Genomic DNA, 144,179 nt, shown 5'->3' with positions numbered 1-144,179 from the left:
ATCTTATAAACTTAAATACTTGCAGATGCATTATATTGCACTACGTTTCTTTTTTTTTAACTTACTAAATCCAACGACATAACTTCTATATAATAGAATATGATAGGTGAATAGGTAAAGATAAACACATTAAAGCGCAGTTAATTACGACACAAATGCAACTCAATAATAAAGGTTTATATTAAAGGTCTCTATTGTGATTTGCTTGAGGTCAGATATATCATTTATGTTAGTCACACTATCTACAAATTCAGATACAATTGGTTCTCGTGTTTAAAAACTACACAAGAAGTGGAAGAAAATGCCATCACTGTTTTGATTTTCACTGAACATCTATCCTTCCCCCCACCCCCACCCCGTCTTCAACAGTGCACGAGTCTTGTAAAGATGTCTTGAGCCCCGAGTCTAGACCTGTCGCTATGGTCACACCTGGATGTCTGGTCATGTGTGACACAGTGATGGACGGTGGAGGATGGACCATTTTCCAAAGACGTGTTTCTGGAACTGTCGACTTTTACCGGAACTGGGCAGAGTACAAAAACGGCTTTGGGAATTTTATTTCGGGTAATTTTTACCTGGGTAACGAAAACATGTATTTGATTACGTCAAAGACACAACACGAGCTTCGAGTTGATTTGACATTAGATGGCGTTAATTATTTCGCCAAGTACTCCAACTTCAGCATCACTAGCGAGGCTGACGGCTACAGGCTACAGGTGTCCGGGTACTCCGGCACGGCGGGTGACGGTCTTGTCTACCACAACCTGATGAAGTTCACCACGTACGACCAGGACAATGACATAGACACCCGCAACTGTGCCTATGCTTTCCACGGCGCCTGGTGGTACAAGTATTGCTACGAATCCAACCTAAACGGAGACTGGAACTCTCCTACTACTACAGGTGTCGTCTGGAATGGCATTTTCCGTCCTGCACTCGTCGAAATGAAATTTAGATCTTTTTAAAAGAGTCTAAGGTTTAATCCATAATAAAAGTCAGTATTTTGCCCCTCCCCCCCCCCCCTCAATCCAATCTTCAAAACAAAAGCCAAAACCATATCCTGCTTCTCAGTCAACCACTGAGTTCGATCAACATTGAGCCTCAGAGATATTTTAATAAAAAAATTAACATAAACGCGAAATTACGGCTAAAATTAATTTTTCCAGCTTTAGTTTTGAGGATATCAAATGCGTCGTCACATTCTAACCAAACTTCTCCTCACATGTATTCACTAAAGCCTAGGTCCTCTCCTCCCCCCACCCCCAACGTAGCGAAACGTCGTTTATGGAAATGAACCCTATAAGTACATATACTGAATGTAGTATACGGTTTTTATTTTAACAAGTAACATTCTTAATTTCACATTTAATTGTTTTTAAAATCAATTCTTCTTGTATTAAACTCGTTATGTTAATCTCACATTGTATGTATTTTATGTATTTTATCTATTACAATGATAATAAAAACAAGTACGGGCCAATAGTTTCAATTTTTTCACTTTGATACTTGCATATTACGTCAGTTAACTGCATTTATATAAAGTCATATAATAACTATTTTGTAATATTTTATTTTCACTAACACTACTTGGAACATATCATGGATGAGAATACTTCAGCTCATACTTCAAACATATCTAAAAAGCCGGTTTTATATATGTGTATATATATATATATATATATATATATATATATATATATATATATATATATATATATATATATATATATATATATATATATATATATATATATGTATGTATGTATATATATATATTGACCATGAATTTTCCTTTCTACCTTCGATCTATTTCCATTAGCCTAATAGACCGAAACCTGATTAATGTATTTACATTTAAGATAGATTTATTCAAAAAATTCATTTTTACTTACGATTTTTTTTCTATTATGCTAGCTGGAGCTGGCGTGTGTATACACGGAGTCAGGTCCGTTTATCTGTGCGCTGCTTTATGCCACTAATGTAATCTTTGGGAAAAGAATAACTGTCTTATTCAGCCAGAGTGATTAGGAGAACTTGGGAAATCACTTTGAACCAATGTTGTTAGTGGGTTACCGGTAATAAATTTTTACTTTCTCGTATATACGAAGTATAGAGAAAGTCTTGTATTCATGCAAAAAAAAAAATCCTGAAACTGAAAAACATAGTTTTGCAATCTTGTCCGTATGTATGTGTGTGTGTGTATGTGTGTGTGTGTCTGTAAACACGATAACTTGGGTACTGTTACAGCTGTTTGATGAAATTTCATTTGCAAATGTTATATCAAAATCGTAGATCCGAATGTGATAAGAGTTGTATCATGCATATTTTATTTGCCACCCCCCTCCTTCCTACAAACAAGTACTATATTAATTGTTTGTAAATTATATTGTTTTTCTACTAGCTCTAATAGTCATTCATTTATAAACGGCTATTTTGGACACGCCAAATATCACCATATTAATTTATTGTTAAATATAGTTATTTTCAGCTCAAAATAACAATATTAATGTATATCAACTTACGTTTTCCTATTAGCCGAAGATCATTTAAATATTGTCACTTTAACTAGGTCAACAACACGCGTCATGTCCTGTCATCACTTTCACTAGGTCAATAACAGATGTCCTGTCAACTATTGTCTGACCTTCAGAGAATGGAAAGAGAGGGAGGGATCCACGAAGTTTTGAGGACATGACAACAAACGCGTTGAATCTTTAACAACCTCCCAATTGTATCGTACATCAAAATCTATTCACGTTATTCAGCTTGTCAGCGAGTGACTGTCCGTTTGATTTAGCTACTTCGTGAAGTTCAATGCAAGAAACAATTGTCCAAGCTAACACTAGCGATTGTCGTGTGTTGAACAAAAGCTTATTTTGTTTTGTTAGTGCCGTAAACAAAACAAACAGCCAACTTGCGTAACGAAAAAAAGCAAGCAACATTGATTTTGTAATTTAATTAATACATAATTAATGAATCTTTACGTGACGCCTGTGAAAACAAAATGCTATTATATACTAACAACCTTTCTTAAAAATAAAAAGAAAACATAATATGTTTGATTGTATTTGGGAAGGGTTAGACTATTATATAAAGTAAATAGTTATAGCTCGGATTTTCTTTTACGTTTGTCAAAATGGTGGAAAACATGCTCGTTGGTAAAAGTAAAGGCTATCTTTTTAAATAACGATAACAACAAACTTACTGAGCGAGACTATCTTTTGTTCCAACGTATGCTAAGTCAGTTGTGATAATTGACTACTTGTATCTCGTTATTAAAGATGTTTCTGTAGTGCCAATTGTGTTAGTTTGGTAGTTGTATGTTGTTAACAAAAATGTTTATATAATGTCATTATTGTTTGTATGTTTCTGTAACGTCAGATGTGTTAGTTTGCTAGCTGTAAGTTGTTAACACAAATGTTTATGTAATGTCAATAGTGTTTGCATGTTTCTTAAATTTCAAATGTGTTAACATGTATCTGTTATGTCAAATGTCAAATGGGTTAGCTCGTTAGTTGTATGTTGTTTCTGTAATGTCAAATGTGTTTACATATATCTGTAATGTCAAAAGTCAAATGTGTTAGCTTGTTAGTTGAATGTTGTTAACAAAAATGTTTATGTAATGTGAATAGTGTGTGTATGTTTATATAATGTCAAATGTGTTACCTCGTTAGTTGTATGCTATTAACAAAATTGTTTCTGTAAGGTCAATTGTGTTAGATTGCTAGTTGAATATTGTTAACAAAGATGTTTATTTGTTCGTTTGCTAGTTGTATGTTATTATTAACTAGAATATACACTAAACGACTAGTAACTTATTGAGATCTAAGGCAAACATCGGCCATAATTCCCATATTCATCTGTAACTAAGCATTATATATGGATCGTATTTATTCTGCAATAATATTACGGTGCATAAAAAGGCCTTTTATCTCTGCACTAGTGAAATTGATCGACTTTTCAATCAGTGAGATAGTATAACAAAAGTATTCCGGACGAGATTGTCGTAAGTTTCAAGTTTCAATGTCGCATTTGTGTAATAATTAAGTAGCTCATTAATTATTCCGAAACATCAGAACCTACATAGATATCCGACCAAGCTTAACTTAGTAGCGTCGCATCGTACATGACCACATCACTTCACGCACATTTCACTGTAGCGGAGATGTTTGATGGATAACGACATAATGTATTACTTTATCATAGTCGTCTTCATTACCTCAAATATAAACAACCTTGTAGAATCTAAATCTTTAGTGAATGCTGCACTTTTCAAGCCTGCATACCAGGATTCCACGTACGAAGGTAATTCCATGGCCAGTAATGGAAACGATGGCAACCGAACGCAAGATCCAGTGACGTATGGTTGTACCCACACTGAGCAACAGAAACCAAGCTGGTGGTTGGTTGACCTCCAGGGGTGGTACCTGGTCGACCACATTATTTTCACGAACAGGTAAGCCATACCTACATTTACCAAGGTTTCCTGGGTTAGAAAGTTTAGAAAAAAAATTACTTTAATGAAAATTGTTAGCAGTTAAGAACATATAGTTTTATTTCTGGCAACTAGACTGGATTATCACGCCTACCGATTGGAAAACTTCACCATCGATGTGTTTAGAACAGACCCGCGTTTGATGCCAGGGTTCCCGTTAGTGTCTGGTGACGTATGCTACCAGCAGGTCAATCCTCTAGGGCCTGGGACTTTTGTCTGGAACTGTACAACTCCAGTGTTGGGGATGTTTCTTAGACTTATAAGGTACATTTAATTCTACAATGTATAAAATAATACAAGATTATATATTGTACTTTTTGAATACAAATATCATAAATTTATATAATAATTTACTTTAAAAACAAGGCACACATTCGTATATAATAAAGAATTGTACATGCTCCGCCATATGTATAAGTCGAAGTTGTTGGTTGACAAATAATTATTATGAGGTATTTATGGCCGGGTTTTGTTTGAACTAATCTCGTTTCGATTATCCAATTAAATCTTAGGTACACACTAGACGTTCTTCATTTCTGTGAACTGGAGGCGATGTCGACGTCCATGGACCCTATGGAAGCGTTCTACACAGGGTACGACGACACGGTACTCAGTCTGTCTCCCGTTGTCACAATCACTACAGAAACACCGGCGTTCTGCGCCCTCAGCTGTCTAGGGGTCAGGGACACTCGGATTTGTCTGGCCTTCAACTGGTTCCAGTCCACGGGGCTCTGTCAGTTGTTGGACTTTAACCCCAGTAACACAAGTCTGGTGGCAAGACTTGCCGGTCAAGTGGGGGCTAGGCTCTACGTGGTTCAGCCTATAAAGATCTTCGGGTAAAATCGATGAAAAAAGAAACAGATTTTTTTTATTTTTTAAATTCTTGATGTATTTGTAAATCGTTTTAAAATTCTTCAGATACAGCATCTTTCACTAAACGCTTTTTAATTTTCAAAAATTTCTGTTTAGATTTATTAACGCTACATTATTTCAGATAGACTTATGCTATGTAAGCGTGGTAGTCAGTCTCTTGCTCTCATAAGACGTAAGCCGCCAACAAGAACCATGCGCCCATTCAGAACATTGTAAGCCAAGAATAGTCATCAATAAGACGAAGTATGGCTCTATAGTTAATAGAACTTTGGATGATTGCGCATTGGAAATCCAAGCAATAGCCTGGGTCCTAAATTAAGAAGATGCTACCTTTTCATCAGACCCCCTTCTCTCTTCAAGCTGATATACCTAGAGAACAAGACGTTACCTGCGCGGTATTGAAGCAGCTGAGTCGCAGAAGCTGCCGAAAGAAGACCGGAGTTTGTGATCCAATCACCTGTTAGATGTCAGAGCCACCTTCCCTGGATGTGTTGCTTTCCAAAGCTGACGAGCCTCATCTGACCGGGAGTTAAAACTCGAGACTATCGGGTCAGCAACCGAGTGCTTACCACCCCCCCCCCTCGACCACTCGGTCAATAGGATCAACGTAATTAATAAAAAGTCAACATGCCACTGACAAGAAACTTCCCAGCATATTTTTTATTCCCTAACTCTCACCAGTCGTAACACTTTATTGTTGTGTCAAATTTTTCTTAGACTTCTACTTACTTCAGGGAAACGAATGCCCTGTCTTATTATTGGTCTTAACATGTTATGTCTCACTTAATTCATACATATTTATATTAATATTTGTAACATACCATGCACTTCGTACCTGATATCAACATTTAATGCTTCACCTGTTTTATAATTTCATTTTGAGTTTACTATTCCTTTCACTTTGGTATATAAATTAATCACATTTGAAATGTCATTTCGTTTGCTGAGTTTTAGTAAAGGAAACTATATTTTTCTTTAGTTTTAAGTGTAAATAATATATTAAAAAAACAACAATGTGCACTAATTTTATCCAACTTAGTTTGTTGAATTATTGTGTTTGCAAATCATTCTATTTTTTATGTTTTTTTTTGTTTACCATTTTATAAGTGCAAAATTAAAGATTAAGTTACACTGTATTTGATATAATAATTGTTTTATATATTTGATGTTTGTTTTATTTACTTAGATATAATAAACGTTTAATATACTCGATAATCTTTGCAGTTGATTTTATATTACGTCACGGGGGCAAAGTATAAAATTAAAAACGTCTTATTGTGAATCGTATGTTCAGTTGAAGGCATTGTGCCTGTCTGTCTGATTGAGAACGCAAACAAACAGTTGTAAACCAGACTAATGTTAACACTGGAAATGTGTCTGTGTGTAAGTGTGCGTGTGCGTGTATGAGTGTGCGTGTTTGGAGACAAAACAAATAGCTGTAAACCAGACAAATGTTAACACTAGACAATGAGTCTGTGTGTGTATGTGTGAGAGAGTGTGTGTATGAGTGTGTGAGAGTGTGCGCGTGTATTTGTGTGTATGTGTGTGTGTGTGTGTAAACACAAAACAAATCGTTGTAAACCAGACAAATGTTAACACTAGACAATGTGTCTGTGTGTAAGTATGTGTGTGTATGAGTGTGTGTATGAGTGTGTGAGCGTGTGCGCGTGTATTTGTGTGAGTGTGTGCGTGTTTGAAGACAAAACAAATAGCTGTAAACCAGACAAATGTTAACACTAGACAATGTGTCTGTGTCTGTGTGTGTAAGTGTGCGTGTGTGGATGCGTGTGTTTGGATACAATACAAGTAGTTCTTAATCAGACAAATGTTAACACTAGACAATGTGTCTGCACCACTGAGTTCAATCCGCCAGTGAATCTTATAATTATTTAATTAGTAAATCCATCTGATTGACTAGATTTGTTTCCTTTAGACTTGGGGTTGAAAGGTTTTATTGTGGACAGACCGTGACGTTTGCAAACCACGATGGTAACATTTTGCACAGACAATATGTCTCGATTCATTGGAGCTGTAGTTTAATGTATGTTTAATTAGAAGAATAGAAAACAGTGTCTATGGAATCTTCTCGGCGGTATTGGCTTTCAACTAAAATCCAGATTTTCAATAATGCACATTGTTTTTTATTTTATTTTATTGCCCAATGATTTATTCTTTGAAAATATTCAATAAAGGAAAAATGTTTACCAACAAATCGGGAGTTATCTTCCCTTAACTCTCTCGTCTATATATATAATTCTCTTCTGGGAGCCGTTAGAAAACAAGCTGCAAGCGCCACCTTGCAGTCCCCTCTCTTTCTCTCTATCACTATCACTACCACAACCACCCCACCCCCACATTGTCTGGTGAGCGGTGTTCACTCTAAATGTTTACAAATCGTAGAGCCGGGTTTCTATTAGGGGCAGATAATTTTGTTCGATTTTAAACTTACAGGAGGTAACTAAGAAATAACTAAAAGGAGGCTGCTTTCACGGGGGGGGGGGGGTGTAGGGTTTAAAGCAAATATTTTCAGTGACAGCATTGGTACTGTCGAATTCACAAATTATGAATTACTGAAAAGTAGAAAATGGAACAACTAATTAGCGGCGTATGATACACTGCGGGTCGGCTCGTATATTTTAATTCAATAAATCGCGGCCAAAATGAAACCTTTAGTAATATCCGACTAAACGACTAAGGAAAAGTTCTTAGAAAATGTTTTATTAGAAAATTATATAAAATTAATTAGAATTCTGAAGGTTTTGGATAAATCGTAGATACAATACCTGTTCTAGTTACCGGAAATATGTAAAATTTGACACAAAAAATACGTACAAGATCCAATACTTATAGACCTATAAAAGTTTCGTCCACTAAAGTAAAACATAAGCACACTCACAGATTGAGAGAACAGCTTACAAAGCTCAGTATTTCCGACTACGGAAGATGTAAAACGTCGAGGTTTGTTAGAATGTCTTTGTTGTTTTTATGATGTTTTTCACGATCACAATATTTTCTTCCCCGAAAATCTTCATACGCCACTGGTCAAAGTTATGGATTCATATGCTTTATAAATGTTATTTACTTTCAAAATATATTGTTAGTACCGTTTGATTATTAATAATAAAAAAAACTTTCAATCGATGACATTTGCTTCACAAAATCTATTTTTAGCTAAATCAATGGCTCTCGCCGCTGCTGTTTGAAACACTTCCTTCTGGCTTGTTGCATGTTTTTTCTAGTGAAATGGGTTTTGCGGGAAAACGCTTCGTGTGTATTAAGAAAAAGCGTTTACTGTTTAAATATTGGAAGCTAATTGTAGGCTGAGAAGACCTACCCTCTAGGATAAATAATAGTTTCGGCTCCAATGTGATTTTTTAAATTATGACTCACTGTTTTTTTTTTTTTGCTTTTTGTCTCAGATCATGTAATTCTTTTCAGCGCACCTAAACTCTGTCCATAATGCGATCGCTGTCTAGTTATTTGTATTTGATAATGTGAAATACATGGACGGTACTAGATTTACTTTCCGCTATCTTTATCTCTGTCATTCTTAAACATACATATAATATATAGAAACCTTTAGGGAGTTGAAAATTAGTATGCCGGCACAACTGTTGCATTACCACTGACAATTGCTTTTTTGTCCCTTTGTATAGGGATCCAAAATTTTCAGTATATCTATGTATGTCCTTGTGCTAAGATAATGAAAGTTGAATATGATAAAAATAAATGCAATCTAAAATAATTAAGGTTTCGTATTTATATTTATACGTTAATTATGTGCAAAACAAATAATTATTCTCACAACTGACAAACAATTTAAATAAACTTTATTTATATAAAAGTAAAATATGATAAATGTTATATAATTTTTAAACCATCCATCAAACACTCACTTAGAAGTGGAGAAAGATTTTTTTTAATTAACTCCCTTGGATTACATCTATTATAACTGAGTCTTATGGCTAGCTGCTTGGATTAAGTTTGTTGGTCGAATAAAGCTGTAACCAGAACCTTATGAAATGGAGGGGCTCATAATTTAGGGGCGCCTAAAGGAGTAGTCAAAAATATAAATTGCTCTGCTCAATTATTTTTATAACAGCGCGACAATAATACCTCACGTAATTTATTAGGGAGTTTAAATCCAAAATAGCTAGATTTAGATGGGACGGCGTGCTAGTCTCGAGTTCCGATACGGGTGCAAGTCAGTAGAATGTCCCTGTGTCCACCCAGCTCCAATGGGTATCTAAGTCAGGTTAGAGAAACAAATGCCGCTGTGCACAGTGCTGATAACACTATCACTTCATTTACCGAGGTCTCTGTCATCTGCCCCAAGTGGCTTGTGCCCGAACGTGCAAAGATGATGATAAAATAGATTTAATTTTGTAAATCTTTCACAGCTAGAAGACTACACCATGTAAAAAAGGGCAAGTAAAAAAGGAGATCCGGACAAAAGGCCGACATGGACAAAAGGCCGACATGGACAAAAGGCCGACACGGACAAAAGACCGAAATAGACAAAAAGCCGAAAGTTAAAAGGCCCACATGCAAAGGCCGACAAGTTTTGTAAAGCAAACAAATTACAATTACAGACATGTTTAATTTTTATTAAAAAACTAATTACATAATGATAAAGTTAAAGTGGAACATAGAAAAAAAGGGTGTAGTAAAATCATTTGTATGCCATGACACGTAGAAATTCAAGTTTACAAGAAACGGCGTCGTCGTGCCCTTTTTACGTTTTGGATAATTTCAAAAAAATTGATTTTATTTAAAGTTAAAGAACAAAACAGAAAAACAAAATATGGTCGAGTATGATAAATTCTATTCTATGGCACGTAGAAATTCAAGTCTTCTTCTGAAATGTGCATTTAAAGTTCACCGGCCAGAGAAGAAAGTTTCAAAATAAACAAGCACGAGTTTGTGACCAAAACGAGCCAATGCGTCGAAGGAAGCTGGCTAGGGTCAAGCTTCTAGAGAACTGAGTGTCGTCATGCCATTTTTTACGTTGAAAATAATTTCTTTGTGTAAAAAAATTGTTTTTGAATAATATGCTTTTTTAAATAGTGCACTAAAATGTTTAAAAAAAAATGATTTTCTTTAAATATGTATAAATACACAACTATAAAAGAAAGATTGGGTCTCTTCCTAAATGTTAGTAGACTTAATAGGCATGCAATAGGTAAAATAGTGAACCACACTTTTATTTGTTTTATTTATATTGTAGTGTATCTCTTTCTAAACCTAGTAAGTGGTCGACCTTAACCTAAAAGTCTACAATAGCACAATAACAATTCAAGCCGTAAACAGTGTTTCTTCCAGACTTTTTTCTCCTTGGGGGGGGGGGGGGGAGGGGGCACTTTATATTTTCGGGGGGGGGGGGGGGCGGTCAATATTTTCCAAAGGGGGTGGACACTGGTAAATGTATATATTTTCTATAGAAATTCCATTAGGTTGGGGGGTAGGCGGTAGAGATGCCTGGAAGAAACTCTGGCCGTAAACCCAACAGTAACGGAAAGCTTAAAGCTTTGGTAACATCAGCCATCTTAATAAATCGTCTCATCAAATATTTTTGAAATTTAAATTCAAAGAACCTTAATCCCACTTCTCTGTGTGGTGTCGCTAAAATATTAGTTTGCGCTATCTTCTATTCCTAGATACTAGGTCAGAACTCTATTTCAAATGCAAATCAATGCCAGCACTACATTTGATACCGGTTACACTACAGTACATACCGAGACCAAAACTGTTTTAATTTACTCAATGAATGTAGTTAACACCACCTTATCCATATTTAGGCATTCTTTTGAACAATTGCAAACAATATTGTGTTCAATGCGGTAGTCACACAACTACAGAGAAGCGTTGGAAAGACCTGATGTTGTTTGGGGTTTAGAAATAACGTATTAGAACGACCAAACGTAGACTACAGAATTAGAGATGATGTTGCTGTGGTTTTGGCAAATAAAGGGATAGTGTGGACGTCAATGAGTCTACATACATGTACTTTCCTAACGCAGGTATTTGTTATTAGAGAAAATAATACTTTTAACACTTTGCTTTCTATACAAAAAAGTGAATGTTTAAAACATTGCAGTTTTATGATGATAGTAGAAACAAATCAATAAATTAATCAAGTGCACATAGTAAAGTGTAAAGCAAACGATTTGTTTTCCATCACGTTCTAGGTTCTACTTATAATATGTAGACCAGACTTACTAATGGAGATTACCGAAAAATAAATCCATATAGTATTCCAAATTATCAATTGGTAGCATTGCAAGTTATACAATACATAACATTAAATGAGTTTTATTGGAATTACAATTACAATGTGTGTCATCGTCGACATGTGAGGGAGGGAGGGGGGCGAGGCTCATCGAAAGTATTTCACAGCATGATAGATGACTACCTATAAAAACATTCAGCGTTTACAAAATGAGTTTATAGCAGTACATGCGGAATGTGTAAAAATACGCATGAATAATTGTGCATGAGGCTAAACACAAATTTTAGAAAGTTTGGAAAAATATTTTAAAAATGATGTGCTTGAGGATTGAAATAAACTGTAGAAAAATATAAATATTTACAAGTGACTCTCACTGCTTTAAGCCTAAAGTGGTTATAGGCTGAACCACGTAGAGTCTAGCCCCCACTTGACCTACAAGACTTGCCACCAGACTTTTGTTACTGGGGTTAAAGTCCAACATCTGACAGAGCCCCGTGAACGGGAACCAGTTGAAGGCCAGACAAATCCTAGTGTCCCTGACCCCCAGACAGCTGAGGGCGCAGAACGTCGGTGTTTCTGTAGTGATTGTGACAATGGGAGACAGACTGAGTACCGTGTCGTCGTTCCTCGTGTAGACCGCTTCCATAGGGTCCATGAACGTCGACATCGCCTCCAGTTCCAAAAAATGAAGAAAATTTGTTGTGTATCTAAGAGTTAAATATATTTTTTAAATAAAATAATTATTTAAAAAATACACTGGCCAAATCTTCTTCTTCTTCTTCGTTCTTAATTATTAGTGTTGAAAGGGATCGAGATTTATCTGCCAGTGGGTTTGAACTCGAGACTTTGTTCGAATTTATCAACCATGAGCTTTTTGCCGACTCGACCACGCCTCCAACACAATTAAGCGTTACGTGTCAACTGGTTATGCGCCGTTGAGGCCATTGACCCCGATTTCAGCCTGCTTTTCTTATTTGGATTTGCTTCCATAGCCTTTGTCCAACCAAGAACAAACTACACGGTAGCAGTTGTTTAATTTTGTAATTGTCTCTCCTAGAAGAGTAGCTGTCCCCAGCTAACGAGCCTCATCTGCCCGAGGGTTCGAACTCGAGACTTTTCGGTTTAGCAACCATGAGCTTTACCGACTCGACCACGCCGACCCCTACTGGCCAAATAAAAAGCTTATAATTAATATGTATACATTTCTCCAATTCATGAAATATGGAGATTAACAACTAAAATGTATGTATATATATATATATATATATATATATATATATATATATATATATATATATATATATATATATATATATATATATATATATATATATATATATATTAGATGTAAGATTACATTACTCTAGTTTTAAATTAACAATGTATTTTGTATTTTTACCTTATAATTCTTAGAAACTTTCCCAACACTGCTGTTGTGCAGTTGAACACTGAAATCCCTTGCCCTAGAGGATCTAACTGATGGTAGCATACGTCACCAGATACCAACGGAAACCCTGGCATCAAACGTGGGTCTGTTCTAAACACATCGATGGTGAAGTTTTCTAATCGTGTGGCATAACTATTTAATCTAGATAGCAGACAAAAAAAATATCTCGTTATGCTAATGTATTATGTATTTATTTTTTCTTTCTCGAAAAATTTTTCGTATTATTTAACGTGCATTTTCGCTTAATTTAACGTGCTATTTTTTGACGATTCAAAACTGGGCCCTAGCTTTTAGCACGACACTTTGCTTGTTGAAAAAATAAAGTGTTTTTAAGTAATATTTTCAAATAAATGAAACATTTATATTCAATTTAATATAAAATCTTTATATTACAAATATGTATGTAAATGAGAGTAATATATGTTTTTGCTGATTACATGAAATAAATTAAAATAAAATTCAAAGTAAATTTTGGATTTTTTTTTTTAAAGATATATTTATTTGTTAAAGGCATTCCGCTAAAATACTGAAAACTGATAATCCAATTTGCCAAAAGATCTTTAAGACTATTCAATGACATAAAGCTTCAACTTGGTGAAATGTTGATGTTGCCTTTACACAATGCCAAACATTGTTATGCCAATGACAGGTTATACAGTAGTTTCAATAACAAACATCTTTACATTAGATCTTACTAACATAATTAATACATTTCCTAAAACTCAAACACGTATCTCTAATCGTAGATAGTGCAAGCCAAATCATATGTCATTTGAGGTTTATAACAGGAGCTCTTTGTAAATCTAATCAAATATGATGCAGATCAATGAAAAGTAACTCGGTCAAAAAGCACAGTTTACCTGAATAGAATGTAAAAAGCCAACTGATGTGGTACAGAACTCACTACAGCTAAACTCTTGTCTACCATATTTGGAATGGGTTGTAGATGCGCGTGTGTTTTGGTTTCTATTTCATTCTAATCGATTGTGCTGCCGTCTCCTATGCTATTACTCTCTGCAAAAATCAACTCTACTCTTTTATTATACTTCAGTATACTCTATTCTACTACATTCACTTATATTTTACCCTAATATATTCTACATTATTCTACACAGTATTTCATTACAACCACTACTTCTATCTATATTTATAATTCTCTTCATGGAGACCATAGAAAACACCACGCAGCTTAGCCACCACCCTCATCCCCACTTGTCAGGTGAGCTGTGGTTCACCCCGAATCTTTACAATAGTAGAGCCGGGTTAGTGACGGTTATTAGGGGCAGATAATTTAGTATTAAACGATTTGAAACGAAGGGGGGTAACAATTTCTGATTGATCTGTTCATTGTAAACGGCTGCTTTCACTGGGCGGGAGGGAGAAGGGGGGGGGAGGGGGTAGTGTTGAATTCACAAATTATGAATGCTGATAAGCAGAAAATAAAATAAATACATAAAAACGTTTATAATTACAAACTTTTATAAATGCACTAAAAAGAAGAAAATAATACAATTTTTATTAAATATAAAATACTTTTTTTAAAAATATAATAAATCTGCGGTTACTTTAAATATAAATATTTTTTTTAAATATAAAAAAACTACTTTCTTGGAATATATTAATGCAATACTGATCGCTTCTCGGCCTTTTGGCTAAGATCAAAGTGTAGTATCTGTTATGGATCTACATAAATCTTAGTCATTTGGTTTGTCAGCAATTTTTAGGGCTGGCTGCCGGGGTCGAGAGGCGGTCAATCTACTACTCAACTCATCAAGCAATCAATTGCAAATCTCGCCATCGATCGATGTGGGGTTGTGCCTATACATCACTCGAAGTGCACCATGCCCTCGAGATGAGTCACCCAGTACTTGTATTGGGTGGCTTCAAATGTACGAGTGGCTAATTTTCAATTTTCTATTTTTTTTTTTGACACCCACCTAGTAGAAATCTTAGGTGGGAGGTTCCGTCACAGAAACCAGAAAATCAACTAACCATCTCTCAAAGATCAACTACGCAATAAAAAAAAAGAAAAAAATATTAATGCACTACTATTTATAGTTGGCCTCTTGTTTAAATACTTATTATTATAGCGGCGAACGCTTTTATTTATAGTGATATAAAAAGTAGTGCATTAATATATTTAAAGAAAGTATTTTTTTATATTTAAAGTAACCGCATATTTATTATATTTTTAAAAATTATTTTATATTTAATAAAAAAGTGTATTATTTTCATCTTTTTACTGCATTTATAAAAGCTTGTAATTATAAACTTTTTTATGTATTTATTATTTTTATACTTTTTAGTATAACGAGTTTTAGGCATGTTAAGACAATATAGTGTAGCAACAAATATTTTGAAACACAATTTGAAATGTGTAACTGGTTGAACGGGCTCAAATTCCCGTCAGTCGGGTGTAGGCGTTAATTTCGTTGGTCAATGTGATGACGCACCAATCTCATATCAACGCTGGTTGAGACGTCCACGTCAGTAGAGTGGTTATACAATGAAACGAAGCTGGGCTGATGCGATGGCGAACAATGACGTAACATTCCGTCGTTGGGAACTTCTAATTGTTAATTATTTATATAGTAGATCATTATGTATACTTACCGTATCTTTTTTTTGTTGCTTTTTATTACATGAAGTATTATGGGATGGCGTAGTCTAGCTTTTAATTATTTAATTATTTAAATAGTTGAACATTATTACATATTAACATAATTTTTTACAAGCGTTTTATTACATAAAGTATTATGGGATAGCGTAGTCTAGTGGTAAAGAACTAGACTGCTGACACGACAATAGAGTTACATGACTAAAAACCATTGCGCGCCTATTGAACGTGATGACGCGCTTTTGCAGTGATGACGCGAGTGGATAAAACTGCCTACTAATTTTGTCATAATTGTAATTAAATCATACAAAATTAATTAGGCATCCAATTAACTCAAATTTAATGTCACGATGCATTGTCTTCATGTCTTGACCTAAGTACCATGAGCCGTATCTGTCAGTTAGAAGTGGCTGCAATTTCGCTCGGGCGTTTCGATCTAGACAGACTGACGACTGACGACAGACAGAGGAAGTGAGTTGAAAAAAAGCTTGTAACAACTAGATGGCGGCGTATACTACGTCGCGGGTCAGCTCGTTTACTATATTATTCTTAACTCCACCCTATGAATGATATGAGGAAATAAATGTGAAAGGTGTGAATTTTTGATGGGTTGAAGTGTGTGACTTTTGCTTGTTGTAGGCGACACAGGGATGTGGGTTGTGCACGTTGTAGGCTGGTGTATTTCAGGGTATTGGCCGTAGGGTAATATCGTAGGTAGTCTGCTGTGGCTGATGGAAAAAAGCAGGTTGAGGTGTGGTTTACTATCTCCATACATATGTTGCGCATTTCCATTATTTCTATATAGTATTTGAAATTCCACCTTAAGTTTCAAAAACTAAAGCGCTGATTAGAATTGTGTGTCTTGTCTTCAATCTTACTAGAAGTAACTAATGTTCACATGGGGTCAGTGTGGTCGAGTCGGTAAAGCTCATGGTTGCTAAACCAAAAAGTCTCGAGTTCGAACCCTCGGGCAGTTGAGGCTCGTTAGCTGGGGTCAGCCCCTCTTCTAGGAGAAACAACTACAAAATCAAACAACTGCTGCTTTGTAGTTTGTTCTTGGTTAGACAAAGGCTACGGAAACAAATCCAAAAAGAAAAGTCAATGGCCTCAATGGCGCATAAACAGTCAACACGTATCCTTAATTGTGATGGAGGCGTGGTCGAGTCGGTAAAAAGCTCATTGTTGATAAATTCGAAAAAATCTCCAGTTCAAACCCTATGGCAGATAAGACTCGATCCCTTCCAACGGTGCGCGGACCTTTGACCACAGGTGCTTTGACCATAGGGGGTTTGACCATAGGGGGTTTGACCACAGCGGAGCTTTGACCATAGGGGCTTTGACCATAGGGGGTTTGACCACAGCGGGCCTTTGACCATAGCGGTGCTTTGACCATAGGGTGTTTGATCATAGGGGGTTTGACCACAGGTGTTTTCTCAGCAGAGGGTCTTTGATCACAGGTGGTCTATCAACTGGTGTTTGATCACAGGCGGTGTGTCCGGCTTTGATCATAGGTGTGATACAATTAACACGATTTTATACATGTTTCCTGAGAGTACGTTAATAGAAATTAACATGTATTTAAAAAAAGCAAAGAACTATATTTTATTCTCCCCATAAAGGCTGGTGCTAGGCCTCATAGATTTATTTTAAATATAAATGAAACACAAATAATGCGACATATAACAAGTTTCACAAATAAATAATGTAGATGTACTTGAAAATACATAGCATATATAAAGGATAAAAAATGATACAAAACTTTCCAACAATATAGTCAAAGATGTAATACATAAAATGGTTAACTAAATGACAGATGTGCTATAGCACGCAAATATGTCAGTACATCTGTTTGACCATATGTCTGGACAGCACGTTGTACTTTTTCGTGCAGCATCTTGTATGGCTTCTCAGCTGGGTAGCTTGCCCCTGCGACACCTTGCAAAAAAGTTGTCTTTTTCCGTGTGCAGTCCATCTGTAGACCTTCAAGGAAACGCCACATTGTTGGGTGACTACATTGGAGGAGAGACTGAATACTGTAATGCCATCCTTCACAAATGTTATTTGTTCCTGCTACACCACCGCCAATCGTGTGCATTTGATTCCAAGTTTCAACTGGAAACAATACACCTGAGATCAAAGACCCTATGTGGACAAAACACCTATGATCAAAGCCGGACACAGCGCTTGTGATCAAACACCAGTTGATAGACCGCCTGTGATCAAAGACCCTCTGCTGAGAAAACACATGTGGTCAAACCCCCTATGGTCAAAGCACCGCTATGGTCAAAGCCCCGCTGTGGTCAAACCCCCTATGGTCAAAGCCCCTATGGTCAAAGCTCCGCTGTGGTCAAACCGCCTATGGTCAAACCCCCTATGGTCAAAGCACCTGTGGTCAAAGGTCCTAGGACCCTTTCCAACACTAAAAATTAAGTACGAAGAAGAAGAAGACACGTTGTCGAAACATGTATATGTATTTATTTCACATATTTATACATATATATATATATATATATATATATATATATATATATATATATATATATATATATATATATATATATATATATATATATATATGTGTGTGTGTGTGTGTGTGTGTGTGTGTGTGTGTGTGTGTGTGTGTGTATAAATTTCTCAAGAGTGAAGTTCATGTATAGATAAAGAAAAATATCAATTACCTGTTAGTGAATATAATATGGTCGACCAGGAACCACCCTTGAAAATCGACGAGCCACCAACCTGCATACTCGCTGTTTGTGTGAATAATTGGGCCACTATTGTCACCGTCGTTTCCATTACTGGCTTCGCAATCTGCTGCAATCGTAGAGCTCTGGTACGCAGGTTTAAAAAGTGCAGCGTTCAGCAAAGGCTTAGTTTCAACTAGAAGCCCTATACTGGAAGTCAAGAAAACGAGTGTGATATGGTAAAACATTGTTTCTCTAAGGTTCCCACATCTGTACTGATGTGCTGTGTTTGTTGAGAATAAACCACCTGAATATATCACGTCAAGCTTAGTCGGATTTCTGTAAAGATGTCCAGATAGGTATAAAACAATGTAACTAAGGCATACAATAATTGAACAGTTAATTTATTAATACACAAGCACATCCTTGCTAGGTATTTCTATAATTCCTTTTCATAACTTGAACACGATTATCGATTACTTCGGCTGGAAACGCGATACATTATAGTTAGCCTATATATAATAAATAAAGAGCGGGAGTGATCTCGCCTAAACTTTATCGGATATTCTTTTAAATCAGTAAGGGTTGGTAATCCTAGGGAAATCGAAATCGAAATGTTTTTTATTACATAATTTTCTTGAAAAAACAGAATAGAAACGCGCCGAGAAAAGAATGTAATACTTATAAATGCAGTGTGTGGATAATTTAGAGGGGAAATAGTACTTTCTTAAAGTGTGTGTGTGTCTGTAAACACGATAACTTGAGTACCGTTACAGCTATGTTAATGAAATTTCATTTATAAGTATTATATCAAATTTGTGGGGTAGGTTGTGTGGCGTTTAGTCTACCCCTTGTGTTGTGTGGTAGGTTGTGTGGGGTTTGATCTAAAACGTGTGCTGTGTGGTATTTGTTTAACTGTTTAGGGCAGGGGTCTCCAAATTCCGGTCCGCGGAGATCTTTTTCTTCACGGAAAAAATGTTTGTTAGAAGTGGCTGAAGAACTGTGACCAGAAAATTCAAAACAATTTTAAAATGTAGCTTTGGGAGAAAATACCATTGCCGTCCGTGTCAGTGTTTCTTCCACTGTATATATTTTCTATATAAATTTCATTTCGTTCGGGGGGGGGGTAGACTTTCTTCGGGGGGGGGGGGCGGACACTGTTAAAAGTATATATTTTCTATATCAATTTCATTTCGTTCGGGAAAGGGGGGTAGACTTTCTTCGGGGAGGTGGGGGGGGGGGGGGGAATAAAAACATTATGACTCAAATAGCGAAAACTGCTAACAAGTTTCGCAATTTTTCAAATTACAATAGATGAGTCGCTGGAAAGCTGTTCCATGTTTTTTGAACAAGGATAGGGCAAAAATTTGACGCACTTTCAGCAACAGCTGAGTTTCCACATCATTTGCATGCGAGATAATTACAGACCTCCAGCTGCAGTTTCAGTAGCGGTTTTCTCACTAGGATTCAAAGGCAGAAGAACTGAGACTGTTTCAAAATCCATTTGAAGCAAATGTGGCCAGTTGCCCAGATGAAACGCAGATGGAGATCATTAAATTGTAAGCAAATGACTTCCTTAGAGACAAGTTAAAAAAATGGCGGGTGGGTTTTTGTTTGCCCAAGGAGAACTTTAGTCAGCTTCATTATACTTTTCTTATACATTAGTTCAGCGATATCACAACTTAATATCCAAACAGTCTCCTGATTGACATTTACAGATTGACCATTGAAACAAATTATTCCTGCGCTTTTAATGCTGTATTTCTTTTATAATGTGTTACTGGAAAACGTATTAAATTAATGTATTTGAGCAAACGCTAAGGCACTCTATGAAAAGCTTATCGTTGTATAAAAGAAGTTGTTTTAATTTGTGTAGCGATTAAGACAGCGTAGACGAGACCCCTGCTTTAATGTATCAAGACCACACGGGCTTAACCACACATGTGCGCTTTTTTAAATTATTGAGTTAGGGCTATACTCATGTAGTACTAGTGTATATATATATTATATATATATATATATATATATATATATATATATATATATATATATATATATATATATATATATATATATATTTATATATATATATATATATCACGTATGACAATACAAAGGCGTAAAACCCCCTCGATCCTCTCAATATTTAGGATTTTAAAATCATGCCACAATGGAACAGCAAACAGAAAATCTCATTTTCATTTAAAGTGGGAAAAAATGTGACAACTATGGTTTATTCCCTGTGATCTGTAACACTAGTATCAATAATGTATTTCCTTTTACATTTATTTCCACAATTATATATATATATATATATATATATATATATATTATATATATATATATATATATATATATATATATATATTATAACACAGCAAACATGTCAGTGAAAACAGTCCATATTTTTTAAAAACAATTAAATTAAGCTTTTTACTGCTTAAGTTTTATTTCAAAGTAATCTTGAAGAAACTAATTAAAATATTTAATTCAGATGAAAATATATTTTAACTATAAACCAAACATTTACGTAATGTAAGTCAAAAGCTAGTGGGTGATCTTTACATAGATTTGTAAATAAGAAGTGGCCCATCAGTCTTTAAAGAAAGTAAAAGCACTAGTAAACGAAAAGAAAATGTTTCGTCATTTTATTATCATTCTTTGTGAAGGCAAGAGGAGAGAACTAAAGGTTACACGAGTTCACCACCTCCCCACTTGAATTTCCTGCATAGCTTCATCCATTGTGAATAGTGTTGTCTTACCCAGCTTGTAGGACGGTCGCCCCACTGTAGCCTGGACCTGTGCACCTGTACCTAATCCAAGTTTGTGAGCTTATTGTCCTACAGAGATCTGCTTAGCCACAGAGTTTCTTCCAGGCATCTCTTGGGGGGGGGGGGGGGGCAAAGCTCCCCCCCACCCCCACGAACGAAATGAAATGTATATAATTTATATAGAAAATATATACTTTTAACAGTGTCCCGCCCCCCCCCCCCCCCCCCGAAGAAAGTCTACCGCCCCCCCCCCCCCCCCCCCCCGAAAATTTCAAGTGCCCCCCCCCCCCCCGGAGAAAAAAGTCTTGAAGAAACACTGCTTGGCCTTGAGAATGTGACACTATAGCGGTCATCTTGTCTACATCAGCAAATCTCCTGTTTATGATCATTACCTTAGACATAGATCTTTAAAGCGCTAAGGCTAGATATTTAACATTTATGTTGGAGATATATTCCACTGAAACATATTTCATTTAATAATAAATATAGTTATTTCTTTCTCTTAAACAATTTAAAATTGATACACTAAATAATTGAAAACATCCATCAGAATACAATTTACGAGAAAAATAGTATGTGTTATACAATCTACATTAGGTCAAAATTTTTATTGCTTCTTTTTATGACATTAGCATTTAGTTTCCACCGATTCTGATTGTTTTTTAGATTATTTTTTATTGCCTCTTGGTTAACGTCGGTATGAAGTAGAAAGATAGCTATATGCAGAAAACAAATCATTTCCTAACTTTGCACTAAAGCGAATAGTGTTTCTTCCAGACTTTTTTCTCCGGGGGGTGGGGGGGGGGGGGGGGGGCACTTGATATTTTATTTTTTTGGGGGGAACGCTCTACATTTGGGGGGGGTGGACACTGGTAAAGTATGTTTTCAATATAAATTGCATCTCGTTCGGGGGGGGGGGGGGGGGGGGGCGGTATACTTTCTTCTGGGTGGGGGGGGGGGGGGGGGGCAAATTTCTGAAAGCGAACCCCAACAGTTGCAAGCACATAACCCCTAACTGTAGCACGTTCGAATAAGTCATATAAAAGGCCGACACATTTTATAAAGCAACAAATTACAATTACAGACACTTAATTTTTATTAATAGCAAGTTACATAATGATAAAGTTAAAGTACAACAAAGAATAAAATAGGTTCAAGTATAATAACTTGTATGCCATGGCACTTAGATATTCAAGGCTACAAGAAACTGGCGTCGTCATGCCCTTTTTACGGTGAGCATAATTTCTTTGTGTAATAAAAAAAAATTGTTTTTGAATAATATGCTTTTTTACTTTCTCGTATATACGAAGAATAGAGAAAGTCTTGTAATCGTGCAAAAAAAATCGAGATTTTTGCAAATCACGACGTTTTACATCTCACTGATACGGAAAAAACATAATTTTGCAATCTTGTCCGTATGTCTGTGTGTGTGTGTGTGTGTTTCCGTGTGTAAACACAATAACTTGAGTACCGTTACAGCTAGGTTGATGAAATTTCATATATAAGTATTTTATCAAAATAGTAGATCCGTATCAACTTTTGAGCGATTTTCGATAACCGGAAGTGGTACTTTGCCTACTTTGAATTTTTCAAAAGCCTATAACTTGAGTGCTATTTCAGATAGATAAATGAAATTTGATATGTAAGTAAAAGATCTAATTCCCTACCATCTGTCAAATTTTGAGTAATTTCCGTTAACCGGAAGTACTTATTTACGCTATTTCCGATTTCTCAAAAAACGCATGTAAATTTATAAAGTACTAATAATATTGCGCACTATTATGCACATCTTTATTTAGCGTTCACTTGGTGTGCATTTCTTTTTTCTACGAGATTATATTCTATTTTAAAAATTTGAGTAATTAAAATGGATTAAAAATCATGTCTAGAAGTCTATATCCCGAGTTGCCATCCCCCGTAGTGTTATATTAGAATATTCGAGAAAGTTTAGGGGAGATCACTCCCGGTTTATTTTTTAATAGTGCACTAAAAAGTACGGAAAATAATATTTTCTTTAAATATATATACATACACGACAAAAAAGAAAATATACATTACAGTACGAGGCAGAGACCAAAACTGTTATAATTTACTCAATGGCTGTAGTTAACACCACCTTATCTTTATGTAGGCACTCTTTTGAAGGATTGCAAACAATAATGTGTTTCAATGCGGTAGTCACACAACTACAGAGAAGCGTTGGAAAGACCTGATGTTGTTTTGTGTTAAGAAATAACGTATTAGAAAGACCAAACGTAGACTACAGAGTTAGAGTTGATGTTGCTGTGGTTTTGGCATATAAAGGGAGAGTCTAGCCTTATTTACTTTCCTAGAGTAAGTAAATCTGTTATTATTAGAGAAAAATAATACTTTTAACTCTTTTCTTTCTACACAAAGTTTTTTTTTGATGGTCGAAGGAAAAAAAAACAACTCAATCAAGTGCATATCGTAAAGGTGTTAGCAAACTATTTGATTTTCAACATGTTCAAGGTTCTACTTTTAATATGTAGGCCTACTAATGGACATTATCAAAAATAATAAATCTATATAATATACCACATTATCAATATTAGTAGCATTGCAAGATATGCAAAACATGTTATTTAGTTATATATATATATATATATATATATATATATATATATATATATATATATATATATATATATATATATATATATATATATATATATATATATATGACCAAGTAGTAGTAGCAGCAGCCAGCAGCATGTGTGTCGTTCTTTGTTAGGTCTTGTGCGACCCCTTCCTCACGGCACCCAAATGCGACAGAGGCGTGTACAACCTCCTGTCTGTAGGTATTCGTCAACGGCTTAGGAAATCCCACCTCTAGGCTGAGGACACCTCATTTGGTACCGATTCACACACCTGGTATAAAGAAGCACACTCTGCCCGCAGGTTCAATATTACTTCACTTTATTTCTCCATGAATAATTACAGTTTAGATGATTAAGTAAATCTCAACAGACCTCCACTGTCAGAGGCCCACACACTGTATCATTCCGTATCTCTATCTACCAAAACTTGTCTCTGCATTCAGTCCATTCTATATCTTTCTTCTTTCCAGCGCCCGATCGTTCCATCTTCTGTATCTCAAACCTTCTGTCTCTCAGCTCACATCTTCGATCTCTACGTTTCTGCATACATCTGTCTCGCTCTACATTTTCTGTCTGGCTCTCCTAATACCCAAAAGTATCGCTCTTATATCCACACACAGTCACACGCAGATGTACATCCGGTGTTGTCAACGATGTCTATCAAGGTCAAACTATTCTACTTCGGTACCAACTATTGCATCGTTTCTATTACTAATTTGTCTATTTGTCTTCAAGCTGACAAGTAAAAATCTATTTTAGTCACACCAGAGTATATCAGTTGCATCATAACTATAAATAACTCAGTTCAGTTCTGGCCTTGACCATGTCCTTTTTGACAGACACTATTTGTTTGTGGTGATGTAATGTGTATGAAAGGTGAATACGTGGAACGGATCACTGTGTGTGTGTGTGTATCATGTAGTGAGACGCGAGGCCGGGTGTGTTGACGTGTATGTTGTTGTACGGAGTGAACGAGGGTACAAGGGAAGCGACTGGTCGGGTGACAGTGGCTGTGTTGTGAGCGGGAAAAAGGTGGTGTGTAGGAATGATTGCGGAGGACAGTTGAAGGTTGGAGTGAAAGGAGACAGGTTGCTGTGGGTGGCGCGTTTAAGAGAAATAAAGGATACTGTAATAGCCTCAATCGTGTTGGTTGTGTATTCTTTGAGATCCTGACACCCTCACAACGTTGTTTTTGTAACTACACTAGTTACACACACACACACACACACACATATATATATATATATATATATATATATATATATATATATATATATATATATATATATATATATATATATATATATATATATATATATATATGTATATATATATATATATATATATATATATATTGGAATTCGGAGGTCAACTAAATGTGTGGGGGCGTTGACATTTGAGGGTGGGAGAAAGAGTGGGCCAATACAAATGAATACTTTAAAAAATTTCAGCGTGGACAAAGTATGTTTACAGCATTAGGGTCCTACATCTTAAATGTGAAAAAAAAGACGCTTAAAATAAATTTAGAAAGTTTAGACAAATATTTTTTTTCAAAAAATGTGCTTGAGGATTGAAAATATAATTATTTTTAATCGTCAAGTGGCTCTCACTGCTTTAAGCCTAAAGTGGTTATTGGCTGAACCACGTAGAGTCTAGCCCCAACCTGACTAGCAAGACTTGCCACCAGACTCTTGTTAATGGGGTTAAAGTCCAACAGCTGACAGAGCCCCGTGGACTGGAACCAGTTGAAGGCCAGACAAATCCGAGTGTCTCTGACCCTCAGACAGCCGAGGGCGCAGAACGTCGGTGTTTCTGTAGTGATTGTGACAATTGGAGACAGACTGAGTACTTTGTCGTCGTACCCTGTGTAGATCGCTTCCATAGGGTCCATGAAGGTCGATATCGCCTCCAGCTCACAGAAATGAAGAACATCCGTTGTGTATCTAAGAGTTAAATATATTCTTTAATAAAATAATTATTTAAAAAACGCACCTGCTGAACAATAAGATTATAATAATTAATATCTATACATTTCCCCAATGCATGACATATTAAGATTAACAACCAATATTTATATTTATATTTACATTTATATTTGCGTTTGTGTTTATGTTTGTGTTTCTGTTTCTGTTTCTGTTTGTGTTTGCGTTTGCGTTTATATTTATATTTATATAATATATAAGATTACATTACTCTAATTTCAACTAATAATGTATTTTGTATTTTTACCTTACAATTCTTAGAAACCTTCCAAGCACTGGTGTTGTGCAGTTGAACAAAAAAGTCCCAGGCCCTAGAGGATCTAATTGATGGTAGCATACGTCACCAGACACCAACGGGAACCCTGTCATCAAGCGCGGGTCTGTTCTAAACACATCGATGGTGAAATTTGCTAATCGTGTGGCCCAACCACCAAATCTAGATGGCAGAAACGAAAATTATTTAAATTTACTAATGTATTGTGTATTTATTTTTACTTTCTCGTATATACGAAGTATAGAGAAAGTCATGTAATCGTGCAAAAAAAAAATCGAGATTTTTGCAAATCTCGACGTTTAACGCCCCCCTGAGTCGGAAAAACAGTTAAAAGCAATATTGTCCGTATGTCTGTGTGTGTATGGGTGTCTATGTGTGTGTGTGTGTAAACACGATAACTAGAGTACCGCTACAGCTAGGTTGATGAAATTTCTTATATTAATATTATGTCAAAATGGTAGATCCTTTTCAACTTTTGAGCGATTTCCGATAACCGGAATTGGAACTTTTTCTACTTTGAATTGTTCAAAAGCCTATAACTTGAGTACTATTTCAAATAGATAAATGAAATTCCACATGTAAGTAAAACACCTAATGCTCTGATTTCTATAAAATTTTGAGTCCTTTCCGTTGACCGAAAAAAGTAATTTTTGCTATTTCCGATTTCTCAAAAAACGCATGTGAATTTATAAAGTACTAATAATATTCCGCTCAATTATGCGCATTTTATTTGGCGTTCAATTGGTGTGCAGTTCTTTTTTCTAAGAGATTTTATTCTATTTTTAAAAGTTTAAGTATTTAAAATGGATTAAAAATTATGTCTATATCCCGAGTTGCCATCCCCTGTACTTTCATATTTATATATATAATATATATATATATATATATATATATATATATATTATATATATATATATATATATATATATATATATATATATATATATATATATATATATATATATATATAATTTTTTCAAGAGTGATGTTCATGTGTAGATAAAGGTAAATATCAATTACCTGTTAGTGAATACAATATGGTCGACCAGGAACCACCCTTGAAAATCGACGAGCCACCAACCTGCATACTCGCTGTCTGTGTGAACTATTCTGTAATTCGCTGGGTCTTGGTCTATGCTACCGTCGTTTCCATTACTGGGCCCGTCAGTGGATGCAATGATAGAACTTTGATACGCGGGTTTAAACAGTGCAGCGTTAACCAAAGGCTTAGTTTCGACTAGAAGCCCTATGCTGGAGGTCAAGAAAACGATAGTGACATGGTAAAACATTATTTCTCTAAGACTCCCACATTTGTACTGATGTGTTGTGTTCGTTGAGAATAAACTATCTGAATCTATCACGTCAAGCTTAGTCGGATCTCGGTAAAGATGTCCAGATAGTACCTAAGGTATAAAACAATGTAACAAAGGTATACAATAATAGAACAGTTAATTTATTATACACAAGCACATCCTTGCTCGGTATTTCTATAATTCCTTTTCATAACGAAAAGAATTATCGATTACTTCGTCTGGTAACGCGACACAATATAGTTAGCCTATATATAATAAATAAAGAGCGGGAGTAATCTCCCTTAAACTTTCTCGTATATTCTTTTAAATCAGCAAGTGTTATGCGGTGTGTCGCCCCAAGGCAGTAGCATGGCAAATTTGAAGCGCCTGCGGCACCCGACCACTTTGCTTTAGATATATACGAGCCGACCCGCGGCATATCGTACGCCGCAATTTAGTTGTTTTATTTTCTACTTTTCAGTAATTCATAATTTGTGAATTCGACAGAACCAATGCTGCCACTGAAAATATTTGCTTTAAAACACTATCAGTAGATCGTTAAGGACGACACTACCCCCACCCCCTTTTCCCCCAACCCCAACCCCTACCATACACCCCCCCCCCTCCCCGTGAAAGCAGCCTCCTCTTAGTTACCTCCCCTAAGTTTATAATCGCTTCAAACTAAATTATCTGCCCCTAGTAACCGTCACTAAACCCGGCTCTACGATTGTAAACATTTAGCGTGAACCAACGCTCACCAGACCATGATGGGGTGGAGTGGTAGGGAGCACGCTTACAGCTTGTTTTCTAGCGTCTTCAAGAAGATAATTATATATAGAGATAGATAATGAAGCAAAATAGATGTATCGGTGACAACGAAAAGAAAAACTAGTAAGACTTATCCTCTACTGCACTCCACAGCTATAAACACAGTTTAATAATGACATCCAACAAAACATAAAAAAAATGACCTACCGTTTCGTTAGTACGATCGATCTCGCCAATTTTTTTTTTTTTTTTTTTTTTGTCAAAATAGATATGTTGTCATCTTAAATTTTTCTATCGGTCAGCTTAAACGGGATGAGGTTGCATGGATAGCACAGCAATACAGTGACCCTGCTCAACCGTATACATAATATGCATATTATGCTGTCAATGTTTTCAACTCCTTTAATGAGACGGCGCTGAATGCACCACTTGGTTAAATTCAGGTGTGTTAAGCTATACCACACATAAATGCTTTTTTTTACATTCGTACTTTTAATGGGTACATATAGAATGTGTTTGTATTTTTATAGTTTTTATACATATTAAAATGTCATCCATATATTTATTATGAAGAAATCATGAAAATTAACATATTTTACATAATAAACGTTGTATAATAACAGCACCTTTTAATCATGAGAAAAGTCCCCAAAACAGGCGTTGTACAGTTCAAAATATAGGTCCCAGGTCCTAGAGCGTCGACCTGCTGGTAGCATACGTCACCAGACACTAAAGGGAACCCTGGCATCAAGCGCGGGTCTGATCTAAACACATCGATGGTGAAGTTTGCTAATCGCCAGGAGTAAATATTGTTTCTGTTTGGAATAAATAAAAAAACATTATTTTAGTATAAAAATGTCTTAGTAGCTACAACAAGAATTAACTAAATTGTGATTTGTATAGGGATCTCCTCCACTTTTTATTTTCTCATCGAATATGCTTCTTATTAAGTTCATAAAACACGGATATCATGTATTTAGAGTTAGGGATAGGATTGATGTTAGAGGTAGCTATAGGATGGAGTTTGAGGTTAAGGTCAGGGTTCTTCAGCGTTAGGCGCGAGTACATAACGGGTGGGGGGGGGGGGGGGGGTTAAAGTCCTAGCCCTGAAATTGACAAGTATTGTTTTCATCAATAGAACTCGAATTGCCCACATCACGAACAACAAAACGTCTCTTGAGATTAGAATAAGGAGACTGGAGAATGCTATTTTTTTTTCAGCTAGAGTATTCTGAAAACTCGACATTCTCCAATAATATACTTCATATAGGCCTACCGTACTCTACAACATTCTACCATTCTCTATTAGAATCCATTTTACTCTAACCTGCTTTACCCTACCATAACCTGCTCTCTGCTTAACCCATTATGTCCATACTCTTCCATACTCTACCCTAATCTATTTAACACTACCCTTCTCACTCCTACACTACATTACTCTAATCTCTCAATCCACTCTACATTACTTACATTTTTACGCTTCTTTGTTTTATTTCGTCAGAAAGTATCGAGTACCAACAACGTACAAAATAATTAATGAGTTTTTAAATAAAAAAGGACTCTTGCTCATTGACGACTTGAGATGGTGCAGATATATTAATACTCAAACAGAAAATAGGCTACACAGAATAAACATTCTACAATACAATTGTATCGATTGTTGTTAGTTGTTCTACATTACGGATGTTTTAATTAAACAATGTTCATATAAATGTTGTTTTAGAGACAAGACATCGTTTTGTCGTTAGTGTGTGTACAGTAGCGTACACAAGGGTAAGTAGAGTAACCGTTTCCTTAAAATATTAATATATAAAAGCCCTTTTGCACACGTATCTTTCATTCTAACTCATTCTCTCTATATCCGCAACATATTTTTAGAGGCTGTTGGCTCAGTATTTTAAGATTTTTAATTGGAATAATGTGTTGGATGTATTAAATGTACCAACTAAATTTTTCTTAAAAGACTGAACATAAAAATTAAAGCATATTCAAATGTAGAAAAGTTTTAATTATTCAATCGGAAGAAGTGTTTATGGTTAAGACAATAACGCTTCAGAGCACATACAAATAACACAAAAGCAATAACGTCACATGTCACATGTTTAAACTACGAAAATTACTCAACACTAATAGCGTCAATGATTTTATGACAAAATTGGAATTAAACATGGAATGTCGTAAATGATACACAATTCAAATGATAATATTTTCAATAAGCTTTACTTCACACTTATTCGAAGTTTAGAATATGAATAAATGAACTATTTCATTTAAATTTGATTTTGAACTATAGATTGATTCTTCAAGACGTACGCTATAAAATGTATATAATTAAGGCCTACTCTGACAAACTTTATAAAAATTAATTAAAAAAACAACATAAATACTATTGAGCATAAAAGCTTGTTATTAAGACATTTTTATGCATTTTTTTAAAATAAACCGTGAGTGATCTCCCCTAAACGTTCTCGAATATTTTTATATAACACTACGGGAGATGGCAAGACGGGATATAGACATGATTTTTAATCCATTTTTAATTACTTTAACTTATTAAAATAGATTAGAATCTCGTAAAAAAAATCTATCGGACAAGGACTCGTGTACACGCTGGAGTAATGACCTTTTCTTTTGTTCTACGAATAAGCGGGATAACTGTTGTTTTCTACAACGTAAAATTTGATGTTAAACTCCATATAAAGGCATGCGCGTAAAAATTATGAATGGGAAGAGATTCATTGATACGCTTGACCAAACATATTATCGTACAGTAAATCAAAATAATCCACGATAGGTTGCAACTAACCACGTGTGCTAGGCGGCCATCTTGTTTCTAGATAAACAAAACAATCGCCTGTCTTAGTTTGTTTACTTTATTTGCATATACTCTTCTATTTTTTGTTTTAAAGTTTTGCAACAACACTTAGGCTAATAATTGAAACTTTGTAAAAAAATTGCACTGTTGATTGTCATAGGAACACTATTAAACACTGTTTGGTACGCTTTATACTAAGCTGAAATAATGCGTCATGGACATGTCTGTCAGTGTGAAGAATGTACTAAGTCCACCCCCTTTATCCCCTCATCCCCTTCTCGTTATTCAACCAACGGCTGGTTTATAATCTTGTTACGGCATGCTGTGATAGGCTTGAACGCGTTTATCAGTCTTAACATCGGACTGTAAACTGTGTGGGGGGGGGGGGGGGGGAGGGGGGCGTATTTCGCCTCAAGCACTGTTTGCAGGATTGAGTAGATAAGGAGACTGGTTAATTGTATATACTCATATGTTGATGGTATGGCTCTGTATAAGGTGGAACGGTGCAGTTATGGTGCTAGTGTGGTGCTGGTATGATGCTGGTATGGTGTTTGTATAGTGCAGGTATGGTGCTAGTATGATGATATGGTGCTCGCTCTATGCTGGCTAAATACTTCCTTTTTGCAAGTGATACCATATACTGGTGCTGATACTTTGCTGCTTTCCTGCTGGTTTTGGACTGCTAACTATTCGAGAATTTCGACAGTCTGGTCTCCAGTGAATACCTAATAACTTCTGCCAAAAATATCTCGTGAAAAAGTACAAAGCGTACTCTCAAATTAAGTTTAGCCTCAAGCGCTGTACCCAGGATTGTGTAGATAAAGTGATTGTTTTATTGTATATACTCCTATGGTGATAGTATGGCACTGTATAAGGTGAAACGGTGCAGTTATGGTGCTGATATGGTGCTGGTATGGTGCTGGTATGGTGTTTGTATAGTGTATGTATGGTCCTGATATCGTGCTGGTATGATGGTATGGTGCTCGTTCTATGTAGGCTAAATACTTGCTTTATGCAAATGATACCATATACTGATGCTGATACTTTGCTGCTATCCTGCTATCCTATTCGAGAATTTCGATAGTCTGGTCTCCGGTGAATATCTTATAACTTCTACCAAAATTACCTCGTGAAAAAGTAAACAACGTACTCTCACATTAAGTTTACTACAATACTTTAGAAAATATTGATATTTAAGTAGCACCACCCCCTAATTTTTGTACATAAATTTGAGTAAAAATTTGAATTAAAATTGAGTAAGAGCTATCGCAATAAATAAACGTAGAAATGTATATTAAGGTTTGAGAAATCTACATCTTTCATCAGCTTTTAAAAATGTCTTATGGGAACAAAGTTATAGAGGTTGTAAAAGGTGTTAGTTTTCACAGCTTTTCGTGGTTTTCTTGGTAACCAGAACTGCTATTGACGGCTAAATATTATTTTTGTCTATATGTTAACAACTATTAACATTTGAACTTATTAAACACCCAGAAATGTGTTAAATAAAACAATATTATCCGAGGTGTCTATCCTTAAAATCCATCAAGCGCGAGTGAAGCAAAAAAAGAAACAAAACTACTCAATAATGCAGACTCTTCGATGCCTATGTTTCAACAGCCACTTTGTTTTTCTTCTAGTGCAAGGGTCTCCGATCTTTTCAGCCCGGGGTTATTAACCATCCAGGCATACCTTCGGGTGCCCCCACCCCCTCTAGAACGTCTACCGCCCCCACCCTACCTATATTATATATATATATATATATATATATATATATATATATATATATATATATATATATATATATATAAATATATGGCGTGATGGCGACGTTCAGTAGCGGCGATGGCTCTACTTGCTTAATACTGGCCACCAGTTGTTGCGTCCAGGTTAGGTTCAACTCATGAAACTTATTCTTCCTCTTCGTTCTTCATTTTTAGTTTTGGAAGGGATCGTGCCTCATCTGCCAGAGGGTTTGAACTTGAGACTTTTTCGAATTTATCAACCATGTGCTTTTGCCGACTCGACCACGCCTCCATCACAATTAAGCATACGTGTCAATTGGTTATGCGCCATTGAGGCCATTGACTCCGATTTCAGCCTGCTTTTCTTTTTTGATTTGCTTCTATAGCCTTTGTCCAACCAAGAACAAACTACAAGGCAGCAGTTGTTTGATTTTGGAGTTGTCTCTCCTAGAATAGTGGCTGTCTCCAACTTACGAGCCTCATCTGCCCGAGGGTTCGAACTCGAGATTTTTCGGTTTAGCAACCATGAGCTTTACCGACTTGACCATGCCGACTCAGGAAACGATTTGTGACTATCTTAAATACTTTTATTTGGTCTCAATTCTTTACTTTGTTTTTCTTTCTCAATTCTGTTTTGTCTCAGCTTTGTAATCTTTATCTGCGAGCCTCAACGTTGTCCCGGAGGCATCATTCGACATATGAGGGCTGGTATAGGTTTACAATTTTCAACTATCCTGTTGACTTTCGTACATAAAAATACATATAAGTACATAGAGTTATGGATGTTGGGGAGTTAGGATTTACTTATGCTGGAGCTAGTTGTTCTACTTAAAAGAAAACGAAAGCACAGTGAAATCTGGTTTTTATGTGAGAATGTGGGACGGTAGGGAGGAGGGAATGCACCAAAAGGGGGTCTGTGTAAAATGTTGGTCTGGTTCAGGTAGGGGTTGAGGTTACCTGAAATACAGCATATATTTTAGAAGGGCGGTACAATGATTATAATGTACATTTTTATTTTGTTAAAGGAGGAAGTAGCATTAATTCTGTTCATTTACACCTGCTACACAGAGGCGTAGCGACCCTTCCCGGCGCCCGGGGCGAACTTTCAATTTGGCGCCCCCCCCCCCCCCCCGCTTATATATATATATATATATATATATATATATATATATATATATATATATATATATATATATATATATATATATGTGTGTGTGTGTGTGTATAATTATGTGTGTGTGATAGTGTGTTTATATATAAGCTTGTGTGTGGGTAAGAGTGTATTTGTGTGTGTAAGCGTGTGTGTAAGGGTGTATGCTACAGTCCGGACAAGGTTTAATAATTACATTGTATGATTTTCATTCCTTAAAACTTTACGACAATTTAATTCCCATTAAGATGCGTTTAATTTTTTTGCGAAAAATTAGTAATGTCAGTAAAAAACAATAAGCCTGATCTGTGTTAGAGGGTAGTTTGTAGCTAACGCTAATATGTTTAGACCAGCCTTTTATGTTCTAGTTTTGGAACGATCTCTGTTGTGATATGGTACATAGTTGGATTCGAAGTTTGTTAGAGTAAGGACACACAAGTGACATACAAGAAGAAGTTATCAGAAATATTTATTGTTCACATTGGAATACGACATGGGTATTTCGTTGATTGGTTGATGGTATGACAAAACAAGCTAGAGAAAACAAACTGAATCCAACGGATGTTAACAGCTCGTAGTCTTGGATTTCGCAGATTTGCCCTGCCTTCTCGCACACAGAGTTTCTTCCAGGCATCTGTTCGGGGGGGGGGGGCGAAGCCCCCCGAAAAATTTTTACCGCCCCCCCTCTCGAACGAAATGAAATTTATATAATTTATATATAGAAAATATATACGTTTAACAGTGTCCGCCCCCCCCCCCCGAAGAAAGTCTACCGCCCCCCCTCGAAAATTTCAAGTGCCCCCCCGGAGAAAAAAGTCTGGAAGAAACACTGCTCGCACAACGTCAACAACAAATGCAGAACTAATTGTATTGATTGAAGAAGCAGTAACAATCAATTTAATGATAGCCCATGACGTTCTGATTATAATCAGCAGCAATAAAACGCGTTTTAACACTCTAAGAAAATGTAGAATTCAAATGCATTGTCAAAAAAATTCAATCAGGATCTATAACTAAATATGGTCTCTTTTACTGTATAGCTTGGAGCTAGATTACAGACAGTGGAGAATGAAATAAGAGCATGGAAAAAAGTGGTGGTTAGTGGCTTAGGGATTCAAGAATCCGTGATATTTACTTCTCTTTAATATAGTTCAGTGATCCAGGTAAGATGTAAAGCAATCAATCAAAAGTATCTGATCTCTCACGTTGAAGTTGAGAGAATCGTAAGAATCTTACAAAGAACTAGTCGCGTCTTTTTTTAAAACAAAACTAGCTATTGAAATTGTACATTACGCGTTAATACACTTGGTTTCTTTACTAAGTGTTAAGAGAGTTATCTACTCACCAATCCAGTACAAATACTTGCGATTTTTGTTAGCGAAAAAAGCGCCCCCCACACACAATCATCACAACCATCTTGGACAAAGTTTGTAGAGCGGTTTTTAACGTAACTGACTTTTTTTTAAAAATGTTACACAATTATACAATGCACAGTACAATTCGTTTCTCTCTGAGAGCTAAAGGTTGTTTACTCAGAATCCTGTGTAATTTTGCTATTTTATTTAGCCTAAAAGCGCCCCCTGCACCATCTTGATAAAAGTCACTGACGTATTTTACAGTTCAACAATCGTACAATACGTTTTAATACAATTGGTTTCTTTTAATAGCGGTAACGTTTATCGACTCAACAATCTAGTGTAAATTCTTCCGTTTTAAGTCTCGAAAAAGCGCCCCCCCCCCCCATCTAGGAAAAGCTTCAAAGCGGTTTTGCCGGTCACTGTTTCTTAAGAGTATATGTTTTACAGTTAGTAGTCGAGGTAGAAAACAGTTAAATCAGTATGTAAAGGCTTGTAGCCATTACATTTCTTAACTTAGACAGTTTATAATTCAAAACTGCAGCATAAAATCAGCTTTAAATTTTTTTCCCACCCATTTTGGCGCCCCCATAGGGTCGGCGCCCGGGGCGGCCGCCCCCCCCCCCCCCGCCCCCCCCCCCCTAGCTACGCCTCTGCTGCTACCCACCACATTCCTTTTTTAAATTTTAAATTTATTATTTGAAGATAAACATAAATATAAATACTTACAATCTTTCAAGTTATGCATTACAGAAAACATAGAGAAATTTAGAACATGTGATAAATGGTGTAAAAGGGAAAAAATAGTGAATAAAGGGAGACAGTCGTGGCTTTCTGCCTGACTCTGCTCTGCAATTACTTGATGGCTTCCCCTTTCGGGAACAAAGAACCTAACATAAAATAATCCGTAAGATCTTAATGCATCAACAAAATTAAATTAAATTGTGTGCGTATGGCTTTAATTGCAGTTGGAGAACAAAATAATGGGGCCGGACATGGCTCGTTACCTGGCCCTGAATAACATTTTCCCCCCCCCCAAGAAGTGGGAGTACTTGCTGTTGTATGACTACTTGGTATGGCTCTGAGATGTTTACTGTTGTAGTGCTTGAGGTATTGAATCTATTGATTTGTAATTGCAGGGGCGACAAAGTGTGTTACTTGAACCAGTGTAAAGTGTGTCCATTTCTTTATTGTTTGTCTTTCAGTCTTGTATTCGTCGCCTCGTGGTCCATAAGGTCATGTCCTCTACGTCGCTGGTACAAGTCGGTCGCAGGAGCTCATCATTCCACGGATTTTTCTAGTCTGTTGATGTAGTCTGTCATGTTCTATTTGTAGTTGTCCTTCATTAGTGCTTAACTACAGAATGTCTTGGTCGTCGTTTGGTTTGGTGTGTTGTGTGTTTGTTCCCTGCCTTGGCGTCTAACAGTGTGTGTATGGAGGGGGGGGGGATTATAACTTGGAGGTGGGGTACCAGATCTGCGAATGAAACGCCTGCCTTCAAATTGAATATTCATAATATGGCTATCTCCTTTGTTTGTGCTTGAAAGGTAGTGTGGCAGGTTTTCAAGTTTGCGATCCGGCGTCACGGAGAATTGTGCTACATTACCTTGCTCCGTCAGTCTCACATATGGTTCAGTATCTGGCTGTGATACTGCTTTAAGCAGGTTTTTAAATTCTTCCTCACTATAGCCTGGTTGAATCCATTTGATTATTGCCCTCTTCCCTTTCTTGTCTACATGCATCGTTGAAATTAGATATATGTGGAATCTACCCATGGCCGATCCATCCATTCTTTCTTTTGCCATGCTCTAACATGTGTAGTTTCTGATACCAATTGTTCGATGAGAGTTTTACATACCATCTCTTTAAGTCACCATAGTTGTAATCTCGTATGACCTCTATCAAGGGTACTCCGGTTAAGGTAACAAAATGTCTCCGGAATGTTTCATGTGGTATTCCTGCCACAACAGTCGCATCAATGATACTGACTTCCAAGGTTCTAGGATAATGCTTTCCTACCTGGAAAGTTTCGTCCTCAACCTCTAGGAAGATACCCTTCATGATTGGTGGTGGGGCCTGCTTGGCCATCATCAACGCTCATAAGTGAAGAGAGTAAAAGTACTTACAATAAACTTGAACAATGTGTGGAAATAATAAATCCTCAACAGCAAACGAAATCACAAAAAATCACACTGTCCCTCTCAATAGAATCTGCACTAAATGTAGAGCCAAATTTACTTTTGATAACAATCATGGCGGCTTCCATCGAAGATTTTGTTGCCCATTCATAAAGTTTATTTTCTGTCGGCTATACCTTTAACGATACGTCCGTTTGCTATTTTTATTAGGTTCCAACACTTCAATCAATTTTCAACAGTTCTTTTAATTTGAGTATACGATACATTTCTCTAGGTCTACAGATCGGCTGTCGGATGAACGAAAAGTTATAGATCTAGAATCTAGGTCAAACCAAAATTAATTATTAAAAAAAAAATTATATAAACACGATACATTATTGAGATTCTTTAATAAACTCTTTTTTTGTCCTTATTTATTTGATATACATCTTTCCTTTTTAGCTTCAATGATCATCTACTTCAAGAATACAAGAGATTTACTTTTCTAGATTCTAGATCTAGAGCTACGGAAAAACTAGACTTAAGCCAGACGGTGATTCTAGATCTAGATCTCTAGCTCAGCCAGATCTAGAATCTTTGCCTATATGAGTTTCTGTACTAAACTATTTCAATCCTTAGTTATTTTATATACATCTATGACTGTTTAGCTTTGGAATTGGCTAATTTAGGACTAAAATTTAATTTAAAATTATACTAGGGCCTGTTCGCGTAACTTAAATTTCTTACGCGGTCTCTATATAACAACCACTAATTTTGCTTAAAATCGGAACTTCCCAGAAAACTGAGTCGATATTGTAATAGTTACCATGCGGGTGGTACAGGTTGGAAATTCATTATGTCAATGTATTGTTTTACATGTGAATGATAAAGTTGCCTATCGAGACTTGGCGGGACACGGGGCAGGTGAAGTAGAGCTCACCTGTTTCTGTCTTCTCAGCATTTGAAGGGATAGTGTGGTCATACCCATGATGAGCCAAAATCGTTATTTTGAAAAGCAAAATCATGTCTGAAGTGTGAAGTCTTTTTTAAGGTGGTGTCTGGTTTATTGTGATAATAAGACAGTATGTAGGTGAGGGAAAAGTAAAAAATTACCCAATTAACATGACGTCATTTATGGATGACCCTTGAAACACACAGTTATTCCAGCATAACTGAGTAGTCTAGTCTAATTTAAAATTCCACCAGGCACGATAGGGTAGTAAAAAAGAACTACTAATTAATAATGCATATTCTTCGAAACTAATTTTTAACATACACTAGCGGCTTTAATTTTTCTGGTGAGAATGTTCGGGTTCTGCACAACGTTAGTACAAATGGTTGTTCTTTATTTTTAATATGTGTTTGGTCCCTGTAATGATTTATTCAACACTAAAATAAGGGATGTGTAGACGACGTTTATTATTATATACAATTTCAATATTTATCCTTTGTGGTGTTTTCATGTCAGAATTTTTGTAAATATTTTTTGTAGATATTGGGTTAAAGGATGCATTTTGTTCAGATAAATTACAACTATACATGAAAAATACATGAAAATAGTTTATTGTACAAACAACACCAAAACAAGCGATTTTTAAAAATCGAAAAACAGATAACTTTTTTTGCAATCATATTTCATTCAATTAGTCAATGAGTGAAATATGTACTTCAAAAAAGTAAAAACACTTATCCAGGTGAGATACGTTTTGGAAAACGATTTAACAGTTGCTCACATGAACAAAACGAATATTAATGTGTTTATATTACAAAAGGCGAACTTTGTTGACGATGACTCTTATATCTAGCCCAAATGTAAGGGAATGCCACAAGCCAACAACAAACTGAGAAGTGACTTCGAGTAAATTACCAGAAAGATGACTCAGGATAGATTTGACTGAAAAGCTCTGGGTGATGGTCTGTTTCCTAGAGGGGCTACTAAAGACTAACAACGTTTTACAGCAATAACTAAATCTTATTTCAACTTCATTAACTTACTAATGAGATTTTATTCAGGCTTGACTAAAAAATTCGAAATTACAACACACCCCGAAAGTAGAGAGGGTGTTTGATGTATTTAAAAGCAGTGTAAAAAATCACTAACCAATATAACATTAGTATCGTATTTTTCTAATGGCATCATCCGAAAATGACTATAGGCTGAACCACATAAAGCCTAGCCCCTACTTGACCAACAAGTCTTGCCACCAGACTTGTGATACTGGGGTTAAAGTCCAACAACTGACAGAGCCCCGTGGACTGGAACCAGTTGAAGGCCAGACAAATCCCAGTGTCCCTGACCCCCAGACAGCTGAGGGCGCAGAACGCCGGTGTTTCTGTAGTGATTGTGACAATGGGAGACAGACTGAGTACCGTGTCGTCGTACCCTGTGTAGACCGCTTCCATAGGGTCCATGGACGTCGACATCGCCTCCAGTTCACAAAAATGAAGATAGTTTGTTGTGTACCTATTTTGTTTTAGAAAAGAAAACAGTATTACTTTTAAATTAACATTTGGCTGTTTATTTATCGAATTAATTAATCTACTCTTTCAAGTAGTCTTACAGTAACGTATTAAAATATCTAATACCAGCTTTAGTGTATTTGATTGTACGAGTTATCTGATTGAATGATTGGCGTAGGTAGAGAGGGGTTGTTAGATGGTCTTTTAACACTTTATAGCGAACAAAATCATAACTGTTTCGTGTTAACTTAAAGCTTCTGGCCACAGTAGACCTGTGACGCTCTTATTTGATGCTTGAGAGGGAAGACAGGCAGAGACCATTTACGACGTCAACACAGGGGGTGGGGGTGAGGGCCGAAAAAAATCGACTTTTGTCGACGCGTGTGGACTTGGGTGGGAGGGCAGGGGTAGGGGTGGTTGGTCAGTGTTGACGTCCACGTTCGGAATTACACCACAAAATACTTGCATTTGGTAACTTAAAAAATACATTTTTAATATGCATATTAAAATTTAGATTATACATTTAATCGACAGTTCTCATGCTAAATGTATCAGAAATGTACCTGTATATTGCCCTCCTAAGAAAAAAAATTGGTATTTTTTTACAAGCGGAGTGGATGGCACAGTGACCACGGCAATTTTTTAAAACAATTCATGGTATTTCAAGTTTATTTCTGAACGTTTCAAACAATTGTAACTAAATCATAGTAAGTCTACATAACTATTTTGTGCCAAAGACTAAGATGATCTAATAATTTTGTTAAAATCAAAAGCTCAAAATAACCAAGCTACAATTAGATATTTAAATATCAGCGCGTGTTTAATGTGCTCGCTTGGTCAGGTGTGTAGGGCTAAAGGTCAGCATGACCACCAAAAAGGGGAAATTGCAGCGTAAAGTTGAGTAAAATTATTATAATGTCGTTACGTTGATTAGCTGAATTTATCCGAACCCACATAGTCGTTGATATCTAGACATTCAATCAGTGTGTGAGCTCGACTATAATTATATTAATCAAGATTACTCTAACATCTATGAGCATAGATACACGTGGTCGTTATTATGAACACAATTTATTTTTCTGAATTTAAGACATAAATTAAAGAGTTACAGCGCTTTTCTTTATACTTATTATAATATTAGTGTATAATTTTATTTCTACTTTTCAGTGCATCTATCTGTATACTACTAAAACTCAAGTTTGTTTATATTTTTAAATATTTATTTATTTATTTTTGTTTGTTTGTCCGTTTGGTTCCAGGAGAGAATCTCATTTTGTGTAGAGCTGTACAATAGTATGTAGGTAGAGAACACTTTTCTTTTTTAGACATACTGTTAATCTCAAATTAATTTAAATACGTTAATTAATTTATTGACTCATTGATTGGTAGATTAACCACTTTAATTATAAAAGTTAAGAACAATGACTTTACTTATAGTGAATAGTGACGTCACATGATTTATTTACTTTTTACAACAACAATGGCGGATTCCATCAGAGATGTTGTTGCCCATTCGAAATTTTAACGCATTATAAAGCTAATTTACTGTCGGCTATAGCTTTAAAGATATGTCCGTTTGCTATTTTTATTTAAGTATACAAAAATTTCTCTAGATTTAAAGATCAGCTGTCAAAGAAAATTATTTATAGAACTACAATCTAGGTCAAGCCAAAATTAATTATTTAAAATTAAAATCCATTTTAAAATCAGAATAAAATATTGAGTTTCTTTATTAAACCATCTTAGTCCTTAAATATTTTATATAAATCTTTGCTTTTTAGCTTCACGGATCATCTAATTCAAGAATGCAAGTGATTTATCTATCTAGGTTCTAGAGTCTAGCTTGACTCTAGCCCAGAGTTACTTCGAAAACTCGGCTTAACCAAACTAGTCGTAGAATCTAGATAATTCTATCTAGATCTAGATAATAATAAGTTTCTAAACTGAACTATTTCAGACATTCATTATTTTATATAAATCTTTGTTTGTTTAGCTATGGAATTGACTAATTTAAGATACAATTTAATTTGAATGATACTAAATTTAGGGCCTATTCGCGTAAATCAAGTGTATTAAGAGGACTCTTTAACTATTAAAATATAGCACACAAAAAACGTCAATGGCGTCACGAGGTTAGATAGCTAAGTTGTTAGTGTAATAGGCTTCCATGCTGGTGGCACGGGTTCTAGACACATCACGTCAATGTAAAAAAAAATCATTTTTTAGAAGTGAATGGTAAAGTCGCCTATCGGAACTTGGCGGGATACAGGGCAGGTGAAGTAGAGTTCACGTGTTTCTTTGTCCTCAGCATATGAAGGGATAGTGTGGTCAGAGATATGCTCGGCCGGAATAGTTTTTTAAACGATAATAATTGTACTATTCAGCCATAATGGACTACGCAGACGTTTTTCCTTCCAGCTTTTAAACAGCAAAAAAAAATTATTTGTAATAATGAAGCAGAATAAATGTATCGGTAACAACGAAAAAAAAGTAGTAAGACGTATCCTTTATGAATGACACTTGACACAGCTATAAACAGTCTAGTAGGGACATCAAAAATTGAAAAAAAATTAACTACCGTTTCTTTAGTACGATCAATCTCGTACATTTTTTTCTTTTGATCAAAACACGTATTTTGTCATCTAAAATAATGTCTCCGCAATTTTCTATCGGTAAGCTTAACCGCGATGAGGTTGCACGGATAGTACGCCGATACAGTGACCCTGCTCTACCTTATACATATGCTGTGTCAATGTTTTGAACTCCTTCAATGAGACGCTATTGGTTACACCAGGTGGTTAAATTCAGGTGTGTTAAGCTATATCATACGCTAATACTTTTTTACATTCGGTATAATGGGTATATATAGCATGTGTTTGTATTATTATAGTTTGTATACATTGTAAATTGTCATCCATATATTTACTATAAGGAAATCATAAAATTAACATTTTATATTATAAATGTTGTGTAATAACAGCACCTTATAATCAGTGTTTCTTCCAGACTTTTTTCTCCGGGGGGGCACTTGAAATCTTCGGGGGGGCGGTAAACTTTCTTCGGGGGGGCTGACACTGTTAAAAGTATATATTTTCTATATAAATGATATAAATTTCATTTCGTTCGGGGGGGCGGTAAAAATTTTTCGGGGGGGCTTCGCCCCCCCGAAGAGATGCCTGGAAGAAACTCTGCTTATAATCCTTAGAAAAGTCCCCAACACTGGAGCTGTACAGTTCCAGACAAAAGTCCCAGGCCCTAGAGGATCGACCTGCTGGTAGCATACGTCACCAGACACCAACGGGAACCCTGGCATCAAGCGCGGGTCTGTTCTAAACACATCGATGGTGAAGTTCGCCAATCGGTAGGCGTAAATATTGTTTCTGTTTGGAATAAATAAAAAACAAAACTATTTTAGTATAAAAATGTCTTAGTAGCTACAACAAGAAGTAACTAAATTGTGATTTGTAAAGGTATCTCCTCCACTTTTTATTTTCTCATCGAATATGCTTCTTATTAAGTTCATAATATACGGATATCATGTATTTAGAGTTGGGGATAGGATTGATGTTAGAGTTAGATATAGGGTGGAGTCGGCATTAGGCTCTATTACATAACATGTGGGGGGAGGGGGGGTTAATGTCCTAGACCCGAAATTGACAAGTATCGTTTTCATCAATAGAACTTGACTTGCCACAACACGAACAACAAAACGTCTTTTGAGATTAGAATAAGGAGACTGGAGAATGCTATTTTTTTTCAAATAGAGAATTCTGAAAACAGGACGTTCTCCAATCCTATACTTCATATACCTTACTCTACCACACTCTACCTTTCTCTATTAGAATCTCTATTTTACTCTTGCTTTACTCTACCATAACCTGCTCTCTTCTTTATACATATTCTTCTTTACTCTACCCTAATCTTTTTTACACTACCATTCTCACTATTTCACTACATTGCTCAATCCTTCTCAACCCACTCTAGATTACTTACATATTTACTCTTCTATGTTTTACTTACTCTAACAAACCTTCCACTATTCTACTATGCTCTCAGTAATGTGTATAGTATGACATCGTAGGGAAACAATCGTATACAGCTTATATATATATATATATATATATATATATATATATATATATATATATATATATATATATATATATATATATATATATATATAAGATTGTGTTTGAATGTGAATTATTCATACCAATGGTATTAGGAAGTTGAAAGCTTGGTAAAGGTAAATTTTACTTACTTGTTGCTGAAAATAATGTGGTCGACTAAGTACCATCCTTGAAAGTCAACCAGCCACCAACCAGCGTACTCTTCGAAGGTGTGAGTACAACGATAATTTAGCCCATTTTCTATTCTGATTCCATCATTTCCATAATAAGGCCTGGTATTATTGTTAGGCGTGGAGCTCTGGAAAGAAGGCTTTAAGAGTGCAGCATTCATTAAATGTTTTGATTCTACTAAGAATCTTATACTGGGAGTAATAAACAGAACAATAAAGTAAATCATAATGCGTGTCATTTTCAGACTTCTCCTTACAGGTTGTCTAATGTAGAATGAGGTGGTTTTAAAATTCCTGACACTATTATTGTAAGCTTGGCTGAATATCAGAAAGTATCGAGTACCCACAACGTTAAAAATAATTGATGAGTTCTTAAATCAAAAAGGACTCTTGCTCATTGTCTGAAAGGAAATTATTGACGACTTGAGATGGTGCAGATATATTAATAAGCAGAATGTAAGACACGGTGAATAAAAATTCTACAATACAATTGTATCGATTGTTGTTAGTTGCTATACATTACGAATCGTTTGATCAAATAATGTTCATATACTAATTGTTTTAGAGACAAGACATTATTTTGACGATATTGTGTATACAGTAGCGTACACAAGGGTGAGCAGAGGAACCGTTTGCGGAATATATATATATATATATATATATATGTATATATATATATATATATATATATATATATATATATATATATATATATATATATAAAAGACCATTTCCGCACCTATCTCTCATTCTAACTCTTCCTCTCTCTCTCTATCCGCATTACATTTTCCGAGGCTACTAGATCAGTATCTTCAGCAATTTATATATATATATATATATATATATATATATATATATATATATATATATATATGTATATATATATATATATATATATATATATATATATATATATATATATATATATATATATATGATGTAATGTGTTAGGTGTATTAAATGTACAAACTATTTTTTTGTTAAAAGAAGGAAAATAAAAATTAACGAAAAAAATATTCAAATATAGAAACAGTTTTAATTATGAAACCGGAGAAGTGTTTATGGTTATGGCAGGAACGCTTTAGAGCAGATACAAATAATACAAAAGCAATGACGTCACATATCACATGCTTAAACTACTGAGAGTACTCAACACTAATGGCATCAATGATTGAAGGACGAAAATTGAATTAAACATGCCCAAAATGATACACATTACTAATGACGTTATCTTCAATAAGATTCGCTTCACACTTCTTCCAATTTTAGAATATGAAGAAATGAACGATTTCATTTAAATTTTATTTAGATCTATAGATTGACGCATCAACACGTACGCTATGAAATGTATACAATTTAGGCCTATACTGCCAAAACTAATAAAATTTACTTTAAAAAACAACATAAATACCACTGAACATTAAAGCTTGTTATTAAAACGTTTTTAAAAGCTTTTCTTCAACTCACTTCCTCTGTCGTCAGTGGTCAGTCTGTCTTTCTAGATCTAAACGGCCGAGCGAAATTACGGGCACTTCTGACAGATACGGTTAGCAGTTGGTACGTGGGTCAAGACATGAAGACAATGCAATATGACATTAAATTTTACTTAATTGGTTGCCTGATTAATTTTTTATAAATTAATTAATATGTTGTCCAAATTAGTAGGCTGTCTCATCCAACTATTACGCGCTATTAGATATGCGTCATCACGTTCAATAGATGCACAATGGTTTTTAGTCATGTAGCTCTGTAGTAAATAAAACATGTAAAGTACTAAAAAAATGTTCATCAAAAACGTTTTAATAAAAAGCTTTTATGTAATAATGCACTAAAAAGTATAAAATAAATTATACACCACTATTTAAATAACTATAAAAAAAGCGTAGAAAAGACATTTCAAGGAACTAGACATAATTTGTTTGAGAAATAGGCTACATATTTAAGAACACATTATTTCTACCAAAACATCGCATTTGAAGAGATATCTGAAGAATATTGACATAATATGTACTCATACCGTCATGTTTCACATGATTTTATTTTAATCATCTTCGCATAATCCGAGGACTTACGTTCCAGAGTTATATTAGACGCAAATATATTGTTTATATAGCGTGCAAATACTGTGGTAGTTAATTAAACTTCTTTTTTATTGCAGGCAGAAAAGAATGCGTGTTTATTTTAGTCTTGGTCTTGGTGTAAATAAACAAGGGGTTTTATGCGTGATCTACAGTGTTTCTTCCAGACTATTTTCTCCGGGGGGGGGGGGGCACTTGACTTTTTCTGGGGGCGGTAGACTTACTTCAGGGAAGGGGGGCGGACACTGTTAAAAGTATATATAATCTATATAAATTTCATTTCGTTCAGGTGTTGGGGGGCGGTAGACGTTCTTCAGGTTGGCTCCACCCCCCCCCCCCCCGAAGAGATGCCTGTAAGAAACTCTGGTGATCTACGTGTGAGTGACAGGAATATTCGTCAAATCATTTCGGAGTCGTGTTTAGATCATGGTGAATTAGAATGGATGTAAACAACAGAAGTGTTATACTATGAACGAAGTGGAAGTATACCAATGTAAATGTCTGTCGCTTAACGGCTAGTGTTTTATAACAATCATAAGGCGACAAGATGCCAAAGTTTTCATTACAACCACGACGTCACTTATTCTAGTGCTTAATTTATTTTAAATTATAGAACGTTCTAACAAATACCAATGGATTCTTTGACTTCTACTCAAAACGTACACTAATAGAAGTACTCACTTGCTCTGCGTGGATTGTTTGGCCTAGCGGTAGGGGGGGGGGGTTATCCATAAATGACGTAACAATTTTTTGGACGATTTTAACCTCCCCGTCCCTTCGTCACACATCGTCACAAAAGACCAGAGCCACCCCTTAAAATGACGTTACTCTCAGCCTCCACCCCCCCCCCCCCTCTTAAAATTGCAGTTTTATTGTTCTTAAAACATCAATATTTTTCCTAAATTTTATCTGAACTCTATCAACATAGAGTATTTTAATAAATTTCTATTTCAATTTATTAAAAAAAAAGTTTTCTAAAACGCGAAATAACGGCAAAAATACGTTTTCTAACATTTTTTTTAATAATGCAAAAGTGTGACGTCACACCATCTAAACCACCACCCCCCCTTGTCCTCGTCACACATCGTCACAAAAATACGGACATCCATTCGAATGGGACGTCATTTATGGATGACCCATAAGGCGCTAGATGGCTAACCCGAAAGTCTCGATTTAGATTCCGAGTTCAAGTCAGAAGAACGTATCTGAGTCCACCTAGCTCTAATTGGCACCTAACTCAAGCAATGGCGGCTGGGCATAGGGCTGACCACAGAATCAGTGAACTCTACTGCACTTACCCCATGGACCCTCATGTTTATTAAGCAAACAATGCTTTATTGTTACTAAAAGAAAAATGTAATATCTCTTAATCTTATTAAACTCACAACTTCTCGTTTGTTTCGCACAGCGTCACGGTCTGTCTACTTTAAAATCCCGCAAGCGCGAGTAAAGAACAAAAAGAAACAAAACTCCTCAATAATGCAGACTATTCGATACAAATGTTTCAACAACCACTAGTGACTTTTTTGTCTTCTCGTGAATAAGGTCGTGTGGCTAACAACAATTATAACTAGAGCGATGGTGTTGGGGTGTCGGTACTCGTTTTTTATATTGATTTAACTAAGAGTTATGTGAGTGCTTTGTGCTTGAATATTATTATCAAAGACCATCAGATGAATTTTTTATCATTGACAGTGTTGGTATTGTTGTTAGTAGTTCAGTATGTTGAGATGCTGTTTGGTGGTTAATAAGAAAACAAGTATACTGACATATAAAATACATTAGGCATGCTGCCTAGCTTCGCTTTAGATTTAAAAAAAAAATATATCTAAAATCTATCAATTTTTATAAGCTGTGTATTAATGAAACAAATAATTAACATTGCATCAATGTTAATTTAATACCAATATTTTAAACAAAAATTAATACTGTAATCATTAATAACTAAGAGATGTCCTCATCCTCAATATTCTTTTAACTGGTGGTCAGTGGGAATGAAGTTGTCTGAATGACGTCGCCGAGCCCAGCGTTACTCTGATGGGTGTAAAACTTGCCGAGGTTACAGAAACAATAAACTACATTTACCTGCCTAATAGACCGTTTATTTATATATTCTATTGAATCTATTACGTAAAAATACATTTATGAAAACTTATAAAAGAACCTCGAATCAAACATTTTTTTTTTGCCTCAGACATATAATATACAGCGACAAATTACCTAGCCATGTTCGCCTTAGTATTACAGATTTTATCATTGGCTTGTTTTTTTGTTTTGTTTTTTTTTGTTCATGTTTTTATATCATTGGCTTGTTTTTTTTTTGTTTTTTTTTCTTGTTTTTTTTTTCTTTTTTTTTTTTTTGTTTTCTTTTTTCCCGAAAAAAAAAAGAAAAAAAAAAGAAAAAAAAAAGAAAAAAAAGAGAAAAAGAAAAAAAAAGAAAAAAAATATATCATTGGCTTGTGAGGATTGATAAAGATTTACAATAGTAATACTCCTTTCTGACACATAACTTCTTTTATTTTAGGTTTACTAATACATAATACAAAGTTCTAGTTTTAATATTTTTAATCTAGTATTAAATTATATTTTGCAGCAAATTTCTATTATTTTATTAGGAAGTGTATTTTAATATTTATTTAAATCTTTACTCTAAGGAATTTTAAGTATCTTTATTTTATTTCACCTCAAAGTAGTTTAAAATCCATTCGTAAATTACTACTTCAAAAATTACCTCCTATTTACATGAAACGTTATGGGACAGAGTGGTCTAGGGGTAGAGAGCTGGACTGCTAACCCGCAAGTCTTGAGTTCGAATCAGGGTGCAAGTCAGTAGACTGATGTGTACCTAACTCACGTTAGGGAAAGTAAAGGCGGCTAGGCATAGTGCTGACCACACTATCTGTTCATATACCGAGGTCACAGAAACAAGTCAACTCTACTTCACTTGCCCCATAGCCCGTCAGGTATGAAAGGGAAACTTTTTACATCAAACGTGTGACGTCGTTTTTTTATAAACAAAAATATGCTATGTTAGAAAATATAACGTCTGGTCAGATTTAACAGCCCTCCGGGACATTTCCTAAAAGAAGACGGTTTGTTTTTGTTACCGACGGGATCAGTCTACGACTTCGCAGTGCGGCAATGAGGTCGTAGAGCTCTCATAAAATGTGACTTTTACTCGCGGTCACGTTTTAGCTATTGGCGAGATCCCAGCGTCTGAACGATGCATTTCCCATAAGGCATTGGTCTACAACTTCATAAAGTATTCTGCAGATGGGAAAGGGGGGGGCGGGCACGGTGGGGAGGGGTTATAGAGCTTTTTTTCATTATATAGATTATAAAAGGAGCGGTCAATCGCGGTCACTTTGCTTGAATTTGCATCCGACCACTTTGCATTAACTATATAGATAAAGCCAGTTCGAAGCACAAGCAACACTAAAATAAGCGTTAATTTTTTTTAAAGATTGATTCTGACTTTATTGCATTACTTTTTTTTAAATATTTTTTTCCTATAACTTTCGTTTATTAAATTAACATAATTTTGGAAAATATTATTGTAAAGAATAAATCCATTTAATTAATACATAAGAGAAATATGCATCTCAAAGTTAAAATACGAATCGAGGTAAGATATGTTTTTATTTACCATGTTGCAGTTGTAAACGGGAACAAAATTAATTATATATTTATAAAGAAGTCCAACTAGCTGGACAATGACTCACCCGTATAAACTCAGAGTAGAAAAACGAGACTAGCCATATCAATCAGAGAACTGTCATGGAGCGTAAAATGCCAAGGACATTAGCTATATTGACACTGGTTAGCTATGACCTGAAGGAATATGACTGTGGGTTTTTCGCTAGCAATTGGACGGCTGTTGGTCGTGGTCTATTTTCTAGTGTGACTGATTTTTTTTTGCCAGCAGAGGCGTAGCAACCCTTCCCGGCGCCCGGGGATTAACTTTCGATTTGCACCCCACCCTCAAACTTTTGATTTGTTTTTCCAACCCATTTTGGCGCCCCCCTCGCTACGCCTCTGCTTGCTAGACAATCTTATTTATTGTGTCACAGTTTATGTAGTGAGTAGTTAATAAAACGTATTTCAACGTGAATACCTCTGATGCTTTTTTATCAAAACTTTTAGAAATTACAAACATGTGCAGAAACATGTAGTATTTAATATAATTAAAAATAGGGTAGGAAAATCATTGAGGAATATAAACACCATTTTGGGTCTTTCAAGGACTTGAGTCGAAAATGGTTATAGGCTGAACCACGTAGAGCCTAGCCCCTACTTGACCAACAAGATTCCCCACCAGATTTGTGTTACTGGGGTTAAAGTCCAACAACTGACAGAGCCCCGTGGACTGGAACCAGTTGAAGGCCAGACAAATCCGAGTGTCCCTGACCCCCAGACAGCTGAGGGCGCAGAACGCCGGTGTTTCTGTAGTGATTGTGACAATGGGAGACAGACTGAGTACCGTGTCGTCGTACCCTGTGTAGACCGCTTCCATAGGGTCCATGGACGTCGACATCGCCTCCAGTTCACAAAAGTTAAGATAGTTTGTTGTGTATCTAAAGAAGTTTAGTAAATAATAAAACCTCATTAATTTCTAAATAAACTACTGTCTAATCCATTAAATAATAATTAAATTTATACATAATCATCTACTCCTTCAAGCTGCTATTTCAATAACTTATCAAAAATTGATTAAATCATTTATTTGGATGTAATTGTTCGTGTTATCAATATGAATGTATACATATTTGCAGTATCATACATGTTTACTTTGTCTTATACAGAGTAGGCTATAATGAAACTATTGGAATTGTTTAGAAAAATTAAATGTAATTTTAATAGTTTTCGTGGTTTTGAACTTCACCACTGTATCATACACAGAATATAAATTGATAGCGTTAGTTACCTCACAAGTTACTTATAAGTACAGTGGACTTTTTGACCCTAGGTCTTCGTCAGCACAAATTTTATCTTCCTCATTCGGTTTTGGCAAAAAGATCATTATTAAAAATTACTCTATCCTTAAAGTCAGACACTTACTTAGGCCATTTATTTCAACAGAATCATTTGTTTTTGTTTAGAAGGGAACGCAATCTTAGAGACTTTCCTGAGCCGCCTACCACCTAATATCACCGCACATTTAGCACTACTCCTTGTTCCCGCAAATGCAATACCTGTCATTTCACCCTTCAGGTTGAATCACTCCAGCTGTCTAAGGGAACCCTCAGAATTCATTATCAATTTTACTGAGTCCCGTAATGTGGTTTATGTCATTATTATAACATCAATACATTGTCAATTTTCTTAAGAACTTAACATATTTTATATCATAAACATTGTATAATGGCAGCACCTTATAATCCTGAGAAAAGTCCCCAATACAGGCGTTGTACAGTTCCAAATATAGGTCCCAGGTCCTAGAGCGTCGACCTGCTGGTAGCATACGTCACCAGACACCAACGGGAACCCTGATATCAAGCGCGGGTCTGATCTAAACACATCGATGGTGAAGTTTGCTAATCGCCAGGCGTAAGAATTTTTTCTGTTTGGTAGAAATAAAATATGACATTCGTAAAGTACTATCAATTGTTTTCTACTTAAAGTTTCAATAGTATTTTTCATTCATTTGATTTAAACAGATGCTACTACTATAAGTAACTAGTTGGTGATATGTAAAGCATCGCTTTTTGTTCGACTGTAGTATAGTGTAGGCTTTTTTGTCAGTATTTAGTATCTGATTATTTCAATTTATGTCTTTCAATCTGGGAAAATACAGGTTGTTTTGTGTATGTAGGCCTCTTTGTCGAGAAAGAACACCTCAAAGCATAAATAGTTTGTTTTTTTATCTCAAGATAAATTCATTGAATTCAGTCTAGTTTGTTTCATAATTAGCATCTTTATTAAATTGGAAATTAAATCTTAAGTAACCATTTAATGTCCCATATGTGCTTCATCTATTGTTTCTGCAGCTTGCTAAAGTAGGTCTTAATGTGTGTTATATACATACATATATATATATATATATATATATATATATATATATATATATATATATATATATATATATATATATATATATATATATATATTGGGTGGCATATAATTTATCGGCCTTCCCACCAGCATTCACCAGCCAACGTCACATTGACTTCCAAAAATGCATCTTCATCATATAAATTCGCAGCAATACAAATAACGCTGAACTAGGCAAAGCATGTAATGTAAACAAAGCTAAAAAAAACAGTGCTCGAAGAATTTTTAAAAGAAATTATGAGACATTCTATCTAGAAATAAACCATTGGAAACACTAAATGTTTACATGTGTACGTGAAGATCTGAATGTAAATACACCTAAACTGAGACATTTTTAAGACAACACATAAGAATTATCAGTCATTATGCCAATAACATGCTAAAATATTTATTTCTCTCTCCTAGAACTACAGGGTATCTGAAACACAGTTTACAGAATGGAGTTTAATAAGGATGGTACTGACGATCACGTTAAGATTAGTTAGGTAGGATAGTATTTTAAACTGCTAAGTTGAAAAATTCAGCTGCCTTATTAGAAAAAAAAATGAATTTTATCTACAAATGTGAAAAATGTGTTACTGCATGAGACGGTAATAATACAAATACGCTACATGATATCATGTTAAATGTTAATGTCACATACCTGTTGCTGAAAATAATGTGGTCGACCAGGTACCATCCTTGTAGGTCAACCAGCCACCAACCAGCGTACTGATTGACTGTGTGAGTGCAAAGGTAGTTCACGCGGTCTTCTGTTCTGATGCCATCATTTCCATACTTTGGCATGGCATTGGTTGCTGCCGTGGAGCTCTGGTAAGAAGGTCTAAATAGTGCAGCATTCACCAAAGGCTTAGATTCTGCAAAGAACAATAAGCTTGAAGTAATAAGTATGACCATATGGTAATTCATTATAAATCTCATTTTGAGGATTTTCCTACTGTCTTGATTACAAAAAATGATGGTCTTGAAATACGCGACGCTATTTTATCAAGCTCGGCCAGTTATCGGTAAAACTATCAGAACACGTGGGAAATAATTAACGCGTTGTTTAATTATTACACAAAGATTATATTTAAACAACGGTGTTGCTTGAATTTAAACAAAAGACAGTCTTGCTTGATATTTCTTTAACTCTTGCACATAACCTGAAAAGAATTATCGACGACCTCGAGATGGCGCAGATATAGAATAACCCAACTAAATAGAATAAAGAAAAACTTCAATATAAACGTTGTATTGAAGGTTTTAGTAGGTGTGCATTACGTATGTTAAAATTAAATAATGATCACAAATGAAATAAAAATGTGTTTACACGAACCATACTGTGTTGAGCTTATTTGTGTCTGTACCCTACTTTTGGATTTTAAAACTAAAGCTTTTTTAAAAACCATCGATTTTACTCATTTTCATATTTTTGTACAGACTTAGAATTATTTTAAATTCAATTTTTTTTAAATAGCCCTAAATCTCTCCTTGAAGTCGACCTGAGTGGCCAGGGAAAGTTAAACAATGAAAATCACAACAATTGTTTTCCATGATAAAATACACAATAGTTGTTTAATTATATTTAAAAATACAACATCCCCTATCACCACAATACCCTTACTCTACTTATCTAAATTAAAAATAAAAAAGAAAAGCTAAATTACTATTATATTACTAATAATTATTTCTTTGAATACTTCTAGCCTTAAATAAAACCGGAAGTCATTTTGTACTTATTTCTCAAATATTATAAAACATTCAAATTTGGTTGGAAAAAAAAAAGATTTGGAGCCAGCTTTTCAAGCTTATTGCTCGTATCTGAAAACAATTTTCGCTATTAAAATTTAATTGAAATGACATTAATCTGTTCCCGTCTCCAAACAGATACAGACGTATTTCTTTTTTATTATATATATATAAATATATATATATATATATATATATATATATATATATATATATATATATATATATATATATATATATATATATATATATATGGGGCCCAAACACATTGTTTTGCGGGTTGGTCCTTTTTTTCAAGTTCCGCCAATGGTTTAACATCGTATATCGGCAAACTTGAGGTACGGAGGATTAACGTGAGGATGTTGTTCTAAGATTATATCTTAAAAATAATGTATGTTAGTGTATTTACAATTCGAGGTATAATTTCATTACATTTTTATTTTGACTGGAATTTTCAAGTTACCGGATAATATTGTATTTTAGTTTTAGTTACATAGAAAATGTTCAACTAAATGACAAATGTGTTTACATAAGGGAACATAAAAATTTTATGGTGTGCTCAAGTATACAATAACAAATAAAATAGGTTACTGTTAAAGTGCAATAAAAACTTCTTCAAATATAAAGCAAACAATATCACAATTTTAAAAAATATTTTTTTTTGTAATCTGTAACATTAAAAATATTGTTTTAAAATAAATTGTACTCACTTTGTTGATTATCGGGATTTAAGTAACTAAATAACCAAATACATTGATGCGACAATTAAAACTTGCGTGTAATGGCGTGAAATCTTTTAGCTGAAATTTAAAGTAGGCCTACTAATAAATGATGTGATACAATAGATACAAATTGGCGTCTTTTTTTCTGGCATATTGTTTATCTCAGCTGAAAACATTAATCCCCACCTACATAACAACACCCCCAAGGTCTGCAACCTGCGGCTCTTGATGGCAAGATGCGGCTCTCCAGCTCCATGCACTAATATGAATAGTTTTTTTTTTTAAACTCATTAAAAAGGTTATATAGAAAAACAACTTTTACAGAATAAAAACACTCATATAAGAATAGGTGAGATTGAAAGTATACGGACAGCTGACATCCGCTTGGGCACCAGGCCCAGCCCCACAGCCGTGCTGTGACCAGCAAAGAGGCGACGGTTCCATTCTCACCACTGCCCAAGTGCTGACTTTTTAAAATATCGCTAAATGGGGAATCTTATTTTATACAGAATGCATTTCTCTACCGCATTAGTTTGGCGTGAGTGACGTAGTTTTTCAGTTACTAGCTTCCAATGGTTGAGCTGAGTACTGGACGGTGGGGTACGAGTTTACCCTGCGTTCAGTGGGATGGAAGATAAGTCCTGTGAGAACCGAAGACAGAAGCGACCGATACCCAAGCCAATTAGTCCCAGAGTCTCTTCCAGGCATCTCTTCGGGGGGGGGGGGGATGGGCATACCCCCTCCCCCGAAGAAAGTCTACCGCCCCCCCCCCCTCGGACGAAATGGAATTTATATAGAAAATATATACGTTTAACAGTGTCCGCCGTCCGCCCCCTCCCACCCCACCCCGAAAATTTCAAGTGGTGCCCCCCCCCCCCCCCCAGAAAAAAAGTCTGGAAGAAGCACTGGTTAGTATGAGTTAGTCGTGCTGAGGTCTGCCTGCCGATTGGAGACATCTCCTGATCCAGCGGTGTCCGTGCAGAAAGAGAAAAAAATATTGGCTCATAAAGTAGATTTAGATAGCCGTATAGTTATCTATTTTTAATACTTTGATATGTTTTGTGCAAAATATGTGTATGTTTTTTAAGTATAAATATTCTTTCATATTTAAAGCTATTTATTTCAAATCAAATTTAAATATCTAATCATTATCAAATACCGAAATAATGAAATGAAATATGTAAGTGGCTCTTTCTTCTTCTTCTACTTCTTCGTTCTTAATTTTTTAAAGTGTTGGAAGAGATCGAGGCTTACCTGTCAGAGGGTTTGAACTCGAAACTTTTTCGAATTTATCAACCATGAGCTTTTTTTGCCGACTCGACCACGCCTCCAACACAAATTAAGGATACGTGTCAACTAGTTATGCGCCATTGAGGCCGTTGACTCCGATTTCAGCCTGCTTTTCTTTTTGGATTTGCTTCCATAGACTTAGTCCAACCAAGAACAAACTAACGAGCCTCATCTGCCCGAGGGTTCGAACTCGAGGCTTTTCGGTTTAGCAACCATGAGCTTTACCGACTCGACCACGCCGACCCCTAGTGGTTCTTTAAAAACTGGGAACTTTTGTAAATTGTAACTTTTGGCTCTTCCGGCACACCCTGATCAGGTGAAGACCCTGGCTACGAATCTATTAAACTGATCAAAAATCGAAAACTTAAACTAAGCTACGAGACGATAAAAATTATAATAACAAGATTGCCGTCGTAAGTTGAACATAAACTCTGCTTCAAGTGCCCTATGGATCGCTTACACTTTACAATAAAAACTATTTTTTATAACTCAGTTAACGAATCTGCGCGGTATGCGGTGAATGACGACTTAACATCGAACGTATATTTGGTCACCCGATGTTGTCATCATTTCGTGTGATGTGTCAGAGGAATTAAATATCAATAATTTCAGCAATTAGGCTTCTACGACGAAAAAAATAATGGACAAGGCAAAATGCCACAGTGGGTAACAATTAGTTATCTTTTTTTCTTTAAAAGTTTCTTTCTCGGACCTGACAATCCACTGGGCACCTGAAGTAGAGTCCACCTGTTGCAGTGACCTCGGCATATGCATGAATAGTGTGGTTAGCACTATGTCCAACCGTCTTCACTTTCCCTAACTTTAACAATTGTGCTAATTATGTCATTATTTATCAAAAATGAGACAGCACCATCCTAAAATTAAAGTTTGAAAAATAGTCTGTGAGGGGGGGGGGATAAACAACAACCACCCAGATGTGTGAGTGGGGGTGATGAAGATAATACCAGCCTGGTTATAGTTTAGAATTAACACACACAAGTCCGATCCAAAAGATAAATGTCTTTTATTAAATAATCAAATTAATAGCCCTACACATCTCGACCGTCTCTAACACCTCACGACAAGTCCGTCGCTGATCTCACTACTGACCCACGCCTCAGTGGTCAGCTGACCGTCCCACGTGACCGGTCAGCTCATGTACTTCTATTGGTCTCTCTACCCAACTATCTATAGTCGGTTTCTGTTAACCTCTATCTACTTGACCTAATCTAGCGTCATCACATAGTCCTAAAACTAAAGTAAACTAATGTGGAGATTGAGGTAAGATTGTGTGGGCTTCAGTCTCAATAATTAATCACTGCGTTAGAAATTAGCTGCAGTTAAAGTGGTTCATCATTATAAATTTAAGAAAATCATTTAAGTCGCGCCTTTTTGTGCACTTGATGATTCCTCTGCCTGGAAAATCTACACTCGCCGCTTGTCAACATTTGTAAACATATTTTATTTCAAATCTGAATACTATTTGCTTTTAATATTTATATTGAATACCTACCATCGCATATTATTGTAAATTTTATATGGGCTTTATTTATGCGGCAAAGAAAAATTGCATTGACATTTCCACGCCATCCTTGTGATAAATAGCTATTCTAGTACTTGAGAAAGATTTAAAGAAATATATAGCAAGAATTTCTATTGCTCACATGTAAATCTTGGAGAGTAATCGAATAACTTATTAATACCACTCATATTATCTGCTTTAGTTAAATTATTATTAAAGCAGCTAACTTATAAGCTAATTTATAAGCTAAATTATTGTGAGGAGCAGATGAATAAATATCATTTAATAACTTAAATGGTTGCACACATATTTTAAAATCATTTTCTCATTCTTAGATACACAACAAACTTTCTTCATTTCTCTGAACTGTAGGCGATGGCGACGTCCATGGACCCTATGGAAGCGTTCTACACAGGGTACGACGACACGGTACTCAGTCTGTCTCCCATTGTCACAATCACTACAGAAACACCGACGTTCTGCGCCCTCAGCTGTCTGGGGGTCAGGGACACTCGGATTTGTCTGGCCTTCAACTGGTTTCAGTCCACGGGGCTCTGTCTGGTGGCAAGTCGTGTTGGTCAAGTGGGGGCTAGGCTCTATGTAGTTCAACCTGTAAATATCTTTGACCGAAGTCATGGGACACTCACTCTAGAGATTATATTTCTTAATGATTATTGCGCTGTTTCTTTTTGTGCTTGTTATTTTTGAAGTGTGTGTTAAATTTTAAATAACGAGCCGACCCGCTGCGTATCATACGCCGCTATTTAGTTGTTGTTTTTTTTACGTTTCAGTAATTTATAATTTGTGAATTCGACAGTACCAATGCTGCCACTGAAAATGTGTGCTTAAAAACACTACCCCCCCCCCCACATGAAAGCAGCCTCCTCTTAGTTACCTCCTCTAAGTTTAAAATCGTTTCAAACTAAATTATCTGCCCCTAATAGCCGTCGCCAAACCCGTCTCTATGATTGTAAAATGTAAACAGCGTGAACCACAGCTCACCAGACCATGTGAGGGGGTGGGGGTGGGGGTGGTAGCGATAGAGAGGAAGAGAGGGGAATGTAAGGCGCGCTTGCAGCTTGTTTTCTAAGGGCTCCCAGAAGAGAATTATATACATAGATATGTGTAGGTTTTTTGTTAATTCACTGCTTTAAAAAACAATATTTTTTTACTTAAGCTTTTGTAGTAATCCATTTGTTCCACAAAGCCAAAGGCTGTTGTGTTTTTGCCAAATAAAAAAAGTGTGACAAATTTTCTTAGTGTCTTCTTCCAGGTCACGTGTGTGCTTATTTATTTCCCACCTACATCCCCTGCACCACTACACACTGGTACTTGGTAGACCCTGTACTTGACCCTATCTACACGGATGTGTTGTTCGCTATTGAATGATCATTTATAATCTATAACTCATCGGATCTTCACTCACTATCCAGCGGTGGTTTGGGATGGAGCTTGTTGAGCCTCAAGAGCTGTACCCGGGATTTTGTAGATAAAGAGATCGTTCTATTGTATATACTCCTATGGTGATGGTAAGGCGCTGTATAAGGTGGAACGGTGCAGTTATGGTGCAGTTATGGTGCTTGTATCGTGCTGGTATGGTGCTGGTATGGTGTTTGTATAGCGCAGGTATGGTGCTGGTAAGGTGCTGGTATGATGGTATGGCGCTCGTTCTATGATGGCTAAATACTTGCTTTTTGCACGTGGTACCATATACTGGTGCTGGTACTTTGCTGCTGTTCTGCTGGTCTTGGACTGCTAACTATTCGAGAATTTCGACAGTCTGCTCTCCAGTGAATACTCAAGTTATCGTGTTTACAGACACACACACATACATACACACATACACACACAGGGGACAAGATTGCAAAACTATGTTTTTCCGACTCAGGGATGTGTACAAATCTCGATTTTTGTTTTGCAAGATTACAATACTTTCTTTATGCTTCGTATACGAGAAAGTAAAATACCTGTTCTGCTAAGGGAAATAATAAAAAGATGCAAAAAACTAAGAAAAGTGAATTACGGTCCTTGGAAATGGTTCGCGAACCAAAAGAATAAAGAAGGAAATTAAAGATAAATACAAATATTTAAAACAAAAAAAAAATGACCTTGTTCCACACCTTGGTTATTAAAAACTAAAATAAATACACACCAAAAATAAGACGCAGCAACTAAAAAATGGTGCAATGCTCTCATGGAAGTCCGCCCAATTCCCACCCCAGTACCAGGGTCCACAATCAGAATCTCCGACATGTTTACGGCATCAGGGACCAAAAGAGATCTCCGCACGTTCCGTGAGCATGCCTCCAACCATGCCGATGAAGACAACTTTGCTATATTGATGACTAATAGAAGGAAGGAATGACACACTACCTGGCGGCTTTTAGCTAATCGTTGATCGCTCCAAGTTTTGACGCTAACCCTACCCTAGATTTGTTCATCTGAGGTGGTATAAAAAAAGAAAATGACACACTACGCAACTTTTAACACATTTTTTTTAAAGCAACTAAAACCCCACCCCGGAAGTTGATCAACCAAAAGTCTTACCAGAAGCCTAACTCACATAAAATAGATACTCTCATGGACGTCGGCTTTTTGATGCAAAGGAACTAAACAAAGATATATTTAGTTTGTCTTTTATATAGAGATTTTAACACGCCGATGAGAAAAATAGAACATTGGCGAATGTATAATTAGAATTTTCATAGTAGTTCGTAAAGATGTACCATGTAAGCCGCTCTACTTGAATACTACAGCAGAAGGAGTTGCGTATTTCTGCTGGAGATTTAGCTGAGTCACTTATTGACCAGGGGTCGTCGTGGTCGAGTCGGTATAGCTCATGGTTGCTAAACCGAAAAGTCTCGAGTTCGAACCCAAAATTAAACAACTGCTGCCTTGTAGTTTGTTCTTGGTTGGACAAAGGCTATGGAAGCAAATCCAAAAAGAAAAGCAGGCTGAAATCGGAGTCAATGGCCTCAATGGCGCATAACCAGTTGACACGTAACGCTTAATTGTGTTGGAGGCGTGGTCGAGTCGGCAAAAAGCTCATGGTTGATAAATTCGAACAAAGTCTCGAGTTCAAACCCACTGGCAGATAAATCTCGATCCCCTTCAACACTAATAATTAAGAACGAAGAAGAAGAAGAAGAACTTATTGACCAACTTCTTTCGACTACCAAAAACCACTAAGAAAATCTTCGCCAGAATACTGAAATTCTACAATCTCTCTATGTTTTAGAGGAAAGCTCTTGTGCATTTTAGACCCCAGAGATGGAATTAGTCATGTGAGCAGCTAACATGTGTTTGACAGCCTTAACATTGTGGTACTTCCTCGCTGCTGTCACGTCATCAGGCACGTGTTTGAAGTCGATCACGTGACAACCGTCACTTGCTTGAGTGTTGTAGAAAAACCGCGAAAATCTACGAGTAGATGACCTAAGTGTTGAAACTGTCTCAAAGTCGGTAGACAATCTTAAAGTTAATTCCCTGCTGTGTCATTGTTCATTAAATACTGCCAATGAACCACATATAGTGCGGTGGCGCAATCATTTTGGTCACCCTCAGCCGAGCCACGAAACACTCGAATATTTGAACTCCAAATTATCGCGTGTTCTGGACTACAACTCTGCTAAATCTGGACTGGAGTTAAAGCCCAAGCCTAAGTGTCACCCCTTGAACCCACGGTACGCCCTGAAACTTTATAAAACAGGGCCTCTTAGGTGTCAAAAAAAAAAAAGAAAAGTTTCCCTTTCAAACCTGACGGTCTATGGGGCAAGTGAAGTACAGTTCATTTGTTTCTGTGACCTCGGCATATGAAGAGATAGTGTGGTCAGCACTAACAGGAGTTAGGTACCCATCAGAGTTGGGTGGGCTCAGGGACGGTCTACTGAGTTGAACCCGGATTCGAACTCGAGACTAACGGGTTAACAGTCCAGCTCTCTACCGCTAGACCACTCCGTCCCACTAAGGTGTCAAGGAGAGTGTGAAATAAACGGTCTTCCTGATTATAGGAGGCCAACATGAAGACGTTTTGATTGAGTCAGCAGCCTCCTCGTGGCTAGGCTTGGATAAGAATGTTTAAGGTGACTTATTTTATCAATGGCTACAGTCGCTTTATTTATTCAAACCAATGTTGATAAAGCGTTTGGCTTCATATAAGTGTAAAGATGAACACGCGAATTCCCTATTAAATATTGTTTATACGTGTTGTTCTGTTCTATTTAGTTGTTACCATATCAATCAGTGTTTCTTTCAGATGAGATAACTGAAAAAAATTCTGGTAACGTAGAAGACAGACTAACTATAAAAAGTACTTAGCCTCATTCATGTGTATATTTTTTCGTTTTTTTATAAATATGGAGTGATGTGTTTAGCTAACAGTGGTTGTTTTTTTTTTTTTTTTTTTTTTTTGCTTTATTTCCCCTATGTTTATTTTTTTAGCGCAATTTCCATTCTGGAGAATTGCGTTTATTAACCCGTCATTTCTGGATGGATGGATGGATGGATGGATGGATGAATGTGTGTCCGGGCTTTAAGTCGTATCTCCTCCTCAACGAAGCAATATCGATGACTAGTTCCAAAAGCAATTATGTTAAGCAAGTTACGAGAATGAGCATAGGCCATAAAAATTCCGGGTTTCTTTCATGTATTTCCCGTAAAAGCCAAAAAACCTCGAAAAAATGCAGTTTTTTGCCCATATCTCGGCAACCAGACCACTTAGCGACTTGAAACATGTACCAATCGATTCCTGCCATAATTTAGAACAGTATTGCCGAAGAAAGTTTTCAAAAATATCCTCTCGTTCGGTCACAAATTTTAAAATTACATAAACACCTACAAACCGATCGCTCTTCAAGCTTGAACGCACCCAATCATTATACGTCAGAGCTATTTTTAGATAACATAAGGAAATTGCGCATAAATGTCACTAGACTTTTTTAATTAACTTGTTTTATGTTCGTTCTTATAACATTTTATTCAAGGAAAGTTTGATCTTTTTTTCTCTATTTTTTTATTAATTTCCTTCCATGCCGTGCGGTATAGGAGCATTTAATTTTTCCTAAAAAAATATTGGTATTATGTTTGTCGTTTCCCCGTTTGTATTCTCATTGGCTTGCATACAATGTTTTATTCCAACTAAAATGTTTAAGCTTTCTCACAAGTTTTTGTATTTTATTTGTTACCTTCCTTAGTATATTTAACACGCTTCTTTCCCTTTTCTAACAGGGATGCAACTAGGTTTCCTATTCTTTTAAATATTTGAATTTCATTTGTTTTTTTTTTCTACGTGTGTAATATTCTTTGCAATCACAAGATAATAATTTTAGCATTCTTTGGTTTTACTGCATTTTATTATTAGCAGCACGCCCGCCCCCACACTCTCCTCTAAATAGATATCTATAATAAACGCACCATTTGTACATTTTTTTTTCTTATAGGGACAAATTTACATTGCTTCTTTAAAATTGGTGTTACATATTCACAGCAAAACGGTATTCAAAGCGTAAAAGAATGGGGATGGATCCTAAAAATTGAATATATTAAATTTAACTTATGTAGTCATTTATCGAGTAATTAAACAACAGTAGAATATTAATTTTAATATATGTGTCTAAAACATTTGAACATTATAATACTCCTAATTTTCTAATATTGATCCGTTTTTTAACGTCTTTTAAAATATTGTTCTAGGTTGTTCTCCGTAGATATGTTGAATTTTGTAATGGGAAAATTTTCAAGGTAGGTCACTCCCGCTTTTTTCATAAACTGCAGACTTTTGGGTGTGTTCTCTAAAGAATTGAATGGAGAAAAACATTTTGACAATTGCAATTTTAATAAAAGAACTACCCCCACACACAAACACACAAACTTTGAAGCTGTTAACGACTAGTGTCAATAAAATAAGCTGTGGTTAACGTAACTGTTGCAATACTTTATGCTCAGTGTTTCTTCCAGACTTTTTTCTCCGGGCATCGGGGCACTTGATATCTTCGGGGGAGGCGGTAAACATTTTCTGGGCGGGGGGGGGGGGGGGAATCGGACCCTGGTAGAAGTATTGTTTTCTATATTAATTCCATTTCGTTCGGGGGGGGGGGGCGTAGAAATGCCCGGAAGAAACTCTGTTTATGCTAACGATTTTTGTTTTCGGATTTGACCATTATTTGACTAGAGCATCTATTATGTATGCCTATCAACGCCAATCAATATGAATTTGTTTGATGGTTTTTCTTTACTCCGTAAAGAGAAGTTGCGTGGGCTTTAATATCTCTTCATCATCAGACTGATCAATAACTCTTTCAACGTAGAAGAAAGAGTGGAAAAAAATATCCAGCAAGACTCTTTTTATTCATATATAATCCTTGGGTATTAAAGTTCTAACTCATTAATTATTGTGTATTTATTGAGATGGCTTTACCGATAACCACCCAAGCCTAACATTACAGGGTCAGGTATTTTAAGACCAACTCATTTCTATCAACACAGCCCAGTAAGAAAGATACCGAAGGATAGAAATTATGTTTCGCCATATAGTTCTTTGTATAGTTGCTAGTGTGAATTTGTCTGCGGAAGCCAAGTCTTTGGTGAATGCGGCACTCTTCAAACCTTCTTTCCAGAGCTCTACGTATAACACTAATTCCAGGGCTTACTATGGGAATGATGACAATAGACTAGAAGACCTCGTGAGTTACCATTGTGTGCACACATACAGTGAGTACCCAGGCTGGTGGCTGGTTGACCTACAGGGATGGTACCTGGTCGACCACATTATTTTCAGCAACAGGTGAGTTATATTTGCCGTTAACGTTCTGTCAAATTCCTGCAAGTGGTATAAAACATACACACACACGCACACGTAAACATACATACATACATATAGTCCCACACACACACACACACATACATATATATATATATATATATATATATATATATATATATATATATATATATATATATATATATATATATATATATATATATATATATATATATATGAGGACTGATATAGATTTCCATATGTAAAACTTCTCTCTTACTTTCATTCATTTAAGATGGTTTACTTTACGTCTAAAATTGTATTTTTAAACCAGAAAATGCAAATATGTCTTTGAATCTACAATCTGAACATATTTTTTTTCCGGTACAGTTGAAATATATATATATATATATATATATATATATATATATATATATATATATATATATATATATATATATATATATATATATATATATATATATATATATATATATATATATATATATATATATGAATATGGAAAACAAAATTGTCCCTTACTGACAGGGATCCAAAATTTAAAAGAACTAGGCAATATTTAAGATAACCCTCAACTATATAATCCTTTTTTAAACATAAAAAATAAATCCTATAGTATGGGTTTTACACTTACATTACATAGCAAATTTAAACAGATTTGTTTTGATAATAGACTTTTAACTTAATGTGAAACGACAATATAAAAATCCAATATAAACTATGGTAAACAGTAAAAACTATTGAAAAATTACTGGAAAAAAAACTAAAATTTGTAAATACTGATTTATTTCTATTATTATCTCCCTTGGATAAAATTCCTCATTGTTGAATTTAAATATGGGGTCGGCGCTCTTCTAGGAGAGACAACTCCAAAATCAAACTACTGCTGCCTTGTAGTTTGTTCTTGGTTGGACAAAGGCTATGGAAGCAAATCCAAAAAGCAAAGCATGCTGAAATCGGAGTCAATGGCCTCAATGGCGCATAACCAATGGACACGTATCCTTAATTGTGATGGAGGCGTGGTCGAGTCGGCAAAAACTCATGGTTTATAAATTCGAAAACGTCTCGAGTTCAAACCCTCTAGCAGATAAGGCTCGATACCTTCCAACACTAAAAATTACGGACCAAGAAGAATAAGAAGACTTGCTCGAATGCCGTTTGTCCGAAGGCCGTTTTCCCGAACTGAGGATACTAGCCCTAATGCGACAGAGGCCCGAATGTACCCTTACCTGAATAAGACAAATTGTCCCCTTTCTTACAATACTTATTCTTTAGACTCCCAAATCTGAACCCTCTTCATCATGGTTGGAGGTGGTACCAAAAAACACTAGAAGCAAGCAGAGCGACTAGTAGATTTCTGTGAGGGAAATATTTTTTTTCCGTTTGAGATACCTTCGTTACCACAATTTAGCTTACATACATAAAGCTACCTAGGTTCAGTGTTTCTTCCAGACTTTTTTCTCCGGGGGGGCACTTGAAATCTTCGGGGGGGGGGGGGGGCGGTAAACTTTCTTCGGGGGGCGGACACTGTTAAAAGTATATCTTTTCTATATAAATTATATAAATTTCATTTCGTTCGGGGGGGGGGGCGGTAAAAAATTTTCGGGGGGGCTTCGCCCCCCCGAAGAGATGCCTGGAAGAAACTCTGCCTAGGTTGCACTAGGTTTTATATGCATTATATATTTCTCCCGTACAGAAATAATGATTACGCCTGGCGAGTAGAAAACTTCAAGATCGATGTGTTTAGATCAGACCCGCGTTTGATGCCAGGGTTCCCGTTGGTGTCTGGTGACGTCTGCTACCAGCAGGTCAATCCTCTAGGGCCTGGGACTTTTTTCTGGAACTGTACAACTCCAGTTTTGGGGAAGTTTCTTAGATTTATAAGGTATTGTTAATATACAACATATTTATTATTAAACATGTATATTAATTAAACTAAAGCACATACATATAAGCACATTAACAATTATTTAATTATGCATACATAGAGTATGCATAAATAGGCCTATACAGAGGCGTAGCGAGGGGGGCGGGGGTGCGGACCGCACCGGGTGACACCATTTAGGGGGTGACACCAAGGCACAAAATAGCAAAATATATAGAGAAAAACTTGAGGGGGGGGGGGTTGCAAATCGAAAGTTCGAGGGGGGGGGGGTGCAAATCGAAAATTTGAGGGGGGGGGGGGTGAGGAGGGCGGTGCAAATCGAAAATTTGAAAGTTTGTACCCGGGAAGCGTCGCTGCGCCTCTGGGGGGGGGGGGGGGGAGGGGGGTGACACCATTAAGTGCCACACTGGTGGACACCCGACCTCGCTACGCCACTGGGCCTATATATTATAAATACGTATTAATCAACCCGTACATTATAATATACAATCACATTCTATAATGCCCCTGTTGTTAATACGTTGATTATAAGTTACTGCTAAATTAATTTAAAGTTGTGGATGGGTAAAAATGCGTTAGTTCGTTAATTTATACAAATGTTAATTCAGAAATAATATTTTTTATATTTTCCAACTAAATCTTAGATACACAACAAACTATCTTAACTTTTGTGAACTGGATGTGATGTCGACGTCCATGGACCCTATGGAAGCGTTCTACACAGGGTACGACGACACGGTACTCAGTCTGTCTCCCATTGTCACAATCACTACAGAAACACCGGCGTTCTGCGCCCTCAGCTGTCTGGGGGTCAGGGACATTCGGATTTGTCTGGCCTTCAACTGGTTCCAGTCCACGGGGCTCTGTCAGTTGTTGGACTTTAACCCCAGTAATACAAGTCTGGTGGCAAGTCTTGCTGGTCAAGTGGGGGCTAGGCTCTACGTAGTTCAACCTGTAAAGATCTTTGGCTAAAGCCCGCGGGTTACAAACAAGAAGATTATATTTCTTAGTGTTATTTTTTTCTAGACTATTTATTAGAATCTTCAAGCAAAACGCTTTTAATTTTGTGCTGGCTATTTCTAAAATTTCTGTCAAACTTTAAAACATGTATGTAATTTTTACAGGCTGAATTTTTTAAAATAAACTTCTCTAAATTTAACTATTTCATGCATAAATTAAGCTTTTGTTGTTAGCCGAGCACCCTACTAGATTCAAGAATTTCTGTCAGAGACCATCTGCCCAGAGTTTCTACCAGGCATCTCTTCAGGGGGGGGGGGGGTGATGCGCAGAGGCGTAGCGACCCTTCCCGGCGATTTGCACCCCCCCTCAAACTTTCGATTTGCACCCCCACCCTCGAACTTTTGATTTGCACCCCCACCCTCGAACTTTCGATTTAAACCCCTCCTTCAAATTTTCAATTTGTTTTTCAAACCCATTTTGGCGCCTACCCTAAGGTCGGAAGTATGTCACCGCCCCCCCCCCCCCCTCCCTCGCTACGCCTCTGGGGATGCGCCTCCACGAAGAAAGTCTACCGCCCTCCCGGACGAGATGGAATTTCTATAGTAAACATATACTTTTACTAGTGTCCGCCCCCCCCCCCCCCTGGAAAATGTAGACCACCCCCCCCCCCGAAAATATCAAGTGCCCCCCCCCCGAGAAAAACGTCTGGAAACAGTGGCGGGGGGGGGGTTGATATATATATAAAGTATGAGGGGGTGCAAATCGAATGTTTGAGGGGGGTGCAAATCAAAAGTCTGAGGGGGGGGTGCAAATCGAAAGTTTGTCCCCGGGTAAAAATTGGAACCCCCCTCCCCCTGCCCCTCCCCCTTGAGACGATCCTGGCTACGCCACTGTCTGGAAGAAACACTGCATCCGTCCCAATAGAAAATATACCGACCGTGAGTTAATTTAACCAACACTGTACCAACTTTTTGTGCTAATTTCTAAATCTCTGGTCCGCAATGTTAGCGATTTTTTTCTAATTCCTGCTTGTTTCTTCAGCTTATTGGTAATATTTATCCAGATAAGCTAGATGTGAGATAATTGTATCATATGATCTTTGTCAGTGTACTCGATATCATGGGAACTAAATACATTCTCAAAATAAAATCTCAACAAAATTACAAAATGCTAACAACACATGAGCTACACCACAAGTAAAACATGTAAACTCTACTTCATCTTCCCCGTGTGTCTTTGGCAAGAAAGGGAAGAGGTTTTTTTTGACAGTCACTTTTGTCTCACATTTTATTGACTAGTTTTAAAATGTACTTTTTGAAATGGCATTTTAATTGGGTTTAATGCCTTAGTTTAGGTTTACTTCTTTGATTAGTTGCAAGACAAAAGGTGTTTAGTTTTTGTTTACAATTAATTTGTGGTGCCGATTAGAAAACAGATGGTACACATTTATGGTACACATTTATGGTACACATTTATGTGTCGTTTGCGTTAAGAAAGGCCTTAGTATTGTGATTTACGTTTCATATAAAGTATAGATAAGACTGTAACAGTCGTAGTATTGTGTAGTAAGCATTGGGTTTAGTTTCCAAAGCCTTCTTACCTGTAAAATGTCTCTGCTTACAATACTAATCACATCAATGAAGCAGTTTTACTAAAGTTTTATTAAGATGCACAGACGGGTAGTGCTTTTAACAAACAACAGGGGAGACGACTTGATTGTTGTTGAGGACAACTCGACCCAACAAAAAGCAATGCTAAAGTCTGTCATTTGTCCACTGGTCTACTGACTAGTGATGTATGATCAGCACAAGACGACAAGAAGTTTAAAAATTCCTGCAATACAAATACAAATAGACCTAGATCTTCAATAAGTTAGGATATTAATGCACAAGCATAAAAATAAGACACAGAGTTTCTTAAACATCCCCCCTCTCCCCGAATGAAATCGATTTTATATAGAAAATATACACTTTCACCAGTGTCCGTCCGTCCGTCCCCCCCCCCCCCTCCCGGAAAATTTAGTCCGATGTCCGCCCCCACCCCCCTGAAAATATCAAGTGCTCCCCCACCCCAAGGAGAAAAAGGTCTGAAAGAAACACTGGACACAAAACGATTTAGTGCCTCTGTACTCTATGTTTGTATTTATTAGTTTTGGTTGTGTACGCCTAGCAGGAGTGATCTGCTATAATGAAAACAGATATTCTAGAATAATGCTGTTGAATGAAGTAACATCGATAACTCTCTGTATAACTACATTTGATAACTACACAATACTAGTCACTAATACTCAAGCCTTGTTTACTGACATTAATTACTGGTAAAATATATGTATAGTGTATAAAAAAACAGGTGCGATTATTTTCCTGTATACGTACCGATGGTCCGAACAAGCAATTGATATTTTAAGAATAGGCCTACTTTTTTTTAATATTATAAGAATTATTATTGTAATATTATAATATTGTAATGTTATAAGAATTTTACTTTTTTTTTTTTTTTTTTTTTTTTTTTTTTTTTTTTAATGATTATAAAACAATTAATTTTTTTTACAAGCAAATGAAAAATTAATTCAACAAATATCACATATCTCAGCAATTCTTAAAGATCTCCCAGATCACCAGTGGTGTAGATAGGGGCATGTTTGAATCCCCATCCCCAAAGACCCCGAAAATGAGAAGTCTCACAGCGATTCATGTCATATATTTTGAAATATAATTTTATTAACACCCCTCTCCACAACAAATTCCTGCTACGTCACTGTAGATTCAAATAGATTCTGTTAAAAACTAGCTAAGCATCTTTATACTAAACAGAGGATAAACAACACCGAATGCCACTATTAATTAAATCTAATAAAACATTTATAAGAATTTTACAATATAAATGTTAACAGACTTCAGACACTTAGGAATGCTTCTTGAATACCTGTAGGTAAAAATGTTGTTAGAAGAAATGTTTAACATGCACGCGTGTTATGTTTTAATTAAATACATAGCTAAGTATAATTTGTTTAAGTATTTTATTCGATTTATCGAATTTAAAAACGAAATTAGCATTAAATAATTAAACAAGTATTAATGCTATTTACAATTATCTTGGTACTCTACAACAAGCAGCAATAACTGGTTGGTTGTTTAAATTTCCCCGGTAAAAGAATTTCTTGAGTTGTTGCCCCTGGATTAATAATGTTTTTAGCCTTCAAGAAATTTAAAATAAATAAACAAAAGAGTGTTTTAAACTTACTTAATTAAATCCTCGTCACTCACTGTGGAGTATAGGGCAGCAACAAATCTGTCCATCAAAAAAAAATATCTTACAATTTAAATGACGTAGGCTTGATAGATTGGGCAGAACTGAGGCGTAGCGAGGGGGGGGGGGGCGGGGGTGCGGACCGCACCGGGTGACACCAGTTAGGGGGGTGACACCAAGGCAAAAAATAGCAAAATATATAGAGAAAAATGATAATAATTATTTCACTTAATTAAGTGATTAATTCGAGTGTTAAATAGTGTTTTAAGAAGTGCAAATCGAAAGTTTGAGGGGAGGGGGTGGAAATCGAAAGTTTGAGGGCGGGGGGTGCAAATCGAAAGTTTGAGGGGGGGGGGGGGGTGGAAATCGAAAGTTTGAGGGGGGTGGGGTGCAAATAGTAGTTTGAGGGGGGGGGGGGGGCACCATTAAGTGCCGCACCGGGTGACACCCGATCTCGCTACGCCACTGGGGCAGAAACCTATCTAACAACTGCTACAACTGTCTGCCTATGGTAACTAATCTAGAAAAAGAAAGGCTGAAATCAGAGTCAACAGCGCACAGCATGGGGCACAGCATATTGACACGTAATACTTCATTGTGTTGGAGGAAATACCGTCTAACATCACGATTGAGAACATATATGTAGAAGAAGAAAAATGACGTCAAAAAATGTAATTTTATAAAATTGTATACAGCATTAGACTTTGTAAGTCTGGGTACTCGAAGATAGCCTTAACTGATTGTATCTCAAACGTTATTCAAGAGTATATGTGGAATAGCTACAACGTAATCCTAACCATAGAACAATTTGTCACTCTCTACTATTTTACCATTTTTTATTTTAATTTTTTAATTATTTTGTTTGCAAAAAGTATGTGTCGATATAATCCTACATTGTATTTAATGATTCTTGAAATAATGAAATAAAACGATTGCATTGTAGGCCTGATTAGGCCTATTTGAATTTATTTTAACTATGAACTATGTATGTGTGTTTTAAAACGAAGTTTTGGTTCATGTCTCTAGTCCACCCAGCTCTGATGGGTACCTAACTCACATTAGGGAAAGTAAAGGCGGCTGTGCATAGTGCTGACCACTCTATCCCTTCATAAGCCGCGGTCACTGAAACAGGTGAACTCTACTTCATTTAACCCCGACCGTCAGGCTAAAAAAAAGGCACTTTATTATACACAGGGATTATGATTTAAGATGATATGTGATACACGGTTTCTGTAGGATCTATTCAAGATATCAATCTTTACATGTTTAGCATGATTCAAATATCCATACCCTGTATAGGATTTCTTTCATATTTTTTTCGGTACGGGAGAAGGAGGGGGGGGGGTCTTGAAACTTCCGGGTATGAGTAATAAAACATGTAGTTTAGTTACCTCACAAGTTAAAGACAGTTACAAGTACTATGGACGTTTCGACCCAAGGTCTTCGTCAGCACAAAACAGTGTGGTTACAGATTAGACAGAAAAGACAAACAGTACCACAATTTTGGACTTAGCTCGACAGTGAAAACACGACTTGTCTAAATGCCACGATATCCAAAAGAAAAGACTCGTGAGAAGGACGCTTAGACATCGTATAGGGGTGGGGTTGGGGGGCGTGGTGTATGGGAGAGGGGGGAGCTTTACGGTGGGTGGGGGCTGACTGACTCTGGTTTGTGTATATTTTCTATATCAATTATGTTATTTTTTTTTTCTCGTTCGGGTCGGGGAAGGTAAACATGATACGGGGAACGGGGGCGATTCCTAAAAGAAACTCTGTCCCTGAATCTTATTAGCAGATAATAGAGGATTCACATGTCGACTCATATCCGATTTCTCTACGCCTACTCATACAACGCTAACGGTAACACTGACGCAATTTCATGGTCCATTGCACTTGAATTCCTCTCGCGTTACTGGTCGTATTGAAAAATGTGTGACAAATTGATAATTCCCCACCAGGCCAGGGCCCGCTACTCTTTCATTTTCAGGAAGGACAGGTTCGACAACTCGACAGTAACTCATTCCCTTTAGTTTACCTGTTTCACGTTAGACTACATTTTATTTTTAATACTAAAACATAAACAAAGTTAAATATTATTAACTTATATAACTAAAATAACTTATTTACTTAACAAAAACACTGATCGAATTTAGAGTTTCAATTAAAAGATGCTAGGTCTATATTTAGCCCGAAAAGTTTGAATTTCCGATTCTGACCTATCGAGCGAGAGGAGAATTGATTGGCTGGTTTAGTTTACGCATCGACTAGCAACGAGGCGCAGTCTCGTGCAACGGAGGGCTCAATCTACCGGTGTGCGAGGGAAACACCGTGCTGGGACTGCACGGCCGTGTTCGTGTGTGGAAAACCGGTAGCGTCCGTTGCCGGGTGTGTTGTGTTATTTTTCTGTGGATTTAGAAGAAAGCTGATTGTTGCTTTCTGGATAAAGGTGAGACAAATTTTATACCTGTTTAAACACATTTTTAAATGCTAAAGAAAGTAAAGAAGATTGCATCTGATTGGATTTAATAGATTAAGATTTGGATCTAGTAGGGAAGTCTTTCGATTTTAAACAAAAAGGCCAAAACACTAAAAAGTAAAAAGGAAAACAAAAAGTTAGAAAGGTAGTAGATCTAGTAAGGACACTGAATGAAATAACAGAATTTTTTTTTGCGTGTACGTCAGTTAAGCTGTTTGCGTTTAGCCTGATTCAAGTTAAGCAAGTTTAGTTTAGTCAGTAAGTACTAGATCTAGATATCTAGACTAGATCTAGTAAGTAAGTAGGTTCCATTGTTAAAAAATACTGGGGGAAATGTAGCCTTGCGTTTCAACGAATGCATACATTACATAGTACATAGGCAATAGTCTAAAGATCAATATTAAATATTTATTTAATTTTCAAGATCTAGATCTATAGCGGATACAGCCTAGGGTAGGGTTTTATTTCCAGATCTTGACTGCACTACCACTAGCATTAACATAGAAATCTAGCAACTAGATCTATCAACTCCACTGTAGCCTTAAAAATAATTTTGACTTTAAACGATCTCTGAAAAAAAACCTCTATGAAGTTTTATAGTTTGGAAGGCTGTACTTTTACTGAGCTCAATAATTATACTGGCTTTTAGTTCACCTGATGTTAAATTAGATAGACCCAGTGATGTAACAATCACTAGCAAGACAAAATGTAATACCCGATATTCTCCGAGTAGTGAATATTGCTACTAAGCAAGGTAGGCTTCAGATAGATCTATTTGATAACTGAGAGTATTTAGCCTACTAATAGTGAACTGCATTTCATGAAATTGTTTCTTGTTTTCTTTAACAAACACATGAAGCAGTCTCTCCCATGTATTCGTCATTTATACAGTACATAATTTTTAGGAGAAATGTGTTTACATCTATTATTTAACGGTATAAGGCCATACGCCTTTTATTTAATGGCATTATGCCATAAGCCAATTTAATCTCTTATTGTGTGGAGGTATCGAGAAAAGGGGAAGGTGGGATTAAGACGGCCCATACCTGTACCAACAGGCCTATATTGTAGCCCAGTGGCGTAGCCAGGATCGTCTCAAGGGGGGGGGGGGTTCCAATTTTTACCCGGGGACAAACTTTCGATTTGCACCCCCCTCAAACTTTCGATTTGCACCCCCCCTCATACTTTTTCTATATACCGAGGGGTCTATGGGGGGGGGGGGGGGGGTTATGACCCCTTCTAACCCCCCCCCCCTGCCTACGCCACTGTTGTAGCCTATAAATTAAGAGATAATGAGAAGACACATAGCTGAACAATAGTAGGAGTACATTCAATATTTCAATTATAAATACGAAAAATATTTTTTTTTATTGATTTCTACTTGGATGCGGGAGGGTGTGGGAGGGGGCACACCTTTCACCACATTATACACACACACACACTGCTACTCATGCTAAATCAGCTGTTTGTAAAAGCTTAGACCCAATTTGGATTCAGGCGATGGTTATTGGATTGGTGTAGGCTTTTGAGTATCGATACTGACGTTTTCCAGCTATTCGATTATGAGGTTAATGGTTGACTGATTACGCGCAATTACTTGATTAGCAGAAACGTATCACTACTCTCCGCCTACGTGCTTGTGCCCCACACAACGGACAGCCACTGTTTGCACTGCCTCGCCTGCGTTGTGTAACAGTTCATCAAGCAGACGGGATGGTTGAACCTCTTTAAAATGTAGCAGACGACCCAGTCGTGGGTGGGACAGTTCAACTTTAACGTCTGAATGAAAATTGGGGGGACAGCGGAATGTCGCGCAGCTATAAATAATTGTAGTGTATCGCTCTCTTCTATTTGCCAGGAGTCGTCTGTAGTTAGAGCAGCTGTCCAATATTTGTGTTGTATTTGTTTTAATTAGAGCTACCTTTGCTAATTGCTTTGGGAATACAAACACTAATTCACTAACTGTAACTAGTACCATAGGGTGAGTTGTTTTTTATTTTTTACTTTAGTCATTATTTCTTTTCCCAAACAATTTGGAGTTATTTAAAAGTAGTTTTAATTATTATAATGTTATTAGGCCTAATCCGTATAAAATAATTAGGCGGATCTGTAGAAACTACCCGTTAACCATAACCTTAAGCGAACTTGTGTTTACTTTTAAATTGCAGTTTGATAAGTTCTTTGTTTTAATTAGCCATATCCATATACAGATAGGCGTATCGCACGTTCTGCAAAAGTAGACATTGTCAATTTGAGTTAGTTGAACGCCTTAATCCGTTAATATCAAGCTTGGATTGAGTTTCTTATACTTATATGCGATGCTTACAACACAAGTATTTAGGAGCAACTGATCAATACGAATATGTTTAAACCTGTTTTATACGTTCATTAATTCGTTATTGTTATTGTTATAAACGCATAAAATATTATCTTGACAAAGCCATTGGCTGTGTTCTAGGTGTAAATTTATTCTCGAGTTGTCACATGTGAAACGATACACGGTGACAGCTGGCGTGGTTCAAAGTTTCAACGTGTGTTACAAGACAATACACGTTGAATTCGTGACTCACAGTAGTATATATATATATATATATATATATATATATATATATATATATATATATATATATATATATATATATATATATAATACGCTGCCAATACAATACACAACATAATCGCTTTTTTCTTTGTTATTATATGTGTGCGTGAAATTATTGTAGTCAGATTAAGGGATAGGGTCGGGGTTTGCGTTATGATTAAAGAACATAAGATGTCCTGTTGTGGTGCTGTAGTGGATCAGCTGTGAGTTGGTAGTGCTTTGATACAATGGTGTGGGTATAGTCTAGTGTCTTTAGCTCCAGATTCCATTTATTAGAGTTTCTTCTAGGCATCTCTTCTTGCCCCCCCAACCACACACACACACCATCCCCAACGAAATATGTTATATGAAAAATATATACTTTTAACATCTTTATAACTAGATATCCATTGGCAGATGAATTGGAGTTATGTTTATAATAACCTTGGCATTTGAAGGAAGGCTTGGTCAGCACTTTGCCCAGCCGCCTTTATTTTCCCTAACGTGAGTTAGGTACCCATCACAGCTGTGTGCACTCAGGGACGTTCTATTGATTTGGACCTGGAATCGAACTCGAGACTTTCGGGTTAGCAGTCTAGCGCTCTATCGCTCAGGTCACGCCGTCCCACCTAACCTTATACCCAACCTTGTTTTATTTACGCAGTACCTTTTTAATTAATGTTAAGGTGCGGTGTTCCTATTTTGATCTTTAAAAAATGGAATGTATACAAATGCGTCATCACACGGAGAAAATAAACAACACATTACAAATAGTGTTACACTCGACAACACTTTCCGCACCACTAACTGTGGTTAAGGCTGACATCTTGACAGTGTTTCTTTCAGGCATTTCTACAGGGTGCCCCGCACACCTACAGGGTGCTCCACACCCATCGCACCGGATGTAATCGAAGCGAAAATAAATTTTAATAGACAATATATTATGTAATGAATAGTACACCCCCTCCTTCCTAGTACTTGGCATACTTTCAAGTGCCCAACACCCCCCCCCCCACCCCACGATAGTTAATTTAAATAGAGAATATATTCTGTAATGAACAGTCTACCCCCACCCCCCCTGCACCACTCGCCATACTTTCAAGTGCCAACCCCCCCCCCCCACCCCCAAACATAATCGAAAGTAAAATATTAATTTAAAAAAAATAATATATTATGTAATGAATAGTCCACCCCCCCCCCCCCCCCCCCCAGCCGAACTCTCGAGTAACCCTCTCCCCCTACAGACAAATATCTGACAGATACACTGACTTCAACTGTCAGCGAGGTTATTATGTATGATTCACACATAATTCATTGTATAAACAGGCAGTGTAAGATTCCCATATTCACTTATATTCAATTCTCCTCGCCTTTTCATACAACACAAACGACAAACTGTGCCGTACTATTCACGGTCCGTGGGACAAGAATTCATCGCTTGCTACCCGCAGTATCGGGCTGTCAGGATTCGATTACTGAAATCGTAACTGAATGACCTTCGACCCAGATTCGCTCGAGTGCTGTCATTCAATGTTCTTACACTTTGAGTGTCTCACTGTATGCTAATATCGCGAGAATTTATGGTGCACAATGTTGCTGTCATTCAATATTTTACACTTTCAGTATCCCACGTCTGTTAGTATCGATAGAATTTACCTTGCAAAATGTTGTCATACATTTTCTTATACCTTAATGGTCTCACGTATGTTAGTATCGCGATAATGAATGGTGCATAATGTTGCTGTCAGTATCGTTGGTGGTTGGTGAATCGTAGTAATGAAGTAACGAATATTACCAGTGTTTCTTTCAGACATTTTTTTTTTCGTTGGGGGGAGGGGGGAGGGTAGCAGACACCTATTAAAGAATTTATTTTCTATATCAGTTTTTTTTTCGTCGTTCTGTGAAGGGGGTGCTCGGATTCGCCCCCCCCCCTCTTCCCCAAAAAGATGCCAGAAAGAAACTGACTGAGTTGTTTGTTTATGCACGGTTTTGGAATGTATCCGGTAAATGAATGCACCAAGTGGTCATTGCCCAACATGCATGGCAATCAAGAATTTGTTTTCCACTTCTTAACATTTTTTTAAGAATACTAAACTTTAGAGAAAGGTGATTTTTCAATCTAATTATTTTAACAGTTGTTAACATCTTTCAGGGTTATGTTTAAAAACTGTGATAATATATATATAGTGTAAATCGATTGTCCATTTATTGATTTATTAGTAGTGTCTCTAATTGTTTTAATATTTAAATACACTACATACCATTTTAAATTAAAATTATCTTTTACAGGAGTTAAGGCAAAGAGGGATTAACAAGTAGATTACTTCATAACAACTAGCGGATATTCCCGATGACGACTATTAAAGTATAGGATTAAGGATTACATTCAAAGGATTACCGCTAACCCCATAGAAAAAGGATAACACCGTACCGGTCAGCATGGCCTGCCCAGGTTTCAATCCTGGCGCAGACAGGAAAAACTCCAGAGGATTAACCCACCCACCGCTGAACACCTGGAACATTGTGTGGATTACCTGTGTGTTTGTGTGTGTGTTCGTGTACCCGTGCTGCGCCATCACTTTTGACGGGGTGCGGGAGACCTACGCCAAGTACCCCAAATGGGACGCCTGCACCAACGCTTCAATCCAGTTCGACTTCAAGACCACCCAGCCCAATGCCTTGTTGATGTACACTGATGATAACGGCAGGTTCGATTACCTGCAGGTACGTAGGCCTATATCATGTTACTGTATATAACGACAGATGTATAAATCTCATCATATCACTGAGAATAACGAGCTGCATATATCATATCACTGAACATAACGATAGCTGCCTAAATCTTAGCGGGGAATCACTGCAAATAAAGAGTTGCCTATATCATATTACTGAATATAACGACAGCTGTATAAATCTTATCATATTATTGAAAATAACGAAAGTTGGTTATATATCACTAAAAATAAAGTGTTCTATACATCATATCATTGCCTAAATCATTTATCTTAATATAACGGCAGCTAAGTAAATCGCATTACTGCAAAAAAATATACTTACCTAAATCATTTTACTTACAATAAAGACAGTTGCCTAAAACATATTACTTTCAATAACGACAGTTGCCTAAATCATGTTACTTACAATAAAGACAATTGCCTAAATCATATTACTTTCAATAACGACAGTTGCCTAAATCATTTTACTTACAATAGACAGTTTCCTAAATCATAATATAACTGAAAACAAAGGCAGCTACCTAAAACACATAACAGACAAGACAACAGATGCCTAAATTATAATACCGACTGTAACGGCAGGCTCAACCATTTGCGAGTTAATCAAATAAAAACCTCACCAATGTGTATGCCTGACTCAATCAATGAGAAAATACTGTGTCCACCCAGCTCTAATAGGTACCTGTCGGTAATTGGGTTAAGTTAGGGTGTTTTTGCATTGTGTGGTATTAGACGCACTCTCAATATGTTGAGATGACAGAATCAGACGAGTTCTACGTCACCTGCCGTATTTTCCGTACTTGACTTTGTATTGCCGTGTGACGTCATCGCTTCAAACCGACTCAGGTAAAAATCGCCAAAGTCACAGTAACAAAACCCATAGGTCATTCGACCACCACCCGAAATATCAGCATTTCACTACTAAGTAGTTCTAGTTATATTTTAGATTCGTTTTCTACGTTGACAGCAAAGTTTCTTACAGACATATTTCTCCGGGGGTGGGGGAACTTGAAACTTTCGGGGGCCGGAATTTATTGTGGGGGAGTGGGCAGACATTAGTACAAGTAGGCCTATACATTTTCTGTATCAATTACATTATTTTTCGTTGGGAAGGGGCTTGGGGCTTAACCTATACGCCTTTTAGCTTGTGATGACATTTGTAATTATATAGATTAAATTACGATATAATAAGATGCATTTATTGTTTATGTGATGCGTAGCTGATTCACGTTACGGAAAGTAAAGGCGGTTAGACGTAATGGAAACCACGCTATTCTTTCATGTACCGATGTCTTAAAAACGGTTGAACTCTACTTCGTCTACCCTAAAGGGTAATTTTATAACAAGATTAAATCAAGTATGAACTCCTTGGTACACTCCTCAATACGTCCGTGTGTTACTGTGTATATTATGCGTATATACGTCAACAGTAATACAACCACTTTAATGATCACTGCGGAGGCGAGCCTGATTAAAAGAACAAACGAATTCCGTAGTGTCGTCTTGTCTGGGCTACCAGAAAATACTTGAGATGTCAGCCAACTATACTGAAAGACACAACCGGTTCTACAGGCTTATCCTCTCCTGCCTGTGGTGGCTCTATGTTAGCTGAAAGATCTTAAATAACTCAACCGTTTTGTGTGTACGATAATCCGTGGTAGTTTTTATTATCTTGAGTGCGGGTAATTAGCTGGTAATCAAAGATAAAAGTCTTTCAAGAGATGTCAAAATATGATCGTTTAGTGTGTGTTAAGGGCTGTTGGTTTATGTATTACATAACGGCATATTGATTTACGCAACCATGCCTTTGTTTCAGTGGGTTGTCTATTGGGTTGCTTATGTACCCTGAGTTAAGGTTATGTGCAAGTGAAGTAGAATTCACCTGTTTATGTGACCTCTGCATATGAAAAGATAGTGTGGTCAGCACAATGCCCAGCCGCCTTTACTTTTCCTAAACGTGGGTAAGGTACCTATGAGAGCTGGGAGGACTCAGGGACGTACTGCTGACTTGAACCCGGATTTGCAATGGAGACTTTGGGTTAGCAGTATAGTGCTCTACCACTAGCTCATGCAATCCCATTTTGTGTACTACAGAACGGTATATTGAAATATACAACCAGCCCTTTGTTTCAATTGGTTTTCTACCGCTTTGTCCACATAGCTTAAGCCAATAAATAGATTGCATGGGACACATGTAAATGATAGGAAGTGGGCAGAGAATGCAAAATAGTACACACACAGAACATGCTATTGGCTGGCCTGAGGGTTGGAGGGGGGGGGGGGGGGGGGGGGGGGCACGTGAGCCGGCGAAGGTGCAATACTGTTAAAAGTCCTGAGTTCGAAATCCAACCAGGATACATCAACCCCTCTAGGAGAAAAAAAAACTCCCAAATCAAACAAATTCCGCCATATGGACAATTTTTGTGTGGACAAATTTGGGAGCAAATCCTAAAAGAAAAACAGTCTGCAGAAGGAGTCAAACGACCATACGTGGCATACTAAGGTTACACGTAATAATTAGTTTTATTGGAAGAAATTCCCTCAAATATCAAATATATAACGACGAAGAAGAAGTGTGTTATTGACTTAACTTACTGCGAATTATAAGTAATCTACGTAGGTAGACGTACATAATATATGGGGTAGGGGCAGAGGCGTAGCGACCGGGGGGCATATGTCCCCGGGCGCCGACCCTAGGGGCGCCAAAATAAGCTCATTTTAGCTGCTATTTTGAATTATAAATATAAAAAAATATAGGGGGGGGGGCCGCCAAATCGAAAGTTTGTTCCCGGGCGCCGGGAGGTGTCGCTACGCCTCTGGGTAGGGGATGGACAGGTATTCGAAATTTTACAAAATTTTATTGGCTGAACCGGTTGGTTCAGTGATAAAACCAGTGGAGCGTATCTATCCCTGATTAACTACAGGTCAAGCTGACCATCTGTTGCCTCCTATTCATTAAAAGGCATAAACGGCTAAATCATTGAGCATTAGATTGAGTACCAAATTAGGCTGAGTTTGCTCAGTGACGAAATATTGTAACTGTTTATTATTCCAACCAAAAACACATTGGTTTGATTATTTTAAACTTTATCTTTTGGTTCTAAGTTCAAACTTGGATGTTTGTTGCTATTGATTTCAGTTATGACTGCGGCAAGTGATTTCTATGAACGAAAGGGTTATAGTTACAACTTTAACAATGGATGTTTGTGTCCGTGTTGGTTTAGAGATTCCTCCCGTCTATTGAAGCGCCGTGTTTAAACTGGAAATTGTAGGCCATGGGTCGTGTTGGAGCACACGTTGACATGTGTTGTCCGTGTGTTCTTCTGTACACCAGTTAACACACTAACATGTGTTGTCAGTTCTTTTGTAGACCAGTTATCAATATATTTTATGAATGTATGAGGGGATTTATGTGTGTGTGTGGGGGGGGGGGAGGGGGGGGTCGCAATGCACATATTGACCGAGTGATAAGAGATTGTTAAAGTACCTTGTCGAACTATTACATGATTGTTTGGTGGTAAATTACAACTTAAATACAATGTCAACTATTACGGTACGGTGTGTGAATTAAATAAGCGCTTTCTGTAAGAAAATAGCCTATAGCTTTTGTAAGCGTCCAGTTATAATTTTTATTTAAGCATTGAGTCGACTTTTAAAAATGTAGACTATCGAGTAGGCGGTGTTAGAAAAGTATTGAGTCGATTATAAAAATGCCGAATGCGTTTTTTTTAATGGGTGGTAAGAGTAGGCGGCGTTTGTGTAAGCATTGAGTCGATTTAAAAAAAAAATGCCGAATTCATTTTTATTTTTAGAAGAGTAGGCGGTGTTTGTGAAAGCCATTGAGTCACCGGTAGTAAATCTAGTGTCTGTGATTTTGTATAGGCCGATATACAGGTTTTCTTGTAAGCTCCGATATGACCCTCGCTCAATGCTTTATGTAAGTGTTCTTTTAACTTGCTGCACGCAATATTGGCGGTTGTCTTACATTACAACATCCGGCCACACAAGACGTCCCATCAAATATGTCTTTATTATAGAAGTTGGTGAACCTTAAACCTCCAAAAAACAGGTTTTAATCTTAATGAAAACGGAACGGGCATTGCGTTTATAGGCAATATGAAAGAATGCTGATAAAAATATTTTCAATATAAAAATATGTTCGCACCAGCCAAACGTGATGCGTGGGCTTGTTCCTATTAAACATCTTCATCAATGTGCCCATGGGTTGGTTGGTAGCAGGTCTGAGTAGTGGCGTAGCGAGGTCGGGTGTCTGCCGGTGCGGCACTTAATGGTGTAGCGACCCTTCCCGGGGACAAACTTTCAATTTTCTATTTGCACCCCCCCCCCCTTAAACTTTCGATTTGCACCTCTTAAAAGACTCGAATTAATCACTTAATTAACTGGGAATTATCATTTTTCTCTATATGATTTGCTATTTTTTGCCTTGGTGTCACCCCCTAAATGGTGTCACCCGGTGCGGTCCGCACCCCCTGTACCCCCTCGCTACGCCTCTGGGTCTGAGTACCCCGTCATCGTACAGATTGGACGGCGTGGCTTAGCGGTGGAGCGTTAGACTGCTAACCCGAAAGTCTCGAGTTCGAATACGGGTTCAATTCACTAGAATGTCCCTTAGTCCACCTTGCTCAGATGGGTACCTAACTCACGTTAGAGAAAGTAAAGGCGACTGGACCACAGGTAAACTCTACTGCACTTGGCACATGGAACTTCACTTTACATCATAAATATCATACGATGCTACTTATATCCCGTGCATCAGCAACTTTACCAATAAACGAAACGTCTTTATTAACAAGAGTATCTTGATGTATCCTTGATGACGCGACCGTTTCGCCCAGCACCATTGACTCAACGTTTGAAACGTGTGTACTAGATCTTTGCCTAATGGATTCATTAAGCACATCAATATAAACCTCCCCTCGAAGCATTAACGCAGGTGTATATAGGCTCGAGTTTTTATACCCGCACAAACACATTCTTGGCAGGAGTTTGCTTGTGTTTAAACTCTGACATTCCTCGACGAAACAGAACTGGCAGGCTCCTATCTCTCAGGAAATACTTGTTTATGTAACTCAGAAGCAGGATTTTGTGCTAATTATACATTCCATACTGGTTTGATAAGGAAAACAATAATGTACATTTTAATGTTAAAATACTTTTGAAATATACCTGGCGTTATTGTACGAACTAGTTATAGGTGAGTGGTTCTCAGGTAACCGTAATACTCAGATGCAAATGAGCACCAATATTATATGTGTGGGAGGTGCAGAAGGGGGTGGGAATGTTACTCACATTCAGAGTTGAAATAAAAAAAATAAAAAAATAAAAGGGATTTAAAAATGGAGGACAGTAAACTTCCTGTATTAGTTTGCCGAATAAAGATCTACACACAATCCAACTGCGGAACGGCGTGGTCGGATGGCAGAGCGAATCCTGCTAACCCTAAAAGTAAAGTTCGAATCCTTGGCCCGATTATGTAGCACGTCCGCGAAATCACCCAGCTTCTCAATGATTATCTTATTCACGTTAGGGAAACTAAGACGGTTGAGCATTTTGCTGACCACACTATCTGAGTTTCTTCCCGGCATATCATAAGGGGGGAGGGCTCTTTGTCGTGTCCCCCCCCCCCCATCGAAATGGAATTTATATAGAAAACATATACTTTTACCAATATCCCCACCCCCCTAGAAAATGTTGTCCGCCCGAGAAAAAAAAGTCTAGAAGAAACAATGCACATTATACCTCATGTGTCTAGGGTACGAACGGGAAAAGATGATGATAAATATAATTGCTGTCCCATCTCATTAATTAAAATTAATGAACATGACCTTCCTTCTCCAGGTGGCCTTGATTGATGGCACCGTTCAGCTCTGGATTAACTTTGTCCGAGAGAACTATCAGAATGTCACAATGACCTTGGGCAGGAACCTGAACAACGGCCAGTGGCACAACGTGCAGGTCAGGCGGAACCGGATGGAGACCATCATGACGGTAGACAACAGTCAGGAGAGCAGGGTAGGTAATCCAGCTGTTGCGGCATCACCCGAGTTATCGGACATGGCTGATTATTTATTTTTTTTTATTTTAACCAGCGCAGTTAGTGATTTGACTAAAACATAATAAATACATAAAAACGTTTATATTTACAAGCTTTTGTAAATGCACTAAAAAGAAGAAAATAATTAAATTTGTATTAAATATAAAATAATTTTAAAAAATATAATAAAGCTGCGGTTACTTTAAATATATAAAAAAAAATTAAAGCTTGTAAAAAGCGATTAAATAATTTAAATTTTGTTTTCACTGTTTATTAGAAGTAAACACTAACTTTCAAATTTCAATTTTGTGTTTGAGATCCTTTCCTTTTCAAATAATACATAATTGAATGCCCTCCTATTCCCGAGTTACAAGTATAGTTTACTAACGACCCTAATGAACTATGTGCACCCAATAACGCCAGCCTCTCTCCCCCACCCCCAGGTGGCGTTTGGGTCAGACTTCAGCTTCGGCGAGCACCTGGACACCAACAACTACGTGTACTTTGGCGGCCTGCCCCGGGACTACAACCAGAGCCTGTCCCAGAGCGTGCTACCCTCAAACCTCAGGGCCTCCGTCTTTAACGGGGAGATGAGGAACGTCATCTACTTCAACTGCTCCTGTCTGCCTGCTAGGTCAGTACTGCTCCTAGATGAGGAGTTGGGGTACTGCGTATGATGGTCTAGTTGGGTACTGCTTGAGGTGGTCTAGTAAAGGTACTGCTCCTAGATGAGGAGTTGGGTACTGCTCCTAGCTGAGTAGTTGGGTACTGCTTGTGATGGTCTAGTTGGGTACTGCTTGAGGTAGTCTAGTTGGGTACTGCTTGAGGTGGTCTAGTTGGGTACTGCTTGAGGTGGTCTAGTTGGGTACTGCTTGAGGTGGTCTAGTTGGGTACTGCTTGAGGTAGTCTAGTTGGGTACTGCTTGAGGTAGTCTTGTTGGGTACTGCTTGAGGTGGTCTAGTTGGGTACTGCTTGAGGTGGTCTAGTTGGGTACTGTTTGAGGTGGTCTAGTTGGGTACTGCTTGAGGTGGTCTAGTTGGGTACTGCTTCTAGCTGAGTACTGGGGGTACTTCTTGAGGTGGTCTAGTTGGGTACTGCTTGAGGTGGTCTAGTTGGGTACTGCTTGAGGTGGTCTAGTTGGGTACTGCTTCTAGCTGAGTACTGGGGGTACTTCTTGAGGTGGTCTAGTTGGGTACTGCTTGAGGTGGTCTAGTTGGGTACTGCTTGAGGTGGTCTAGTTGGGTACTGCTTCTAGCTGAGTACTGGGGGTACTGTTTGAGATGGTCTAGTTGGGTACTGCTTGAGGTGGTCTAGTTGGGTATTGCTTGAGGTGGTTTAGTTGGGTATTGCTTGAGGTGGTTTAGTTGGGAACTGCTTGAGGTGGTCTAGTAAAGGTACTGCTCCTAGCTGAGTAGTTGGGTAATGCTTGTGATGGTCTAGTTGGGTACTGCTCCTAGCTGAGTAGTTTGGGTAATGCTTGTGATGGTCTAGTTGGGTACTGCTCCTAGCTGAGTAGTTGGGTACTGCTCCTAGCTGAGGAGTTGGGTAATGCTTGAGATGGTCTAGTTGGGTACTGCTTGAGGTAGTCTAGTTGGGTACTGTTTGAGTTGGTCTAGTTGGGTACTGCTTGAGATGGTCTAGTTGGGTACTGCTTGAGGTGGTCTAGTAAATGTACTGCTTGAGATGGTCTAGTTGGGTACTGCTTGTGATGGTCTAGTTGGGTACTGCTCCTAGATAAGGTCTTTCAGTCTTATTTTGTTGTGCAGTGTTCAATGTTTTTTCCACTTGTACTTCCAGACTTTTTTCTCCGGGGAAGGGGGGGGAGACACATGATATTTTCGATGGGCGGATAACATTTTTCGGGGCGTGGGCGGACATTTGTAAAAGTATTTGTTTTCTCTAGATATAAAATCCATTCCTTCCGGGGGAGGGGGGGGGGGGGCGGAGACTTTTTTTTCGCCCCCACCCCTCCCCAAAGAGATGCCTGGAATAAACTCTGGTAATGTTCCAGTCTTATTTATAGTCTTGTCTGCTTGTCTTGTAGGGTACGGTTTATGCTGGTCTATTTGGGTACTGCTCCTATCTGAGTAGTTGGTTAGCTCCAAAATGATCCGAACTACCCTTTAATCTCTCTAGCTCTCACTCTCGCTCTCTCTGTGTGTCTACTGTAATTGTATGATGAGTGTTCAGATGTACATACTTAATAAAGAGTATATATATATATATATATATATATATATATATATATATATATATATATATATATATATATACCTATATATGAAATGTTTATCTAATGCAGGGCGAAAATGCTTGAAGGTAAAGGTGTACAGGACTACCCAGTGGAAATTTGTGACGTAGACAACCGCTGCTCCAAGGATTGTTTATGTATCAGTCAAGGCTCACAACCAGGATGTAATTGTGATTACCGTGCAGAATGCATCAAGGGTGAGTACACACCAGCGTGTTGTCCATCTTGGTGCTTACACCACATACCTTCACACACCGTGTGATATTTCATGAATAGTCTACGTTAGTATTGGAACGGTGTGGTCGGGTGCTCGACTTCTAACTCAAAATATTGAGTTTGGATCTTAGACTCCAGTCTGTAGGTGTCCCTGCGTCAACCGAGCTTTGATGAGTAGGCTACCTTACTCATATAAAGAAGTGTAAAGGCGACTGGGCATTAAGCTAACATCTCTTCACATGCCGTGATAAAAAAAAACAGATAAACTCTACTTCACCTGCACTATGTAGGTCCGGAAGGAGAACTTTTACTTGTCATTGTCAACCTTCACCATCATCACTATATTTTATAGCTAAAATAAAACATGCCTTTATTATGATAGCTACAGTTGTTAGAATAAGGTTGCCCTAGGAAAAAATAGATTATATAACTGTCGGCTCTGCCTTACCTGGACCTTACCCGTCTGAAAGGTCACCCTGACCTGACCAAATTTGGGGACGGATGTTTCAGGGGTAGTGTAAAGCCACCGGGTGACTCACGGAAACCGTGTTTGAGTAAACCCCACGTCACACATTTTAAACTTGTCACCTACATTTCTGTTTGTAGACTATAATGATTGTTTGGGTCGGTGACGTATCTGATAATAGATAAGGAGATCGGGTGGGGGGGGGGGGTCGAAATATGTTTATAACTTCCCAGTTAAGCTTCTGCATGTATACAGTCATTTATGTCGACTGTTCTATATAATCTAAAGATTCATCTTTAGACCTAACGATTCATCGCCCCCCCCCCCCCCCAAAAAAAAAATTTCAAGTGGGTGGACGTTCCACAGACATGAACCCAGTTTCGTACTCGAAACTTTAGGGTTATCGTCTAGTGCTCTACAGCTAGACCACGCCGTCCCATGTAACATTCTATATCTGTATGTGTATTTTATCAACCTGCCTACACACTCAATTGTACACATACACTGACAGACTTTAACAGAAATTCAATGAATTGAATGTAAATTTAAATTGTTGTTCTAAGCACTTGGACTAAGTGTGCGTATTTATGTTTGTGTTTGTATGTGTAAGTATGTGTGTATATGTATGTAGGCCAATATATGTGTGTATGTATGTATGTATGTATGTATGTATGTATGTATGTATGTATGTATGTATGTATGTATGTATGTATGTATGTGTGTCTGTGTGCTAATTTAGCCAGCCGGGACTGTGTACACTTTGTGTGTTTGTGCAGATACTGCAGTGTGTTAGGTCTTCGTGAAACTTGTTTTTTCTTTGCGCGGAGGGGTGGGGGGTGGACTAATTCGAAGCCAGTATGGCGAGACAGGAATCAAGTTTAAAGGTGATTTTTTGTTGATGTTGTTGAGATATCAACGCGTCAAGCTTGATTTTCTTTTTTTTTTAACTTTTTCTTTTGCTAAGCAAAGTTGAAAACTAAATCGAAACAACGGAATTATTCTTGATTGTCACTTTTTATTGAATTAAAATACGTTTGCTTGTATGCATAACTTAAAAATAGTATATAGGTCACACGAGTAAATAGGTCACAGCCCGAAGTTACATCGAGACAGACCTGTATTGCCTTGTTTACTCTCCCGTCTCAAAACTAGGTCACCGAATGTCAATTCGACTTGAAACGCCGAACATTTAGATTTAGGCCTGCCTGTCGAGGCGACCGTTACAGTCGTTGCAGCACTTCTTGAATCTGATTTCTGTTCTCATATTTTCGCACTTACAATATATTGCATCGTGTTGTTAGTCTTGATTCTTGTTAGATCTATAGTAGTGGTTCTTAACCTGGGTTCGGTCGAACCCCAGGGGTTCGGTGATGCAGTCTCAGGGGTACAAGACACACCTGATTCATATGATTCACGATCAGAATTTTTTTGTCAGTGCGGATGATAGAACTATTAAGAAGGTTTCGATGAATACCCACATGAAATTGGTGCGGTTCGACACCTTTCACAATTTTAAGAACAGCTTGTTCTATATGTTGGATAAAAATAGTAGTATTAGATGTGTATCAACAAATAACCAATAACGAAATATTCAACTAACAGTAATCGATTATTAAAATACTAATGTCCAAAGGGATAACAAGTGTATGTGATACATAGAGGCACAGCTCCGCGATACCACGTGTATGAATATTGGAATACCGGTAATCGGTTACAATATATTAATGCTTTGTAATCGACGTTACAAGTAATGCATTCAGTGCATGATGTCAGTGATACAGGTGAAACTTCAGGTATTAAGCACGCACACACCTACAGACCTGCACGTCACATCTTGTGGGTACGGCTAATCGATAACACGTACATGGTAACAATGCAGCACAAGCATAACGCTGGTAGCACACTTTAGGCTATCAGATGTAAAACACCAAGACCTCTATAGGTGTTCATGTCACACCCGGATCGCTCGTTCTTTTTCGACCATTTCTTGATGTCCCCCCTCCCCCGTCCACCGTGATCCCCCACCCACCGTCATCCCCCATCCACCGTCATCCCCCATCCACCGTCATCCCCCATCCACCGCGATACTCCATCCACCGTCTTCCCCCATCCCCCATCATCCCCCATCCACCGTCATCCCCCATCCACCGTCATCCCCCATCCATCGTCATCCCCCATCCACCGTATTCTCCCATCCACCGTCATCCCCCATCCCCCGTCCCCCATGTAATTCTGTTTAACCCCTTTTTAACCCCCCCCCCCCCCCCTCCGCCACCCCCTCCCCCCATGTCGCTAGTCTGGTGTCTCCAGCACCGGTTGACTGAACCTGTTCCTGCTGACCTGTCTTTACAGACACCTGTCTTCCCTGACCTGTCTTCCCTGACCTGTCTTCCCTGCAGACCTGTCTCGCTGGTTCACACAACCACAGTCTCATGTTTCCAACCTGGTTGTCTATTCATCTTGCCAATCCCACCGCTCTCTCCCTCTCTCTGTGGCTAATTACTGTGCACGCCTATACAATTCTACATAATAGAATATATTTTGTGTCTATATGCATAACCTAGGTGCATAACCCATCTTTCTAATATATATATATATATATATATATATATATATATATATATATATATATATATATATATATATATATATATATATGTGTGTGTGTGTGTGTGTATGTATGTATATGTATTTTTGCATCTATGTATGTGAGTGTGTGTATATGTATGTGCGTTGTTTATGTATGTATGTATGTAGGTATGTATGTGTGTATATAAACACCCTAGTGCAGCTGGTAGCAGTTTCCTTAACCATCTTACGTCATACAAAGGTGCCCAGGCAATAAACGTCAGTTTGTCAAGTTATAAACAGTCAGGTCCCAGCTATCACTGGTCCTTATAACAACCCTGTAGTATTCATTCATTCACTTGATGAAATTCGTCGTTGGTTATAAGACCCAGGTTTCACTATGCATTGTGTTCATAGCCTAAAGACACACAACCACCTTGTTGATTCTATTGAAACGCCATCTGGCTCACTGTTAATCCACCCCACTCCTACATATTTCTATATGTAAATTCATACGGTCCTTCCTTAACCCGCACCCTGCCTACGCCACTAGATGTATGTGTAAACAGCCCTAAGTATGTATGTGGGCAAAAGACACTTTCACCAGTCAAGGCTAGACGAACCCAATACTACACTTGTAACACACCAATATAGTTTATTTACTGTGTATGTCCACATAACGATTCTCGTGTACCAAAAGTTCAATATGGACGTGTGGAGTGGTTACATACTAATTTGCTCAAACATACACATCGTGCGAAAAAAAAAACGAATCAGAGATTTATAAGTCTTTGTTAGATTAAAACCATTTTTGTATTTTGATGAATTTTGTTATTATCGATACGCGGAAATTTGGCCACAGGTGTTTTGACCATAGATAGTTTGAGTATAGATGGTTAGATCATAGGTGGTTAGACCATAGATGGTTAGACCACAGGTGGTTTGACCATAGTTGGTTAGACCACAGGTGGTTTGACCATAGGTGGTTAGACTATAGGTGGTTAGACCATAGGTGGTTTGACCATAGGTGATTAGACCATAGGTGGTTAGACCATAGGTGGTTAGATCATATGTGGTTAGACCATAAGTGGTTTGACCATAGATGGTTAGACCATAGGTGGTTTGACCATAGGAGGTTAGACCACAGGTGGTTTAACCATAGTTGGTTAGACCATAGTTGGTTAGACCATAGGTGGTTAGACCATAGGTGATTTGACCATATATGATTTCATCATAGATGGTTTCACCATAGATGGTTAGACCATAGGTGGTTTTACCATAGGTAGTTTGACCATAGGTGGTTTGACCATAGGTGGTTTAACCATAGGTGGTTTGTCTATAGGTGGTTAGACCATAGATGGTTAGACCATAGGTGGTTAGACCACAGGTGGTTTGACCATAGTTGGTTAGACCATAGATGGTTAGACCACAGGTGGTTTGACCATAGGTGGTTAGACTATAGATGGTTAGACCACAGGTGGTTTGACCATAGGTGGTTAGACCATAGATGATTTGAGCATAGATGGTTTGACCATAGCTGGTTAGACCATAGGTGGTTTTACCATAGGTGGTTAGACCATAGGTGGTTTGACCACAGCAGGGCATTGGCCTTACGTGCATTGTCCAATGTTGAGTGCACCTTTATCTAAAACCTATTATTAAAAAAATACTTTCCAGCAGCCTGTTTTTTTTTTTCTTTGGCTGTGGCAACGTACTACTAAAATTGAATAGAAAAGTTGTATTTTTAAACTAAATTTGTTTAAAAAATATGTTTGTGTTACGTGCGAGTAATTTGAATCGGCTGCGGTTTCAAGTTAACACGGCGTTAAAAATGATTGGATTTCCCTAGCCTTCGCTGTTTTTAATTAGCTGTTTACAAAAAAATAAATATTTAAAAAAATGTATTTTATTTACCTTCAATGACATCCATATTTTAAAAGGAAAACGTCAACAAATCTCGGAGTTATCGCCCATTCGCACTTTAAAGCCAGACACAACAAAGAAAAGATAACCCATTCGTTTTCTCGACACATGAGCTGCTAGAGTAATCCTCCACAGTGGCGTAAAGTCACCTCACACAACTATTACATTTCACATTTGACATCACGTCAATATGGTGTTAGGTGTAACACAATACTCGTTATATTCACGTCCCTGTGATATTAATACGTCTTGATTTTACAGACATCTTGTCGCTTCCTATGTCTTTTATTTTTTTTATTTTATCAACTATAAAAGACATGTTATTTTGAATAGATTTATTTAAACGCGGAACTAAATCATGTTTAACCGGGTTTTAACTGTAATTTGTTTATATTATCATATTTAAAATTCCGTCTTAGACCAAATTAGGTTTAATTTGAAAAGACTGACAGATTCTTATAAATATACAAGTAGAGGGGATGGAAGCAGGCGTTGTTACTGAAATAGCAATGTAAACAGAAAGTGATATTTCGACGCCAAGGTTAGACAAAAGTACAGAATATAGTCCAAGTAAAGACAGAACAGTTTAAACCCAACGTTGAAATATCACTTTCTGTTTACATTAATATAAATAAACAAACACTTCATCTTTAAAAAAAATACGTAGATGATGCTATAGCATTGTAACACAAGCGATGAAATCACCCAATATGCGCTCAGAGATACTTAACCACCAGCACAAGTACTCACCTCAAACTAACCACAACACATGGTTTTGGTTTTGGCGTTGCCTAGTGATTAACTTCACAACACGTTAATTAACTTCATCAGTGTCTATTAATGATTCTCTAATTCGACTACTTTATCTAGTGTTAGAGACAATATTCTTCGGGGAAGCACTTGAAAATTTTAGAGGGGGGGGGGGGGGATTGCGGACTAAAATTCTCGTGTAGAGGGGAGATGTGGACACTGGTTAAAATATGTTTTCTAAATAAATTATATATTATATTTTTCTACTTCGTTTTTCTTTTTCCCCCGAAGATATTCCTGAAAAAAAAAACTTTAACCTTGGGCTAACTCTAACCTTGTGGCTTGAATACGGCGTTACGGTTAGCTGTTTAGAACCAAATGTTCACCCCCCCCCCCTCACACACACACAGACACACACACCCCACATACACACACGCTTAACACGCCCCTCCCCCGGCTTTATCTGAGTGAGTTATTATCTTACAGCAGAACAAGCTCTGGAATCCCATCCGTGTTCAGATAACCATCTCCCCTACACTGTAACGTTTAATTGTTCCATCTTTTTGTTCCTGCCCCTCCACCCCCACCCCACCCCCCCCCCCCCACACACACACACCACCCCACCCCTCCCAACAGGTAGATGCTGCTGCTCACGGGCGCGTGTGCGAACACGTATGTCGTCGATCAATATCCATGTTATGTTCCCCCACCCCACCTCTCCCCAACATGACCTAGGGAGTAGCCGTATAAACACAAAGGTAGCAATGTGCCTAGATCAGCAGTTTTTTTTTTACGTGTAGCTGTGTTGGTTTGTGCGTGTGTTTGTCTGTGTGTTCGTCAGTCTGACTGTTGGCAGGGTGATCAGAAAATGAGTATCGTGTTCGCTTTGTTACATAGGTGGCCGCTAACTTACTGTGTTGTTTCCGCGAAGCTCATGAGTACAATAAAATAGCTACCATAAGCCCTAAACCATATGTTTCGTGTTTTCCGCGAAGCTTAGAGTAAATTAACTTGCAACACTAAACCGGTTGTTGGGTTGTTTTTTGTTTTGTTTTTTATGTTGCTAGCCATATTTCGAGAATACCTTTTTTTTGTTTGATTTATATTTAAGTTTTCTGGTTCATTTCGGTTAGCCGTACCTTTTGATCGAACTTTTTCTTATTATTGTTAATTTTGTGTTTGGTAAAAAAAAAAGCAACTATGAAGTCATTTACAAAAAAAAAAAAAAAAAAAAAAAAAAAAAAAACCAGTCTGTTCTCCTGTTAGGCCTACTTCTTAACAAAAGTAATTTTTTTCAATATTTTTTTTTAATTTAATTATTTATTACTATCTTAACTATTTCCCATTAATGCTAATGTTTTGTTGGTTTTTTTTTAATATTTTTTTTTTCAATATTTACTTTACTCAGTATTCGTCAGAAAAAATACTGTCCAGAATGCGGAATTCGTATCCCCCCCCCCCCCCCCCTCCGTAATGTCCGCGGTGTTTTTCTTTGTTTAACCCTCGTATCAATTAAATCCTGCTTCACGTTTTAAACTGCTACCCCAAACTACACGACAAGACTCGCATCAACTACCCATCATCGTCCGGTGCAAACTTTTGTTTACTGTGAGCATGTAAACACCTTCAGTATAAAAAATGGCTGACGTCATCCGTTTATTTACCTTCGTCAGGGGAGAGCATCAACTATGGGAGATTAATCTACTCCACGTGGTTTGAATAACCCAGTCTCAGTGTCTAAAAACTTGTTCCCCCGATGCAACTTTTAAAAAAAAAAATAATAAAACAAGGTTTCTTTCAGGTATTTTTCTAAATATTATACCTATCCTATTTCGTTTGTATGGAGAAGGTATAGAGGGCGAAACAGAGGCCGTTTCCGGGGGATGGGTACGGTTGTCTTGTTTCGGGTTTAGATGGGGCGGTAATGCCACTACCCCCCCCCCCCCCCCAATCTACCACCCACCCCACCCATACTTTGGATATATGCTCTGAAACACTGCCATTAATAATGCTGGTAATTATAAATGAACGGTTCGGCTAAGTCTCTCTTCGTTTATAAACATTATGGGGCGATGTTTACTTTACACTAGCCTAGTGTCGAGACTTCTTTCTTCTTCTTCCTTCTTAATTCTAGTGTTGGAAGTTTGAAAAAGGTATTCCCTCAACCACAATTAAGTATTACGTGTCAACTTGTTATGCGCCATATAGGCAGTTGACTCCGATTTCAGCCCGCTTTTCTTTTTTTTTTTTTTTTTTTTTTTTTTTTTCGATTTGCTGCCCCCAGCTATCGAGCCCCATCTACAACCATGAGCTTACCCGAACCTCCATGTTGGGATTAAAGTTAGGAATTTGTAGCGATATGGAGCCGATATTCTTAACGAGTAGTTACCCTCTGACACCTTGTAGCGTTAAAGTAACTTTCAGTGTTGCAGGCATTGCCTTTCCGCTTCATGACTAACCTTGTGGAGTTTTCGCATCAAGGTGCGATTGTTCTTCACAAACACGCTCACAGATGTGGGCTTGGTGTGGGCTTGATATAATCTCAGGCTTACAAATGTGGGCTTGATGTAATCTCAGACTTACAAATGTGGGCTTGATGTAATCTCAGGCTTACAAATGTGGGCTTGATGTAATCTCAGACTTACAAATGTGGGCTTGATGTAATCTCAGGCTTACAAATGTGGGCTTGATGTAATCTCAGGCTTACAAATGTGGGCTTGATGTAATCTCATGCTTACAAATGCGGGCTTGTAATCACCACGCAGACGGCGTTCATTCATCACGGTGCCTGGGGAGGATGATGTGGTTTTACTTGACTCACTCTCGCTACACGTGTGGGTTGGGTACATTTTTTTTCCCTTACCTGAAACTGATGCCTAATTCGTTGTGTACTGCAAACATTTACATTGATGGAACTAGATCGCAAAAAATTATGGGGCGGGTTATGGTGATATGCATACATAGATACACACACTGATACAAATATGTATGCCAATGATAAAAGTTCTAGGCCAGTGGGCAAGGATACAAGTTATGCAGTTTTACAACAGATGTTATTAACTAGAACTTTGCATTAAAATCGAATCACTAGTGCAGGTTTTTTCTATTTGAAATTGAAATTTTTTTTTTGTTACAATGACTTAGGTATTTCTTTGTGAAGTATGGCTAAGCGGGAAAGTGTTTATGTGAAAATAATTTTAAAACATCTTTTAATCTGGAGAATATTGTTAGTGGTTTGGGAGCATGTTTTGCCAGGCACCCCGGTTATAACCTATAAAAACATATTTAAATCATGTCTTAGTTTTAAAAAAAAAATGTTTCCAGATAAGCGAGTAAATTTCAGTTATTTCTATGACTTCGACATGTGATCATATAATTTTTTTACCGCTCGTGCCCAAGACACGGGGGGGGGGGGGGGGGGGCAGATGAAATACAGCTCATCTGTTTCTGTGACCTCGGCACATGAAGCAATAGTGTGGTCAACACTATGCCCAACTGTCTTTACTTTCCTTAACGTGAATTAGGTACCCATCAGAGCTGAGTGGACTCAGATACGTTCTACTGACTTGAAACCAGATTCGAACTCTGGTTAGCAACCTAGCGCTCTACCGCTTAGGCCACGCCGCCCTAAAGATGAAATAGAGTTAACTATTTTTATAAGTTAAGCTTGTCATGGTATAGTGTGGTTAGAATTATGCCCAGCTGTCTTTATTTTCTCTTGATTTCTGTTTCTGTTATAGTTGAGTGAATTTTAGCACGTTAGACCAACATAGCAAACCTTCATACTTCTCATACAATCGTTCTGTCTACTGTAGCTGAGTGAACTGTAGCACGTTAGCTCGACATAGCAAACCCTCATACATCTCATAGAATCGTTCCATACATCAAAATCCCGCGTGTACAGCACTGTCCAACACATCTCACCTCAACTTTCCTCTAGCTAGTTTCAACATTTGTCATGATACACTAAAACCTCGTAATCAAACCATCCCATATCGCCTTGTTAAAGAAAATTGTTCTAGAAGTTTATTGCATCAGTGTGCACAGCCCATACATCAAGGTAAACTCTTACTGCCGTCTACCTGTACCGGTATACTCTCCCTTGAGATACCAAATTTTCGTTATAAAAATGTTAAACGTATAATTCTCTCCACATTCTCACATTTTAATCAAAAGCTCGTTAAAAGATGCTCATTTTGCAATTTTCGTGCATGTTATTTTAAAGTTTAAATTCCCCAAAGGAAATGATAACACACGATTCTTTTTATCAGAGTAGATTACTTCCCTTATATTAATTGCAATTAAATTCAAATACGAAAAAAAAAATAACATAATTAGCATTTCATAACATACACATTAAATTCAGCCATACCTTGATGTATGGGAATCTGTGGATATCTTTAAAACATAAATTTCGAGGCTGAAACGAATATATAGGTCTAGCATTGAAACGAGTACCGAAAACCACCTTCCTCCCCCACTCCCCCCCCCCCCCCTCTTACCCCCCGTTGTGTCTACGTGAACCATTCAACTCATCCCTCCATCAACACACCTTGACGAATGTAAACACGTGCTCACCACCAGCACGCACGTGAAAACAGCCACCACTGACTCACCCTTTGGTAGCTGTACTACTGTTGAATCTGCTGCTGTCTAGGAAATATACTCACCGCGGAGTGAGTCACAATTTGGCAGCCTTATTACATGGGGCGTTTCTCTCACAGGGTGGGGGGGAGGGGGGGGGGTAAATTATGTGTGACCCGTTCAACCCAGCATCGTCGGTGACCCAGATGAGACCCCTCAATTACGTCAATGAACCATAATTGCATTAATTGTCCTGATGACACGGAAACTCAAATGCATTGTGTGCTGAATTAGCAGTGGATCTCAAATAAAACTTTGTTCGCCTCTATACGTAATAGCATTAATACCCATGCCTTGATTAATATGAAAATAAGGATATTTGACAATGGGATATTAAACAACAAAGTGCGTTAATTTTGTCTGAAATGATTTGTCAGTAACAAAAATATTAGAGCTGCAAAAATATAGATTTGAGAATCTTTGATGATACTTACAGTTATTGATTTTAGATGATACTTAAATGTTTTTTCTGTTGTCTTGAATGTTAAAAATATTGAATGTTTCTTATTTATTGATTGAAGTTCGCGTGCAACGTTTTTTGTGTAAGCATGGCTAGATATGGGTGTGTTTTGTCCTAGATATGACACATGTGTTGTGTGCTAGATATATCGTGTGTTGTGTGCTAAGACGACACGTGAGTTTGTGCTGGATATAATGCGTGTTTAGTTTGCTTCCTAATGTCGGGTGTGTTGTGTACTAGACATGACACGTGTGTTGTGTGTTAGATATGACACGTGTGTTGTGTGCTATAGACACAAACGTGTACGTTACGTGCTATACACGACACGCCCGTTGTGGGCTAGACTTTGCAAGTGTGTTGTGTGCTGTACTGTACACGGACGTGTTCTTTGTGCCAGACGTGTTGTGTACTAGACATGACACGTGTCTCGTGGGCTAGACATGACATGTCCCATGTGTGCTAGCCTTGACACGTGTGCCATGTATCGAGCCACTCAACTGAAACAACAAGCCGCCATCTGCAAACGTTTATTCGCTGTCTCTTGTTAGACGTCACACCAGAGGCGTAGCGACCCTTCCCGGGGACAAACTTTCGATTTGCACCCCTCCCCCCTCGAACTTTTCATTTGCACCCCCTCACCCTCAAACTTTCGATTTGCACCCCCCTCGAACTTTTCATTTGAACCCCCCCCCCTCAAACTTTCAATTGGTTTTTCCAACCCATTTTGGCGCCCCCCCTAAGGTCGGCGCCCGGGGGCATATGTCCCGCCCCCCCCCTCGCTACGCCTCTGCGTCACACATAGCAAGTCAACTGCCCCGTCGTTTTTTTCAAACACAGTTTCAAATCACCAATCAGGTGTAATTGTGATGGAGGTTTGGGACTGTGTACTCGTGTAGTGAGTAAACACGACACGCCGGTGTTGTTCACGTGACTAAACTTAACTTAACCCTTACGTTGTCTATGTATGGGTAGCAACCTGGAGCCGTGACAGGGTTAATGAAGAGTCGCTAGTAGGGTTTCTTTCAGATATTTTTTTTACCGAGGTATAGAGGCTCTTGAAATTTCCTGTAAGCGTGGGGGGTGAGGGAGCGGATATTATATTATAGTATATATTTTCTATATGGAATTGTCTGTCTATTTTATCCAATGGTAGGGCTGTGGAAGAGTTCAGAAGGGGCCTTAACCCCCTCCCCTCCCCTATGGAGATGCCTGAAAGAAAAACGTGTCATTATGTGTTATCCGGGTATTGTGTTATCCTGGTACATTTCTGTTAGTTTCACATTTCGCAACTAGCTTTATCTAATCCAACAAAAACTGGGTTCAACATTTAATATATATCCCGACTTCCGGCTTGTCTTGTGATTTAGGAACGGCTAATAAAATTACCTCAGTTTTTTTTTTTTTTTATTTCTGATGGTTTGAAGCCATATTTGCAAGCATGTTTAAAACACGTTACCAAGAAGTCGTTGTTTGCTAAGCGTTTAGACAGCTTAAAGATGTGTATAGAGTAACAAGACATAGTGTATGTGATTCAGAGACGTAGCGAAGGGGGGGGGGGGGGCAGGGGGGTACATATGTCCCCGGGCGCCGACCTTAGGGTTGCATTATAAATATAAACAAAAAATGGAAACGCAAATGGAAAGTTTGAGGAGGGGGTGCAAATTGAAAATTGAAGGTTTGTTCCCGAGGGGGAAGGGAAATTGAAAGTTTGTCCCCGGGCGCCGGGAAGGGTTGCTACGCCTCTGATATGATTGTATGTGATTGTTCTAACTCAATTTTCTCCCCTTTACCGTTTCAGTTTACTAATATCCCATGCCTTAAGGAATTTAGTTTATGATTCGTTTATCTGGTTGAATATAGTTGATAATGTGTCTGCGTGGCCGGGTGTTAGAGCGTACGAAAGCTAACCAGAAGACATCACGTTCTATACCTGGCTCATACGTATACATGCCATTTGGAACGGGTTACTTTAGCCTAAGCCTCTCATCCTCAGCTACAAAACAGATAACACTTTACATGCGGTGGGGTGGTAGAGCGAATGATTAAGTAAACAAGTGAAACTCCCTTTCAAACCTGACGGTCTATGGGGCAAGTGGAGTAGAGTACACCTGTATATATGTGTCCTCGGCATGTGAAGTGACAGTGTGGTCAAGAGCATGCGATTACTAACTCCAAAAGCCCCGAGTTTGCAACCCCGCATCCCCCCCCCCCTCCCCTGGCAGATGAGACTCGTTAACTGAGGACAGCAATACATCTAGGGGAGACAACTCCAAACTCAAATGTAGCCTTGATTGATTCTTGGTTAGGTTAGACAAAGACAATGGAATCAAATCCATAACGAAAAACATAATAAAGTCGAAACCAACAGGCCATACGGCGCATAACATTTTGACACGCTAATCTTAACGTGTGTTGGAGAAAATCCCCATTATTATAATTGAGAATAAAATAGATGTGTCCCTATGTACGGAGTGGTTCACTCGCGATGAAGAGATGGGAAAATACATCTCCCGCCCGTTCAAATTTCTCCTAGATCTAAGACCTAATTCTGTAGAATGACGTCATGACATTGTCACTTGGCATTTGTTTAGAACCGTAAGGTAAACTTGGGCATGTAGGCGGGCAAGGGCAGACAGATGTCAGGTGTTAAAGGTTAACCGTCAGCACTGTGTATACCGTGAGCCCACTTTCTGAGTCAAACCCACGCATGCGCAGATAACACACTGCGCTATTTTTAGATAGATTATCATAATTAATGTAAACATTTTTTTTTTCTGTGTTCATCTGTCTGGTTCTAGTGCAATTTTTAGCATGTTTATAATTAAGAGAATGGGCCTGTTTTTCGTCAGACTTAATCTTATTGACTACCCATGATTTTAAGAATTGTGGGAGCTTATTAAATCACAATAAATCATCGCTGTGTGTGGAAAGGGGGGGGGGGGGGGGGGGGGTGAAGGGTGCATTTAGTCTGTATGTAAATCGAAACGGTGTGGCCTAGTGATAGAGCACTAGACTGCTAACCCGAAAGTCTCGAGTTTAAATCCGGGTTCGAGTCAGTAGAATGTCCCTGATTCCATCCAGCTCTGATGTGTACCTATCTCACGTTAAGGAAAAGTAACGGCCGGAGAACATAGCGCTGACCACATTATCCCTTCATTTGCCGAGGTCACCGTCAGGTTTGAAATAGTAATTATACTAATAAACCGTTGCAATTGTTTACCGTTGCCATTTTGTAGACCATTAAAAGTTACATCCAAAATATTAGCTTGTGCATTGTTCACATATCTGGTCAAATCGGTTAACACGTGATGTTGGTTCAACTCCCCCAATCATGTTACACCCCGATACCATCTACCACCCCAACTTCCCCATCCTCTACTCATCAACCCCCCAGTATCCAATTCCTTATCCATCTCCTTCACAATGTTCTCTGGAGTTCATCTCTCGCTCATCACCTACTTGACCTCTGACCCTACAAAGCACGTGTAGAATGGTACTCACACTGAGCAGACTATCTTTGTCTGTTTACCTTGGCTTGATTCCCCCCCCCCCCTCTGAACCTCTGCTAACACAAGACATTATTGTCTTACTTTAACTGTTTTTTTAGAGATTATTTTTTAAACGTCAGCTTCTCTCGACAGTTAAAATAGCTGATGTGGTTAAAACAAAGCTCATACTCTTTTAATAAGCAAGATGTTCTTTCTGGAATGTAATTTATTCATTATTTTTTTTTAAATTCAGGTTTAAAATTTTATAAATTTTTTGCTGGCAAGCAAAATAATTATAGGGCCGCAGACATTGAGCGATAAGCCAAGAGAATAAATCAAATTCAATTTCGATTGTAGGCATATATTATATTGTTGAAACGGCTTATTTCTAGGAATATAGCAAAAACTTGATTCTAGCATATAAAGAAGAATACCGTATTCATCAAACTCCAAAGCCCCCAGGTGTGAATTAATTTGTTATCGGGTTTTCCCGATTTTATAAAAAAAAGCTTTTTGTAATGTAAAAAATAGTTTGTTGTGATTTAAGAGTTTTAAAAGGTAACAAAAAAAACGTTCTTGCTCATCCGTTTTTATTACGTGCTTGGCAGCTAGTGAACATTACCTGTATTTGCCCCCACTGAATCATGAAGTGGTAACTACACAAGGTGCAGCAATGTCTATTTCATTAGAATACAAGAACAACTGTTCTACTTCAGATCGCAGTATTTGTTTCAAATCTTTTATACATAGAAATTCTACTCTGGTGATTGTAGTAACTATGAAATGTATATCACTACAAGAATTGTTTTATATTTTTTTACGAGGTAATAATTTCCAACAGTTTGTTCTTTGTAAAGTTCAAGACCAGAAATACTTTACATACATATGCTCTGTTATAATCATATGTGTCTATATAAATGTACTTGTACATACATACATACAAGTGCGATGTTTGTTTTATTTAAAGAATTTTCTTTTCAAATCTTCATTTGCAATAAAAAAAAAAGTTAAACAACAAAGACCGTGTTTATTCCGTCATACAGGTATATAAAGTGGCGCTCCTCTATACCCCTCCCACAGATTCCCCTCCCACAAATCCCCTCACACAGATCTTAGACAGATAAACTTGCCAAGATATTCCCGCACCTTGTATGTTTGACGTACCGCTACATTAGAGTGGGCGTAACGCTACAAACGAGACCAGTCCATTCCTTACCTGTTTAATCCGCTAGTTCGCCTAGCATATGCTGGTCCTGTAGATCGGATTCACTGATTGAACCCGTGTAGCAAATATACAGCTCGAGTCTTTATATGCCAAAGTTGGGGCTCTAAAATTAGATTGCATGTGTTTGTGAAATTGTTTTTTTCAGCTTTACATTACAGTAACAGTTATAATGAAAGTTGGGGCTCTAAAATTAGATCCAATTTGTCTTTAAAATAGTATTTTTCCAGCTTTACATTACAGTAACATTTATAATAAAAGTTGGGGCTCTAAAATTAGATTCCATTTATCTGTAAAAAAAATTTCCAGCTTTACATTATAGTAACAGTTATAATTGATGTTAAGGCATTGTTGGGAACAAATTACCAAATAGTAGGGTACGACGTGATCAAGCTGTAATGCGAAAGTCTCGAGTTCGAGTCCACCATTGACTGGAGGGCTCCTGACTCTCTTTGGGGAGAATAAAGGTGGCGAGAAATAGAACCAGAGTTTCTTTCATTATTATCTACGAAGATGTAAGTGTGGGGGTGGGGAGGGGGGGAGAGACAAGTCCAGGTCACAGAAATAGATTGACTCTACTTAATTTGCCCCATACCCCGAATGTGTAAAAGAAAACAATTACTTGTTTATGTTTATCTTAGCTAACAGTGATGATTGACAATTACAATTATATAAGCAACACCACAATACGTTTCTAATGTCAATGTTTGCCACTTATTTTGTAGAAAGTTTTTGTTTTCTAATACTTTAACTTTTTACTAAACTAGTATGATAGTGTTTAACTTAAATCTTTCACTTTAGCTACCATCTTGATACCAGAATAGTAAGATAGTGTTAATCAAACTTAAATCTTACACTTTAGCTCCCAACTTGTTGCATTAGATAGTGTTGTTCAAACTTTTATATACCAGAATTTCATGTTTAACACGTTTATAAGTATGGTACTAAACACTTCAAACGATGTCAAGTTTTGACGTGGCAATCCCCATTAATTGTAGCTAATCTTTTTTGTAGATCATATTCACCTCATTTCACCTTTCACTGCATTAGTCAGATACATCGTTACAAGACTCGGCTACCGGCTATTTTATAACTTCAACTATAGTCACGACTAATAGTTATTATACGGGTATTTTCACTTATAGAAATACTAACTGAATACCCGCATTCAAAGTACCAACTTTTTTTCACTGGAAGGCTTTAGAATTTTTCTGCTGTTCTCAACAATTTGTATCCCCCCTCTGGCCGTCCCGTAAACTGGTTGTGTGACACTTACCTACGATGACAACTACAACACCCCCCTCCCCCACCTCCTCCCCGCGCCACGCCCCTCTGCACCCACGTGACACGGGCTGTCGTACACACAACCCAACCATGTCGTCGCTTGTTGACAGATGGCGGCGAATCTCTGCCGACAAAACCAACCAGACGTGACGACCACGACAGTCCCAAATCCTTTCATACCAGACAGAGACAGGAATGTCGACTTTGGAGTCAGTCGTCCTCTCCAGCCGCGCCTAAAAAAAAAACACCTCTAGCGGGACTAGATCCCACCATTGTAGTTCTAGCCCGTCTTGTCAGTCGGCATTGTAGAATTTTGCTAGGGTGCTGGTAAATTTGGATCGAGTTACTTTTAGCCTACATATAAATATAATAACACGGCTGGCCTACTTTATGTTGGAAATAGATTTTCGTTTATTTTTAAACTATATCGGTCAATCGTATTTGAGGTTTTTTGATTTATGCTGTAGTTTCAATCCTAAAGTTAAATTCTATAGAGATTATAGTAGGCGATTACTGAAAAGTTGCACACTTGAAGTGTTTTTTTACCGATTTATTTCATGCAGCATTGAGTTAAATTCTATAGAGATTATAGTAAGCGACTACTGAAAAGTTGCAAACTTTTACCGATTTATTTCATGCAGCATTGAGTTAAATTCTATAGAGATTATATTAGGCGACTACTGAAAAGTTGCAAACTTTTACCGATTTATTTCAGGCAGCATTAAGCTTGAATGTGTTTCCATAATAGATGGTATTTATATGTGTTTAGTGCACAAAGTCCGTTCGGTTAATGCATGGATTATCTTTTTAAATTGACGATAATTTTACTTGCCATTCATGGTGAATGTGTAATAGTAGCATGAAATATCATGGCTTTATAAACTGGTTATAAACTGGTGTGTGGGACAGCGTAGTCGAATGGTAGAGCGTTCGGCTGCTAGCCAGAAGGTCTCGAGTTCGGATCTAGATCCAGACTTGGGACTACAAGACATCCCTGTGTTCACCCACCTCTGATTCGGAAGGCATAGGCGGACGGGCATAGAGTTAAGGCGGCTGGGCAAAGTGCAGACCACACAATCCTTTCGTATGCCGCGGTCAAGAAACAAGGCTCTTTTTGGTCTGAAAATGAACCTCGTTGTATACACCGATGACCTCTGTTTCATAGTGACCTTACTCTTAACTTTACTTGTAACTTTATTCTTAACCGCACTTTTAACCTACTCACCTCTTACTCGTTAACATAAAATTATGATTGGATTCAATTTTGTTTTAAACCTTTTCTCCTAACTTTACCTTTAACCTCCTTAAGAACCCGCGTTTAAAAACGTATAAAGTTACAAGTGCCGACTTGGCAAAATTGAGAAAAAAACTCAGACTTTATTACAAAAAAAAAGAATCTAATATTTTTAAAATTAAAAAATGTTTGAACATCTTCTGTACCTTTACCTACAAATAACATTATTTACAAAAGCTTAAGTAATGTAACCATAGGTTTTAGCAACCACCACACCCTCCACCACCACATTGAGCAACCAACACCCTCTACCACCACATTGAGCAACCACCACACCCTCCACCATCACATTGAGCAACCACCACACCCTCCACCACCCCATTCAGCAACCACCACACCCTGCACCACCACACCCTCCACCACCACATTGAGCAACAACAACACCCTCCACCACCACACCCTCCACCACCACACCCTCTACCACCACACCCTCCACCATCACATTGAGCAACCACCTCATCCTCCACCACCACATTGAGCAACAACAACACCCTCCACCACCTCATCCTCCACCACCACATTGAGCAACCACCACACCCTCCACCACCACATTGAGCAACCACCACACCCTCCACCACCACATTGAGCAACCACCACACCCTCCACCACCACACCCTCTACCACCACACCCTCCACCATCACATTGAGCAACCACCTCATCCTCCACCACCACATTGAGCAACAACAACACCCTCCACCACCTCATCCTCCACCACCACACCCTCCACCACCACACCCTCCACCACCACACCCTCCACCACCACACCCTCCACCACCACATTGAGCAACCACCACACCCTCCACCATCACATTGAGCAACCACCACACCCTCCACCATCACATTGAGCAACCACCACACCCTCCACCATCACATTGAGCAACCACCACACCCTCCACCACCACACCCTCCACCACCACATTGAGCAACCACCACACCCTCCACCATCACATTGAGCAACCACCTCATCCTCCACCACCACATTGAGCAACCACCACACCCTCTACCACCCCATTGAGCAACCACCTCACCCTCCACCACCCCATTAACCACGGTTGAGTAAAAAAACGGTCGTAAAGTCTTGGAGATATTGCTATAGTAACCTGGTGCAGAAAGATTACCGCTGACACTGTACATAACAGTCAGGTAATTTATGCATCTACCTCAGGTAGGGTTGCTCACTCTAATTACCTCAGCTTTTGTAAATAATCCGAGTGTAATTATTTTAGGGGGGGGGGGGGTTATGTGTTAGGATGGGGATGATGTAAGATAGCGGGATGGGGTGAGCATTACATGTAATGATGGAGAAGTAAGATGTGTAGGGATAGACAAAGTTTCCTGTAAAATGATAGAGGTGTAAGTTATGTAGGGGGAAGTTTCCTGTGTAATGATGGAAATGTAAGGTGTGTAGGGGGAAGACAAGTTTCCTGTGTAATGATGGAGATGTAAGGGGTGTAGGGGAAGACAAGTTTCCTGTGTAATTGTGGAGATCAAAGCAAATGGCGGAAATCTTTTTCTTTTTTTTTTCTTTTGAAGAAACGGAGGTTGAAAAACAAGTGAAATCTTGAATAAGTAAAGAAAGATGGGAATGCGGGGTCAAATAGCAGATCCCGACTTTACTAACGTAGAACTTCATCATTTCTAGTCTGGGGATAAACTATTATAAGTTATGTAATGTGCTTAAGTTACTTATATGTTGGGTATTATGTTTCTGTTTGTTTTTGTTAGGCCTTTATGCGATTAGATATGTTACTGTTGTTTTAATCAGATGTGGTGTATTATGTTCGAATAATATGTACCTTTGTTCCAATAAAATGAGGTACACGGATAATATAAAATATTTGTATTTTGGCACCAGCATAACCACACCCTTGCGAAACAACATAACGAATCTTTAGAACGTATACGAATAAATAAATATTTAAAATAGATATTTATAATCAAAACATTTTGAAAACCTTGGAAATAATAACCGCAGAGTAATACACTAAAAAATCGTAAATGTAAATCATAGTTGTTTATACGTTTCAACTTGAACGCCATTATTTCCTACTTTTACTCTTACATGAACACATTTAAGTATCTAATAAAAACATCTGTTTGATGTCAGAAGAAAAATTGAGTGTTTATAAAACCTGAAAGCAGCTTTGGATCGCATCCGCAATTCCTGGCATTAACAGCTACCCTTAGGCGATATGCCAAGTAAACATTTGTATGCCAAATAGAAAGTTGGTGAGAAATATTGGCGGCACTGCTTACAGTGTAGCGCTGCTTCTGTTCGTTCTGTTATAAGTGATGTAATGTGTTTACGGGGGTTGGCACAAGTAAAAAAAAAACAACTTAAAAAACATACTTTTTAATACTCTTTAGGAAACAATTATTTCTCTACAGTTTTTAGATTACATCAACATGTGTATTTCCATTTAAAAAATTGGTGGGAAAATCTTGGTAACTATGACAACGACGGCCATCTTGAAAAAAATTAACCTATTCGTAGGATTTCCACCATTTATAAAATATTATATTTTAAGCCCAATAAAGAATGAATTCATAATCTCCTACCATATGGGGTTCTCAGCTAAAAATTTCAAGTGCATTATGAATTTTCCCATTTTGGGTTCGGTAAAAACACTAAATGTTGGGGAAATTTTAGTATCTCAAAAGGTTTTGACCCCTAACATAAGCTTTAGCCATCATTGATGCTACACCAGCTTCAAACATCACCATAAACAAAAGAACACCCCACCCCCCTGTCTCTGAATGTATAAGAACGTAACGACAATTTTACTGCTGTCTTGTAGTAGTAGATCAGTCCCACTGTCATCTACTACCGTGTTTCCCATTGTATTTGATCATAGAAGCAAAACTTGGGTTCAGCTTCAGTGATTGTGTAGTTCTGTGTGTATGAAGCTCGTGTGGGCGCCTCAACTACCTACCCAGTCTCCCCGCTAGTTACTGAATAATGGGAATACCGTGTCCTTCACTAAAGCCTCAGGTAATTTGATAGGTAATCCGATAGTAATCCCACGTGCGTCGATAGATTCCAGCATTGACTTCGTACTCTGGCACCATTTAAATAAAGTAACTATCTTGATTTTTACAGTTGATAAGTAAAATGGATTCCGTCTGTTATATATAGACCTTGGGTGCTTATGCAAGCTGATATTGTTTCTTTCATTCACATAAGAGTGTTAAGATAAAAGATAAGTGTATTGTTCTTTTATTTACTACTCTTGTCTTTATGTTGTGTATGTTGTTATTTTTTACTAGTTGTTTCTACATGATCACAAGTTGCTTCCCTTTAATTAGTAAACTATGTTAATTTAATACCGCTAGGCCTACACTTTTCGGTTACGCTGCACCTAACGTAATTACTTAAATGACTAATTCGTGGGACTCTCCTGCGGCCAGAAATGAACGGTAGGCCTAGATCAGTTAATCCTGCCTTGCTGTCACCGCCCACACAGATCCACTCTGTTCACCTCTGTTAAAAGTGCCTTAATCCCCTAAATCTCGAACAGTTAACGGTATAAAGTTATACAGAGAACATGAATTGAAAGATCAGTGTTCAGTTTTATAAACACCATTATTTAAAACATCCGTTGATTTTTTTTTATATACATCATGTTGCGACGCTATTCTATTCTAGCGAACTAGGCTGGTCATATTTCATGTCAATGTTGATATATCCATTACTGCCGTTTGTGCCTAGGATTATCATAAATTTCAAGCATACAGTACAGCCACACTGTTATTAGGGCTATAGTACAAAGGTTACGATATGGATCATAACGCCTGCAGACAACAAAATGCTGCCTGGCACTCTAGAACTAAGAGATACTCTATCTAACTGAAACAACTGCTTTTATCTTTAAATCACAACGAGTACCTGATTTTAAATTGTTTCAATGAATAAAGCGGACCACCGGCAATTACTCAAACTTTGATTTGAGAATTAGATCTTTTACGTCTAAGTGAAATTTCTCCTATAAGAAACAGTACTGCAATACAGCCTTTTAAAAAAACAGAAAGAAAAATAAGTTCCACTTCTGGTTACCGGAAATCGCTGAAAAATTGAAACAGAACTATAAATAAGACATAAAACTTATATATGAAATTTCATCAACCTAACTGTAATGGTACTCAAGTTTTCGTGTTCACAGACACACACAGAGACACACAGACACAATTGCAAAACTATGTTTTTCCAACTTAGGGACGTGTAAAACGACGAGATTTGTGAAAACATTGATTTCGATTTTTTGCACGATTACAATTCTTCCACTATACTTCGTACACGAGACCCCCCCCCCCCCCTTTTTTTTTTAACCTAAAAATAAATAAATAAATCCCTCTACTATTATTTTTTTCGCGTCAATCCAGTTAACATAAAATACAACAAGGTTGATGAAAGATGAAGTGCCTGTTACAGTGTTGGATGGAGCAGCAGAAGTAATCAATGATGAATATTGATTGGGTTATTCCCGCCTTTGTCCTCGTCATGAAACTGACGTGTCACCTAACAGAACTCGTGCAGACTTTACCTAAATAAGACTGCTCGTTTCTATACCGTACTCAACGATTGATGTATTTTTAGCCTTAGATTTTTATCTCTGCTTCCCTCGTCTGGGTTAGCGACCATTGAATAAAGAATGAACGAATGATCAATTATTTAGCCCGCCTCCGTTTTTAAAAAAAAAAAAATATGAATGAACAGCGTGGGTTTTCTCCCCTCTCAGTTCAGCCATGCGCGGCGAGAGTATTACGCATACGACGCAGTTCGTACATGACGTGTGCTGACACTGATTGTAGGTCAACTATGTTGTGACACGCTGTTGTTGGTGAAGAATTCAATTCCGATCCAAGTTTTTTAGTTTTGTTTTGTTTCGTGTAACTGGTCGAGCAACATTTTTAGCTGACTGAGAAACTTGCAACCACTCCTGTGTTTTGTTTGTTGTTATTTATACATCTGCTTCATACATTCTACTTTTCTACTACTAATTCTAGTTTTTAATTGTAATTAGTAAAAATATTATGGTTTGGTTCAGGGCTAAGGTAAAGGCTGGCTAAATGTAACCTCATTTTCTTAAAACAGATGAAGTATAATATAATCTATGGCAGGGGTCGGCAACCTGCGGCTCGCGAGCCGCATGCGGCTCTTTTGATGTCAAGATGCGGCTCTCCAGCTCCTTGCACAAATACTAATAATCTTAATAAAAAAATAAAATACTTGAAATAAAAAAAATGTTAGTGGCTCTTTAAAACCAGGGAAATTTTGAAAATTGTAACTTTTGGCTCTTCCGCTTCAAAAGGTTGCCGACCCCTGGTCTATGGTGATCAAAGTTTCGTTCGAGTTGGAGGGGGGGGGGGGCGAAGAACTTTTACCGCCCCCCCCCCCCCCACACACACACATACAGAACGAAATATATTGTATTAGAAAATATATACGTTCACGAGTGTCCGCCCCCACCCCACCCCAGGAAAATTTTGTCCGCCCACGAAAATTTCCAAGTGTCCTCTTCCCCCCCCTCCCTACACCCCCCCCCCCCCCCCTCTCCTCGGGAAAAAAATCTGAAAGATTGCGATACTTCATTACTAACTAGGGTTAAAATTAGTTCTTATTGGAGGGAGAAAGTAGAGGTGCAGTTTTGGGAGTGTATTAATATTACAGTTGTCATCGATATAAGTTGGCAAGTGTAAAGGTAGACAACATTTAGATCTATACATTAAAAATAAAACATTGGGAACGTTCTCGATATCTAAATGTTGCTTTGTATTGTAGAGTGTAGCAGTTTAAAAATTAGGATCGTAGCTAGCATTTGGGATGGTGGTGTGAAAAATAATTTGCACGAAAATTGCATAATAAAATAAGTGTGGGTGAGGTGGGGGTGTGAAGATGTGCTTTGCTGTCAAGCAGGCTTGTATAAACTTATAATACTCAGACACTTGAGGGCTATAATTAACACGGATGAAGTGTTTGTTTTAATTGTGTGGGCTAAGTAGGCGAGCAGTTTGACCTAAGAATAAGGCCGGCGTTGTCAAGCACAATCAGGGCATTATGACCTGGATGGTGGGTCTAGTAGAGGTGGGTTAGTTAGTTAATTTATTGCATGTCGGTCGTTATTGGGTATCCAGTCTCAAATTAGATGACCAAGCCTAATTAAGTGCGCATACTTTATTAATTTTTTTGTCTTTATTAATGTTTAGTCTTTATGGGCAATTTGTATTCACTGCCAGTCTTAATTGATGGGCAGTCTCTAGTACTGGCTACCGATAGCCTCTGTTAATGATTAGCCCTTTTAATGATTAGCCCTTTTAATGATCAGCCCGTTTGATGATTAGCCCTTTTAATGATTAGCCCTTTTAATGATTAGCCCTTTTAATGATTAGCTCTTTTAATGATTAGTCCTTTTAATGATTAGCCCTTTTAATGATTAGCCCTTTTAATGATTAGACCTTTTAATGATCAGCCCTTTTAATGATTAGCCCTTTTAATGATTAGCCCTTTTAATGATTAGCCCTTTTAATAATTCGCCCTTTTAATGATTAGCCCTTTTAATGATTAGCCCTTTATTATTGCCAAGCCCAGACAGATGAGGCTTGATAGCTGGGGCAAGTAACCCATCTAGGAGAGACAACTCCAATGTCAAACAACTGCTGCCTTCTAATTTATTCTTGGGTGAAAAAAAGTCTATGAAAGGAAATCCAGGACAAAAAAAAGCAGGTTGAAATCGGAGTCAACGGCCTATATGGCGCATAACATGTTGACACGTAATGCTGAAATGTGCTGGATGAAATACTTTCAATATTTACAACCATCTTTCTTCTTCTGAGTTCTTAATTGTATTTATGTCGGAGGATTTAAACAAGTCTAACTTCGTTGATAAACTGGACTGTGGTCTCCAGATATGCAGGCTCAGTTCTAAGATTGCCTGAAGGAAAATAAAAAAAAAACCTGTTCTACTGTATTTTCTCAGATTAGAAAAAGTTCTATAGAAGGAACAAATGTTCCAGTGTACGTAACGTAGGACACACTGCGCCATTTTGTCGGCGTTTATTGCCGCCATTCTATCATAACAAATTAAAAAGTCTTGCTCTAATAAATCTAGTCCGGTAATTTTTACACTGAGCGGGAGATAGTCGAGTTTCAAGACGTGGTACAAGCTTACATCCGGTGACTTGTGTTAGAGCTAAGATAGAGGAAACAATATACGGCATACCGGAAAATGTAGCGAATGCATGACCGTAATGGTTACTGATGCAAGGCCTTAACGCAATCTGATGCGTATAGAAGTAGTTAAATCATTAAGTTTATTCAGCTTAAGTGAGTACCATCTCAAGATGGAAAGCTAATGTTGAAAGAGTATTGATGTTTACACAACCACGTTTACGTATAGGTGACTAAAACGTAGACCCTGTTTCATCTGTCTTCTGATCCGTCTTGTCTTTAGAAAAAAAAATTACTTTGCATCTACATTTCCATATTTAGAATAGGCATAGTAACGACACCAAATGCCGATTATCAACCTATCCTTGAACCTCAATATTGTTATAGCGCAGTCCCTGATACTAAACTGTAAAGATAGCTTTAGCCTTTTCTCTATCGTAACGTTACCAAATGCCGATTATCAACCCAGCCAGTGTTTCTTCCAGACTTTTTTCTCCGGGGGTGGGTGGGGGGTAGAAGGCGGCCTAAATTTTCAAGGGGGGAGGGGACACTGATAAAAGTAGGTATATATTTTCTAAATAAATCCCATTTATTTCGTTGGGGGGGGGAGGCTGTAGACTTCCGACACCCCCCCCCCTCCCCCAAAGAGATGCCTGGAAGAAACTGTCTGAACCCAGCCTTAAACTTCAATGTTTTTGTCGCTCCTGAGACTATTCTGTAAACTTAACTTTTCTCCCTTAAAGAAGCCCACCAACTCTCCTTAAAACCTCTCGAACTAACGGCTACAACTAACCTCCACATCAACATCCTTTCGCGACTCTTTCCCTTTGAATACAATTACATCACCGCTCCCCCACACATCAACCCCCCCCCCCCCCCCCTCTGCACATCACCACTCAGACCTACGCTACAAATGACGGATCACGGCGACCCCCGTGTCTGCACCGCCAGGGGATTAACGTTGATTGCCTGCCCCGTGGAGAGAGGCCTTCCTAACGTTGACACTGTTGAGTAGGTCAACACCACGCTCCACCGGCCCGTAGACTTAACCCAGATCTCGGCTAGTCCAGTCATAAATCAGTTTATAACGGGTAACAATATAGTCGGCTATAGTTACGTTTTCACAATGATTAATTGTATTTGTTTGAATAATTCTTCTTCTTTATTTTTTTTAACTTCTGGTGGAGAATAGACTATTTACAACATCCACCTGTCAGTTACTTTTTCAATTCTCTTCGCCAGGTATATTGGGGTTTCCTTCTTTTCCTTGTGGTTTTCTTGCTAGGGGTCGTCCATAAATGACGTCACACTCGTAGAGTTAATCTGATTTAGTGAACTCTGCATGTGAAGGGATAGTCTAGTCTGCAGTATTCTCAGCCGTCTTTTCTTTCCCTAACGCGATTCAGCACCATGCGCACCGGCTGTGTTTGCCTTATGTGAGTCAGGTACCCAACACAGACTCGAGCCCGGGATCCGAACTCAAAACACTTAATTTGCTTGAATAAATTGCTACAAATATGCACACATGAACACGGATGAGGTTAGCAGAGGGAGCTCGCTAATGAATTATGGTCGCATTGGTGTTTTCAAACTGGCTTGTTTAGTTCAAAGGGACATCCAAACAAACGTCACATTGTGTTTTCTTACTCTACCATCATCATCTTATCATCATCATCATCAACTTTTCCCGTTCGGTTAAATTTACGTGGGGCATATGAAGTAGATTCAACTATTTCAGTAACTCAGCATACAGAGAGATAATGTGGTCAACACTATGGTGTTTTAGTTTCTCTAATAGGAGTCAGGTACTCATTAGAGCTGGGTGGACTCAGGGACGTCCTGCAGATTCTAACCCGGAAGCCGAACTCGAAACTTTCTGTTCCATACGTTCACGCCTTTCCACTTCATTAACTATTAACATTGAATTTTTTTTTTTTGTTAAAAGCTGTATAGTATAGTTTACATGAAATAAACGCGAAAGTCAGTTATCCACCCCATGACGACAACGTAATGTATATAACCTGCATTGACTGTAACTTAAATGCAACATTCTCTCTGTATCTCTCCAGACTTACTGGCCAGCTACCAGCTGCCCATGGACAGTCTGGTCAACGATGAGATCGTCAACCCCTCGGGCCTGGACTCCCGGGTGTACGGCCTCCCCGAGCTGGTCCCCGGGGTGGTCAACAGCGCCCTCCAGATCAACGGCCGCAGCCAGTGGGTCAGGGTCAGTGGGCCCAGCCACAAGGGCGAGTGTTTTGGTGACCTGTCCCGGTGTCCTAAAGGTGAGTTCTTTCCCATTGTACTAAAGTGTTTTGGTGACCTGTCGCGGTGTCCTAAAGGTGAGTTCTTTCCCATTGTACTAAAGTGTTTTGGTGACCTGTCGCGGTGTCCTAAAGGTGAGTTCTTTCCCATTATACTAAAGTGTTTTGGTGACCTGTCCCGGTGTCCTAAAGGTGAGTCTCACACGTGGTCCTAGAGTTTAGGTCTTACCCATTGTACTAAAGGTAAGTTCTTACCCATTGTTCTAAAGGTAAGTTCTTACCCATTGTAGTAAAGGTAAGTGTACTAAAGGTAAGTTCTTACCCATTGTACCAAAGGTAAATTCTTACATATGATTCTAATGGTAAGTATCCAAAAGGTAAGTTACCCATTGTTCTAAAGGTAAGTGTACTAAAGGTAAGTTCTTACCCATTGTACTAAAGGTAAGTTCTTACCATTTGTTCTAAAGGTAAGTTCTTACCCATTGTTCTAAAGGTAAGTGACCTAAAGGTAAGTTCTTACCCATTGTTCTAAAGGTAAGTGACCTAAAGGTAAGTTCTTACCCATTGTTCTAAAAGTAAGTGACCTAAAGGTAAGTTCTTACCCATTGTACTAAAGGTAAGTTCTTACCCATTGTACTAAAGGTAAGTTCTTACCATTTGTTCTAAAGGTAAGTTCTTACCCATTGTTCTAAAGGTAAGTGACCTAAAAGTAAGTTTTTACAGATTGTACTAAAGGTAAATTCTACCCATTGTTCTAAAGGTAAATATCCTGAAGGTTAAGTTCTTACCCATTGTACCTAAGTTAAGTTCTTACCCATGATTGTATAAAGGCGGTAACCAGATAATCTCTCAATAATACATCTTTCTTCACTGTCATAATGAGACAAATTAGGAAGTGGACTAGATCTTTGTTTTATAAGATTAAGTAACACAATATCTTTTCATTTAAAAAAAAACATTTACTTTACTATGCTGTTACAGTAATCATTATTCATTATAAGTTTTTGGTAGGCCTTTACATAAAGTAAAAGAGCGTATCTATTTGTAGTAGTCCACGAACAGGCCTCTGAAGAAAGCTATTCATAATTAAAAGATAATGAACTATGAATAGCCGCTGACCAGTAATTCACTATTATTGTTGTTGTTGATTTGGGATAGTATGGATTCTGTTATTTCCTAGTTTATTTTTTAATGAATGAATTAAAATTGTATTTTTGTTTTAGGTTACTATATTGGAATGTGGCTCCAGTTTGCGTCCAAACCCGAGGAGAAAGTTGTTTACATGTCCAATGGCGGCCATAGTTCAGAAGGTCACGGTATATCAATGAGCTACTCAAAAAGTGGACTGGAATTTGTTTTCAAAACAAAAGATGGCAAAGAGTGGCAAGTCCAGGACAACAGTGTTCTACCCAATAGATGGTACCATGTCGCTGCTTCCTGGTCTAATGATAAAGGTAGTTAATTAATAATGTCATAAGCCTAGAGCGTCTATATGTAGGCATACATGGTATGTCTTTTTGGATGATTATAGATACCGATGTCTGATAATAGACTCTTCCATAAAATAGGTGTGTTGGGTTGTTAGTAGTATTGTAATCTCAACTAATGGACACCAGCGAGAAAAGTCTCAAAGGTATTTGAGAGGTGTATAAATTCATTTAAAAATCATGCACAGCGTAGTTACAATTAATATGGTTATAAAATCCTGTCTATCTGGTTTTTTTCGGACTTTACTAAAGATTGGATGTATTTGATGTTTATAATATTTTCGGTAACTAAATAAAAATTTTAAAAAAAGCAAAAACAATTTGGTTTTCACGTGTAATGGCGACATAAACAATGGCATCCTGCTATTGGATAGGCCGCCATTGATTTTATTGTACACATTGTAAGCTAAAAATAGAAAACTAGGTCATGGGGTTTTAAATTTGCATTGTAATTTAAAAACTTGATCTGCAAAGTTTTGTAAACAAATAGTTATCGATCACTAAGTTACTGTACAGCCAATCAATATTTGTCTTACGAAAGTGAAACATCCGGTTATAACTTAGGCTTGATGAAAATAAATAGAAATGTAGCCTTAAACTCAACAAATTATTTTCAAGTTCTCTGGATTTGCAACTTTTATAACATTTATTCTAAAAATATAAAATTTCTAAATTAATTTTAGGCTTAAGTTTTTATTTTTTATTTTTTTTTACGGTCTAAATCTAAAAAGCACGTTTTTATTCCATGTCAATAACATTGGGGACGGAATCTCGTCAACTCGCTCGCCTCCATTATATGGTTAGAAATTAGGGTTAGGCGTATGGTAGGACCAGGGTTAGGGTTAGGGACAGGGTTAGCATTGACATTAGCCAGCCATGTGTGTATTTAGTTAACTATCAGTAACCTATCACCCCTTTTTTTAAAAAGATTCCATTATCGGACACTGGTATAAAAATTCTCCCGTTATTTTAATATTTTTTATAAAAAATGTAATTAAGGTAAGTTTATTTAAGTAAAACAATAATATGTGGTAAACAGGTAGAGGGTTAGAAAATTAAATTTAAGTCTATATATTGTTAAGCAACAGGTTTTGGGTGTGAATCAGACAATAAAACTTAAATTAAGCAAACCTCGTCGTCTTTGTCGAATTCACCCTATAAGTTTTTTCTATACATGATTCTAGACCTTTCTTAGTATATTACTCCTGCAGCTAAACATATTTCCTTAAAATAAAAAGTTAATTAATTAATTAATTATGTTTTATTATGTTGCAGGATTATTTTTGTATGTTGACGGGAACCAGGTGGCCCACACCAAGGCCTCACGTAAAGTACCAGCAGCCAACAACAACTACCAGCATAAAGAATTTATCATTGGCCGCGCCACTGCCAGCGGTCCCACCAACTATAACGGGATCATTACTGTGGACGATTTTCATTTTATCTCAAGTTTCAAGACAGAGGCTGAGGTTAGGGAGGAAGGTAGGGCCGGGATATTTTTTTCTATTTGATACAAGGTGTGATGTGTTAAGGGTTGGTGTAGGTGTAGGCCTATACAACAGAAGTATATTGAAGGTAGGGCTAGAACTGTTTTTACTTTCTCATATACTAACTATTAATTCACAAATCTCAAAGTTTTACTCCTCCCTGAGTCTGAAAAACATAGTAGGTATGCATGTATGTCTGTGAACATGATAACTTGAGTATCGTTACAGCTAGGTTGATGAAATTTCATATATATTATATCAAATTTTGTAGTTCTGTTTCAACTTTTCGTCGATTTCTGGTAACCAGAAGTAGAACTTATTCTACTTTTAGTTTTTTAAAAGCCTATAAGGTGTGAGTTGTGTTGTAGAATGTAGATCGGTGTAGGCTTACAAGATCCTGTCCCTCAGCTGTGTGGAGAGAGGGGGCCTGGTATATGGGCAACATCTGGCTCTTCTCAACTTAGGGCCCATGCTTTGTGCTTGGATTTTCCAATACACAATCATCCAATGGTCTGTTAAGACTATGAAGACATAAACAGAAGGAAGAGCTGGGAGTTTTTTGTATACTAGATACAACTTGTGTTCTGTGTTATGGGTTGTGTAGGCCTACATGGGTGACACGTAGAAATGGGACATTTTGTTCTGAATTAAATACATGGTTTATTGTGTGCTAATGGTTAGTGCAGTAGGATTAGAAGCTGAAGTCAAGGAGACAGGTAAATCCAACATCATGGAAAGTTTCTTGATGATGGAATGTTTTTTAGGAGTTTTGGTACAGTTTTAGTGGGTGCAAGACCCTTAAAATATAAGAATTGAGAATTTGAAATACATAGTGCAGAAGACACAAGAATTTAGGCTATGGTAGCAACATTCCATTTTTAACATACAATTGTCAATTCACTGTATAGCCAGGAGTTGAAAGTATTGATGAGGTTTAGAAATTTTTGTGTGTTAGCAAATGGAGTATCAAACTTAAAGATTAACGCCAGAAGACAAATTATAGTTAATAACATGAAGGGCATTTTATAATAGGGTCTTTTTAAAATAATTATAGTATATACAGATTTAGAGTTAAACCTGAATATTTTAAAAATTAGCTTTTTATTACTGTTGATAATTGACAATAAAGCTCTACACTTTTTTTGTTAACCTCTTAAAGATTAGAATTAGTTTTTGATTTTTTTAAACAGAGTATAATTTTGTTCACTGGTTGCAGGTCCTGCCTTTCATTATTATCTCCCCATGGATAAAATCATGGACAACAAGATGGAGATGGTTGGTGGATCTGCCCGTGTCCATGGCAACATTCAACTTGTGCCTGGCAAGATCAGGCAGGCTGCCAGTTTCAGCAGCAGAGGAGAGTTCCTTGACCTTGGCGATGCCACCATGAAGTGCTTGGGGGAGTTTGAGAAGTGCAAACATGGATTCTACATGTCCTTTTTTATTAAGTAATTCCGCCTAGTTTTTTTCACATACTTTTAATTTTTTAAAATTTAGTGCTAACATCAATTCTACATTTCTTTCTTTATACAGTTAATTCAGCCTACTTCATACACATATTTTCTAATTTTAAAAAATGTATGCTAATACCAATGCTACATGTCTTTCTTTATGAAGTAATTAGTAATAAAGCCTATTATTTTCACAAATTTAAAAAAAATATGTAATTTTGTATAAAACCTAGTTTTTTTACCTCTTGTTAATTTTATTAAGTTATTGTACAGCATTTAGAGTACATTTATTTTAATTTATTTATCTTTTTCAGCTGATAGAGATTTTACACATTATTTTTACTAACTAAACACTGTTTTATAGTAATTTAAAAAAAAAAATGTTTAATTTATTATTTTTATTTTATCAATGTAAGATTAGATAAAAAAAAATTGCTGTAAGTTGCAAAGTGTGTTTAGTAAAACATATTACTCTTAGATTTTAGAGGTATTTTAAATAAAGGGGGTTAATCAAGACTTTATAGCAATTTACAAAGTAAAATAAGAATTATTGTCCTTGAACTTGCACACTGAATTTAATTTACAGTAATTATATTTTCATTCCATGTCTTTATGTGTGTTTATAATTTTTAGAAAGTTTAATAGTGTAGAAACAAACTAAAAAGCAACAGGAACTATATCTTTAGCTCACCATTTGGTCTAGATGTTTGATAACTTTCTGTGACATGTTGCAGGTTTGATAGACTTGAGAGCAACAGGAACTATATCTTTAGCTCACCATTTGGTCTAGATGTCTACCAGTTTGGGACTGCTCTTGTAGCTGCTGCTCAGGTGAGAGACAAAATATTACCAAATTTTTGTTTTAAAAACTCTTAAAGTAGAAAAAAACTATGGTATTCCATAGGAAATATAACTATTTTTTTAATCCCCTTTCGGGACGGTGTGGCCTAAGTGGTAGATTGCTAAGCTGCTGAACCAAAAGTCTCGAGTTCGAATCTGGACCCAAATCAGTAGAACATCCCTGAGTCCACCCAGCTCTGAAGGGTACCTAACTCATATTAGGGAAAGCAAAGGCAGTTGGGCAAAGTGCTAACCACACCTTCCCTTCAAATGCTGTGGTCAAGAAATATGATGGATGGTTAGGTCTGAAAAGGATTATTTTCCTTTTTTAATGGACAGAGTGTGGTTGGATGGTGGAGCACAACTGCAAGTCTCAACTTCAACAGAGCTTTAATTAGTATGAAGTCCCTATTACCACCAAATGGGTCCCTGACTCACATCAGGAAAAATAATGAGACTGGGAATATTGCTGTCAAGGTCACAGAAACAGGGGGAATCAACTTCACCTACTTAAATGATCACCATGTCCAGAAGCGTATCTTTTCTTCTATTATATCTCTTTATCATTTCTCTAATTTTTCCCAATCCACTTTGTACAGAAAGAACGCAGCACTTGGGAGGTGCGCTACAACCGCCTCGCGACTGGCGTCTGGCATTTTGTAGAGGTCAGCTGGTCACCTACTTCAGGCCTGTACTTGTATGTCAATGGCCTTGACGTGGACAGACAGATCAGGGAAAGGTCAACCCCGGATTTAAAGTCAACAACAGAAAAGAAAGCTTTCATTGGACGAGGCAATGTGGCATCACGCAAGGAGCAGCTAGACAATGCTGTGGTGGATGATGTTAACATCTTCTATGGCAGCAGGGACATGTTGCAGTCTATTGGGTTCCTCAAGTCTGGTAATTTGTTTTGTTAACTCTTGTTACATTCTGGTTAGTTTCAGTTAAACGACAACTCTTCGTGACTACGTTCACTACTTTTATTCCGTCTCAAATATATACATTCAAATGTAGCCCTCATCCTAATCGCTAGCAACTAACCCCTGACAATCATTCACTCCAGCTTTTATACCGCATTCGACCTTGAGATAACAATACATATACACACCGGGGTTAACAATACTCTAAGGTAAACTCAACTCACACACGCACTCTCCCCTAGTTCTAGATTATTCTAACCTATTTCTATCTAACCTACAAGTGACCCGTAACGATTCTCTTGCAGGATTAAAGTTTTTTTTTTTTTTTTTTTTAATTACTAGTGTTAGACTCTCTTGACTGTTACAACTATAGAAAAGTTCACACAATCTAACCTTAGTGGGAATATTCATTGTAATTAGGATTTCTGTGTAATGTACCATTCACACATTGTTTAACTATGATTCTCCAAAGTACTGTCTTATTGAAATATCTGATTTTAAGCTCAGCAATCAGAATGGTAACAAATAGGGTGTCTGAATAGTTTTTGAACCTTTCAATAAAATTATTTGAACCTATAAATACAATTATTTGAACATATCAATAAAACAATATGGTAGTACTTGCTATAGTTTATTGTGGTTAATTTTTTAAATTATATCAGCAAATGAAATTAAGGAAGTCCATTAAACTTGGAGAAGTATTTTTGCTACACTTTCACCAAGTATAATATAGAAAAATATTAATTAAATTTAATCAGTTATAGGTGTTTTTTTAATAATTCTTTTATAATTGAAATATGGAAATTCAATTTATTGCTTGGTTACTTTATATAAAATAGGTTGGTTTGATTTCAATCATCTTTTTTTACAATAGGCTTATGATCTGTTCATCATTTTGCAAATACATTGAGAAAACAAGTTAATTAAAAAGTCTAGTGACATTTAAGCGCAATTTCCTTATGTTATCTAAAAATAGCTCTGTCGTAGCGTAAATCAAGAGCAGGGTTAGTAAAACCATTGGTTAGTTATTAAAACGTTTTTTATTAATTTTTTTTTCAGTATTTTACATGATTTATTTACAATAGAGTTACATGACTAAAAACCATTGCGCGCCTACTGAACGTGATGACGCAGCCATTGAACGTGATGGCGCAGCTATTGAACGTGATGACGCGTGTGGTGTGGTTGGATAAATATGCCTACTAATTCGGTCCAAATTTTAATTAATTCAAAAAAATTTTTGTGACCAAACGAAAGGATATTTTTGAAAACTTTCTTCGGCAATATTGTTCTAAATTATGGCAGGAATCGATTGGTACATGTTTCAAGTCGCTAAGTGGTCTGGTTGCCGAGATATGGGCCAAAAACTGATTTTTTTCGAGGTTGTTTGGCTTTTCCGGGAAATCCATGAAAGAAACCCGGAATTTTTATGGCCTATGTTCATCCTCGTAACTTGCTTAACATAATTGCTTTTGGGACTAGTCATCGATATTGCTTCGTTGAGGAGGAGATACGACTTAAAGCTGCGGACACACATCCATCCATCCATCCATCCATCCATTCATTCATACATTCATACATCCAGAAATGGCGGGTTAATAAACACAATTCTCCAGAATGGAAATTGCGCTAAAAATATATGTATAGAAGCTTTAAGATTTTAATTTAAGATTGTAACTACCTAGCAAAATAAACATTCTTGTCTGTTGCAGGTCGGCCCACTGGGTACCACTTTGACTTTGAGAGGGTGTCAGGCAACAGAGTTCTCCACGACTCCATTCTGGTCAGCCTAGTGGGGTCACCAGAACACATTGACGGGAAAGTGGGTCGCGCCATTAAACTGGATGGCGCCAACGACTACATTGACTTCAACGACCACAAATCTGATTGCTTTGGTAACCTGGACCTGTGTTACCATGGTGTCTTGTACTCTATGTGGGTACGTCCTGACAGGCTGAAGGACAATATGTACCTTATGTCAACAGGCAGCAATGGCATAACTCTCAGATACAGGTAAATAGGATTTACACTGCAAGATTTAGTTGGGTCACTTTTATCTTAAGGCATAGTGCTGACCACACTATCTCTTCATATGCTGAGGTCACAGAAACAAGTGAACTCTACTTCACTTGCCCTCTAGACCATCAGGTTTGAAAAGGGAACTTTACTTTTACTTACTTTTATCTTACTAAATAAAATTTGTTCAATTTAAACATCATACTGGGGTATTTTAGACATATACACATATAACCATGTCCTGAAATTAATTGATAATGTAACGGACATTTGTTTTATTACAACTATGTAACTGTTAAGACTGTGGACTAGTGGTAGAATGCTAGGTTGATAACCTGAAGGGTTTGAGTTCAAATCCAGGTCCAAGTCAGTAGACATCCCAGTGTCCACCTATTTCTGATGGGTACCTAACTCATGTTAGGGAAAGTAAAGATGGCTGGACATAGTGCTAACCACACCTTCCTTTTTTATGCAGAGGTCAAAAAAATATTAACTATATGTCATCTGCTCAATGGATTGCTAGGTCTAAAGAGGATTCATTACTTTTTTTATGTAACTGTTAAAGACATTTAAGCTTCTAGTTCAAGATAAGAACATTCAGTTTACTTCAGCAACAGTACATGATCTTTCTAAAATAGTCATAATCATTTGCATTTTCTACTTGTAATATCTAATGAATACCAAAATCTTAAACATTTTAGTTAATCTGTTAACATCATTTGTGTTTTCTGCTTGCAATATCGAATGAATACCAAAATTTTAAACATTTTAGTTTATCTGTTAAAGTGTTTATAAAATTGATAAATGTATTTCATTAAATAAGTTCTTGACTTGTCTGTGTTTTTCAGGGGAAAATCTTTAACCGCCACTGCCAACACATCTTCTAAGAAATGGGAGGTAACCACAACAAACCTAAGTGAAAACAAGTGGCACTTCCTTGAGGTGTCTTTCCACCCTCTCCGCGGCCTGAGTCTGTACATAAACAATGAATTAACATCTGAGGATTCTTCTGCTGGTGCCAGAACTGACCCACCTTCTGGTTCCTATGATACTGACAGGTAGGGTTACTATAATACCAAACCACTGATTATCTATATATATATAATTCTCCTCTTGGAGATGCTAGAAAACACCAAGCTGTAAGCACGCTCCCTTACTACCACCCCACCCCTACATGGTCTGGTGAGCTGTGGTTCACGCTAAATGTTTACAATCATAGAGCCGGGTTTAGTGACGGCTATTAGGGGCATATAATTTAGTTTGAAAAGATTTAGGGGAGGTAACTAAGAGGAGGCTGCTTTCACGGGGGGGGGGGGGGGGGCTAGGGGTTGGGGGAAGGAGGGTTTTAGTGTTTTAAAGCAAATATTTTCAGTGGCAGCATTCAAATTATGAATCACTGAAAAGTAGAAAATAAAACAACTAAATAGCGGTGTATGATTCGCCGCGGGTCGGCTCGTATTCTTTAAAAGACATTATATTTGCTACAGATATTTGTGATAGTGGTTGAAAAAGAAAAGCAAGCACGTGCTCATAACTCTTACTAAACAGTTATCTACCCATGTGCTATATATTTTCAGTTTAAAAGCACCCAGAGACTGCTTTTGTTTAAAATAGATTTGTTAATGTTTTTTATTATATACTATATGGATTTAATACCTGCATCACTTTACACTAAAATAAAGCAAATTTAGTATATGTAATTAATGTTTCTTAAAAAATAATTAAGGTTTTTTATGCTTTAGATTTTACCTTGGACGTGGTAACATAGATATGAGAGATGGCAGATACGCTGAAGCTACGTATGATGACATGGATATGTGGCAGGCAGACAGAGATTTTCTCACATCACATGGATATATCCAGCGAAGTATGGATACATATTTTAAATTATGGTGTTGGTTTAAATAGTTTAGATGCTGATATGATATGAATGCTTAAAACTTATTTTAATGCATACATTTATGGCAAATATATTCTTTGATATAAAATAAATTGTTGTGATTTTAAGCATTTATTTTCACAAGGTCTTTAAGATCTGTCAATCATGCTGTGAAAGTTTGAGAGAAAAAACATTTATAGAAACTTTAAGATTTTTATATATAATAAAGTTAAAACAATAATTATAACATTATTTAGTTAAAAGCTCCACCAAATGAGAAAACAAAGAAAAAATATAATATAAGAAGTGAACATTGTAAAAATATGTTTAAGGGATTATTTAAATATATGTATAACATAAAGGTTTTTAAATATAACAGTTGCTTATAATTTACTTTTGTCATTAGGTCGTCCCCACAGTTACCTGATTGAGTTTGAAGAACTGTTGGATGAGGACCGTTTGATGCACTCAGATTTGTCCATCACATTATCTGGCAGACCAGTGCTAATACCTGGCAAGGTAGTACCAACTCATACTATACTGCTTTTGTGTTGCTACATCATGACAAATATAGACACAATAACCTAACTACAAGTTCAAAGGTTGTGTAAGCCAATCTTTGCACAGCACAATATCCTTTTTTATTTCTCTAACTGGGTAGTTCACATCTATTCCTAAACTGATAGTTTTTAAGCCTCTTTTTTTTAACCTTGTTTTAAATCAAATTCCTAAACGGCTCAGGGGTTTGATAGAGGTTAAGAACCGCCAAGATCATACGATTCACAATCAGATTTTGTCAGTGCGGATGGTAGAATTATGAAGAAGAGTTTGGTAAATCTGCATATAAAACTGGTGGGGTTCAATACCAAAAAAGTTAAGAACCACTGCTCTAATTAAATTGTTCAATTGAACTTTCTTTGAATAAAAAAAAATTGCAGTGGTCCATTTGATTAGTTACATAACTATGCCTAGACATTGAATATCTTTATAACAGTTATTTAACCTTATGATTATATTTCATCAAAGCTAATGTTTAACTTTACTCAGGTAAACAATGCCCTTCAACTGAGTGGGCGTGGCCAGTACGCTGACGTAGGTCGTAGAGAAGGTGAATGTATGAGCAATCTGGCATCATGTACACAAGGGTTCACTGTGGCAGCATGGATGAGGTCAGTCTCATTGAATCTTTTTTATTCAAAAATATTTCATGGGGGATAACTTTATTGCTAGGATTCAGTAAACACTGGATTTTATTCTTCACAATCCATAATAGTAATGTAATAACAGACCAAACACCAACAGTTTATTAAGTTAAATTGAAAGAATTTCATAAATATTATGGTAAAAAATTTTTTTTAAATATTGTATTTTAACCGTAATATTTATGAAATTTTACTTTCAATTTAACTTAATAAACTATTAGTGTTTGGTCTGTTATTACACACAATTTACAAATTCTTTTGAGATATTTAAAAAAAATATTATATGATAAAAGAACTTGTAAAATTGATGTTTAACAAAGTCAAATAAAACAAAGCAAAGATCAACTATGTTCTTTGTTAATGTTATGAATACATTTTTTTCTAAAATTAGGTTCCGACGATTTGAAAACAACATGGTGTTTTTGTCAACTGGTGAGAATGGTATTCTAATGATGTACAAAGATGGGTACATCCAGGTCAGTGCTGATGGCAGAGGACTTATTTCCATACCAAGGTTAGTAGCACTTACTACAGCCAATAATTAAGCTAAAGGGAAATAATTTAATGCAAATACACATTTTTTTTCCAAAAAGAGTACTATACAGAGTAGAAGTAGAGCTCATTTACTGCCCTAATAAAGTCATATAGTTGGATTGTCTGGGTGAAATATGCCTTGCATCCTCTATTGTATTGATGCTAATCTTGTGGTCATCAAAGTATGGGACAGCATGATCTAACTAATGATGGAACGTGTATTTGCTAACCCAAAAAATGATGAGTTCATTATCTTAGGTTGAGACTAAAGTTCAGCGTTTCTTCCAGACTTTTTTCTCCGTGGGGGGGGGGGGGGACACATAGCCCCCCGGAAGAGATGCCTGGATCAAACTCTGCTGTAGTTCAAGTCAGTAGAACGTCCCTGAATCTACCCAGCTCTGATGGGTACCTAATTTAAGTTAGGGAAAGTAAAAACAGCTTGGCATAGTAGTGATCTCGCTAACCAGTCATACCCGAGATCATAGAAACAGATGAGCTCTACTTTACTTACCCCATGTACTGGCAAGTTCAGAAAGGGAAAAGGGGAACTTACATCTAGAGTTCCAGTAAAGACTATTCCTTGATGTTCTTTTTTTTTGTTTATATTTAAATTTAAAAAATATGGGAACTATTTTTCTTCCAGACTGGAAACTGACCGCTGGTACTTTGTAGAGATCACCTGGCACCCTGAGACAGGCCTGAAGCTGTATGTGGACAATGAGTTCCGCCAGGGGTCAGCCAGAGATCATGTGGACCCAAGCCGCTCAGGGCGTGGCAGCTTCTACATTGGGTACCCTAACCAGGGCGATGTGTACGGTAACAGATACTCCACTGGTAACTTTGATGTGGATGAAATGGAGATTTGGTATGGGAAAAGAGAAGACTTACTGGCTTTTGGATATATTGACAGAGGTAAGTCTAAAACCAAAACAGTAAATAGTTACATTGATTTCAAAGAAAGAAAAATATATTTATTAATTTTTTAATTGAGGCTTCATCAGTTTTTTAAAATGATAACAAAAAAAAAGAAACGATTTTACCAATTGTTTGAGAAAATAGATTTTTCTTTAACTGTAGGTTAAGTATTTTATGTTAGATTTTGCATACTATTTTAAAATAAAATAAAGCTTTTATATTTATATATATATATATATATAAATTTGCAATTTATTTTAGTTTTAGTGCTATCGTGTGTAGTATCCCTGTACTATTTTGAGTGGCATCTTGCCAAAATAGTTTGTCTCTGAGTGTTCTATATAGTTGGATTATAATTTTTGTCTCAGTTTAGTTCTATAGGTGTTGTCTTTTACTTTTAGAGTGAGATGTATGAACCACTCTGTTTCATTTTACTGAATCATCTCATTCATATCTTCATATCTGTTCATTTATGCTAATGTATTTCTAAAAAATGCTTTATATTTTTTTTAATATGGTATTGAAAATACATAAAAAAATCAAAACAGGATTGCATAGATTATTCTGAAAGTGTTGTTACATATATATTTCATTATTGCTTAAGTATTGTCAAACTTTTATGCAATTCAATATGCTTAACTAATCAGGCCTAAGTTAGATGGTATTAACTACCTCAGATATGATGAATGTATTATTAACATTCTGTAATTTATATGTGAATCTTATAAGTGAACTCAATTATGTTTGATCAATGTTGCTCATCAGATGATTACAATTATTCTAATACACGTAAGCTCATTTCATTTTTTATCATCCCTGTTACTTTTCATTTGGCTTCATATGTTGAATGTGCCCTGGCATGTTGTATTTTGCATGGTCTCGTCATAAACCAAAACGAAAAATTACTACAGAAACAGTAGACAGGAATTGTAGCGCAAATGGATTTGATCATACCGAAAATAAAACAAGGATCATGATATACAGACTATAGTTTATACAGCCAAGAGAATGTCATTAAACTTTCAGCATGTTTGTAACAATCAAGGATACATTTTTCTATTATTGGCAGACCTAGAGAAGGATTTGTTTTATCTTCTGACCATAGGATGGTATGAAACAAAGCTAAAGCATCCTTAACCAGTATTAACCATTTTTGTTGTAATGTATTTATACTAACTAAATCATCATTATTTGTTGTAACAAAGCCTATCTCCAATTAATACAAATTTTACATTAAAAATTAATCTATTTTTGTTAAATAATTAAATGTGAAACTTTTTAATAATTATTTTTTTTACTGATCTTTTTTTATGTTAAAAAAACTAGATCAAGAGCTTAATCAAATGCAATATAATGGAACAGATGTATGTTACATATAAAAAATATATAACAATTAAGTTGCATGGTTTTTTTATGTATGAAAAACTGTAAGATAAAATTAAGAACAGGTATTCAAATTCATGTTGTTTTTAAAATGTAATTCTTGTTGCATGCTACTATTTCTTTCTACAGTGTAATGTATCCTAACTAATATGTGTATCTCTGTTTTAGAACTCTCCTCTGTCATTTAGTCAAAATTCCAACTTTTCTTTCATTGTTTCTTTTTGTTACCCTTAATGAAACTATTCACAAAATAATTTGTTAGTAAATATGTCAACTTAATAAGGTGATTTAATGGTCTTGTTTTATTTTTCTATCAATCTTTTTCTTTACTAATTCTAGATGATAAAAGTGAGTACATTTTATACTTACATTTTTTTTTCTTTATTCCAAATTGTATCAATATTATTATAACATTACTTTGGAGCTAAATAAGATCATTTTATTTTACTCCAAAATAAAAAATTAAAAAATTAAGACAAATGAAAATATGATATGGAACTAATATTTATACAATTTGAAACATGTTCAATATGTTTACTAAAACTGTCTAGTTATTTTAACTCTTAATATTTTTAAGAAATAAACTAACTGTTTTTGTTTGCATGTTGTTTGATAGTTAGAGTATGTTAGCTGAAATGTGATGGTAATTGTGTTAGAATGGCTATGCTCAAAATTTTTATATTTCACAGTGTGGCATGTGTAGAAGTATTATGTGTATTACAGGATTTGTTGAAGGAGTATTTTTGTTACAGCTAATGACACGAAAATATTCCATTCAATTTAAGTACCTGTTTTAAATATGTAGGTTAATTTTACTCAGTATTGTGTTAAATTTTAATAGTGTATGAAAGTTTTTAACATTTAACATGATGATTATGACAAACTGATAAAAATAATATATAATCATGTATATTTTATATTCCAGAAAAATATGTGATATAAAATATGACTCAAGCTTTTAAAATGGTTAAATAGAATTGACATGACTGGAAGACTAACTGTAAATATTACACTGAAAAATGTAACACATTCCAATACATTATTGCTGCATTATTCTCATTAAATGAAAATTAAAAATAAGAAAAGTTATAAACCATACTAATTTTATCAATTATTATAATTTGATTAAAAGTTATGTACTTCAAACGTGTTACACATTTGAAGAAATGAGTATGGAATTAAAGTATATGAGTTTTTGCTATCTGTATGGTCAATTTTTAATCTTCTGAAAATATTTCTGATAATAACTTACATGTATATTTGTTATTTCACCTGCATTCTCTTCTAACTAAACTAATGTGTACCATCTTTCATCCATGCATGTTGTGTGGATTTAAGTATCCACTATGGACTTGATTGCTGTTATTTCAATGAAAATTAAGATGCTAGAATGTTGATGTTAAATTAATTTTTTTAAGCTTTTTATTAAATAACTATAGGAACCATCTAGTGATGTAGTTATTTGCTGAACACAAAAATGTGTACCTGCAGCAAATGATGTTCTTAAATAAATACTACAAACTCTTTTATATTTTTTTGGAAATTTCAACAATTTTTTTCCATATCTTATAGTTTTATATGCGTTTATCTACATCTTGATTTTTTTTTTGAGGTTTTTAAAATTATAATCCACTTTTATATAAACAAATGACTCTTCACAGGTATTTTTATTTAACATTACTGTAAAATTTGCATGTCATGTAACCTGCATGCTTAATCAGCATCTGCCGTTTAACTTAATTTAACCTGCTTCGTAACCTTTAACCTCCCCAGATAACCTGGGTTACGAATCTTTCTCCTTCGACAAGATCGACGGGCGCCAGATCCCCCACACCAAGTACACCGTCCTCGTTGTTGGGGACGCTCGTGTCACGGGTGGACGCTTTGGCAATGCAGTCCAGCTCAACGGACAGCGCCAGTATATAGACCTGGGAACACACTACCAGAAATGTTTTGGTAACCTTGACCTCTGTACCCACGGTCTAACCCTGTCGTTTTGGTTGAATCCACGAGATCTTCGAGACGGCACCACTTTTCTTTCAACGCCAACGTATAAACTTTATTACAAAGACGGGCGTTTGATTTCGGATTTCCGGGGGAAGAGAAGAAATTGGTCGACAACATCGACGCGACTTCGCCCAGATGAGTGGCAGAGATTAACTTTGTCGTGGCATCCGAAGAAAGGGTTGAGCATGTATATTAATGATGAGACCGTGGACACTGACCAAATAGGCGCTGACGCCCCACAGAGGGACGAGCCCCCCACCGAGCATGTTTATGTAGGTCGTGACCTTTACGATGATAGGAACACGGCTAACATGCTGGCTGATGAGTTGCAGGTGTGGTATGATGACCTTGATCAGTTACGGGTCACTGGTCAGTACAGAGGTAAGAAGAAATGTCACCATCTTATTAAACTTACACTACCATCACCATTGATCAAAAGATTAGTTAACTCTTTCATTCCTTGAAATTAACAATTTTGATTTCAAGGGGCATAATCCTACCTAGTTAACACCTGTGTAAAATAAAAAATAAAAACTAGTTAAAAAATCATTGTTAATAACTAAATGTTATTGTTTGTATTTTAACAATGCTTGTTAAACACTGTCAATAACTGCAAGTATTTTGTGTCTTTAACCAAAACAAAAGAAAACTTTGAATCAAACTTTACAATTCACTTTTTTTTTTAAATTGATTAAAAAATGTTTTTATATTTTTTAATCCATTTCTTTTAAAACTTCCTATAAACCATGTTTATTTCAAATTTTAGTGTTTCTATTTCATAAACATCAAATTTCTATTTCATAAACATCAAGTTTTAATGTTTCTGTTTCATAAACATCAAGTTTTAATGTTTATATTTTATACCAATAGATTAAAATATTATCTTACATTTCTTAATTATATTAGATTAAGAAAATAGTTAAAATAACAGTTTTATTGTAGTAATAGTAACATATTTCATTTTAAAAAAAACAATTAAACTGATATTCTTTTATCATCTCTCTTTCAACAGTTCAAGTGGTGCCCATGACTATTGTCTTTGACGATTATAGAAATGATGTTATCCGTATCCGTGACCGAGATATCCGAGGGTACGGAGGTATAGAGGTGACAGATGGTAAAGGTTACAACACTAAAGGCTTATACCTGCCAGGTGTTAACTCTTACCTGGATTTGGGATCCAATTTCACATGTGGAGGTAAGAATTTAGGTGTCATTGGAGGTTGAATGGTAGAGCTGATAACTGCTAACCTGAAAGTCTCGAGATCAAATCCTGGGCTTGAATCTGTAGTACATCATTGAGTCCACCAGTTGTAAAGAGCACCTGATTATTGATTTCATTAGAGATGTGGAACAGCAAGGCCAGTCGTAGAGAATGTAACTATTTACAAATCCAAAAGTTGTTGAGATGCAGGGGTCATGTTTGTATGATGTATATGAGTTCACTCAGCCCTGATAAGTACCTGACTCAAGTAAGCTTGAAATGTAAACTTCCAAATCTTAAGCAAACGTTAATACTAACCTTGAATAAATCACCAAATAAATTGTAAACAATGTTCGTACCATTGACGATACATCAAACAGCTTAAACTTCTTGATAGAGCCAGCTCAGCACTATTTAGTACCTTACATGTGTTGGGTTTAGTTAATCTCTGTTGCTTTATTGATCATTTAATTGCAGAAAAATTAGATAGAAATATAATGTTCAAATATAATCTGCAAATATCATCATAGAACAAAAAATCAACCAAAAATCAAGTGAAAATGTGGTTAGCACTATGCCCAGGTGCCTTTACTTTCCCTAATATAAGTTAGGTACCCATCAGAGCTGGGTGGACTCAGGGACATTCCACTGACTTAAACCTGGATTTCAACTCAAGACTTTCAGTTTACAGTCTAGTACTCTACCGTTAGGACATGCCGTCCAAAGTAATAATTAGTATCATATTATTCTTTGTGAATCAAAATGCATGGGCTTTCTTAAAAATATATATTTATATATAATATATATTTTATTTGTTCTACGCCAGGTGACCTATACAAGTGTCGTCAAGGTGTGACCCTAAGGATTGGCCTACAGCCCATGACCTTGAGGAATGATATGGTTTTCTTTGATTCCTTCCCCATCAAGCTGTACTACAGAGACGGCCGCCTGCGGGGTCAGTTCCAGACTGGCAACCAGGTCTGGAATGTGGAGTCAGCTGATTTCAAGGCTGGTTACTGGCAGAGGGTGAGTACATTCTTAAACAGTGACAAAAATTTTTTTTAAGAGGTTTAGAGGTCAGCGTCGTTGAGTTGGTAAAAGCTCATGGTTGCTAAACAGAAAAATCTCGAGTTCGAACCCTCGGGCAGATGAGGCTCGTTAGCTGGGGGACAGCCTTTCTTCTAGGAGAGGCAACTCCAAAATCAAACAACTGCTGCCTTGTAGTTTGTTCTTGGTTGCATAAAGGCTATGGAAGCAAATCCAAAAAGAAAGGCAGGCTGAAATCAGAGTCAATGGCCTCTATGGCGCATAACCAGTTGGCACGTAATCCTTAATTGTGATGGAGGGGGATACCTTCCAATACTAAAATTAAGAACAAAGAAGAAGAAGTGAGGTTTAGCCATTCTTTATAATGCTGTTTTTAACTACTGTTTTAAAAATTTTAAGTTAGTGCAGGCCTAGACTTTGCTGATAATTTAAAAATTTTAAAATCAAATTTCCTTTTACCATTTTTTATTATTTTGTATTATAATTATTATTTTTTTTATTTTATTTTAAAATGGTTTCAACTATAGGCACAGCAGCCTTTTTACACTTTGGGCATTATTAAAAAAAATATCTATGACATTTATCACTGAGAATCCTAATTAGTTGAATGTGTATAACACTGACCGTTAATATGGATTAGTCTTGTAGTGACAAAAATAAATTTTTGACCTCAGGTCGAGTTAACCTGGCATCCAAAAGAGGGTCTGGTCATGTATATAGATGGACGCAGGGTGGATTATGAAACTTACCCCTCGGAGCAGTCCGTGCAACAAACAAACGACTGGAGGACTTTATTCGGACGTTCATTGCAGGTTGTAATTTTATTTTGTTCATTAAACCCTCTACTATGGCTATAATGTAATTTGTCAATGACAAAATTGTAACTTTTTTCACTATTTAAAACAACTATAGTAGCTATATATACAATTTTAAAACACCTAAAAAGTGAAACTTGTTATTCATAAAGATATTTATTTATTTTTTAAATTCTAAGCTGATCAGGGCTAATTGTAGATCAGATAGTATAAACAACATAATTACATTGCTACGTATTCTGTTGCGGTCTAGATAGACAAAAAATAATTTCTCACTTAAGAGATTTTAATGTTTTGACTAAAAATAGAAAATAAAATATTGTAATACATAAATTTTATCTGTTTGAGCTAATCAGAATCTTTCTTAAAATTTTTACTTGTCTCCAGGGTGGCAAGACTCATGCCAGTACCAAAGTGGATAGTATTGAGTTATGGACAGCCTACAGGGACTATGTACCTGAGGATCCTTACCTAAATATTGTTGTGGCAACTCAACGTCCTATTGTTGTGGACGAGCGGCCGGTAATTGACATAGATGGGGATTACCAAAGAGTAACCATTCATGGCAGTAAGTTGTCAGAAATTTTAAACTTTCCTTATTACTTTCATATTTATAACATAATAATCAAGCTGTTTTTCATGTAAAAAATACAATATTGCCAGATAAAACCGACAATATTGCCTGATAATTCCAAAAAATTGCCAGGAAAAATAAAAAAATATCTTTTTCAAACATTAATTTAAAAGTATAAAAAGAACACATGCTATTTAAAAAAAATATTTTTAGTTAATAATCTCTCTATCAAGTGATTAAAATAATTAAATAGAAAATTTTAGACTCCTCCAAAATTAACCACTCTGACTTTAGGCTTGTAAATGTTTTCTTGCATGGAAATTTCCCCATTACCCTCATACAGAATCCCAGCTTTCTATTTTAAAGATTGCTTTTTACTCTTCTTTGTACCAGTTTAAAATCTGTTGCCATGTGATTCTTTGGCATAATAATGCATTTTTATATTTACTTTGATGGAAATAACACAACAGTTTATCTGTAAAATTAGCCAAAATATTTTTTCTAAATCTGCCAAATTGATAATTTATGTTAAAAATGGTTTTAATTTTTTCTGTCATGGGTGTATCAGATGGACTTTGCTGATAATCTATATAAAAAAAGTAAAGATTCCTCTTTAGACCTAACGATCCATTGGGCAGATGAAATGGAGCTCATATGTTTCTTGACCTCGGCATTTAAAGGGATAATGTGGTCAGCACTATGCCCAGCAGCCTTTACTTTCCCTAATGTTAGTTAGGTACCCATCAGAGTTGGTAGAACTCAGGAACGGATTTAAACTCAAAACTATCAGGTTAGCAATCTAGCGCTCCACCACTAGTCCACGCAGTCCCATTGATAATCTATAGCTTGTTGTCAAATATCAGGCTGGGGCTGGAGTTTTAAGATAGAGATAGGACTGTGATAATGGACAGCATGGTCGTGCATATAAGTACTAACCTAGAATATCATATTTGGTTTCTGGGGTTGTGCACATGAGATGTTTACAGTTTATTCAGCTTTAATGGGTACCCGACCAAAGTTGGGTGAAGTAAAGCTGGTTGGGCACAAAGCTGAGATACAGGTGAACTCTACTTCAGCTACTATAGTGGACAGCATTGAAGAGGCATGGTGTGATTGACTGTTAAGCTGTTTTAAGAAATGTAAAATTTGGCTGGGCATTGTGCTGACCACACTTTACTAAGGTCAAGAAAACTAATAACTCTATCTGCTCTCTTGATCATCAAGCATAAAAGTGTTTACATACTTTATTAAGATACACCAAGGGTTAGGTTTAGCACTACTAGTCAGGTTAAGCGAAATGAGCAATGTCCATCTGTGAATTTTCAACAAAACAATGATTTTTCCAAACTAAACAATCATTTTCCAAGCAAAAAAATATTTGTTTTGCCAAGCAAAAGAATTATTTTTCCAAATGATACAATCCTTTTTTGTTTTTGTTTTTTAAAATCATATTTTTCAAACAAAACAATCTTTTTTACAAACAAAAATAAACAATAATTTCCCAAACAAAACAATTGCTTTCCCATACAAAACAATAATTTTTCCAAGCAAAAAAATATTTTTCCCAAGCAAAACAATCATTTCCCTGGAGGAAAAAATCTTTTTTTTCCAAAAATTTTTTTTATTTTTCCAAACAAAACAACCATTTTTCCAAACAAAATTATTTTTCCAAGCAAAAACAATCATTTTTTTCCAAACAAAACAATCAATTTTTCCAAACAAAACAATTATTTTCCCAAACAAAACATTTATTTTTCCAATAAAACAAACATTTTTCCAAATAAAACAACTTCCAAAACAAAACAATCATTTTCCAAACAAAACAATACCAAGTGACTTGTGTGTCTGCTCTCCAAACCAACCAATCAATGCTGCTATGCTTTCAGATACAGAAGACATAGGTGAGTTGCCCAGCATGGTACACACAATAACATTAGCCATTTGAAATATACCTGTGTAGTCATTTTTTCAGTCATGTTTAGATGATGCTCAGTTCTCGCATGGCTTGGGTTATTCACATGTTTTCTACTCATATATAACAACTGTTTTTTTTAAAAATACAAATGCTGACAAGTAATCGCAATATGTATGTATGTTTTGCATTAGTGAGTTCTTCAGTCAAGTGCATGTATGATTGTGAGTGATCTATCTTTCATTCAGCAACGGAACATCATGTATAATGAGAGTGTGGCTTGTCTAATTAGTAATCAAGTTTTGATTGAAAATTAGGCCTACTTAGGAATCATTTATAGAGGTGCTGGTTTTTCTGATTGTCAGACAGTGATTCTATTTTTTTTTTACCTAAAATTTTGGTATTGTCAGATATTTTACAATTACCTGTCTTCATTTAGTTTATTTTGTTAAACGAATTGGTATTAGCAGTTACTTTTCCAGCTAGGCGTAGGGCTATTCTAACTCTAATAATAGTCTTTTGTTTTTATTAGGTTGGGTTAAAATTAAAAACTATTCTGGAATATTTGTTACCCTTCTGTTGTTATTAACAGGTAGATCTAGACAGCCGTGTTTTTTTTTAAAATCTATTTTTAACATCACCTACCAAGTTACTTCCCTTCTAACAAGGAAATTTTTAATATTTTATTTCGTCAAAAAGAATGGGTGTTCTAACTTCGTGTTTTGACTTTTTTTTGTAACTTAACTGCATTTATTTTAAAATATGTGATTCAGTTAAAGCTACTCTCTGTATTTTTTTTTACTACTACAAGTACAGAATATAATAAAATAGGCTTACAATAGGCTTTTAATGAATATTTTAAGTAGCATTTATTATTCTATCCTTTTCTGGCACCAACTTCATTATATTTATAAGCAGACGCAAGTGGTCGCCATCTTTCTTTACATTTTCTCCCAACCTATAGTTTTTTTATTGCTTGGTTTGTGTGAGAGTGAATCTTGGGTTCCTAAAGATGTTTTCTAACGTTTTTTTTTTAAAGCTTCAGGTGTAGCTACCATAGCCTTCATCTTTGCAACATTCATATAGTTCAGCAACCTGCGTACAATTTTTAATAAGCTAATTTAGCTGCTAAAGCATATATTTTTCTTCCCCAGAAACCTCAAAGCTGATCTATCCATCCTACATAATTCATTAATTTTATCATTCCCAGTTTCTGCATATTTTGAACAGGAAGTGACGTAAATGAAACATAAATGTGTTTCTTAACAAAACAGTCATTTTCCCAAACTTTGTTAACTTATGTATTTTATGTTCTTTGATATTGGCTTATACAAATATTTTAAAATAAAATATTTATAATTAGAATAGACACAGGAATAGTCATAGCATTGGCAACGTTATACCTCACTGTTTTTGCTTGCCTATGAAATTTGCACAAATTGTACCGTACCAACATAATGTTTTACGAATTACCTCTGTCTAGCAGGGGAGGCAATGCTTCATATAATGCATTGGTTTGAAACATGGCTTGTGCTAAGCTGCTTCTGATTTTCTCTTTCACTATCCTGATATTTTTGATTTGCCTGTTGTATAATCTATATATTCATATTTCATAATTATACGGTTTTATTTCAGATGAATATGTGTGTATTATTCCCTAGATGAATACAAGTTGCATATATTTGTGATTATAGACAATTCGCTTAAGAAACCATTATCCCTACTTTGAACTTTTTAGCGCAATTTCATTCTGGAGAATTGCGTTTATTAACTCGTCATTTCTGGGAATAAATGGATGAATGAATGAATGAATGAATGTATGGGTGAATGTGTGTCCGGGCTTTAAGTCGTATCTCCTCCTCAACGAAGCAATATCGATGACTAGTTCCAAAAGCAATTATGTTAAGCAAGTTACGAGAATGAACATAGGCCATAAAAATTCCGGGTTTCTTTCATGGATTTCCCGGAAAAGCCAAAAAACCTCGAAAAATAGCAGTTTTTGGCCCATATCTCGGCAACCAGACCACTTAGCGACTTGAAACATGTACCAATCGATTCCTGCCATAATTTAGAACAATATTGCAGAAGAAAGTTTTCAAAAATATCCTTTCGTTCAGTCACAAAAAATTTTTTTAATTAATTAAAATTTGGACCGAATTAGTAGGCATTTTTTCCAACCACACCACACGCGTCATCACGTTCAATAGCTGCGCCATCACGTTCAATGGCTGCGTCATCACGTTCAGTAGCTAGGCGCGCAATGGTTTTTAGTCATGTAACTCTCATTGTAAATAAAACATGTAAAATACTGAAAAAAAATTAATAAAAAACGTTTTAATAACTAACCAATGGTTTTACTAACCCTGCTCTTGATTTACGCTACGACAGAGCTATTTTTAGATAACATAAGGAAATTGCGCTTAAATTGTCACAAGACTTTTTAATTACCTTGTTTTACACTTAGCTCGGTCAACATAGAGCATATTAATTTCTATTGTAATTCACTTTTATTTCTCTATAACGCGAAATGATGGCTGAAATTCAGTTTCTCATTTCACTTTTTAAAAACTGCAAAAGTGCTACGTCACATTATCTGAACCTCCCCCCCCCCCCCCCACCCCCAACGCTCATAACATATCGTCCGAAATCGGAAAATAACGAACCCCTCTTTCCCTTTAGGAGTGTGACGCAATTTCGAGATGACCCCCGCGGGTATCTGCATAGGGTGGTTTTCTTATTTTCTTAATGAGGGCTGGGCGAGTGGTCGGGGGATAGAGTATCTGGTTGGTTTCCGAACGCTGCTTCTCGTGCTGCGAGTTTATGACGTCATCATTTGGTGACGTAAGGCCTGGTAACTTTACCAACTAGGGATACAAATTGTATCATTTCAATGTAGGGCCTTGGATAGGCTGCTTTTAAAAACAGAACTTCAAAATAGAAAAGAATATAATTTAATACACATTTGTGTGTTACTACTAAAGTATAAGATAAAATAAAATAGGTCAGTTATGAAGAATTGACTAATTAATATTTCAAATGAAATTATTATGAATATCGTGATTAATCAATACGTCTCATAATAGGAACACGACTTTCCGACACAAGTAGCTCAACCTTTAAGAAAAAAAAAACTACACAGTGGACCTGGGACGTTTCTTTAATGATTGGCTATTTTAGGATTTCTGCATACATCAGCTAAATTGTACTGGAGTAATCCTAGACCTAATCTACTTGCGATAGATTACTCCGATTCCCTCCCCTCTTCTCTCTATCCTACTGAAGTAATCCTAGTCCTAATCTACTCCCTCCCTCCAGTAATCAGTAGTTCAACCACATCTCTCTATTATTGTTTCTTTCAGAGATTTTTTCTGAAGTGCCCTCCTCACGAAAGGGGGGGGGGGAATAACTTCCTAGTAGGGGGGGGGGGGGTGGGCTGCGCAATCTGGTTAAAGTATTTATTAAGTCTATAAAAATTGTATTCTTTTAAATTGTGTCCACGTAGAGGTGTAGCAGTACCGTCTTACACCTCACCCCCCCCCCCCCCACACCCAACCCCTACACACCCGTATATAGAGATGCTAGAAAGAACATTGCCCTTAAAACATACATTCAAACAGAGATATTTAGATCACTCAAACCCCCTACCGACCTAGTCTACATCCTCTTTAAGTAGCACTACCCTCCAATTTTAACACCATCACTCACTTTCTCTCTCTCTCTCTCTCTATCAGTTTACTTTAAATAACACCCCCACCCCTATGTTAACACCATCACTCACTTTCTCTCTCTCTCTCTCTCTATCAGTTTACTTTAAATAACACCCCCACCCCTATGTTAACACCATCACTCACTTTCTCTCTATCAGTTTACATTAAAACGAAAACCCACCTCCTGTTACAGAACACCGCGAGTAGCGGGTGCTCACAGCATGCATCTTACCTTACTCTGTGCTCACTCACACACACACGCGCGCCAGGTGGACGTAAAACACGTGTGTGTGGTTACACACTTCCGTTGGTCTGTATGTAGATACAGGCTCATGTTAGGATCGCTAGAGGAATCACTGGAATTTCACCAGAACAATTTTTAATATTCTCGAGATAATTTAATCTCACAGTTCAGCCTATGCTGATGATGGTGTTGTACTCTGTCGAAGCTGACGTCATATTAAACGTGTTACTGTTTTGGTTTCACACCTGCGAATTTTATACACACTAACCGAGGCTCTTATTTCTAATGATTAGACTATGTAGAATATCAGTTAGATAATATTTAGTTTGTCGTCGATTTTCACCGGGGGGGGGGGGGGGGGGGGGGGGATAAATATATGCCATGAAGACAGCAAAATACTTTCTCTATCTCTTAAAACCAATAAATTACACACAGACAGACACGCATATATATATATATATATATATATATATATATATATATATATATATATATATATATATATATATATATATATATATATATATATATATATATATATATATATACTAGCCGTCCCGGCCAGGCCCTGCTCTGGCTTCTGTGAAAAACCTTTCTGTTAAAGACCATTACCTGTGTGTTTAGTAATCATCATAAACCCGGCATTGCCCACCCAAACCACAACCAACCAAAACAACAAAACGCAAACATAACGCTAACACAATTACAAATACAAACGAAAACAAAAACCTAACAACAAACCCAACCACAAACACCAATACCAACCAAAAAAAACAACGAAAAAGCAAACAAAAACAAACCAAATCCAAACGCAAAACCAACCAGAAACACAAATACAAACCCAAACAAAAAAACACAAACAAAAACGAAAAAAGAAAGAACAAAAACGAACCAAATCACAACGCAACCACTAACGCAAACCCACCTAAACACAAAGAAAACACTAACGCGAACATAAACGCCCGGGGCGGAATCACCTGTTTTAGCTTAATGAACGACTTTAGTACCCCAACTTATTCATAGTCTTTTGCACTCACTTAAACGAACGCGCCTGTTTCAATTTAATGAACAATTTTAATACTCCAAGCTTATCCGTAAAATACCTACAACATTTGCACTTGATCAATCCCCGATAATTATGTAATTATTTTTTTTCCCAACACCAAAACAAAGTAATAAAAAGTAAATTATTTTCCACTAATATGCAATGGTTTTATAAAGGGAAGTAATTGTGTCTTCCTAATTTATCAAAGGGAAGTAAGTGCTATAGGACTAAATAAAGACATAATTAGAATTTTTGTAAAAGATGATATTTTTTTAAAACTTGTGTTTAATGAACATGCTTATAATTATTACTATAATTTGAAAAATGAAAATTATTTCCTAACACTTTCAATAGTAATTTTTTTAACTCATAAATTTAGACAAATGCGCACGATAATTATCTAACACTTAAATCCATCCAAGACCAACGACAAACATGCGTTACATACAGAACTGAGCTTTATATATTAGATACGTAGGCCTACATGTCGACTTGAGTATATTTGGAGTCGTTAGCTTACTAGTTTGCTCTTCACTCTCCCCTCTTCCCCCCCCCCCCCCCCCCCCGCGAAAAAGTCGCCAGTTGGTATATGCACATAAGTAGAGCTACGACCTAGTTCCTACGTCTGCCTGGGTTCTGAGGAAGCTGACCTTTAGGGGTCCCAGCATTCAAGATTACAGTCTACAGAACATATGTTTTTTAGAGTAACTGCCCTTTGAAAATGGCTGAAGTCCTCCCCCTAATGGACTATGAATCAGTCTTGCTACAGTCCACCCAACGATCTAATGCGAGTTGCTGGTGGCCGTACAAAAGACGTAGTTCGTGTAGGCCTATAGCCTATTTTGGTTAATGAAGTTAAATGTCATAAAGTTAAAATAATACACTAGAGTTTAATAAAAGTCAGGGAAAAGTTATTTTGATGTACATTAGTGTTTAGTTAGTAAATGTGACGCAGCATTCTTGTTGTATTTGCAGCAATAAAACAACGAAACGTATATTTACTTTCATTAGAGAGATGGAATTTTAGGGGGTTCGTTTGGGAACTTTGTTACATTTGTTCCGGTTTAAGTAACGAGGTGTGATATACAAAGATTTGATTTAGGGGTAAAGGGGTCATCCATAAGTGACGTCACACTCGTAGGGGGGAGGGGGATCCGTAATTGCGTGACGATGTGTGATGAGGGGGAGAGGGGGGGGGGGGGGGTTCAGCTGTTTCGACGTCACATTTTTGCATTATAAAAAAAAAGCTAGAAAACGAATTTTAGACGTTATTTTGCGTTTTAGATAACTGTTTTAATGAATTGTAATAGTTTAGACAAGATTTCGGAAAAATATCGATGTTTAAAAAAAATTCAACTGCAATTTTGAGGGGGGTTGTAAGTTGAGGTGTGACGTCATTTTAGGGGGGGGGGTCTGGCTTTTTGTGACGACGTGTGACGGAGGGACGGGGGAGGTAAAAACCGTCAAAAAAAGCGTGACGTCATTTACGGATGACCCCAAACCTGTATGTAATAGTGTGATACGATTTATGGACGATCTCTAAAATCTTAAACTATTAATGGAACTCCGCAATAAATGATGAGCACGGCTTTCCGTTTTCGTCCCCCAGAAGGTTATAAGTATACACATAATTTTCACTGATGGGACGGAAATTAAATTTATATTCAGTTAATTTCTGTTACATTGTTTGTCGTAAAAATAGCATCGTAAGACTGACATATTAGCACCGACCAATAGAATCATCATCTGGAGTGAGCACACGTTTCTGTGTTGTTTTGAAAATCATAAAATCCCCCGCACTTTAGCCATGAAGAATGTAAACAAGCGCACATATATCAGTTTGTTTGTTTCGTTTTTTTTTCAGCTCCCAGAACTGAGAATTTAAAAAAAAAAATAATTTAAAAAAAAACACATCTTCTAGGTTATAGAAATTAATGTATCCATTCGAAGATTTAAGTTCAAACCTTTAAAAAAATAATCTTTACACCCAAATGTTGTTATCGATTTGCAGATTGAGTTGTTAGTGGTCATACTCAACTTCCCCCCCCCCCCCATATACACACATAAGCACTGTATCTATGGTGAAGTATAAACAGTGTAGCACTTGTAATCTGAGGCGTGACGTGTTCCAGAGAATTTAGTGCGAGTCCATCTTCTACACGAGATAATGTTTGATAAGGCGCTCCAGTTCTCGCTATTGCCGTGTGTGGTGGTTGGGGGGGGGGGGGGTATTTCTATTTCAGTTATATGTTACGGTGGGAATAAACTTTTCAGGCATCTAATTAGTTGATTAGTTTTTGATTAAGTGTCTGGTGTAAAATCGATTGTCGGCAGTTTTTTTAATCGATCCGTATGGTTACCTCATCACAACCCCCCCCCTCCCCTCCCGAAGAAAGTCTAACCACCCCCCCCCCCCTCCCTAAGAAAGTCTACCCCCCCCCTCCCGAAGAAAGTCTACCCCCCCCCCCCCCACACACACACAAACCGAACGAAATGGAATTTAAATACAAAACATATACTTCTATCGTGTCCGCCCCCCCCCCCCCCGGAAATATCAATCTCCCCCCCCCCCCCCCCGGAGAAAAAAGTCTGGAAGAAACACTGCCCACCCATGTTGAAATATAGGTCAAGGTCAGTTTGCTTAATTGATACTAATTACTTCACCTGTAGGCATTTCTGAATGCACTCAAACAATGAGTAGAGAAAAAGAAAGGAGTGGGGGGGGGGGTTAAACTTCTTTTATAATGTATTATACTGGCTAATATTATTAGCCAGTAGTACTCCTAAGAAGAATTAAATTAAGTAGCTTAATATCGCTGTTAATATACTTAGATACCTCAACCCAATGCGGAGCGATACTTTTTTTTCTCAAGTGTTTTCTAAGGGGGTCACTAATAATCTAATATTGCTTATGCTAATACTGTAAACCATAACCTTTATCCGGCTGTTTGATTATTATTGCTCTGGAGGTATGGCTAACCACAAAAAAAAACATCATTATTTTACAGTGCGTGCCGTCGATCCTAGTAAAACCTATTTTTTAATGAGCTTCTTAACCCTTTATATACGGAATTAGGTTCTGAAGGTAAACGTTACTATATAAGTACCGTCAGTGGATAAACGGTTAACATAACCATTTATACACCATTATGTATATAAATCACAGCGACCAGAGTTTCTTCCAGACTTTTTTCTCCGGGGGGGCACTTGAAATTTTCGGGGGGGCGGTAGACTTTCTTCGGGGGGGCGGACACTGTTAAAAGTATATATTTTCTATATAAATTATATAAATTTCATTTCGTTCGGGGGGGGGGGGGCGGTAAAAATTTTTCGGGGGGGCTTCGCCCCCCCGAAGAGATGCCTGGAAGAAACTCTGACAGCGACCACATGTTAAAACGTCGGTTGTTTCGAC

At 36.9% G+C, this 144,179-nt stretch overlaps 2 protein-coding genes and 1 pseudogene across 2 annotated transcripts in view; all 3 read left to right on the top strand.

Annotated features, from left to right (window-relative positions):
• LOC131947492 (ficolin-1-like) overlaps positions 1-965 on the top strand; it is a 2,289-nt gene extending 1,324 nt beyond the window's left edge. The window contains exon 3 of the mRNA XM_059308711.1: positions 370-965. Within this exon, the coding sequence (XP_059164694.1) occupies positions 370-965 (596 nt within the window). The remainder of the gene's footprint in view (positions 1-369) is intronic.
• A 13,711-nt stretch (positions 966-14,676) lies between these two features.
• LOC131947497 (uncharacterized) lies at positions 14,677-14,766 on the top strand (annotated as a pseudogene).
• Positions 14,767-72,566: 57,800 nt separating this feature from the next.
• Positions 72,567-135,804, top strand: LOC131947496 (uncharacterized). Its single transcript, XM_059308716.1, has 25 exons — positions 72,567-72,701; positions 77,602-78,036; positions 83,907-84,080; positions 84,546-84,736; positions 86,405-86,550; positions 113,904-114,119; positions 115,322-115,552; positions 116,861-117,067; positions 118,289-118,520; positions 119,258-119,354; positions 119,963-120,263; positions 121,996-122,296; positions 123,148-123,357; positions 124,042-124,166; positions 124,585-124,697; positions 125,226-125,347; positions 125,772-125,894; positions 126,558-126,826; positions 127,595-127,618; positions 129,986-130,600; positions 131,232-131,417; positions 132,250-132,449; positions 133,145-133,282; positions 133,673-133,853; positions 135,746-135,804. The coding sequence occupies exons 2-25, from the start codon at positions 77,752-77,754 to the stop codon at positions 135,802-135,804; spliced, it is 4,746 nt and encodes a 1,581-aa protein (XP_059164699.1). The 5' UTR covers positions 72,567-72,701; positions 77,602-77,751.
• The last annotated feature ends 8,375 nt before the right edge of the window (positions 135,805-144,179 follow it).

Source organism: Physella acuta, unplaced genomic scaffold (genome assembly GCF_028476545.2).
Source record: "Physella acuta isolate Inbredline_101_S28 unplaced genomic scaffold, ASM2847654v3 ptg000595l, whole genome shotgun sequence".
NCBI lineage: Eukaryota > Metazoa > Mollusca > Gastropoda > Physidae > Physella > Physella acuta.
Note: the sequence above shows the minus strand (reverse complement) of the source record. Positions and strands in the feature narration are given on the sequence as shown.

Bases quoted from the DNA above. Each gene is read 5' to 3' on its own strand.
- LOC131947496 (XM_059308716.1), top strand. From the start codon at position 77,752: ATGGCCTGCCCAGGTTTCAATCCTGGCGCAGACAGGAAAAACTCCAGA. The intron at 84,081-84,545 runs GTAGGTAATCCA...CCCCACCCCCAG, and splicing joins ACAACAGTCAGGAGAGCAGG to GTGGCGTTTGGGTCAGACTT. The intron at 130,601-131,231 runs GTAAGAAGAAAT...CTCTTTCAACAG, and splicing joins GGTCACTGGTCAGTACAGAG to TTCAAGTGGTGCCCATGACT.